Genomic DNA, 115,589 nt, shown 5'->3' on the forward strand with positions numbered 1-115,589 from the left:
GCAGAGGAGATGCTGCAAGGTGGCCAGCAGCCCAGGTCAACATGAAGTTGCTGAGGAACTGCATGCTTCTGGGCATGTAGCTGGGGCAGACTACCACCAAATATCTCTATCCCCATGCGCCACTAACACCATGTAGCAGGAGCAAAAAGCAAAACAGCACACTGGAACCAGAAACAAGCCCTTTATTTCCTTCTACTGACAAAGCTTAAATCCTGCCCACGGTAGCGAGAAATGTTGAGAAAGTCCAGTCCATTATAGCAAGGCAAGATACTAAAGGGTAAATTTGAGCCTGATAGATAAAAATCAATAACTGTACGAGCCTGGAACTTCTAGAACTTCTGACTTTGACAGAATTCTTGAACCACAGAACTATGAAATCCACTGCTCTCTGAAGAAATAAATTATACTATCCAAAGAAGCTAAGTTTACAATCAGAGTAACTTTTTAGTGAAAAAGAACTGCATCTAGTTTTGGTTCTAGATTTCCCAGTAAACTTGAATAAGTCAACTTGTTTGTGGGCCTCACTTACACCACGTGATAAGAGAACAGCAATTTGAATTTCATGAACTCTGAAGTGCCTGCCTAGTCTAAGGTAAGAAAAACTCTGCTGTGAAGCTGGTGCAACTACCCTGTAGTGTAACAGAAGAAACAGTAAGGCAACAAGAGAATACAGGACTCTAAATGGGGGGGTGGGTTTGGGAGGGGCATAGTTAAAGGCTGCATTAGCACTAGACTGACCAGAAGAGGCTCAGATGTTGCAGATGAAAACATGGAGACATCTTAAAATATAAATAGCATCACAGATAACACTGTTATGGTCACAATGAAATCCACTTTCAACAATTCATTTATACTAATTTTCCAAGTCTAAGCCAATATTCCACTTCTTTGAATATATTTCAACAACAAAAAAAGTAGTGTAGGCTGGAGTTCATACTACAGCAGGATTTGACTATACTTGATTGGGACACTTTTGGTAAGATAATCACTTTCAGTTAAATTTTCATCTCTCTTAGTAACTGGAGCATTTATCTCACAAAACACCTACCTCTACCTCCCGTATCTGATCCAAAATGTATGTAGACTTAGGACATTAAAATATTCTAGATATTGTTCATATATAGGAAAAATTATTTATGAATATTAAGTTGGAAGCAGTCAGACACCTCAACCTATTACACTAACAAATGGTAAGTACAGTACCATAATCTCTGGAAAATTCCTAGAACATATCTAACTCGCTTTTAGTTTATTAGCACCTTCAGTAACTTTTTATTATTCAATAAAAAGTTTCATAATCTAATTAATCAAAATGATTACTGAACATCAGATTTTCTTTTAAATAATTTATAATCTATATAAATGAAAATGTACACAATATAAAATAGATATGGAAATACTCTTTTACATATTTTAAACTGATCATCACAAACCACAGGAATGATTATTGAAGTGCATTTAGTATTGCGAGAGTTCTTTCATACACCCGAGCAGTATGATCATGCATCAGATTGTACTCTACCTTGGTTAAGACCATCTGGTAACATTTGCATGTTAAATACATAGTGAATATATCTATATATCTCCTCAGCCTTTTGATGAGTTACTTGTGCATACATGGAGATTTCTTGAGGTGAGCTGAAAAAAAAATTAAAACTTTTGACTTGTACAATTTAATATTACTTGCTTAACACCAAACGTAAAAGAGCCTTTAAGAACATTTCTTCCTAAGCATTTTACATCTACTTAACGTCCTTAGCACCAGTTTATATAAAGCAAACACTTATTCCCTATATTTAAAGTCCTATATAACAGTAATTTCCATATCTTATACATGGGCCTTTAGTTTAACTAAAATAACCTATTTTCTAAAATCTTCCTTATTAAGCAATAGTCAAAAACTAGTAAAATTTGCACTGTCACATTTGTCTAGGTCCAGAACCAAACAGCCCAGAAATGTTAGAATGCAAGATCAAATATAAGAACTGTCTAGCTCCCAGAGGGCTCAAAGCTCCCCAAAGGCAGTGTCTATTCCACCCCCCCCCCACCCCCGCCCTAGTTAAAATCAACTTCATGCAGTGGTTGTTAACAAGCAAAAAGTCTTTACTGAAATGAAATAATCTAATGGGCTACTCATCTTTATTTTTTAAAAATATTAAAATTTCTATGAAACATTTCTAAGAATCATTTAAAAGTAACCATCTAAATATATTAAGACAGACGTACCTGTTAGTCATCCTTTTCACAGAAGAAAACCGGTGACACATATTTAATGCAGTTATATAACTTATATGGGGAATACTTAAGTAAAACTGAAGTGCCTCACATTTACTTCTGTTCACCACTGTTGGGATATGAATACCAACATTCTTTCTTTGTTCTACTAAAGACAGTTCCTTCAACAAATCTGCAGTTTCTTCTTGGCAGGAACTGAAAAGAATTCGGATTCCAGCACCAATTAAGGTAGTGAGCAAGTTGTCATAGCTCTTTGTTCTTCTAAACATCCTGGATGTGTCTCCTAAATATTTTATATTTAGGAAAATGCAAAGTTTAGTAATGTATATTAAGTAGAATCATTAATACTATTATTAAAACCCCAAGATTTACAATCATTAAGCAAACTAGTACCACATTATGCTAATGAGAAACCCTCAACTAAATATTTAAAATGATTCTCAAATATCTAGGAGATAAAATAGGAAGAACTATCTTTGTAAGTGTCTTCAATTGGAATCAAATAGGAAGATGAGTGGACAGAGGAGAGCTTATTGTTCCTAGTTAATGCATTCCTGAAGACCAAGACCATGTGTCACTTATCTCTAAAAATCATAGTGCTAGCACTGATGAATAGCTCAAGTACTGGCTTAACTGCTATAAAATCTTAGGTATTTATTCCAAGAGTAACTCAAAACCCTGCACACCCATTTTTTTAAAGCATTTTTTTAAAGATTTTATTTATTTATTCATGAGACACACAGAGAGAGGCAGAGACACAGGCAGAGGGAGAAGCAGGCTCCATGCAGGGAACCCGAGGTGGGACTCAATCTCGGGTTTCCAGGATCAGGCCCTGGGCGGAAGGCAGCACTAAACTGCTGAGCCACCCGGGCTGCCCCTGCACACCTATTTTAATGTCATCTTTAACCCTTGCCTATTAACTTACTTCCCTACCTTTCCCATTCATTTTTCATATTCTATCCTCCATTCTTTTGGGGCACTTTTCATTATGGAAAAACAAAACTTTTTCTTTAAAACCTTTTTCCCCTAATTTTTGCCATGTTACTTTTATTCCTAATCTACTTCCTTTGTAAAGAATATGTTGGTAAAGAGGAAATTATAGAATTTCAGCACTAAGAGGACCCAAGAGATCACTTAATCTAAAGCCTTCATTTGTCAAAGAAAGAAAATTGGGTAGTGAAAGAGTGACTTATACAAAGCTGCAGAGTTTGTCAGTAACAGCATGAGGATAAAAAAGTAAAATGCTCAATTACCAACCCAATGTTTGACATAAACTACACTATTTCCTTTTACTGTATACTGTGTGACTGTATAATTCTTGAATTCTTCCAGTGGCCTTTTTCCTACATGATTTCACTTAACCCTCACAATATCACACAAGGAATAGGACAAGTATATTTCTAACCCCTCAGAAGGAGTGATTTGTTAATGCAACATCCATAGCTACAGTGACACTAGAATTCAGTGTGTCTTCTGATGCCATATTCCATGACCTTTTTACCATTCTCAGGGTTCCCCCTACAATTAAATATTACCCACAGAAACTCCCTAACTGAAGCTCCTAAGCACCCATTTCAGCTCCCTAGTAAGAACTCAGTGTATTCCACTGAACACTCCTTATACCTCAAATCTGCTCTTCTCTGACAGTCATAATTTCAGTAAAGAGCACCACTAACTGCTCCATGACCAAGAAATCAGCCAATTCAAGAGTTAAGTCTTGCCTCCTTCCACCAACTACTGTTAATCCTGCCTCCTAAATTCCCTGAATCCTCCCCTCCTTTTCCCACTACTGCCTGAAGGTCCTCATCCTTTCTGGAACTCCTGAAAAAAAGGCATGATGGGTTCACTTGCCTTCCATTTCTCATTCTTTAACTCTCAAACTGCATTTAAATACAATGACTACAAAAATTCAGAAATAAACCTTTTTATGAAGCAAATAATAATAGCATAAAATAAACACAATGACTAATAAAAAGATGGCTTTATATAAACATGAAGTGACATGAGTCAGGTATTTATATTTTTAAGAATTTTCCCCATCCCAACAGAAAGGTGAGCTAAATAATAGTTGAGTTCCTTTATAAACTTTATAAACAAAAACATTTAAAAATACAAACCTGTTTTTTCTCTGTCCTTTTCCACAATCACACATATTCTTTCAAACATGCTCTGTAGGTGCTGAATCTGGTCAATTAATTTGTTCTTATTGATACTATTTAACATCTCAGATTGAGACCTCCTTTCCACCACCATGCGGTTACTCACAATGTAATCACAACCATTAAGAGGACAAACCTCTACTTGTAAGCCATGAATTGCTCTCAGGGAAGAAATTACTTCTGTTCCAGAAGTGATTTCACAACTATCTACAAGAATACAAGTTCTTTGGCCTTCCTGTGGAACTCTAAGAGAATCATGTGTGCCAGCCAAATGTGGTCTTGAATTCGAACAGTATGCCACTGAAGTTCTAGAATCCTCCAGAGTACTACCAACCTGAAAAGTAGAAAATATTGGTAACAATCAGGTTAAATATATATTAGCACCACAAATTTCTAACATCTGAACTTGATTTTCCTTACTAATATTATTTTTCTCTCTTTAACTGTTTTTTCTTCCTTCAATATGATCAAAGTGACTATATACATGAAGGACCAAGCTACCACTTCACACCTAGTAGGATGGTTATACTTCAAAACAAAACAAAATCATAAAATAAATGTTGTCAGAATGTAAAAAACTGGGAACATACACTGCTAGTGGGAATGTAAAATAGTACAGACACTGTGGAAAAGAGTTTGGCGATTCCTCAAAAGTTAAACACAGAATTATATGACTCAGTAATTCTACTTCTAGGTATATCCCAAAAAGAACTGAAAACAGAAACTCAGATACTCATTTGCAAATTAATTTTGTAAAAATCTCAGTCATTGTCTATTCAAATCTCTCTTCTAACCTGTTTTCTTTTTCTTAATTCCAATTACATGTATCTTAGATTATTTTCTTCTTGCCTTTCTCCTTCTGCAAAGGGTCTTCACCTATGTATAGCTGTAAGATCTGCTTTTCATCCCCAGAAGCTTAAAGCTTTTTGTTCTATAGGAGAAATAGGGGAGAAAAAAACAGATGGGATCTGCTGCCTTTTTCACAGTAACTGCTGGTCACTTCCCCCAAGGCCTGGCACCAGCCAGGAGGCTTTCTGATTTTGTCTTTCCTGGGAACACTTGATTCAGTCTATGGAGTATAGCTCATGAAGGCTTATGAATTCCTCTCTGTCTGTAACTCCCAGGGGTTCTAAACTCTCATTCTAGTTCATTGCCTTTTGCAACTTATTAGTTTTAGCTGAATTCTTCTTGCCAAATTATACAGTGCCCACTGACTGTCCCAAATCAACAAGTCTCTCATTGGAGACACTTGTCTTTCCACAGAAATAAGGTTAATTGATTGCCCTAAAACCTCAGTTCCATAATAGTTTCAAGTAAAACCATGATTCTATGGATTATCTGGCTTTTTTTGTTGTTGTTACTAGGATGGGAACAATGTTCTTTCCAGTTTCTACGTCGTAAGCTAAAGATGGAAGTCCTAATCACTCAAATAATCTTTAAAATAATTATAATTCAGTATTCAATTTCAAAAATAATTTAATGTGAAGAAAACTGCACTAAAGAAAAGAGGATACTGGGAATACTTAGTTATCTTGAAGTAGAAAATGGCTTCCTAAACATGACACTAAAGTTCAGAAACTGTAAAGAAAAAAATTGAGACTGTATAAAAAGGTTACCTCTTCCTATGGCAAAACCACCAAAAACAAACAAAAAGGCAAATGACAAGGAATACGACTTGCAATATACGTGACAAAATAAACGTTAACTTTTTAAAATACCTAACCAGGTTTTCTTTACAGGATATTTAATCTATTTTCTCTTTCCAAATTTACCTCATATTCTTATATGAATATTCATATTCTTATGGATACCTTCCTGTGAGAATCATACATTAAATAGTATAAATAATTTTTAAAAACATATCTGTAAAAAATCAATTTATGCTTTTTCACAGTTCTCAAAGTGTTATTAGATGTATCCATTTTTGTTAGAACATGGCAATGTAAAAATGTAGCTAGTGCTTACTGATTTTCAAAGGATTGTGCATATACAAATCTTTCTCAATTTATGATTATAGGATTACCTCCCAATAAACCCATCATAAGTTGAAAACCCATTATGATTATAGGATTACCTCCCAATAAACCCATCATAAGTTGAAAAGATCATTGAGTGGAAAATACATGTAATACACCATACCTTAGCCTATGCCTTAAAATTGTTCAGAATACTTACACTGGCCTACAGCTGGGCAAAACCTATCTGATATAAAGCCTATTTTACAATAAACTGTTAAATATCAGGGATCTCTGAGTGGCTCGGCAGATTAGCGCCTGTCTTTGGCCCAGTGCGTGATCCTGGAGTCCCGGGATTGAGCCCTGTGAGCTCCCGGCATGGAGCCTGCTTCTCCCTCTGCCTGTGTCTCTGCCTCTCTCTCTTTCTCTATGTCTATCATGAATGAATAAATAAAAAATATTTTTTAAAAAAGACTATTCAAAAAAAACCTGAATATCTCATGTACCTTATTGAATACTATACTGAAAGTAAAAAACAGGATGGCTGTATGGGTACAGAAAGTTACAAGTGTATTAGTTGTTTACCCTCATGATCATGTAGTTGACTGGAAGCTGCAGCTGCAAACATGACCTAAAAGTATCATATTGCATATTGCTGGCCCAGGACAAGAACAAAATATTAAGTATTATTTCTATATAATGTGTATTGCTTTCCACCATCATAATGTCAATAAAGTATTAACTTGAACCACTGTAAACCTGGGACCACATTACCTACCTTGACCCTTGGGATTATTATCTTTATACCATAGCTAAGGATACTGAGGCTCAGAGAAATTAATTAGCCTCTAGTCCTTTAATCTACTACAAAACTTAATCCAGTCAACTATATTTTATGTATGTCCTAAAGAAATAACTTTGTGCAAAAAAACCTGGGGACAATATAACTCTTGATTTCAGCTCAGGTCATGATCTCAAGGTCATGTGATGGAGCCCCACATTGGGCTCCATGCTGGGCATGGAGCCTAAGATTGTCCCTCTCCTTTTTTCTCTGCCCCTTAAAAATTTAAAGATTTAAGTAAATAAATCTTTTTTTTAAAACCCAAAATAAAAAACTAGAAAAACCAATTTAAAAGCCACTGTGTTGTTTAGGGGGTTTGTTTTGTTTTGTTTTGTTTTTAAGATTTTATGTATTTCTGAGAGAGAAGAGCAGAAGGAAGGCACAGAGGGAGAGGGAGAAGCAGGCTTCCCACTGAGCACAGAGCCCAATTCGGGACTTGATCCCAGGACCCTGAGATCATGACCTGAGGCAAAGGCAGATGCTTAACTGACTGAGCCACTCAGGCACCCCAAGCTACTGTGTTGATAGTAGACCACGTTGCTAAGGCAGAATGGCCTAAAACCTCCGGAATAAATATTTAGAGAAATAGAAGTTTAGGTCTAGGTCTCATTCCAAGATGACAGTCAAGGAAAGAAATCAGTCATGTACAGTTAAGGGATTCCTATTACCAAAACTTTAACCCCTATTTTAACAAAAATAGTGTAACTATAAGCTCTTAAAAACTAAAAGTGGCTTTAGGGATTATTTCAGCAATAACAAGACAGGGAAAAGGTGGAAACCAGACTACTTGGCCATTCTAAAAAGAGAGGGATTTGGGCAGCCCGTGTGGCTCAGTGGTTTAGTGCTGCCTTCGGCCCAGGGCGTGATCCTGGAAACCCGGGATTGAGTCCCACGTCGGGCTCCCTGCATGGAGCCTGCTTTTCCCTCTGCCTCTCTCCCTCTCCTCTCTGTGTTTCTCATGAATAAATAAATAAAATATTAAAAAAAAAAAAAAGGATTTAAAGGAAGGAAATCAGGTAGTGGTCCCTAAACTCCTCTCCCCAGTAAAGAGAGTTACATATCTGAAGCTTTCAGTGGGAAAAGAAAAGTTAATCTGTGGTGAAAATAGTTCTGGGCATGTAATTTCTAATTTTATCTGGTAGGAAGCCCATTTTCCTACTCCTTCCTACAAAATTAGCAAGTTTCCTTATAGAGTTTTATTAAGAAAACTATCACACTTAAAAAAAAAAACTAAAACCTAAGCATTCTTATATGAATTATCAATATAATTTAGTGTGCTATTTTCTTGTTTGAAGAATTGTCAGCACTTGCTAATTTTCCTTTGATCTGTTTAACACAAAACACAAAAGAAAGCAGAACAAAGGTCCCTGGCTGCCATGGGCAGAAGAGCATGTAATCCTAGACTTTGGGGTTGTGAGTTCAAGCCCCATGTTGGGTATAGAGATTACTAAACAAACAAACAAACAAACAAAAACTTAAAAAAAAAAAAAAGCAAAACAACAAAAAAACCTTTTGGTCAACATGAAGGCTTTGTCTCTAATTTGATCCATACCTTTGAATAAATCGGAAGTTTTTTACAGTCTTTCTGTGAATCAACGGTAGGAAATGACAGTGAGGCACAGTCAATTTTATTACAGCTCTGAAGTTTGAAGTCTGAGACATCAGAAACTGCATCCTTCAAATTAAGTGGTGCCTGCTGTCTCTGCTTTGGCAACTGATTAACAATTGGAGAATTGTCCTTGGACTGCAGTGAAGACCCAAAAGGCACTATATTCAAACAATGGTCCTGCTGTTTGCTCTTATTAACAGTGCTTGGGTTAACAATATTGGATTCTCTTTTATCATTTACAATGTTTTCCTCTTCGCTTGAATCATCTGGTAAAATAATTCTAGATAATTTCTTTTTTGAACGTGCACAATTTTGTCTCATCTCCATTTGTTTTAGCTTTACTGCACGTCGGGTTTTATATTTTTTGCTCCCACTTGCAAAGCAGTCTTCAGTTATTATGTTAAAATCAACACACACTTCTTCCTCACTTGATTGGCTTTTGTAAGACTCATCTTCATCAACACAAAAACTGTCTTCTAAGTAGGTTTCATCTTGTTCAGGAATCTATAGTAAAAATACCAGTTAGTACATTATAAATTCCTTTCATGAAATCAGTATGTATTTAACATATTCTTTTAAGTACATGAGATCTTTATGAATATTTCGCTTATCAATTCAGTCACTTGTGCTCAACCAACAGATACTGACTATTCTTTATAGAAGAAAACAAGGAGACTGGGATTAAAAAAAAGAATGATTTACCCTCTAGAAATTTACAGCCCATTGTAGGTAGCCAGAAAAATAAACAATAATTTATAAACAATGTGGATGAGTGCTACATAACAAATACAATGAAAATATAGAGATATGAATGACCATATTACTGGCTGAATATTGGCAATTTATAAACAAAGACTAATGTGAAAATATCCATAAATGAAAAATAATCTATAATTTTCAGAATATAACATCTTTATAAAAAAATATTTTTCGGAATGCCTGGATGGCTCAGTGGTTGAGCGTCAGGTCATGATCCCAGGGTCTGGGGATGGAGTCCCGCATCAGGCTCCCAAGAGGGAGCCTGCTTCTCCCTCTGCCTATGTCTCTCCCTCTCTCTCTCTCTCTGGCTCTCATGAATAAATAAATAAAATCTTCAAAGAATAATAATTTTCAAGAGAAATAAGAGAACATATAAGAATTAAAAATTCAACACTTATGAGAAGTTCTATTCATTTTTAAACTTTCTTCTAATTAGGAAAAAATCCAATTAATATATTCTAATAGGCTCAAGTTGAAGATAGGATAATTTGATCAAATTAGGAATAAAAAGGATTCTGAGAATTCATGTAGTCCACTTTCCTGACTCGGAGCGGAAATTACCCCGAATAGCTCTGACAGTCCAGTTTTAGAAACAATGTAGGTTTCATTTACAGGAACAGATTTCATCAGGAACATTCATACAGGAACATTATCATCAGGAAATTCTCCACTATATTTCTATAGTTCATACCTGTGAGAAAATATTTATGTTGGTATGTTTCTTATGGACCATTTTATATCGATTGCTCATCAATGGACTGTGCAAAGATTTCATGTAAATAGCTCTCATTTCAGAATCTGTGTAAAGATAAAGAATTTCAAGTAGCAAAATTATTTAAATGAAACCTAGTAAAGTATTTAACTTTGACCTATTCCAAATTCATGTAATTCAAACCTTGTGGAATTATTTTACACAAAAAATATTTAATATGTGTTGAAACAAGTCTAAAAACAAACAAAAAAAATAAAGTTAGCCTTTGAAATCAGACCATCTAGTTGGATGATTATGAAAATTTATTTAAGCTCTTTGGCTTAGCTATCTCTCCTCTGAAAATGAGCATTAAGACAGTGCCTTTTCATAAAAATAAATGTATATGAAGAACTTGAGGAATATAACTTATTTATAAAAAATAATGAATAGAACACAAGAAATCCAGGCCAAAAAAAAAAAAAAAAAGAAACATAAGCTTAAAAATATCAGAAGGCAGAGTAAATAGTAAGTATGTTTCATAATTTTCAGTTAAGCAAAAACTGGGAAACACATGAGTTTTTTGTCTGCCTTTTTTAAGGTTTTAATCAAAAAGCAATTTTATTTTTGTCTCCCATTTTCCCTTACATATTTTGGAGTGATTAACTTAAGGTTATGTTCAGAGATAACACTGCTAATTTCATGACCATAGCGCTTGGCACCAGGTGCATAATTTTCTATTTCCCTTATCCCCATTCCATAGCATAGCTATCGAATACTAGATATCTACCTGATTACCTATCCACTTTTTATTCATGCTAAATCCCTATACACTTAGTGACACCCTTACTTCTAGTTTCTTAGGAAAACTCAGAATCAAGGAGCTTTCAGAAAATTTTTGTTTCACAGATTTTTTTTTTTGGTATAATGTACATACAGTAAAATTCATCCTCCTTTATGGTACAGTTCCATCTTGACAAATCATTACAACAAGCAGTAACCTATTTGCTGTACCTATAGTTTTACCTTTCCCCAAATGTCATATAAATGAAAAAACAAAAAAACTTTGAAATCCTACATATTTCAAATATACTCTGTCTAAAATGGGAGTTTCAGGGGCACCTGGCTGGCTCAATCAGAAGAGTATGCAACTCTTAATCTTGGGGTCATGAATTTGAGCCCCATGTTGGGTACAGAGTTCACCAAAGAAAATTAAAACTTTAAAAAAATTTTTTAAAATAAAATAAATGGAGTTGCTGATCTCCCTATTCTCCACCTTAAGGGCTCCACCTGCAGTCTGCCCAGTATCAGACAGCAACAACTATGTCCTTTCTGTTGCTCAAACCCACTGACTCCTTCCTCTTTTTCTCTCAAATCCATCAGAAAATCCTGTCTGCTATACATATCCAGAATCCAATCTTTCTCACCCTTGGACTGCTACCACCTTGGTAACCACCACTAGCATTCCTTAGATTACTGCAATCACCTTCTAAATAGTCTCTTCTCCCACCTTTGTTCCCCTGAAGGCCATTCTCGACACCAAAGCTAGAGAGATACTACTGCAATAAGTCAGACCAGCAGCTGGCTACTCATTACTTCTCTGCTCTCGCTTCCTACCACTCCGCTTCTCCATCATTCAATTCCAGTCACAGTGCTGTTCTGTAAACATGCTAGGCAAACTCCTGCCTCAGGACATGTCAAGTGGTTGTTAACACCAGTCAACATGTTTGCACCAACATTCCCCACCGGATTATACTGTAAACCTCCAAAAGTCACCCCGTTAATGAACACCAAGAGCATAATACTAAGAATCCTTATTCGACAAATCATATCAGTATCAAGGACATAGTACCGAGAATTTAAGTCTTGAAGAACTTTTTAAAGTACAGCTTGGGAAAATTTGCTGTTTTAAATCACATCAGAGAGTACAAGAGCAGAATAAATGGCAAGATCTGTGAAAGATGAGAACACTGAGAAACCCACCAGAATCTTTCCCATTTCTATTACAGCCAATCTGAATCATCTGCAATTAATATGTTGTACAGTAAGATCTGCTCAGGCATTGTTTGTGTCTCACCTGCTGTTAACAATCAGCAATGCTGAAGTCCTCATCAGGACTTCAAGTCTTTGATCAAATGTCACCTTCTCAATGAGGTCTGCCCCTAATTATCTTATTTATAATTATAGCTTGTCCATTATTAAAACCCATAGCCCCTGTCACTCCAAATCCTCATCTTACTCATTTTTTTCATTTTTCTGTAAATTGTTCATTTCATACTAAATAACTTAGTAATTATGTTACACAAAATCACTTTGTCTCTTTCCATTCTTTGTCTCCATTCACATGTAAGCTTCTTAAGGGCAGGGATTTTTGTCCACTTTGTTCACTGATAACAGCTTTCCGAAGACCCTTACACACTACCAGCACACAGTAGTGAGTAAATACTTGTTAAATGAACATTTGACACTGAGCCAGCCTGCTCATTCTGGTGAGAAGTGATCAAACTAGCAGAAGCTTATAAACAATCACGTCTAAAAAAAAAGCAAATATTACAGACTTTGAATGAAAGTGACCAAATATTTCACACATACCAAATTTACTTCCTTTTAAAGTCAAAGTTTTTTAAAACGACTAAAATATTTAAATATAAACACCTTAAAACACTGAAAATTAAAAGAAAAAGAAGCATCATTATATTAATTACCATTTATTGCCTGTGAAAGTTGAGTTTCATCATTTAAGAAGTCAAGTAATGAGGAATCTTGTTCATTTTCTGACTCATCATTTTCATCTGACGAAACACACTCTGCCTCTTGTTGGGAAAGTTCTGCTTCATCATCTAAAAACTTCCTACCTGCAAGCTGTGACAAATTAGAAAACATAGAGACACCCTTAAAAAAATCATTTATTTTTTTAAATAATTGGAAATACTTCTGTAAAATAAATTTTTTGCCAATGCTTTTATGACAAAAAAGAAAAAACTACAAGAAGAAATGACAAAGTAGCACACCTATTTTAAATTTCTGATAATTCTACTAAGGGTAAAATATACCACAAGTCAGCTTGTCAGCTTACTGAATGTTTCTTATTCATAAGCATAAAGTCTCTCGAGTCTTCTCGCTAATTAATTTTGCCAGAAAGAATATGGCACCACAAAAAGACTATTCAGAAAAAAAAATGTGCTGAGAATTCTTTAATAAGGATTTGAGTACTGCATAGAGATAAGAAAAACAATATAAACTGTAAAAGTAAATATTCTGAAACTCCAGATTTGTTTCTGTATTTTGAGTCTTCAATTTTCAATACATTAAAATTTCTTCATTTAGTCATTTAGTCATTTAAAATAACAATACTGAAAGATAGTTTCAAAACACAAAAAAGAAACAAAACTATCATATGTTGTGATTTTAATTCCAGTAAAACAAGTAAAATTAGGGTCAAAATTTTTTAATTTTTAAATTTTTTTCTATGAAGAAATTATAGTGAGATATGTACTATGTAAAATCTAATTTTTCATTTATATATACAATAGTATATATTAATATATATACAGTATATATTTACATATATTCAAATAAGAAAATGAAAAAGGTTTACCTTAAAGTGACTCTGCTTCTTTCGGACTTTGATGCCTCTTTTTGAATTTCTGTTATAACCTCCAAAATCTTCTAATTGTGGATGTTCTTTGTGAAAATTCTCACTTTCATCACTAGATGATAATTCTAACTATATAATTCAATAAAATTCTTGCATAAGAAAATATATTCAAATTGTATTTTAATGTATTTCTCATATGTTATTACTTTTATTTTCAATTTCTACTTTATAAATAGTTGACTTAACATTATTTTGTTAGAAAAATAAAATACCCTCACAACTCAACAGCCATGTTAAAAACACATAATACTTAAGAATTTAAAAGTCAGGGGTGCTAGGGTGGCTCAGCTGGTTAAGCATCTGCCTTCAGCTCAGGTCATGACCTCAGGGTCCTGAGATGGAACCCTAGGTCAGGCTCCCTGTTCAGCAGGGAGTCTGTTTTTCCTTCTCCTTCTTCTGCCTCCCCATGCTCTCTCAAATAAGTAAAATCTTTAAAAAAAATTTTTTTTTTAAGTCAGGTGATACTTAAGTACTAAAACACTAAATTAGGTAATATAATAAATTCATTCAATTTAGTTTTACATCAAATTTATTTGATGAGCATTTGTAGTTTTAGTATAACTATCTTCTTCAGAAGATCCTAAAGGGCTTTACAAAAATTAATTAAGTCTATAAATATAGCTATCAAAATCAGTCCAGGGAGGCACCTGGGTGGCTCAGTCGATTAAATGTCTGCCTTCAGCTCAGGTCATAATCCCAGGGTTCTGGGGTCAAGCCCTGAAGCAGGGCTCCCTGCTTAGCGGGGAGCCTGCTTCACCCTCTCCCTCTGCCTGCCACTTTCCCAGCTTATGTGCTCACTGTGTCAAATAAATAAATAAAATCTTTCTTTTTGTTTTAATAAATAAAATCTTAAAAAAAAAAACAAAAACACCAAATCAGTCCAAATGTACAGGAGTCCATTCAAACCAAGAAATCAGTAAAACTGTAACATATTTTGACAATGAAGTCTATCACTTTATCTCTTACAAAATTATATAAAGCCAAAGAATAAAAAGTTTACTAAAATAATTTCAATTAACAGGAATAATTTTACTTTACTTCAGCATTATCAGTATTTTAATTCATTTATAATCAGTCAATTAGACATTCTAATTAAGGTAGCAAGTTAAAGCAATTTTTCTAGTGAAGCTATATAAGTAAACAAAGTGAATATGAATTGATTGCATTTTTTATTAAATTTGGAGTTTATCCTATATTGCATTAGAAAATTAAAAACCCCATGATTTCCTAATCTCATTATTTCCTACAAATACCAGCTTATAGCTGATAACAAATGAACCTCATTAGCCTACCCAAACTTCAGAATCAAATTCACCAATGCCTGCCAGACACTATCACTTCACTATTCCACAAAATCCTCAAACTCAAAACATATTCAACACTGAATATATTGTCTTTTTTTATCTTCTCTAAATTTGTGAGATATATTCCAAACAGTCCTACCCAAAAAAGAGACTCATCCTGAACTCCTTCCTTTCCTTCTTTCAAACCCATTCCATAAATAAATGAAAGAATAAAGCCTTCCAAAAACGGACCCTGATTTTCCTCCAATTTTATTTCTGCCAATCTTTGTCTTTACCATCCAATAATAAAGATGCTATTTCCCTGCTCTGTGCCATTCTTTAGGCTGCTTGCTCTGTTGGCAATGCTTTCCTCACCTGACTGCCACATATGCTTTAAGATTTAGCTGAGGTATTTATTATCTTCAAGAAACTTTCCGGGAACAACCAAGGACAAAGCTAAGGGCTTATCATTTTTTATCATTTAACTTATTAAAAAGTTATATTGAAATTATCTGTTTACTTATCTGTCTCTTTTAGATTGTAGGTGACTTAACACAGTACCAGGATATAATATTTATAGTAGTATCCCCAGCATCTTACACAGTTGATATGGAGTTGATATTTAGTGAAGTGCTGAAGCATACTTACTAAAGCAGGAGTAATTTTTAAAGAAGTATAAATTGGAAATAGAAATTCCAATCACATAGAATTTACTACCTATTCTTGTGTTAAACATATACCTGTTAGATTAAATATACCTACATTCACCTATACACATATTTTTCTTGTAATATTTACTCCAAAAGAATTTGAATTACTATACATTATCTATTATCTACTTACTCTGTTTGGAGGAACTCTGCGCTTTTTTACAGCCTGAAGTGGGGAATCAACTTCACTATTTTTCTGATCCTACACAAAGTAGATAAATAGATAAAGGTTAAAAAAAAAAAAAGACTTAAGGTGGGGAGAAAAAAAACCTTTACATGATCACACTATTGTGATTATTGAATGACTCACCTCAGGAGATTCTAAAACATTTCCTTTTGTTTTTTTAATTTTTCTGTGGAAAATCTCATCATCTTCACTTTCATTGCTTGTTAATTGTTCATCTATAATTTATTAAAAATGAATCGGGTCAATAGATTTGCTTATCCAATCACAACTATTTTATTGATGGGTACATTATTTAAAAAGAGTTTTTCAGAAGTTTGGCCAAAAAATTAGCATGAGACAAAAATAAAACAGTGCCAGTGAGGAAATTAAGAAATGATAACTTTTGCTAATAACCACATATTTGACTCAGATTCAATTTTACAAATTAGCTAAAGTAAGGCCAGGAGAGTGCAAAGTCTAATTTTATTAGTCAATGGTTCCAGAATTCATCTATATAATCTACTACCACTCTCTGCCCTTTGTGTGTTATTTTCACTCTCGTTGAAGGAGTGAAAGAAATGAAAATGCAAGCTACAAAACAATATCTGAAAAGATCCTTTTATATATATATATATATATATGTACATATGTCTACATATATGTTTGTACACAAGTATGAAATAAAAATTGGTAAGATATTCCCCAAAATGTTGTAACTAGAATACATTCAAGGAGGTAATGCTAAAAACCAACGTCTGATGTATAAAATCAAATATTTCAAATTTTCAGGTACTTTAACAAACCTCAATCTCTGTACTTACATAAAATTCGGATTACAGACACCTTCCATGTCTTTAGGAAACCTTCTATAAGAGCCCTGTGGTTGTTTCAAGGTATGTTCATAAATTCTTTGATACGCCTCCCTTCAAAAACTGATAATTCCTCTCCCCTTGAGTATAGGCCATATTTAGTCACTTGTTTCTTTTCTTTTTTTTTTTAAGATTTTATTTATTTATTTATTCATGAGAGACAGAGAAAGAGCCAGAGACACAGAGGGAGAAGCAGGCTGCCTGCAGGGAGCCGATGCAGTACTCGATCCCTGGACTGGGAACACTCCTGAAGCCAAAGGCAGACGCTCAACCACTGAGCCCCCCGGCATCCCACAGTCACTTGTTTCTACCAAAAGAATATAATGGAAGTGAAGGTGGGTTATTTCAGAGTCTAGATCATAAAGGTTATTGAAATCTATCCTTGCTCTCTGTCTTCCATTACTCACTTTGGAGGAAGTCAAATGCTACACTATAAAGACATAAGCTATCCTATAATGAGGCCCACATGAGAAGAAACCATGGCCACTTACCACCAGCAACAGGATCTTCCTTCAGGCCTTGAGATTAACTCCAGCCCTGGTCAAAATCTTGACTGCAACTTCTGAAATACCCTGAGTCAGAACAACACTACTAAGCCATTCTCAAATTCTTAGTCCCCAGAAACTGTGAAACAATGCATCTGTTATTTTAAGGCATTAAGCTTTGGGGATAATTTGTTGTACAGCAATAGATAAATAATACAGATTTTGGTACCCAGAGATAGGGAATTGCTATACCAGATTGTGGAAGTAACTTTAGAACTAGAAAGTGGGCAGAAGCTGAAAGGACTGTTGAAGAGAGTTTTAATGAAAGCTTGAAGAGCCTCAAAGGAATTGTTTATGGAACAATCTGTAGGAAGATTAATGGCCATTGAGGAGGCTATGAATGGAGGCTTAAAGAAAAGTATGGAAATCTTAGTAGAAATCAGAGGAATCAAAATCCTTTATGTAGTGATAAGAAAGCTTATCAACATCGCAGTAACTAAGAAGTAGGATAGGTATCTAATGAATGAAGGTGATCTAGCTAAAGAGATTTCTAGACAAAATATTTATCTTCTTCTGCTTCTTTCTGCTAAAGTAAAATGCAAGAGAGATAAATCAAAGAAAGAATTATTAAACATTTAAACAGTTGAGATGTATTAGTTTTGAAAATTCCCAGCTTCTCCAGTTGGCAAACAATATTAAATTAAGAAATCTTCCAGGCAAAGATCTAAATATTCTAAGGTGTCTTTCACAGATCCTCTTAAACAACAGGGCTTCCAAGAAGATTAAGGAACTATCTCCAGACATCTTAGAAGGAGCCCAAAGAAGAGAAGGAGCTATTCCAAAGGATTTATGGGCATGACTAGTATCTAAAGGAATGAACCCCAATAAAATTGAGAGGGATGCCTTGTTGAGCTGCTGCTTTTGGCTCAGGGCATGATCCCAGTCCAGGGACTGAGTCCCACATCAAGCTCCCTGCAAGGAGCCTACTTCTCCCTCTGTCTGTGTCTCTGCCTCTCTCTCTATGTCTCTCAGGAATAAATAAAATCTTTAAAAAAAAATTCAGAAGAGATGCACAAAGATTTACAAGAATTATATGGAAGAAACACAGCCAGCTACAACTACAGGAAGGGGCAAAGACAGACGATATCAAATGAAAAGAGGCCTTTAAAAATCCCCAGAAGAGGCATTTGGGTGGCTTAGTGGTTGAACACCTGCCTTTGGCTCAGGTCATGATACCGGGGTCCTGGGATTGATTCCTGCATCAGGCTCCCCCAGGGGAGCCTGCTTCTCCTTCTGCCTATGTCTCTGGCTCTCTGTGTGTGTCTCTCATGAATAAATAACTAAAATCTTTAAAAAATAATAAAAAAATAAAAATCCCCATAAAATAAAAATCACCAAATTTTTACTAAAATGAATCCACTGAGGAAATTCTGCTACATGTTATGAAAAAGTACCAAGCCTCCAAAGGATGAAGCCAAGAACCATGGACGGTTATATCTAGGCTTTGAGTCCTCATCAAGGAACTTCCAATTTCTGCTCTGCTGCATTTTAGAATTTCTATAGACAGAGATTCCTGTGTGTCTCCCCTCAGCACCACCACCCCATTTTTTTAACAAGCCATCTTGGAAACAGATTTTCCATGCCCAGTCAAGTCTTCAGGCGACTGCAACCCCAGGTGAAATCTTCCTATAACCTGATGAGAAATCCTCAACCAGAACTACCTAGTTAAGCAACTCTCCAATTCCTAAACTACAGATAAATGCTATTTTAAGTCTCAGTAATTTTGGGGTAGTAATTTTTTACGCAATAAATAACACAAAGTCACACAATAAATTTCTCCTTACACTCTGTGCCAAAAAAAACAAAAAAACCTACCCAAATAAACTTAAATAAATCCTTTTTACAGATGAGCACTGTATAATCAACCAGTTTTGTTTGTTTTCATTACCTTCTAAGGAATTTAGAGTTAAATGCAAGGCTCAGGTAGAGTAACCAACTCATGGTTTTCCAAAACCTTTCCAGGAGGTTTTCACCTTCAACTGCTTTAGTGGCACTTTAATGAACTGTTATTGTATAAATATAACACGGCAAATGATCTTAAATCGTCTATTTCAGTTAGGCAAAATAAAAAATACTAAATATGAATAAGTCATGGGAATAAAAACTACAGCAAAGGGAATATATAGTCAGTGCTATATAAATAGAGCTGTATGGTGACAGATGGTAGTTATTACTCCCCAGCATAGTAAAGAAATGCTGTGTCACTAGGTTGTATATCTGAAATTAATGGAACATTGTATATCAACTATACTCAAAAAAATACTAAATATTCCCTAATAATTATATATTCATAATTATATTGCCCATGGTTAGTAGTTAAGTATAATGCTAGAAGTTTTAATGCAAATCTGACAAAAGATGGAAAAATGATCTCACCCATGGACTTAATATAAAGATGTTAAAGCAAATATTGAGCCTCAGCTCATGGGTAACATAAACTTGGTAAAAATATATGCCAGAGTACATCTAAAACTGTGCAGAACAGTCTGTTTTTGAAAATTAAACATATTTCCTGAACTTACTTTCAATAAGATTTTATCTTAAATAAAACATTCATATATCATGTCTTTGATACCAAAGAGAATAGCATCATAAAAAGACTTACAGAGCAAACTAATTTTATCCTACGACTACTCTTTTACTTAACCATAAGGAATAAAATTCATAAATGGCCTGATATAATAACCTATACATAGAGTTGAGTCCTATCGCAGTACTTAAAGAATACTTAAGTCATTTTAATACCAGACACCTAGCACTATATTTTCTAGTTTTTCTCTAATTGTGTAGAATTAGATCATAGAAATCCAGAGATTCCTCTGGAACTTCTGTGATCTTGTCTCAATCCTCCAAATAGTCTTGCTTCTCAACTTTTTTTTTTCCCCAACTATTTTGCTATGTAAATCTTCAACTTTGTACTATTCCCTCCAAATCTTACACTTCCCTTTTTCCCATTGTTTTATTTATAACATCCAAATTCCCTATTATTTTCAACGTATTCAAATTGTAAATATTCCTGAAGAGCCAAAATTAAAATCTACATTAAAAATTCTACATTTCCAATCTCATGCAATTTAAAATTCTGTCATCTTCTGAAGCTCCTAAATGTCCACTACCTTTTTTATTTGGTAGTTATTTACACATTTTTACTGGTATCTTTTTAAATGTATATGTCACACAATTGTTTAGGTTTTACAGTTAAGGGCCAAGGACAAATTGATATTTTAGTGTCTAGCATACTTTTCCCATGGTATGCATGCTAAAAATATATGTAGATAAATATTTTATCACTAAGCATCAGCTAAAGAAATGCATAATACATCAATTATCCAATTCAATACACCAAATACGGAGACATAACATTCTGGAAAAATTACAGAAGCTTATTTAGAGTAATTATTCTAGAAAGATTTAGGTGTTTTATTAAGATGGAATCTTACCTTTAGCAGGATGACAGGACTGAAGAAAATTGATTTGTTCCCTGCTTTTAGCCTTTTCTACATGAAGTCCTGAGTCAACAAAAGTTGAATTCAATGTTTCTTTGAAACTCTGTAGATCTACTTTTCCTTTATTAGAATCTGGTGTCCTAGGCACTTCCTTTCTATTCTTAGAAAATGAGTTCAATGTGTTTGATTCAGAAAGTGGTGTACTCATAACTTTTTCTCCTATTGGCAAAGAAAATTGAGAATACCCTGGAGACATAAATTCTTTATTTTTTGCTGCACTCTGTGGAAAATGTGCAAAACTTGGACTCCACTTATCTTCACTTGATGGGACAGTAATAGTTCTACTTGTAAAACCAGCAACATGATCTTGTGGTATTACTGCTTGATTCAAAACATAATGTGCATCATTGGTCTCCTTAATACGTAAACACCTTCTAGAAAGATCATCTAAAAATTTATTATTTGTATCTGATGCATGTCCTAATATTTCATCATCAGAATCTGGACTACAAAATCCTAAATCAAATGTAACAGAAAATAAATCCTTAGAGCAGTCAAAAACATATTCATCATTCTTCAGTTTTTCCTTATATATCCCTCTCATATCTTCATGAGATTTCCAACTATTAGTATCACAGATAATTTGGTCTTGGAGTTGAGGATTACTATCTAACAAAAGTTCATCAGAAATTAAGAACTGAGAGTCCAGTGCCATTTCACTTACAGCAGTTTTGCCTGACACACCTGAAGATTTAAATTTATTGTTCGAGGGAGAAAGGCTCAGGTCAAACTCTGTATTAAGATCTTTGAATAGTGGTAAACTCTTATTTTGATCAGTGAACAATACTGGAAGGCCACTGTTATCCGTATCACAATTTTTTTCTTCAACTAAACACTTTGGAGGGCCTATGTTTATTTGAATATGATTGCTGGATACTAAATTTTCATTTTTATTATCTTTCTGTACTTTATCAACATAGTCATAGAAACCTGGCTCATCAGAAATCTTATCGTTAGTTGCATTATAAAAGCAACTTTTTTCAGAAGGATGATTAATTAATTTAAGTGAATTCAATTCTAAATCCTGTTGAGAATTTACAGGTGAGTATGACATCAAACAAGTAGATTTATCATTTTGTAAATACTCATTGTAGGGTAGGAAAGGCAAATGATCAAGTTTACAACACTCAGCAATTTCATATTCCAAATTTGAGAGTCCAGAGAGAGGTGGAGGAGAATGAGACAAAAATCTCTCTACGTTAGCTAATACCTCTTTTGTTAATGAATGACAATTATAAAATTGATCATCTGTTTTAGCTATACAAAGCTCTTCCTCAAATGGAAGAAATAAGCTAGATGAACTGTATTTCTCATCAGTGAAACTGTTATAACCAGAATCTAAAAAATTTACAGCAAATGAACTAGATTCATTTGTAAATTGACATTCCATTAATTCATGTGGCTGATTAACATTTTCACTGACAGCACATATGGCAGCAGCAACTTCATCTGTATTTGATGCTCTTTTATCATTTAGTCGGTCTACCTGAGAAATATTTTCAACAGTAGTACTGCCATCAGTATCTAAAGAATCCATAACAATATCATTATTTTCTTTCATAGGCTGATCTTTTTTCAATTCTTTAGAGGCTTTTTTCTTTAGAGAAGCAATTTTAGCAGGTTTGACATGAGTTTGTTTAAAAATTTCAGCACATTCTTCATCAGATTCTGTCATTAAGAATGAACTGCCTTGATTTATATTCCCTAAAAATGAAGACTTCTTGTTACTAGTAAAAGTGCCATTGGCAAGAGGATTATATTCATTCCTGGGAGCACTGAATGTTGAGCTAACATCTTCCATTTTTAAGTAAGATTTAAGTTCCAATTCATAGCTGCATTCTCCCTATAAAGAAGGAAAATAAAAAAGTCACAGGAAACAAGAGCCATTATTAAAAAATGAATTTTATTTTATGTTAGAATATTTTCTAAACAGTATTACATTACTCAAATTATTTTCTTTTATAACTTAAAAATCACTCTTTTCTTAAGACTTTATTTATTTGGGATCCCTGGGTGGTGCAGCGGTTTGGCGCCTGCCTTTGGCCCAGGGCGTGATCCTGGAGACCCGGGATCGAATCCCACATCGGGCTCCCTGCATGGAGCCTGCTTCTCCCTCTGCCTGTGTCTCTGCCTCTCTCTCTCTCTGTGTGTGTGACTATCATGAATAAATAAATTAAATCTTTAAAAAAAAAAAAAAAGACTTTATTTATTTGAGAGAGAGAGTGCAAGAGTGCACATGAGGGGGGTGCAGAAGGAGAGGAGAGAGAGAGAGAATCCCAAGTACATTACATGCGGAGTGCAGAGCCTGAGGCAGGGCCCACTCATGACCCTGAGATCATGACCTGAGCTGAAACTAAGAGTTGGATGCTTAAAAAGACTGAGCCACCCAGGCACTCCTAACTTTAAAAAATTATTCTAATAAATCAAACAAAATTATAAATGACACTACTCTGTAATTATCATAATTTATCTTTAGTCAGTTATTTCTGTATCCTCAGAACTTAATATATGAAAGACCCATGATAACTATTTGCAGAAAGAACAAATTTAATAAATAATAAAATAAGATTATAGGGGTACCTGGGTGGCTTAATTGGTTGAGCATCCAACTCTTGGTTTTGGCTAGCCCGGCATCGGGCTCTACACTCAAGTGAGAGACTGCTTCTCCTTTCCCTCTTCCTCTGCCCCTCCCCCCAAGTCTCACTCACTCACTCTCTCAAATAAATAACCTTCAAAAACAAAAAGATTATATGCACTGTTCTTCACTTCTAATATTTAATTGAGCAATTATTCTTTTTTTTAAGATTTTATTTATTTATTCATGAGAGACAGAGAGACAGAGAGAGAGAGAGAGAGAGAGAGGCAGAGACACAGGTAGAGGGAGAAGCAGGCTCCATGCAGGGAGCCCAATGTGGGACTTGATCCCAGGTCTCCAGGATCAGGCCCTGGGCTGAAGGCAGGGGCTAAACTGCTGAGTCACCCAAGGATCCCCTATTCTAACTTCCTAAAAATAGATATTAAGTAATTAATATATATAAATGAAAACCAAACAAATATGTTAAATTTACCCTCTTGATAAAGGTAAACTAAGAACAACTTTTAGAACATCTGAAATAAGTATATCTGTATATCCATCAGGCCATAAACTGGAATATACTATTTTTAACAAATTTCCCAACCAAGAATTCTTAAGGTAAATTTCTTTTTTTTTTAAAGATTTATTTATTTATTTGAGAGAGAGTGCACACTCGCACATGCATAAGCATAGTGGGGGTGGGGAGGGAGGCAGAGGGAGAGTCTTAAGCAGACCCCATGCCACATTCAGAGCCTGAAGCTGAGTTGATCTCATGACCCTGAAATCACGACCTGAGCTAAAAGCAAGACTCAGATGCTTAACCAATGGCACCACCCAGATGCCCCTGAAACTCTTACAGAAAATTTCTAAATTTTTCTTATCTCTAAATCTAAAGTCCTAGGGAATCCCTGGGTGGCTCAGTGGCTTAGTGCCTGCCTTTGGCCCAGGGTGTGATCGTGAAGCCCCAGGATCAAGCCCCGCGTCGGGTTCCCTGCATGGAGCCTGCTTCTCCCTCTGCCTGTGTCTCTGCCTCTCTCTCTCTCTCTCTCTCTCTCTCTCTGTCTCTCTCTCTCTCTCTGTGCCTCTCATTGATAAATAAAATCTAAATAAATAAATAAGTAAATAGATAGATAGATACATAGATAGATAGATAGACAGATAGATAGATAGATAGATAAATCTAAAGTTCTCCCAAAGTCTGACATATCTTCCTCTCTTCTCCCTGAGAGGCTACTTTAGTCAGTATTTCTCTACTATTCAGAGATTTAAGTAGTAATGAATACAATAAGTATTAATTTCCATAGGTTCTTCTGGGATCTACAACTATTTATATGTATTTATGAAAAATAGGTAATAATAAAAATGGCAGCTACAATCTACTGAGTGTGCCAGTTACTAATCTAAATGCTCTACACATATTAAGTCACTTAATTCTTGCAAAAATCCTATGAAGAAAGTATTATCATTGTTCCTATTTTACAGATGAAACTGAGGCCCAAAGACGTTTAGTAACTTACAGATACACGATTAGTAAGAGGGAGACCTGGGATTCTAACCACACATTTTAGATTTCATACTCACAGAAGGTTCATCATTCTGATTCTCTCAGGGAAGAATAATCAAGAAACTGCTCAAAGAATTAATAATTTTCTAAACTATCATCAGGATACAAGAGACATACCAAATGACCTATGTGATGGAAAATATTTCAATAAATCACAATCTAATGAGAATCCTAAATTAGCTTTACTAATAGTTTATAAAAAGTATATTAAAATTTATTTTGGTTTATCTATGTCGACAGTTGATATTCTTCTAATTAAGTGTACTTTGTCACCTAAGGCAGAAAACTTGTTCCCTATTGAGATCACAAGGAACATTTTTTTTTTTTTTTTCACAAGGAACATTTTTAAAAAAATAAAATATTCTAACTATAATTATTTCTATTAAATACTTGCTTCTTATAATAATGACTTCAAATTAAGAAGAATAGGGGCACCCGGATGGCTCAGTTAAGTGATCAGCTCTTGATTTGACTCAGGTTGTGATCTCAGAGTTGTGGGATTTTGCCAACACTAGGCTCTGCACTTCTGGGGGGGTCTGCTTGAGATTCTCTCTCTCTCTCTCTCCTTTTCCCTTTGCCCCTCTCCCCCCTAGAGCACACACTCTCTCTCAAATAAATAAGTCATTAAAAAATTAAGAATAAATACCAAGTTTTCTAGTTTCACCCTCATACCAGCAAAAGAAAGTTACAATAAAACTCTACCTCTTCATGTCTCATTCCTTCTATCATTTGCATAATGCTTATAAAATGGTGGCATCGATCTGAATGGTCAACTTGATGCGTAGGAAAAGGATGATCCTGCCACACTTTCCATTCAGAAAGAGAGAGTTGATGAATTCCAATGGTTGGTTCTTCAGTCTTGATTAATGATTTTAAAAATAATAGAAATGATAAATATACATACTCAGATTCCATAAACTGATTAAAAAAACAATACACAGATAATAAGCCTAACATAAATAATCTGAATTTGGGTATTTTCAACTAAAATCTCAGGAAAATAAAGAAAATAATTTTATAAAGTACAAAAATGACCTTTGAAATATATTTTGAAAGTAACTATCATTTGAATTGTATTTGGTTATATTCCTATTTATATAGTTCCATGTTAAGAGCAAATATTTAAGAAAATGTGTGGTTTCAAAAGTACTATTTTGCTAGATTTATATCCTATATTCTAATAAGGACACATTCATAACCTCTCAGTGATAAAGATTCCAATTTTTTCATGCTGCCATTCCTTACTTTCCCTGGTAATAAAAAATATATATAAAATCTAAATAGCCATATTTCAAGCCCTATAAATCTTCTAAGAGGAATCTTTCCTGAGGTGGTTTTCCCAGCTCTCTAGGCATACATATAACCTTTGACAATTCTCTTGCCTTTTATTAAGTTCACTAATAATTTGTTCATAAGTCAAATAATAACACCCAATATAAAGTTCTATACAGTTTCAAAGAAAAAGTTTGTACAAAGACACTCATGACAGTATAATTTTACATTAGTAACACTGAAAAGAATTCCAAAACATAGCAGGAAAATAGTCAAACAAACCATGGTATACTGCAGAGTAACATAATAATCATGTAAATTATGCCTATATGGAAATGCTCATACAGTAGAAAGTAATAGAAAAAAAACAAACATTATGCATTACAGTCAAGTAAAAATAAATTAAATACACAATAAAGAATATAAGAAGAAAATTAAAGTTCTACAAACTTAGACTTTACTATTCTTTTTAAACTGTTTACATTCTTAATTTTTTAAGCAAACTGACATTCTGATCATGAACATTCTCTCTACTCCCAAAGCTATTGCAAAAACCCTATAAAGAGTATCTGAAAACATGTTCAACTTACTGGTGTGTTTTCTTCATTTTCTAAAGATAAAAACTGAACTTGAGGCAATGTTATTTCCTTAATTTCATCAGTGTCTCTTAACCTATAAAGTCTGTTCCATAATTTAAATTCTTCTGCTGATAAGAACCAATCTTTCTTTGAATTACTTTGCTTCATTCCTAGAAGTTGAAAGTAATTGAAAAGAAGTTTAAAAAAAATCTACTAAGCAAACACAATACATACAACACCAACTTAAACTCTCCACCTGTTTATATCTATTCATCTTTACTAATAAACCACTGATTCTATTCCTTAAAACTAGTATTCTTCACATAATCATTCACTTCCTCCTTCTATATATCTTCTAAACTTTTCTCACGCCTTTGAAAGTAATAGTATAGCCTCCTGTTCAGGAGCTCACCTTCCATATTGACTTCATTAATATAACAGAGCCAGGTAGCTAGGCTCTCAATCCTGGTTTCTTTTGGACTCTCTCCATGCTGTGTCTAAGACCTGGCACAAAAGTCAAAAAACTTACTATGAAAACTGGATGATACCATCATTTTTATCTGAAAGACTATCTGAAACTTGGTTGGGGTAGGGGAAGATGTCAAGACTAAAAAGGGGTTTTTAACTTAAATCTTAAATGGCGGTGGAGAGAAGGCAGGTAGAGATAGAGAGAAAAGCCCTACTACTTTAAAAACTAACAAGAATCGGGGATCCCTGAGTGGCTCAGCGGTTTAGCGCCTGCCTTTGGCCCGGGGCACGATCCTGGAGTCCCGGGATCAAGTCCCACGTCTGGCTCCCGGCATGGAGCCTGCTTCTCCCTCCTCCTGTGTCTCTGCCTCTCTCTCTCTCTCTAGGTTTACCATAAATAAATAAATCTTCAAATAAATAAATAAATAAATAAATAAATAAATAAATAAATAAAAATGTTGAGCATATTTAAAAAAAAACTAACAAGAATCTAAACAAAACAAAACAATAATATACTTTTTTTATAAAAAGTATACTAAGTTAACCCTTTCTGACTTCCATAATCTCTATACAGGAAAATAATCATCAAACTGAAAAAGGATAAACAGTATAAAGTAGGAACTCTGGTCCCATACAGATGAGGGCAAGAAAAAAAAAAAAATCAGAGACTACTGAATCAGGAAACTTCTGTCTTAGCTCTGAGTTAAGGGAAAGAACATTAACAAATTTAAGTGAATCGAAAGCAAGTGACTAGGCGGGAAAGGACCTTGAAACTTCCTGGTATGAAAACCAGTGAGACTAATAGTAAAACTTGAGAGGTATTGTGTTCAAATATATAAAGAACTGCTACATAGGTAATCAAAGGATCAAAACCATTCTTTGTATCTAAAAGATAAAACTAAATCAATGAGGAAAAGGTAGAAAGATTTTTTTTTTTTTTTAGAAAGAATTTTTAACATAAGAAGGAACCTTCTTCTAAATAGGGCTTCTACATACGGAATAAACCTTTATAATGAAATACAACTTCTATTAACAGATACTCAAGTTGAGGCTGGATATACATTTAACAAGAATGCTAAATGCAGACCAAAACGACAATGAAACATTATGACGTACCTGTTAGGATGCCTCCTATCAAAAAAGTTAAAACAAAATGAGTGTTGGTGAGGACACAGAGAAATTTAAATCCCTATACACTGTTGGTGTAGTAGTAGAGTGGTACAGCCATTAATGGAAAACAGCATGCAGGCTCCTCAAAAAATTAAAAAAAAGAACTACCATAGGATTTCTTTGAATAAAGACAACTAAGCTAAAACAAATGGCTACCTCAATTACAAGGTGATTTGGGGATGAACTATGAAAAAATATATAGCAAAAAGGTGCTATCCTCTCATAGTAGGACAGATTATATTAATCTTGAGAATATGTATGTAAAGAATCATAACTGCCTGGAGGGATGTATAGGGTTGAATTTGTGTCTTAGTGTTATCTTAGTGAACTGTCTATGATGCACACTATAATCTGATGCAGGGCTTATTTGAAAGAAAAACTATTTTCTTTCTTTTCAACAACCTGGTAAAGAGGATTTTCTGGGTTGGTAGGACATTTTTCATTTTCTCAACATTGATTTTCTCACTCTGTTCTGTCATTGTCTCCTTCCCTTTCCCTTTGCCAACCCAGAAAATCTCTTATATTTTCCAAGATCTATAACATCCTAGAATGTACCTTAAGTTTCTCAAAAAGGAAGTATATCAACATATTGCCTACTAACAACAGGAAAAAAATATGTAGCTTAAAAGCAAAGGTTTTTTATTTACCATTCTTATAGGAAAAGTTAGAGGACTTCCGCTGCAAGTTCCAAGGCTTCTCTGGTTCATAGGCACCACAAGTGATAAACATTTTGTGTAATTCTGGGTTGATTCCATCAGGAACCATTCGTGGACTTCCTTGGTAAAAATGAAGAACTTGCCTGTTACCTGAAATTGCGTTATAAATACTTCTTTTGTTGGACTGACTTTGATTATAAGTCTGCAAAGACAAATGTCAAATTACATTATTTCTACAATAATCACTTAGCCATAATAAGAAGTTATTATATTTATTTGGATTTACTATAAACAGTAAATTTTACTATGATCCACTTAAATACTGAGAATATCCATTACCTTGAACTTGAGGCCTTTTCAATTAACATTTGAAAATCAGTTCAAAATCTAGTATTATAAAAGCCTACCTTCATAACTATATTGCACAAAGGAAATCTTTTATTTGGAATCTTTCTATTTTTGAATAAGGTAAATATTTATATATAAGTGTAAATTGCTTTAAAAAAATACTATTGCTATATTCCAGCTTGTTACTTCATCTCTCTATACTTCAATTTTCTTTACTGTATAAAAGAAAAGCATTATCCCCCATACAGAATTAAATGAAATAATGCATCTGACACACTTAGAACTACTGCCCAGCAGAGTAGGTACTCATTAGATCTGGGTCATTATGACTATCTTACAGATAAGAAAACTAACATCCTGGGGTGCCTGGGTGGCTCAGGCAGTTAAGTGTCTGCCTTCGGGTCAGGTCATGATCCCAGAGTCCTGGGATCGAGCCCCCAAAATCTGTCTCTCCTTCTCCTGCTCCCTCTTCTTGTGCTCTCTCTTTCTGTCAAATAAATAAATAGAATCTTGAAAGGTAAATGCTTAACCAACTGAGCCACCCAGCACCCCGCTGGCACATATTCTTGTTGGTTGGTTGGTTGGTTGGTTGGTTGGTTGATTGATTGGTTTAAGCAATTCTTTAAAGTGTAAAAACCATTCTCAGTTCACTGTATTAATAAATAAAAGAAAAAACTAAACTAAAAACAAAACACAGGTCTTAGAAGCACAGGGAAATAGTAAAACAAACTAATGCGTATTGATTTTGGTAGTTAGGTGTCTCTAAATTAATACTGAAGTACAAAAATGCATTTTTTAATATGGATAAAAATGACAAAACTGAACCCAGTTAAAAATTCTCCTAATTACAAGAAAAGAATACTCTGAATCTATTACAAAGTGGGGACAAAACATCAACCAAAATCTCCTACAGATTGTTAGGACTTTTTTTTTTTTAGTATTTATTTATTCATGAGAAACAGAGACAGGCAGACATAGGCAGAGGGAGAAGCAGACTCCTCATGAGGAGCTTGATGTGGGATTTGATCGCAGGGCCCTGGGATCACAACCTGAGCCAAAGGCGGACTCTCAACCACTGAGCCACCCAGGTGCCTGATTGTTTGGACTTTGAATGTTAAGAGATTGGTATTTATCTTAAGCTATATTTCCCAAATTTAAATTATCAAATTCTGTTTCTATAAGTCTACTTACACGTTCTTCTCGTCCTTCAGCAAGGATAACAACAATTCTGCCTTTACGTTTGCGGCCAGTTCTGCCCATTCGTTGTACAAGACGAATTGGGCTCTTCTGGGCATCAAAACATATTATAAGATCAACTTCTCCTATATCCAAACCTTCTTCACCAACACAAGTAGAAACCAATGTATTATAACCACCACTACGAAACTGTTTCACAACCTAAAATAAAAATGATTTAAAAATAACCAGATACAAATGTTAGAGACTTGTAGATCAAAGCACATTTTTCCCACTCACCCCAAAATGGTGAAATCAGATTACAAATCAGAATCTAGGATGCTATGGAATAGGAAAAGAAGTGACAAAATGGCGATATAAACCAAAACAGACCATAGTAAAATGCAAAGGACAGTCCTAATGTCTTTGCTTTCATAATCACTGTGATGCCAAAAAGGTTTCCTAAATTTACACATAAATGAGAAACCCCAGATATTATTTAGTGTCACTAAAGAGCTATGGGCAGGTAAACGGACCAGAGCAATTACTGCTTATCATATCCTAGACCTAAATTTATTGTTAGGTCTATCTGAAGTAAAAATTTTATTACTCCTAAAATTTTTATCTAACCTTTTATACTGCCATTCCAAAAAAGGATAGCAGAATATGCCACCCCAAAATATGACTGTGGGAGATTAGGACACGCTGCCCCAAAATATGCTACTTTGATATACTGATTATTTTGAACTGTGTATACAAGTGAAAAACAGCAAAAGCAGAGAAAGACTTCCTCTCCCCTTATCTGTCCAAAAACAGGAGGAATTCAATTGTCATAAATCCCTTTCCTGGGATTTTCATCAACCAGAAAAAAACGGACTCATCACAGGAGCCTAAAAGTCATCCCTACAGCCAGACAAACTTGGTCACAAACTGTCACACTTCCCATCTATTCTTCTAAGAACTCATTCATCTTTCCCAAAAATCAATTACTCTCTCTCCTAAGAAGCCTATGTTTCTCCTCTTTTTTCCCTACTACTAAGGTATTTAAGTCTGAATTCTAAGCCACCATAGGAAGTTACTCCTTTTTCCCTGCATATCTTCCATGTATAACATAAGGTATACACGTTAACAAACTTCAAGATTTATATATTCCACTGTTTAACATCTCTACTTGATGTTTAAAACAATGCTATTCAAAGTGTAATTCACGAATTATTTATAACTGGTGTGGTTCAAACTGTTTATTAGCCAACAACAGCATAAGTACAAAAATTAAGAGTAGATATTTAGAAACTTGGTAGAGCAATATTATATTTGCTGGCTTTAGTAATAAAAAATTTGGCCATGAACATTGTTTTCATTAATTTTACTTTTTTAAATAATTCATTATTATTGTAGTGTTCAAAAGTATCTGTGTGACATAAGAGGAAGTAAACTAGTCCTCTATCAATTTTCATAGTCAGGAAAACACTAATTTCACAGGCGTGCCAAAGTTAACTCATCCAGAACCAAGCTCCTGATATTTCTCTCCAAACCCTGCTTTTCTTTCAATCTATCTTCATTAATAGCAGTTCTTTTCCGTTTTTGTAGGCCAAATTCCTGGAGTCATCCTTCACATTCCTCAGTCTCATACCCCACTATAATCTATCAATAAATTCCTTCAGCTTGACCTTCAAAATATATCCAGAATCCAACCATTTCTCACAATTTTCCCTGCTACCACTCTAGTCTAAGCCACCATCATCTTTAGATTGGTATTATAAGACTTCCAATTGGTCTTCCTGTTTCCACCCTTAATCGCCTAAACTTTATTAAGATAGCAACCGTGTGATTCTTTTAAAATATGAACCAGGTCATGCCCCTCCTCTGTTTCAAACTCTCCAAGGGCTTCTTTTCCCATCCCACTTACAATACAAGCTAAAGTTATTAAAATGGAAACAGCTCATTCACAACACTGGACAGATCATCTAAACAGAAAAATAAATAAGGAAGTGGCTTTGAATGACACATGAGATCAGATGGAATTAACAAATATATTCAAAACATCCCATTCTAAAACAGAATACACACTCTTTTCAAGTGCACATGGAACATTCTCCAGAAGAGATCACATATTAGATCAAAAAGAGGCCTCAACAGGTGCACCCAGGTGACTTAGTTAAGCATCTGTCTTTGGCTCAGGTCATGATCCCAGAGTCCTGAGATGGAGCCAGGAGTCTGGCTCCCTACTCAGCTGGCAGTTTGCTTCTCCCTTTCCCCCCACATCTCCACTCACCACTCATGCTCTCTCTTGCCCTCTTTCTCTCTCAAATAAACAGATAAAATCTTATAAAAAAAGAAAAGAGAAAGATATCAACAAACACAAAAATAATGAAAGCATACCACACACCTTTTCTGACCACAATGCTTTATGAAACTAGAAGTCAATCAGAAGAAAAAAATCTGGAAAGAGCACAAATACATGGAGATTAAACAACATGATACTAGACAATGAGTGGGTCAACCAAGAAATCAAAGAAAAAAAAAAAAACAGAAAAACAAAAGAAAATGAAAACACAATGAACGGTCTAAAATCTTTAGGATGCAACAAAAGCAATCATAAGAGAGAAGTACATAGCAATAGAGGCCTACCTCAAAAAGCAAAAAAAAATCTTATATAAATAGTCTAACCTGGGACACCTGGGTGGCTCATCTGTCTTCGACCCAGGGCATGATCCTGGAGTTCCCGGATCGGATGGAGTACCACATCAGGCTCCCTGCATGGAGCCTGCTTCTCCCTCTACCTATGTCTCTGCCCCTCTCTCTCTCTCTCTCTGTGTGTCTCTCATGAATGAATAAATAAAATCTTTAAAAATATAAAAAATAAAAATAAGTAAACAATCTAGCCTTACAACTAAAGGAGCTAGCAAAAGAGCAACATAAGAAGCCTAAAGCCTGTAAAAGGAAAGAAAGAATAAAGATTAGAGCAGAAATAAATGTATAGAAACTTAAAAAAAAAAAAAAAAAATTAGATCAATGAAACCAGGAGCTGTTTCCTCGAAAAAAATCAATAAAAGTGAGAAACTTCTAGCCAGACTTATCAAAAAGAGAAAAGGCCCCCCCCAAAAAAATCATGAATAAAAGAGAATAACAACCAACACCACAGAAATACAAGCAATTATAAGAGAGTATTACACAAAACTATATGCCAACAAATTGGGCAGCTTTCAAGAAATGGATAAATTCCCAGAAACATATAAACTACCAAAACTGAAACAGGAAGAAATAGAAAACTTGAGCAGACCAACCAATAACCACCAAAGACACTGAATCAGTAATCGACAATCTCCCAAGATATAAAAGTCCAGAGCCAGAAGCCTTCACAGGCAAATTCTACCTGTGAATACCTAAAGAGCTGAATACCTATTTAAAGAAAAGTGAATACCTATTCTTCTCAAACTATTCCAAAAATAGAAAAGGAAGGAAAATTTCTAAATTCATTCGAAGAGGCCAGCATTACCTTGATACTAAAACCAGATAAAGACTCCACTAAAAAGGAGTCCTGCAGACCAATATCCCTGATAAACATGTATGCAAAAATTCTCAACAAAAAATTAGCAAACGAAATCCAAAAATACTTTTAGGGCATCTGGGTGGCTCAGTGGTTGAGTGTCTGCCTTTGGCTCAGGTCGGATCCCGGGGTCCTAGGATGGAGTCCTCCCTGCATGGAGCCTGCTTCTCCCTCTGCCTATATCTCTGCCTCTCCCTCTGTGTCTCTCATGAATAAATAAATAAAATCTTAAAAAAAAAAAACTTTTAAAAAATCATTCACCATGATCAAGTGGGATTTATTCCTGGGTTGCCAGAGTGTTTCAATATTCACAAATCAATCAATACAATACACTACATTACTGAAAGAAAGGATAAGAAGCATATAATCCTTTCAACAGTTGCATAAAAAACATTTGAACTGAGAGCTTTTCCCCTAAGGTCAGGAACACAGCAGGAATGTCCACTATTACCACTGCTATTCAACATAGTATTAGAAGTCCTAGCCTTAGCAATTAGACAACAAAAAGAAATAAAAGTCATCTGAATCAGCAAAGAAGTCAAATTCTCACTCTTTGCCGATAACATGATATTCTATATGGAAAACTCAAAAACTACACCCCAAAACTGCTAGAACTCATACAGGAATTCAACTCATACAGGAATTCAGCAAGGTGGCAAGATATAAAATCAATGCACAGAAACCAGTTGAGTTTTTATACACTAACAATGAGACAGAAGAAAGAAAAATTAAGGAGTAAATCCCATTTACAATTGCACCCAAAACTGTAAGTTACCTAGGAAAAAACCTAACCAGGGGCAAAAGATCTATACTCAGAAAACTAAAGAACACTCAAGAAAGAAACTGAGGAAGGCACAAAGAAATGGAAAAGCATTCCATGCTCATGGATTGGAAGAATAAATACTGTTAAAATGTCTATGCTGCCTAGGGCAATCTAAATGTTCAAGGCAGTCCCTATCAAAATACCATCAACTTATTTCGGAGTTGGAACAAATAACTCAAAAAAGTTTGAATGGAACCAGAAAAGACCCCAAATAGCCAAAGGAATGTTGAAAAAGAAAACCAAAACTGGTGGCATCACAATTCCTGACTTCAAGCTCTAAAATAAAGCTGTAATCATCAAGATAGTATTGGTACTGGCACAAACACAGACACATGGATCAACGGAACAGAATAGAGAACCTAGAAATGGACCCTCCACTCTATATGGTCAACTAATCTTCAACAAAGCAGTAAAGAATATCCACTGGAAAAAAGGTAGTCTCTTCAACAAATGGTGTTGGGGAAAACTGGACAGCCACATGCAGAAGAATGACATGACCATTTCCTCACATTATATATTAAAAAAAGACTCAAAATGGATGAAAGACCTAAATGTGAAACAGGAATCCATCAAAATCCTAGAGGAGGGGCATTTGGGTGGCTCAATAGTTGACTGTCTGCCTTGGCTCAGGTGATGTTCCCTGGGATCAAGTTCCACATCAGGCTCCCAGTAGCCTGCTTCTCCCTCTGCTTATGTCTGTGTCTCTCTCTGTGTGTCTCTCATGAATAAATAAAAAAATAAAAAATAAAAAAATCCTAGAGAACACAGGCAGTGACCTCTTTAGCTTCGTCTGCATCAACTTCTTACTAGACACATCTCCAAAGGCAAGGGAAACAAAGGCAAAAAAGAACTACTGGGACTTCACTATGATAAAAAGCTTTTGTTTTTTTTTGTTTTGTTTTGTTTTTATTTATTTATTTATTTTTTTTTTTTTGATAAAAAGCTTTTGTACAGCAAAGGAAACAGTTGACAAAACCAAAAGACAACCAACAAAATGGAGGAAGATATTTGCAAATGACATATCAGATAAAGGGCTAGAATCCAAAATCTACAAAGAACTTATCAAACTCAACACCCAAAGAACAAATAATCCAATCAAGAAATGGGCAGAAGACATGAACAGACGTTTCTCCAAAGACATATAAATAGCCAACAGACACATGAAAAATTGTTCCACATGACTTGGGATTAGGGAAATACAAATAAAAATCACAATGAGATACCATCTCACACCAGTCAGAATGGCTAAACTGAACAAGTCAGGAAATGACAGATGTTAGAAAGGATGTGGAGAAAGAGGAACCCTTGTATACTGCTGGTGGGAATGAAGCTGATGCACCACTCTGGAAAAAAGTATGGAAGTTTCTCAAAAAGTTGAAAATGCAGCTACCCTATGACCCAGCAACTGCACTACAAGTATGTACCCCAAAGTTACAAATGTAGTAATCCAAAAAGGCACCTGCACTCCAATGTTTATAGCAGCAATGTCCACAATAGCCAACTATGGAAACAGCCCAGATATCCACTGAAAGAAGAATGGCTAAAGATGGGGGGGGTTCTATTATGGAATACTACTCAGTCAACAAAAAATAAAATCTTGCCATATGCAACGACTTAGATGGAATTAGAAGGCATTATGCTAAGCGAAACAAGTCAATCAGAGAAAGATAATTATCATAGAACTCATTCATATGTGGAATTCAAGAAACAAAATAGAGGATCATAGAGGAAGGGAGGAAAAAATAAGACGAGGGATCCCTGGGTGGCGCAGCGGTTTGGCGCCTGCCTTTGGCCCAGGGCGCGATCCTGGAGACCCAGGATTGAATCCCACGTCGGGCTCCCGGTGCATGGAGCCTGCTTCTCCCTCTGCCTGTGTCTCTGCCTCTCTCTCTCTCTCTCTCTCTCTCTCTCTCTGTGACTATCGTAAAATAAAAAAAAAAAAAAAAAAAAAAAAAAAATTAAAAAAAAAAAAAAAAAAAAAATAAGACGAAATCAAAGAGGGAGACAAACCATAAGAGCTTCTTAATCATAGAAACGAACTGATGGTCTCTGGAGGGGACAGGGTTGGGGGGACAGGGTAACTAGCTGATGAACATTAAGGAGGGGATGTGATGTAATGAGCGCTGGGTATTATATAAGACTGATGGATCACTGACCTCTGCCTCTGAAACCAATAATATATTATACATTAATTGAATTTAAATAAAAAATTTATAAAAAGGCATTTGACCAAGTAGACAAAGTACAACACCCATTTATGACAAAAACTCTCAACAACATAGGCTTAGAGGGAACATACCTTAACATAATAAATGTCATGTATGAAAAACCCACAGTTAATATTATCTTCAATGGGCAAAAAATGAGAACTTTTCTTCTATGGTCAGAAACAAGACAGGGATGTTACTTAACATACTGTTGGAAGTCTTAGCCTCAGCAATCAGACAACAACAACAAAAATAAAAGACATACAAATTGGCAAGGAAGAAGTCAAGTTTTACTTGCAGAGAACATGATACTCTATACAGAAATGCCAATGACTACACCAAAAAAACTGCTAGAACTGATAAATTCAGTAAAGTTTAAGATATAAAATCAATGTATGGAAATCTGTTCCATTTATATACACCAATAATGAAGCAGCAAAAAGAGAAATTATGGAATCCGTCCCATTTACAACTGCAGCAAAAACCATAAGATACCTAAAAATAAATCTAACCAAAGAGGTGAATAAAAGACCTGTACTCTGAAAACTATAAAACACTAATGAAAGAAACTGAAGCTGACACAAAGAAATAGAAAAGCATTCCATGCTCATGGATTAGAAGAACAAAGATTGTTAAAATGTCTATACTACCCAAAGCAATCTACACATTTAATGCAATCCCTATCAAAATCCCACCAGCATTTTCACAGAGCTACAACAAAGAACCCTACAATTTATATGGAACCCAAAAGACCCTGAATAGCCAAAGCAACCTTGAAAAAGAAAAGCACACCTAGAGACATCAGAATTCCAGACTTCAAGTTACAATACAAAGCTGTAGTGATCAAAACAGCATGGTACTGGCACAAAAATAGACACAAATATCAATAGAATAGAAAACCCAGAAATAAACCTACAGCTATATGGTCAATTAATCTTCGACAAAGCAGGAAAGAATACTCAATGGGAAAAAGACAGTCTTTTTCAACAAATGGTGTTGGGAAAACTGGACAGCAAGAGGAAAAACAATGAAACTAGACCACTTCTTTCATACCATACACAAAAATAGATTCAAAATGATGAAAGATCTAAATGTGAGACTTTAAACTTGAAATATCAAGAGGATAACATAGGCAGTATCCTCTTTTATATTGGCCGTAGTAACTTCTTCTGAAGCATGGGAAACAAAAGCAAAAATAAACTATTGGGACATCAAAATAAAAAACCTGCACAGTGAAGGAAACAAAATTAAAAGGCAACCTACAGAATGGGGGAAGATATTTTCAAATGGCATATTCAACAAAGGATTAGTATCCAAAATATATAAAGAACCTCTTAATATTATCACCCAAAAATGAACAATCTAATTAAAAAATGGGCAGAAGACATAAATAGACATGTTCAAAGAAGACATCCAGATGGCCAACAAACACATGAAAAGATGCTCAACCTCACTGACCATCAGAAAAATATAAATCACATGGCACCTGGGTGGCTCAGTGGTTGAGCATCTGCCTTTGGCTCAGGTCGTGATGCCAAGGTCCTGGGATCAAGTCTCACATCAGGCTCCCTGCCGGGAGCCTGCTTCTCCCTCTGCCTAGGTCTCTGCCTCTCTCTCTCTGTGTCACCCATGAATAAATAAAATCTTAAAAAAAAAAAAAATATATATATATATATAAATCAAAATAACAATAAGATATCATCTCACACCTGTCAGAATGTCTAAATCAATAACACAACAGATAGCAGGTGTTGGCCAGGATGTGGAGAAAAAGAACACCGGGGCACTGTTGATGGAGATGCAAACTGGTACAGTCACTGTGGAAAATAGTATGGAGTTTCCTCAAAAAATTAAAAACAGAACTATCCTTTGACCCAGAAATTGCACTAGTAGGTATTTACCCAAAGAATACAATAACACTAATTCCAAGGGATATATGTATCCCTGTGTTTTATAGGAACATTACCTAAAATAGCCAGATTAGGGAAACAGCCCAAGTGTCTATGACTGACCAATGGATGAAGAGGAGGTGGTATACACATAAAATGAAATATTACTCATCCATAAAAGAGAATGAAATCTTGCCATTTGCAGGGACATGGATGGACCTAGAGAGTATTATGCTATGTGAAATAAGTCAGTCAGAGAAAGACAAATACCATAATGATTTCACTCGTATATGGAATATAAGAAACAAAAATGAGGGGTGCCTGTGTAGCTCTATTGGTTAAGTGTCTGACTCTTGATTTTGGCTCACGCCATGATCTCAGGTCCTGATACTGAGCCCTGCATTGGGCTCCATGCTCAGTGAGGAGTCTGCTTCTCCTTCTCCCTCCTCCTGCTGGTTCTCTTGCTCACTCTCAAATACACAAAGAAAGAAAGAAAGAAAATATTAAAAAAAAAAAAAAATGAGCAAAGAGGAGAGAGGTGAACCTGTTCTAGAACCTGTTCTAATCTGCTTCTAGTTAAGAAACAGATTCTTAACTAGAGAGAATTGATGGTTACCAGAGGGTAGGCAGGTAGGGGGATGGCTAAAATAAGTGATGGGGATTAAGGAGGGCATTTGTGGAATGGTACTGGGTGCTACATGGAAGTGTTCAATCACTATATTGTACACCTGAAACTAATATTACACTGTAGGTTAACTAACTGAAATTTAAAAAAAATTTTTAAATGGAAATAACTTATAAAGTCCTAAAGGATCCAGGCCCCTAATTCCTCTCTAACTTTATAGCCTGTTTCTAAATAAATGAAAAATTTAATTACAACTATTCGTACAAAAGCTTATTTTACCATAAAACTCTCTTAGGAAAGCAATTATTGCAGGAATAATAAAAAGGGTTGTTACTCTGGCCTACATAAAAATATTATTAAGTGAGGAAAGGACAAAGTCAATATAAAATCAATAAAGTTTCTTATGGCACTTGACAAACTCAGGAATAATGATTTTAGGTGTTATCAAAACTGGCTAGAGATTAGGTTGGGTACTATTAGTATTTCAAAATGCTTAACACCTTAGACAAAAATCCACTTCATTTTTCATTCATATATAAATGCTAAGAGTAGTAATAATAACCTGCTAGATATCTGAACTTTTAAAATACATATAATCAGATTTGAAATAGGTAAAGATACTCTCTTCTGATTCAGGAAAACCTCTTAGACGGTCCTTACCAGAGAGAGTCAGCTTAAACAAACTCTTCTTGGTGCAGTGAGGACTAGTATAAAAGATATTTAAAGAAAAGGATTCCTCTTACTTTACAAAATCAAAAAAAGAGGGGCGCTGGGGTGGCTCAGTGGTTGAGCATCTGCCTTTGGCTCAGGGCATGATCCCAGAGTCCTGGGATCAAGTCCTGCATCAGACTTCCTGCAGGGAGCCTGCTTCTCCCTCTGTCTATGTCTCTGTCTCTCTCTGTCTCTCATGAATAAATGAATAAAATCTTTAAAAAAAAAATCTGTCAAAATTAATTAGACATTAAAGACATACCTATTTGTCAATAACTACTCAAATGTAGACCTATAGCTAATCTGAAAAACTTATATACAGTTTAAAAAAAAATCAAATCTAAAATTTCCCCCCAAAAAACATATATACAGCACTTAGTAAACTTATGACATCTTATTCAGAGCATAAATGGATAAATGGTTTCCTCTGATCTTTTTTTTTTGTTGTTTTTCTTTTTCAAAAGAGAGAGAACATGTGGGGTAGGGAGGATGGTGGTAGAGGGAAAGGGAGAATCTTAAGCAGACTCCAGGCCTAGCATGGGGCCCAACATGGGGCTCCATCTCACGACCCTAAGACCATGACCTGAGTCAAAATCAAGAGTAGGACACTTAACTGACTCATTGACCCAGGCAGCCCCCCCAACCATATTTTTAAATTAAGATTTTTTAATAACAGAGAAAAGAAACAAGCTCCTTATTTCTTTAGAATATATAACTATAATATATAACTAAAGTGCCTTAAGAAAAATAAAAGTAAACATTTACTGAAGGCTCTACAGTATGATTTCATTTAATGCTCACAACTCTATGAACTGTTTACAGATAAGAAAAACTGAGGCAGGGGATCCCTGGGTGGCGCAGCGGTTTGGCGCCTGCCTTTGGCCCAGGGCGCGATCCTGGAGACCCGGGATCGAATCCCACATCGGGCTCCCGGTGCATGGAGCCCGCTTCTCCCTCTGCCTGTGTCTCTGCCTCTCTCTCTCTCTCTCTCTCTCTCTCTGTGACTATCATAAATTAAATAAATAAATAAATAAATAAATAAATAAATAAATAAATAAATAAATAAAAAGAAAAACTGAGGCAAAAAAAAAGAAAAGAAAAAGAAAAACTGAGGCACAAAAAGTAAAGACACTTGTAAGTGATAGGGCCAGACTCCAACCTAGGTAGTATGTTTTCAGTCTTTCTGTTTAACCACTATACATTACCTTACTTTTTAAAAAAGGGGCTCAAAACCACAAAAGACACTTTTTTGATATTTTAAAATATGCATGTTTATTCACATGTTTACTATAAAATTATCTTTAAGAAGTAGCTGACTGACCAATGAGTTAAAATAAAAGAGGCTAAGTACAAAGCTAATCAGTTTTATTTTAGTTTTCAACATCTCCAAAAGTAATTACCTCCAGTTGCTCCTTCTGGGTGAATCCCTTCATGCTTTTCCCTGAGGCATGGCCAACAAAAGTCATCACTCTAATAACTGGCTGATGCTGTAATAGCATTTCTGCAATTTCTTGAACACTATCCCGAAATGAAGAGAAGATCATAACTCTGGTCTCATCACATTTCTTTTCAGAGGTGTTTTGAACTATATAACAAAAAAAAAAAAAAAAAAAAAAACCTTCAATTTCAACTATTAAAGCATATACCCAAGAACTATTTCAAGACAAACCTGAAACTACATACTAATGAATGATAATTCTTGCAAAAAAGTAATTTAAGACATCTTAAACCTTTGCTGTTTTTTTTTCCTACCTTCTTCAGTAATTTTAATATTCTTGGCTTCTTACCTCTCATGGCTGTCATAATAAAATCCTAAACAAATCCAGTAAAAATGACCTGAATCACTTTTAACCAGTCCTTCAAATTTACGCACAATGCCCATTATTTCCCTTTACCTTCTACAGTCAGAATAACAGAACTGTAGCACTCCCACTGATTTCAAAAGTATTTTTTCTTTTTTGTCCACTAAAAGCACTCTCTTAATCCAGGCCACGGATTGTTCCTAAATCTATGATACTTTCAAATTCTCCAAAAATAACTGCAGTATCTGACTATAGTCAATCACAAAGCTGATCCCAAGGTCTCTGTGCAGAATACACAATATGAGCATGATCTTTGAGGGTAGGCCACAGAACCCTCTGGGTGATGTGTAACCATGATACTTACTCCATTTAAGCTTTAATTTCTTCATATCTAAAATGAATGGAATATAAAGTATATAGACTTACACATAGCAATTGGTTAAAAACTGAAAATTGTATGGGTTTTTTTATTCATTTTCTTTTATTTCTATGATTTCTATTATACTAATTTTTATGTATTTGTCAGGGACTGGACTAAATATTTCATATATTAATTTAGTCTTCATAACAACCCTACAAATTAAATGACTTAATACATGCAAAGTTAATTCATAATACTTAAGGAAAAAGGAAGAGTTGTTGCAAAGAAAATTATTCTAGATAAACCTCCTTTGAATTATCAAGCCTCTACATCTGACCAACTGCTTTCAGTGCAAAGTCTATCACCTTTCACCAACTATAGGCTGCCTTTCTATCTTCATTCTACTGAAGCTCCTCTACCAAAGTCTCAATAACTTCCATATTGCCAAATTCAATGGTCACTTTTTAGTTCATTTTACCATTCCTTTCACCAGCATCTAACATATTCCACATCTTCTTACTGAAATTGTCTCTTCCTTCAGCTTTTCTGTCATTCACTTGCCCAGTTTCTTTCTCAACCTCCTTTGTGGCTTTTTTTCCTCTTTTTTTTTAGATTTTATTTTTAAGTAACTCCAACACCCAAACATGGGACTGAAACTCACAACCCCAGGATCAAGAGTCACATGCTTCATCAACTGAGCCAGTCAAGCACCTCTACTCTAAACTCTAAATGTTGGTATTCTTCCGGGTCTGCATTCTGGGTCTTCTCTTGTCTCTAAACTGTATTCCTGGTAATGTGATCATAACCATTTTTTAAAATATTATCCTTATGCTGTGATTCTAAAATTTATTCATATATATGTTGAAATAAAAATAGCCCAGACCAATCTTCTGAGATCCAGATTCATTTATTCAATGCTTATTCCTCTCCTACTAGATACCTCAAAAGCATCTTAATATGCCTGTTCTTTCTTCTGTAAGCTGTTCTTAATCTTTTCTTTGCTCATATAATTATTCAAAACATACACACATACTCATATGATTTCTTTTTTTCTTCATATCCTATGTCCAATCTAACAGCAAATACTGTTGACTCCAAATTCAAAATATATTTAGAATCTATAACCATTTAGCACCTCCACTATTACTATGTTGGTACAAGCCACCATCATCTGTTATCTTCTTAAGTATGATAAGTCTCCTAAGTGGCTAATGTTTACACTTGGCGAGAGCTACCAGAGTGATCTTTTTTTTCTAAAATATAAGTCAGATCACATCACTCTATTGCTCTAAATGTCCCTATAATGGTTTCACAAGGCAAAGCATTTGTAGAATTAAAAACTAAAGTCTTAACTTGGCCTACAAGCCATATGTGATCTGGTCCCTGGCTACCTCTTCAATTTTTGTCTAAACCACTCTTACCCTCATTACACTACTCCAGCAGCACTGATTTGTTTACTGATCCTTAATCATATCAAACACCCCATTGCCCCAGAGACTTTGAATCGACTACTCTCTCTGCCTTTTATGATCATCCCCCAACAATCAACAAGACCTGCTCCCTCATTTCATCAGGCAACAGCTCAAACATTACCCTAGAAACAGACTTTCTCTGACATCCTATATAAAACAGCACTCCTCCATGACTATCTCCTTAACTGCTTTACTTTTCCCCACCATTCTATTATATATTTCTTTACTCTCTCTTTGCCTTTTATTGCCCCAGACTTATTTTTCTTTTTCACAGAATATACCTTATTCTTAACATTTCCACCATTCCCCCCCCTTGTCCCACCCTCTCCAAATTTCTTAAAGCTTTTTTAGATTTATTATCCAGAGTAATTAAAAGCCCATCTTCTCCATAAAGTGTGAGCACAAACTAATGAGTCAGAGTTTGAGCTCTTTCAGTAACTTTTTCTCGCCTTGAAGCTACTAAATATGACTTACCATTCCATGACTTGAAGTGTTCAAGTACAACTTCTTCTAATTTCTTTAACTTTGGATGACTGTAGAAAAATTTTTTATCTTTATCTCCTGTAACAAAAACAAAAACACCAAACAATTGTTATGGATTTTTTCATTCAATTCATTAATGTATTTTCATTATCTTTTCCAAAATAGATTTGTTGGGGTGCCTGGGTGGCTCCATCAGTTAAACATCTACCTTTGGTTTAGGTCATGATCTTCTCAGGGTCCTGGGATGGAGCCCCGGATCTGGCTCTCTGCTCTGTGGGGAGTCGGCTTCTCCTTCTGGCTCTCTCCCAGCTCATGCTCACACACTCTCTCTTAAATAAATAAAATCTTCAAAATACATTTGTTAACTTACCTTTTCTCTATTTAAATAATAAGTAGCATCTGTGTAGCACAGAAGCCCTACTATAAAATAAACCTTGAATTTTTCTTTAAAGATTTACTTATTTATTTTAGGACAGAGAGCAGAGGAGAGGGAGAGAGAATCTCCCCACTGAGTATGAAGCTCAATATGGGGCTCAATCCCACACCTCTAAGATCATGACCTAAGTGGAAATCAAGAGTGAGACGATCAACTTATTGAGCTACCCAGACACCCTTGAATTTTTACTTTAACTTTTATTATAATTTATTATAATTCCTGAATCAACAGCAAAGTAGAAGGGGAAAATACGCATTTAGTTAAGCTATAAATAAATTTTTGGTAGTTCTGAGAATTTTCACTAACAGTAACAACTAATTACTAATATCTATGATGTATTTAAGGTTTATAAACTGAATTATATATTTATACTAACTTAAAGAATAAAATCTTTAAACATTTAACAGATCTGTTGCTTTGGAAATAAGTGATTACAGATAGACATGCGGATCAATGGAGCAAAATTTCAAACTCAACCTGCTAAGAGGAATAATATAAAATTTTAAAAGAAAAACCAGACCTTTTTGGATAGTAGAAAAGCCATTTGCTGAAGTACCACATGTATGTGCAAACATACACGCTAGATGATTATAGAGTTTCATGAAGTCCTCATTTCGGCTAAGTTCATTTTTTGCCCGAGTCATTCCTTCAGAAATTAGGAAAAGATTTTCAAAATTAATAAACATTATAGCAAAATTAATCAAACTTATTATGTATTTAAAAGAAATTAAACTTTAGCAATGAATACAAATTTTTCTAATTTAAACTGAAAGCCAGCAACTTATTGCCAGTTCCACATTTACATATATATTAATGAATGGCTTGCTTTTTACCACCAATTTAACAAAAACAAAAAAGCATAATCATTTGTTACCTATTTAATTGCTTTTTGTTGTTATTGTTGTTGTTTGTTTTTGTTTCTTTAAGTAATCTTTAAGCCCAAAGGAGGGCTCAAACTCAAGACCCTGAGTGAGGTCAAGAGCCACACTCTCTACTAACAGAGCTAGCCAGGCACCCCTATTTTATTACTTTTTAAAATAAAGTATTTTAAGTAACTATACTATTCAATACTTGTTTAATCAAAATAACATCATTCCTTCAAGTAATTTCATATAATTTACCTTTAGTTCCATCCATAATTCCACAAAGGAAGAAATATAATGATCTCATTCCCATTTGCTGCAATAATTCATAACCATGATATAAACTAATACAAATAGCAAACTCTCCCTCGATTATGCCTTGTTGTATTCCCTAGAAAACCAAGCACATATCAAATTTAACCAGAGAAAAAAGATACATGTTCTGTGTGAAACTTACCACTCTACTAAAGATCTACCTATTGAATGTCATAAGACATCGTTTGGAAAGGTGCCAGTGTATTTTCCATATAAAATCCACCCCTGTATTTTTTTTCTTTAATTCAATATGTAACTTACATTTTAAAGAGAATAAGTGAAGGAGAGAAATATTTATCATATATTGTTTCCCTTTCTAGGTAAATTATTAGCAGTATATATATTCATTTGTTCTTTCAAAGTACATATCAAGCACAGAAATAGCTATTTGGGATACAATAGGAAATAAGTCACTTAATGGCCTATCCTCATAAATGTTACTGGCACTAGAACAAAATTTAATCAGACAGTTTAACACTAACATTTAATACCAACTATATATGCTATAATAACATGACTCTGTCCTAGCACCAGACACAATTCTAAGCACATTAATTATACAAACTTGTTTAATCCCAACACCTAGGAGGTAGCTACTATGCTTATGCTCATTTTATACACGAAGAAGCTTTAGAACCAGTATTTGAACCCAGGAAATCTGGCTCAGGGTCTTTGTGCTTTCATCCATTACTCTCAAAAGAAAACTGAAATACATATTACTTTTATGAGAGCATCCAGCAGATATAACTATATGATAGTAATTTTTAAAAGAAACCTTGAAAATACGTTTTAATTATTTTCCTTTACTGAAGATAAAGACTATTATTCTCTACCTTAATCTTTGGTAACATTTAGTATCAGTAATAGTCATTTTAAATGTTTGCAGGGTAGTGATTAATGCCCTAATATGGCACCCCAATTATCTGAAAGGGTAAAACCACCTCTCTGTAAAATGTAAACTCTCATCAGTAAGAGCAAATTCAATAGGTTTAGATTTACTCCTTAAAGTATCAATGAACCTTTAATGCCTAGCAGAAATTAAAACACATTCTATTAAAATTTAGTATAATATACTGTAACTTTACAGAAAAGTTTCCCTTAGTGGTTCCCTAGATACTACAAGAAAAAAATCTGTGTTTCTTTGTGTAACATTTAAAGCTATTCTTATGTGCTCACAACCTAGATTAACTAGCATATCTGAATTCCTAATATTTGACCTCAGCAATATTGGCTTGTTTGCTGACTCCTTCCTAACTTCATTCAATTGCCTCTGTTCTTTTGCATATGCATTCCCTCTCAGTTCAAAGAATGACTCAGTGCCTTTTTGTACTTGTGAGCATCTCTTCTGACTCTGTACCTAGCTTGATGGGTATATTTCTATCTATTTTTTCCTAGGAAGATTAGAAATAAGAAGCTTACTATGATACTTCCTCTAACCTCTGTATCAAGAGTTAAGACTAAATGCTCTAGGTCTAAAAGTTAGCTTCTACCCCCTCATGGCAACATATAAATGAACTAAAATACCAAATCTTTATTGAAAATTAGAAGATAAAATTATCTTAATTCGAAGCACTAAAGTGTATTTTTGCTAGATTTTTTTCATGCTTTTATAAACTATATAAATCATATCTGAATTCTTGATGAGCTAATGTATACTAAAAAACAGTCATTATTTACATTTTATCTTGGCTGTAAATAAAAACTTAATCTCTCTTCAAAATTAATTTAAAAATACCTACCACAATATTTGGAGATGGGTTTTTCCTAAATTGATCTCTTGCCAAAATTATCTGGTATTTTGTTAGATTGGGGATATCCCTTCTCATCAAAATATTCCTCTGAATCAAAGAACTGGCAAATGCTTCCAAAACCTGCAAATTTCAGTGAAATTTAGTTTAAGCTTAAAGTCCTTTTTCAAATACAATTATTTCCTCATGTATTAAAATAGAAGTTATATATTAAAGTTTGCCTTAAATTTTTAAGTAAACATAGCAAAATAACAAAACTTAAAAGTACTTAACATTTATCCCCAGATAACAGCCATATGAGAGTCAGCATAAGCAATTAGTGGATCCAACTATAATTTAAGAACAAATGTGTTTATCTGTGTATTTCTTAATTCCTCTCTCTCCCTAACCTAAACACACTATAATCTAAGCACAATGAATGAAGGGCCTTTGATTTCTCACTGCTGCATCTTCGGTATGAAGAACAAAGTCTGGCATATAGTAAGACTTTGTCTTACTGACTAAATCAAAACCTCTTGAGTACATTCAATTTGATTTGTTGATTCATTCTTTCAAGAAATACTTATGTCAAGCATTGACAGTAGTGTACGTCAAGCATTGTTCCAAATGCTGGGAATTTGTAGCTGAGACAAATGAAGTTGCTGCTTTCATAAAGTTTACATCAAATTAAGGGAAGCAAAGAATAAGGAGTGAACAAAGAGTGTTTCTATTATAATAAATGTATTTAAAAACCTAAAACACAGTAATGCTATGGAGGTTTTGAGGAAAACAGGGTCAACTATAAGTAAGGGAAACAAAGATGGTCTCTTTAGAGAGTAATATTTCAGCTGACATCTGAATGATGACAAGTTCTGAGGACAGCATATCAGAGGAAATAGAAGACAAAAGGTCCTGATGTAGGGTAAGTTTGATGGAAAAGTGAAGGAAAACAGAGACCTCGAGATGAAGACCTAATATAGCAATATGTAATCAACTGTTTAAATTTTTACCTAATTATTTCCTAAGGATAGGACTATTTTTGTAGAGTTTTATTTTTCCTCCCTTCTAGCTTAGCTGATCATATTACCTACAAAAGCACTTCAAAAGCATCAATAAAATTGAATGCCTATTATGTGTTTATACAAATTATAATTTTTACATCCTTATAAATGGAATCATTTTAATCATTAGAAAATATATCAGTATTAAGGAGATTATTATTATATCAAACTAACACGGGGACTCCTGGCTGGCTCAGTCGGTAGAGCACGTGACTCTAATCTTGGGATCAGGAGATCAAGCTCCAAGTTGGGCAAAGAGTTTATTTTTAAAAATTAAATAATTAATTTTCAAAATAAAAAGCTTCTGCACTGCAAAGGAAGCCATCAACAAAATGAAAAGCCAAAAAAAAAAACAAAACAAACAAAAAAAACAAACAAAATGAAAAGCCAATCTACCGAATTAGAGAAGATATCTGCAAATGATGTATCTGATGAGACTAATATCTAAAATATATAAAGAGCGTATACAATTCAACACCAAAAAAAAGAGATCTGATTTAAAAAATGTGGAGAGGACCTGAATAGACATTTTACCAAAGACAACATACAGACAGCCAACAGACCTAAGATGCTCAACATCATTCTTCATTCATTAGGGAAATGCAAATCAAAACCACAATGAGAAATCACCTCATACCTGTCTGTATGGTTAAAATCAAAGACAGAAATAACAAGTGTTGGTGAGGATGTGGAGAAAAAGAACCCTTATATAGTGTTGCTGGGAATGTAAATTGGAACAGCCATGTGGAAAACAGTATGGAGGTTCCTCAAAAAATTAAAAGGAGGGGTGCCTGGGTGGTTCAGTTGGTTAAGTGACTGCCTTCAGCTCAGGTCATGATCCCAAGGTCCTGGGATTAAGCCCCACATCAGGCTCTCTGCTCAGTAGGGAGCCTGCTTCTCTCTCTCTCCCTGTCAAGTAAATAAAATCTTTTTAAAAAAATTAAAAGTAGAACTACCATATGACCCAATAATTCCACTACTGTGTATTTAGCCAAAGGAAATGAAAGTATTAATTTTGAAAGATATATGCAGCCTTATTTTTATTGCAGCATTATCTACAATAGTCAAAATATGGAAGCAACCCAAGTGGCCATCAGTAGACAAAAGGATAAGGAAGATGTGATGTGTGTATATATAGATACATATACATAATGGAATATTACAGTCAAAAAAGGGACAAAATCATGCCATTTGTGACAACACGAATAGAACTAGAGGATACTATAAAAAGTGAAATAAGTGAGACAGAGAAAGACAAACACCAAAGGGTTTTATTCATATGTGGAATCTAAAAAAAAAAAAAAAAAAAAAAAAGAACAAGCAAACAAAAAGCAAAATCAGACCTTACATACAGAGACAAAGTAATGGCTGCCATGGGTGAGGAAGTTGAAAAGGTGGACAAAATAGGTGAAGGGGAGTGGGAGATATAGGCTTCCAGTTACAGAATGAATAAGTCACAGGAATAAAAGGCACAGCATACAGAATATAGTCAATGATGTAGTAATGTTGTATGGTGACAAGTGGTAGCTATACTTGTGGGGAGCATAGCATAACATAAACTTGTCCAATACTACATTGTACATCTGAAACTACTCTAACATTGTGTGCCAATTTTACTCAAATAAAACTTTTTTTAATTAAAAAGGAAATTACTGGGGGACACGTGGGTGGCTCAGTCTGGTTAAGCATCTGCCTTTGGCATGGGTCATGATCCCAGAGTCCTGAGATGGAGTCCCACATTGGGCTCCCTACTCAGTGGGAACTGCCACTCCCCCTGCCTGTGCGAGTTTTCTTTCTGACAAATAAATAAATAAATAAAATCTTAAGAAAAAAAAAAGGAAATTACTGGAAATACTTTATCATATCTTAAATTAATAATGCTTAGAATTTTGTTAAAAATAATTTGAAAACAAAAAATAAACTATATCCCTAAAGAACTTTTCTTTAAGAAAAACTTTTAAAGATTAAATGATAAATGAATACTTTGGTTGTCTGTACCTACAAAACAAAGTACTTCAAAACATCTTAAATTTAAAAACAACCATTTTATTTGCTCATGACTCAAATTCTTCAAATAAGAATGTAAGCAGATCACTAAGAGCTCAGGCCAAGACACTGTGTTAACAGTGAGCATTCCTAATACACAGATTTTGGTTTCAAAATACCATTCTTCCATAAAAGTAATAAGGATTCCTTGGAGGAATGGTTGATTCCATGGCTGGGACACGAGAAATACTAAATGAGCACAAAATATCTTTTGAGGCCAGGAAGTTAGAAGTGTTAAAAAAAAAAAAAAAAAGGTATATTTCTAAAGGACACAAGGCACCCTAAATGGTTAAAGTTGGAGCAATCTGAGCAACAAAATTCATCTGATAGAATTAGATTGTAACAAATAGAAAAAAAAAATTAGTATATACTGATACAAGGAACTGAATTAATAAATAAATGAGGGGATCCCTGGGTGGCGCAGCGGTTTGGCGCCTGCCTTTGGCCCAGGGCGCGATCCTGGAGACCTGGGATCAAATCCCACGTCGGGCTCCCTGCATGGAGCCTGCTTCTCCCTCTGCCTGTGTCTCTGCCTCTCTCTCTCTCTCTCTCTCTCTCTCTGTGACTATCATGAATAAATAAATAAATAAATAAATAAAATATTTAAAAAAAAATAAAAATAAATAAATAAATGAAAGGAAGAAACAGATCTTCATCATATAGGTATGATGATGACAAATATAATTGTCAAATTGACAAATACAAAAGAATTGAGGGAAAGGAGAAACCATGATTACGCAAACAACATAAATAACTGTAGCAGGCAACCACTGTATGCTAAAATTAGATGGCAAAGTATGTTGAGAAACAAGACACTTGAGTAGTGTCAAAGCATCTCCCCACTGGAACTTTATATTATTTGTGCATATTCCCTGAAAGTCTAAAACTACTGCAAAATAAAATGTTAAAAATAAAAAAGAATTCTGTCCGCACTGCAGAGACAGCTAATCTCTGTTCATTGATGTCAGGAGCCTAGAATGGCTGGATGTTACATGTAATACCTTAACTGGGGCCATGTGTCTACGCCCTCGATTTTAGCTATCAGTTCCTCCTTTCTCCTGAACAAGGCTTAGCTGAGGTTCATCATGGCTTATTTGGAGTTTATCACATTCGGTTGGTCACAGTCAAGTCACAGAGCCAGTCAACACTGGAGGGAAAAGGAAATGCATCTATCTCTCCACGGGAGGAGTGTCAAAGAATTTGCACGCATCTTCAATCTACAACAATGAAGATATGAAAACAAGATGTTCTCCTAGCATGACACTAATTAGGAACCATAGAAAAGCAGTGTGTTAAAAAAAAAAAAAAAAAAAAAAAAAAAGAAAAGCAGTGTGTTACCTCAAATTTTTCTCAAAGTGATAAGTGGCTAAGCAATTTCTCAGTAGCTACAATATTGACATTTGGCCCAGATAATTATCTGTTGTTGGGGAACTATTCTTGTTCATTACAGAATGTTAAGCAGCATTCTTAACCTCTACATATTAAATTCTAATAGCAATCTACTCTCTACTCCCTCCATTTATGACAACCAAACATGTGTCAAGAAAATGCCAAATGTCAGAAGGTGAGCAAAATTGCTTCCAGTTGAAAATCGTCGCTGTAGGGGATCCCTGAGTGGTTCAGCAGTTTAGCACTGCCTTCGGCCCAAGGCGTGATTCTGGAGACCTGGTATTGAGTCCCACGTTGGGCTCCCTGCATAGAGCCTGTTTCTCCCTCTGCCTGTGTCTCTGCCTCTCTCTCTGTCTCTCATGAATGAATGAATAAATAAGTAAATAAAATCTTTAGGGAAAAAAAAAAAAAAGAAAATCATTGCTGTATAATGGATCCAGGAGGAAAACACTGAAAATATATTTTCTTACAAAGAAACTTGTGGTTAAATCTGGACATGTGTTTTAAGTGTGTTCCCTATGTGAAAATTCACTGAGCTACACACTTAGGTTCTGTACACTCTGCTATTTATATGTATGTGTGTTTTATACTGCAATTAATAGATGTACTTAAAAACTAAGGCTGTAATTGGCTTTAGAAATGGTCCATCATTTTGTACTTCCTCTTTAATAGTAACTAACAAATAAAACATGGTACTCATTCCAAAAGTTAATTTCAAAGAATTTTTCAACATACTAATTATATAAAATGATATAATTATAATCTCACAGCCAGATTATATAAAATAAAATAAATACATTATCAGTTCATTTATCAAAACCCTAAATAGTGGTAAAATGGCTTACCTGGATATATGCCTTTTGGATGGCTGCAAGTTCTTCACCAAGGGGAACAACTAGCTTTTCAACTCGTCTTTCATGAGAGTATGGCAAAATATCCGGAGAATCTTCAGAACGAAGTTCTATCTGCCCAATTCGTAGGTTAGTAATAACCTGTTGAACAGCCTACAGAAAATCAAGTATTTAAAACTACATTATATGTTAAATTTTTTAGCTTAGGTTACCAACAAAAATAAAATAGTGGTAAAATTTAGAACTCAAATCATTAAACTATTTTAACTATAAGTTATATTAGAAGTGTTACTAAAGAGGAAAAGGCTTTGAAACATCTTTTTTTCATGCAGCCCTTCCAGCCAAACACTCAAGAAATAAGAACTAGTAAACGTTCAGCAAATTCCTCAAAGGTATTTTGCACTTTTCAATGGCAGTGATAAACTCCTTAAAAATATATTTTATGAAGACTCAGACAAACCGAAGTTATAGGTTAGCAATCTAAATCCCCTCCAAATTATGTATCATAGACCATTTTAGAGCCAGAGCTAAAACTCAGATTTCCTGGTTCCCTGGCAAATACTTTTTTTCCAGTGGTTTTTATTAGTGGGAAGAACAGAGAAGTCTTGTTACTGTTAGAGGAACAATATATCTTAGGACTACTTTACAAATCGGCTTGTTAAGAAATTGAGGGCATAGGGCATATACTATACTAAATAAATTATTGATAAATTAGTGGAATATTTTCCATTTAAAACACTACATATGATGTGAATATTCGCTGGATGTACTTTTAACTTCAGTACTGATTATGATCAAGAGTTGAAAAACCCTAAATACTCCACTGAAAAACTTAGAATAGGGGCAGCCCCATGGCACAGCTGTTTAGCACCGCCTGCAGCCCAGGGTGTGATCCTGGAGACCCAGGATTGAGTCCCCACGTCGGGCTCCTTGCATGGAGCCTGCTTCTCCTTCTGCCTGTGTCTCTGCCTATCTCTCTCTCTGTGTGTGTTTCTCATGAATAAATAAATAAATAAATCTTTTTAAAAAAAGAAAGAAAAATTTAGAATAAATGAATTCAATAGTTGCAGGATCCAAAATTATGCAGAAATGTGCTGCATTTCTATACACTAATAACAAAGTAGTAGAAATGAAGAAAACTCAAATTACAATTGCACCCAAAAGAAAAAAATACTTAGAAATAAATGTAACCAAAGAAGTGAAAGACCTACTACAGCATTATTTATGATAGCCAAGATATGAACAACCCAAGTGTCTGTCAATAAATAAATAAATAAATAAATAAATAAATAAATAAATAAATAAATAAAATGGTGTGTGTGTGTGTGTGTACACAACACACAATGGAATATTACTGCCATAAAAAAATGAACTCTTGTCATTCATGACAACATGGATGCTAAGAGGGTATTATGTTAAATGAAATAAGTCAGACAGAGAAAAACAAATGCCATATGATTTCACTCATGTGGAATCTAAAAAACAAAACAAAACAAATAGACTCTTAAATACAGAAAACTGATGGTTGCCAGAGAGGAGGTGAGTGGGGAGATGGGCAAATGAAGGGAATTAAGAAGTATAAACTTCCAGTTACAAAGTCACAGAGATGAAAACTACAGCACAGGGAATATAATCAATAATGCTGTAATTATGTTGTATAGTGACAAATGGTGATTATACTTATTGTGGTGAGCACTGAGTAATATATGGAATTGTGAAATCACTGGGGTATCTTGGGGGCACAGTTGCTTAAGTGTCAGACTCTTGGTTTCAGCTCAGGGCGAGATCACAGGGTTGTGAGATCAAGCCCCATGTTGGGCTCCACGCCCAGCATAGAGTCTGCTTAAGACTTTCTCCTTCTCCCTCTGCCCATTTCCACCATGCTGTCTCTGTCTAAAATAAATAAATAAATCTTAAAAAAAGAAAAAGAATTGTCAAATCACTAATGTGATACACCTGAAACTAATATAACATTGCATAAAACTAACATAGCATGTACCTCAATAATATATATTTATTTTTTAAAAAGTTGAGGGGGGACGCCTGGATGGCTCAGTGGTGAGCATCTGTCTTCAGCTCAGGGCATGATCCTGGAGTCCGGGATCAAGTCCCACATCGGGCTCCCTGCATGAAGCCTGCTTCTCCCTCTGCCCATGTCTCTACCTCTCTCTGTGTCTCTTATGAATAAATAAATAAAATCTTTAAGGAAAAAAAAAAATTGAGGAGACCCTGGGTGGCTCAGTCAGTTAAGTGTCTGCCTTCAACTCAGGTCATGATCCCAGCGTTCTGAAATTGTCCAAAAATTAAGAGCATTTTTTTCAAAGCTGGAAAAGTCTCATGAGGTTTCAAAAGACAAAATATTATCTATGTATCTATCTATTTATTTTTAAGTAATCTCTACGCCCAACGTGGACCTTGAACTCACAACTCTGAGATCAAGAGTCACATGCTCTACTGACTGAGCCAGCATGGCAACCCAAACTAAATATAATTTCAAATAAAAAATACTCTACAACAAAAATCACATCTTAATTACCTTTGTATTCCTGGTATGGTACCTAAAATAGTTCACTATAATTACCAAGGGACCAACCACATCACCTGGAGTGGTATTATGACCACTTTATAAAACTGAGTAAGATGTTGATATTTTTAATTATTTTTTTCAACAAATATTTGAATGACTCCCACATGTCAGGCATTGAGTTAGTAACAGAGCTACCACCAACATAAATATAATCTGTATATTCATATAGTTACTATTTTCATGGGGCAAAAGACAACAAATAAATGAGTAAGTCAAAAAAAAATGACAGATTAACAAACTATAGAAATGATCCCTGAAAGAAAGACTCTTAATCATGAGAAACAAAGTGAAGGTTGCTGGAGGGGGGATGGCGTAACTGGGTGATGGGCATTAAGGAGAGCACATAATGTAATGAGCACTGGGTATTATAGAAGACTGATGTTTTTTTTTTTTTTTTGAAGACTGATGTTCTAAGTAAAAACTGAGTTTAGTTATTTTTTTTTAAATGACAGATTATGATTACTATTAAGAAGAAAATTACACACATACAAAAAAGATAGGGAGAGCTAGCTTTTGACAGTTTAGAGTAAAACTTTTTGAAGGCACAACATTTCAGCAAAGACTTAAAAGGTGACTAAAAACAATCCAGCATGTTTAAAGTGATTAAAGTAAGATCAGAGGCAGCACAGAAATTTCTGAAAAATATCAAGGCTATGGGTAGAAGGAAAAGTCTTACAACTTGACAGAATTGAAATTTAAACTTAGAAGGTCTTTAAAACCCAATACAGAACACCACTCAGAGCAACTAAAATTAGAACATAATGAGATGAGGCTCAAAATTTTCACTACCCTTGAATAAAGGAAACCAGAGCTACCTGGAGAAATGGTTGATTCCATGGCTAGACATGAAAAATACTAAATGAGCATAAATATCTTGTATCTTTCAAAAGAAAGATAGGGGGAATGTCCAAAAGCAGGCACCATCATAAAGGAGGTCCCAATAGCCAAAGCTTGAATAATCTGAGCAACAAAATTAACAATGACAGCTCTGGATTGTAGCGCATAGAAAAAAATACATGTCCATTAGTTCAAATTGATACAGAGAATTAAATAAATGGAAGAGAAGAAACACTCTTCATCACAAAAGAACTCACGTTAACAATCATAAAAGAAATGAAAGGAAATAATGATTAGGCAAACACGACAGAAATAACAGCTGCAAGCAAGAATAGTCATTGGATGCTAAAATATTTACATAGTCTCAGTAAATCCCCCACTATATGCTTATTAGTCACAAAGGGGAAAATAGTAATTTTAAAATGCAGAAACTGGGAAGATATCTTCTTAACCAAGTCAAGATTAACAACAACAGCAGTAAGACAAATCAACATCATGTATTTTCTAATACTATGCACTGAGAAAGGTACAGCATCACTTCTGGAGTGTTCTTCCCAAAAATGCATAACCTCACTCCAATCATGAGAAACATCAGACAAACCCAAACTGAGGAATATTCTACAAAATAACTGACATCTACTCTTAAAAGTGTCAAGGTCATGGAACACTAGAAAAGATTGAAAAACTATCACAGATAGGAAGGACTGAGACAGGACAACTAAATGCAAGTGAGATCCTGAACCAGACCCTGAAGCTGAAAAGGACAATGGTGGGAAAACATAAAATTCAACTCAGTTCTACAAATGAGTTACTAGTATTGTGCCAACGTTAATTTCCTGGTCTTGATACACTATGGTTATATGTTAACATTAGGATAGCTGAGCAAAGTAGAGATAGAGATTGCAATTTTTGCAAATTTTCTGGAAGTCTAAGTTAGTTCAAAATCAAACTTAAAAAAAAAAACCCTGAAAACTTAATTTAAAAAACACTTATAGTATTCAAAAGTTTAGTACTTTTAACAAACTACTTATGTATACTGACATCTAAAAACTGCTCATGTAGAAAATCTCCTCCAACCAAAGAAGAAAACAGGAATGTGTAAGAAATGTTGTAGTCTTGATGTCAAACTAAATACTAGAACGACAAACTGGTCCGGCCCCATACAAAAGCTGTTATTTTCTTAAATGTTAATTAACGGAAAGACATTTTACTTACCTTTATATCACTACCTGGTGTGGCACTGAGAGCCAAGATTCTAAAGTGATTTGTATATTTGAACAGTTCTCTTACAACCTTAAACAAGAAAAAAATGTTATTTAATTTCATCCATCCAATACAAAACAACAGTGATTCTGTTAAACAAACTATTATATATGTTCCATTATCATTCTTTCTTATAGAGTATTGATGGTCTAAGGGATGGAACCATCATGAGTCACATTATCTAAAGAGCAAATAATTCAGGTTTACATTCTACACCAATCAAAAACATCGTAGAGTTTCTTCCATACATAAAGCTACTACATCAAGGCTGATTACAGAGGCAAATCAAAATACTCAGTTAATTCAAGGGCAAATCGAAGAAGAAAAGGGTCTACTTTCTGTTGTTTGAGCCATGTTTATTAGCCTTACAGCTATATCCATACTGCACACTTACCAGGTGAAGATAAGTCCTAACATAAAGACAGGGAAAAAAAACAGTATGAAATTAGATTTGAAGTGGAAAAAAACTGTTTCAGGAAAAGACTTTAAGCCCAACTTTCCTTTTAAATGCTAACACATCTTCTCAATGGCACCAAAGCATCATTCTAGACTTCAAAATATGAATTCAATACCCATATCTGGTAATGTGAATTCAATACCCATATACTGAATTTTTCACCAGATTCCTACATAATCCTTCACGTGACACCCCAATACAAGGAAAAGAACCCCTAAGTAAACAGAATTGCAAGAATAGATCTCAATATCTAATAGCTCTGCATTAGATAGGGGAAATAGTAAAAACAGGTTATCTAAAAACTTTATTTCAACCCACATAAAGGATGAATTAAATGAGACCCTGAATCTTGACTAATCTCAAAAAATATTATTTATGGACTTTCTTTTTAATGTGATATGGAATACAACATAAAGACAGAACATTATACTTAACATAGAATTGTTCTAAGTAAAAACTGATGCAAGACAAAATGTCCCTAATAAATACATTACTTTCATCCAAATGGGATTCTCAAGCATTTTGTAGAAAAGGAAATGGTGCTGTGTTTGTAACCCAGGAAGCTACATTCTTCATGGAGTTGGTGTGCCTGTTGGCATCTCCATCTATAATATTCAAGGCATCATAAACACTCAGGACTGTTTGGATTTAATGAAATCAGTGCATGTCTTACTGTACTCAATAATAGCATAAGCTTTGTAAATTAAAAAAAGGGGCAAAGGCGCTCAGTTGGTTGGATGTCACTCTTGATCTCAGCCCAGTTTTGATCTCAGGGTCATGAGTTCAAGCCCATTATTGGGCTCCATGCTGATTGTGGAGCCTACTTTAAAAAAAAAAAAAAAAAAAAAAAAAAAAAAAAAAACCTGGTGCTAGAAATTTTCTTTGAAAATAAAATAAATGAATTAAAGTTGCTAGGTATAAGCTAAAATCTACAAAATAAATTCACAGAGTTAAAATAAAAATTTTTAAATGCCCCGCTCAAGCAGAAACCTTAACACATTGGATATTAATTTACTTGGAAAGATATGAATAAAAAAATATATATATCCATTTCCTGCCTAAAATCAACTCTAAAGATGACAATTCTCCAGAAGGTAACACAGAGGTATAGTATAATACAATAAACTTAAACTTCAGTTCTTTAAACAGGGAAACTACAAATTCACAAACTGGCAGTAAAATTCACCTCTTGGCACTAAATAAAATCAACTCTCCCTTTTATTCTTATGCTATATCCTCTCTCCCTGATATCACCAGATTATAGTTTTACCTACCCACCACCTACCCGTTGATGATTTGCAAATCTGTATCTCCAGCTCAGAACTCTCCATTGAAATTCATACTTTTATCACCCACTGCCCACTGGTATCTGTACTTAGATTCCTCATAGACATTTCAAACTCAACAATCTAAAACTACACTCATCATCTTCATGTAATACCCCAAATCTTTAGTGCCTCCAGAACTCTCCATCTTGACTAATAGCATCCTCAGTCTTCCAACTCAGAAACCTGGGAGTCATCCTAAATTCCTCCTCTTCCTCATTGTACATCCTGCCTTTAGTCTTCTCTCTTCTAATCTCTTTTAAATCTGAAGTATCACTGAACATTGTTCAGTGAGTCTCCACCACCTGTATTTCCTATGTCCTACAAAGAGCATTCAAATTGCTAAGCATAATATACAAATACCTTCATGGCCTGGACCTTAATTACCTCTCCAGCCATATCCCACTTCTTCACCTTTATAGTTTATATTCATGTAGTACTTAACTAGAAGCCACTGTGTTAGGTATGCTGCATATATTAGATCATTCAATCTTGGTAACAACTCTTGACAGTTAAGTATTTTACCTAGCTGCCAAGGAATGACACTGCACATCTGCTACCAATCTCTGGATTATTATCTTAGTTCCAAAACTCCACCCATACCCTATTTCAGATCACTGCCTCAACCATGACTAGGCTTTCAGCATCTACACCCACAGTAATGGTCTTGTTAAGGATTAAAAAAAACAAATTTTTTAAGACAGCAGAGACACTGTTTGAATGAAGTATTACTTTCATTGAAATAATGTGGGGCTTTTTCATAATGATAACACAATCAAAACTTCCATCATTAATAAGTATTCACTAAAATACTCCTTAACAATATGTTCACTGTCCAAAGACTTTTAAACGAAATATTACCTGACAATAAGCATAGTTTCCAAGAGCTTTATGAGCTTCATCAATAACTAGACACTTTATTTCAGCAGCAGGACAAGCTCCTCTAGAAAGATCATTTACCATGACTTGAGGTGTAAGAAAAAGGACTCTCTTACTGCGCCATATTTCCTTCCTGGTGAAAGCTTGAGTAGTTCCTGTAAACAAAAGTGACATTCTATATTCTAAATACCAGGACTGTTATCTTTAAAATATCTGTAAATAATCTGGCCTAATTTCACAATGCAGTCCTTTGGTAATCTGCCTTCAGCCAAGAACAATTTAACAAATCATTGAAATGTTACATTTTAAAGCTCTGTTGTGATCCAAATGTCAATGCTGAGGCACAACTAGACAGTTTTTAGAGAATTCCTACATAATGACACAATGTCTTAAGAAAAGCAAACTCTTGAACTGGGAAATCTTTCTGGGTTAGAAAGTCGGGAAACCTCCTGCTCACTTACTGATGGAGTATAAACACATAATCGCTTCAAAATGCTCCGACAAACTAAAGGGAGTCTCTGAAAATTGAGTAAAGCAACCCTTTTTGTGAGGGCCAGGCTTGCTTCAAGTAGATAATCCTTTAAGGGGGATGTAAAATATGCTGTGTTCTGGGGACTATTCCGCATGGAATTGCTTTAGCTCAGTTTCCACCAGAATGCGTGCTTTCCCGAGTACCCAGCTCTTAATTTCAAATTAGCCCATTCTCTAAAATACCTGTCATTTCGGCCATGTGGGACTGCGGAATACCCATCACTCGGTAGCAAGCCTCGATCTGCTGTGTCACCAAAGGTTTCGAGGGGGCCATGAAGACCACCTTGCCGGAAGGGAACCAGCGGTAGAAATTGTACATGACCACGGCGGCAATAAAGGTCTTTCCCAAGCCAGTAGGCAGACACACCAGCGTGTTGCAAAACAGAGAAGTCCGGGCAATCTGTAGCTGGTAGTCCCGCACTGGGCAATTAGTAGGGTAAATCCACAGCGAGCCCGCTGAGGTGCAGAAACCGCCATTCTCTACCCTCAGCTGCTGCTCGGCCTCATACACTGCAACCAGCAATACATCATCGTCCGACTCCGGCTGAGCCTCTGCAGCCGGAGGAAAATGTGCCGTAGAGGTGCCCGGGCTCTGAGGCCCCTCAGGTCCAGAGCTGCAACCCGGGGCTCCGGCTGATCGAGAAATGCTTGAGCCCCACGTCTGGAAAAGCGTTCTTTGCCGTCCGCTCATTAGGCTGACAATCACCAGAGGCCTCTCTCAGACGCAAGCCGTTCCAACAGCTCAACCGCCGCCCTTCGGATCCCCATCGGTTTCCTTCACACAAAACAGTGGGACGCGAGGGCGGAACTGCAGTCGGTGGGTTCATCTAGTTGAAAATGCCGCCACTGAGTTTGCGTCGGAAATCTGATTGGCTGGCTTCCCGGAAACCCTTGCGGAGTAGCCCCGGAGACGCATGCGCACTACCCTAGCGTTACTCTAAATTTGGTCCGCGGTTGGGTTTCCTTATAGACTTTAAATCTAAGTTCCGTTCCAATGACTGGGTGTTTGGGCCTCATTGCTAAGATGATGATATTGCTTAAAATGATAAAAAATAATAATAACTTTGAGGTCCACGAATATCTATGTTTTTGTGAATTTAACGTTATGGAGCGTCTAACATTCCTCGTTGGCTATATTTTTAAATCGGAAGATGAGGTGAAAAACAAATGGGCTACGTAGAATTAAAGGTCTTATTTCTTTATCCAAGCTGAGAAAAAAAGAAAAATGCCCGGTCTCATTTTCCCAGTATTTGGAGAGGTAGTCCATTATCTTAATATTTTTATTATTAAGAGGGAAGTGAATGGTTTGGCTTCATATTCATCAGGAAATCTGAGAGAAAAAAAAGGAAGGCATTCCTGATTGCATCATTACATCTTCATAAACGACACCAAGCCGTGTGCGTCAGTGAAATGTTATTCTACTGTAGCGATAGCTTTCTACTTCAGGCTTGGTACGATTCCCGGCTTCTTCGCTCCAAACTTTGGCAACGTGGAGTAACCTCTGGACATTTGCTTCCTCGTGTGTGGGTTGTTGTGAACATTAATACTATCGCCGTCGTCATCCGCAAACAGTCATCCTGCGTGTGGCTTCTTTACATTGTTGTATTTGGCCAGTTTCTTGAACTTGCTTTTAAACTTTCTGGCGTCTTTTTATTTCTTGGGCAGGGAAAGGAACAGTTGTATTTTAGTTTTACCTGTGCGAGTTTTAAAAGGGAGGTGGGGGCAGCCTGGGTGGCTCAGCGGTTTAGCGTCGCCTCCAGCCCGGGGTGTGATCCTGGAGATTCGGGATCGAGTCCCACGTCGGGCTCCCTGCGTGGGGCCTGCTTCTCCCTCTGCCTGTGTCTCTGCCTCTCTCTCATGAATATATAAAATCTTTTAAAAAAAAAAATAAAAGGGAGATAGTGGGTACGGGTTGTTCTGATGGACAAGGACCGAGACCATTCAGGTGTGAGTTTTTAGGCTAGAACTAGATAGAATGTGATTAGAAGCCTGAGCGTTTTCCTGAGGCAGTTTATATACAGGCTTTAAAGGCCTAGCAGCCCGTCGGTAATACACAAATGTGGGCAATGGCTGGTAAATACCACCACCACCAATGGTTGCTTCACAACGGTTCCAGCTAAGAGCGGACGGCAGGGTCAGGTCATCCGCGTCGTCCGCCGCAATGACCGCATCTGCGGGCTCACATCCCGACTCCACCGAGGCAGTCAAAGCACAGCCCCGACGTCCCTCACGGCCCGGCCCCAATCCCGCCGCGCCGCGCCGCGCCGTAGCCCCGCCCCCTCGCGCTCCTGGCGGAGCCCGCGCCACGCCCCAGGGGCGGGCCGCCGCTGAACTGAGGCGGGCTGGCTCAGTACAGCAGAGGCAGCGGGGGAAGATGGCGGCGGCCGTTCCACAGCGGGCCTGGACCGTGGAGCAGCTGCGCAGCGAGCAACTACCCAAGAAGGACATTATCAAGTTTCTACAGGACCACGGTTCAGATTCGGTACCAGAGGCGGCGGGGCGGCCGGGCTGGTGCGGCTGAGGGACGCCTCACCCCCCCGGAGATTCCCGTACATTCTGTATTCCTCCGTGCCCCCGCCCTCGTCCTCTCGCGGCTGGTGGCCTGGAAGGCCGGAGAGGCCTCGCATGTGGCGGGGAGCCGCGCTGTTGCCCTAGCTGGGCTGCCCCATTTGGGTGGGGGGGACAGCTTTACTGCTTGGGGCAGGCAAGCAGCGATTGCGTCATCAGAACCTCATTGGGACCCTTGAGGGAGGGTGGAAGCTGTGGAAAAAGAATAAAACCAGGAGATACTGGGGGGCTGGGACGGGTACCCTTGCTCTGGGGACCGGGGTGAGGCCCCTGCAGGAGAGAGTAGGCCTTTAGGGGAACGGGAAGGCTGGTGAAGATTTTTGTGGGAACGGTCTGTGCGTTTCGCTTTTCTCATCGATTACTAAATAATGAACACTAATGCGTGTAATTTTTTTAAAAAACGGTAGTTTGCAGTTTAACTTTTTAAAATATCGACTCTACATGACCTTTTCACCTTTATACTTTCAGGGGAGTTACATGCGCCTTCAAGCGCACAGTATCTCCCATTGTTATAAACAAGATTAAGAAATGAATTTGACATTCTTTATCCTGTACGCCCTGCATTTTTCAGAATAGGCTCCATCTTAACCACCCGACTCTGGTCACAAGTGTTTTGGGGTTGTTTTGTTTTGTTTTGTCAGACTTGACTTTTTTCCTTTCCGAAATTAAGAGCATTCATAACCTCTTAAGTTCCCGAACCACTGCAGAATTTCTGCAAGCTGGATCCTCCACTTTTGGGAGATAGAAACAGCAGTTTGAATGGTTTCTCTACAGCTTTTCATTTAAGTTCTAAACTTGCATTAGAAGAATTCTTTCTGGGTTCTTCTGTTAGGATCTATGATCCTAACAATTAATTTTCATTTTGAGGTGTCTTTAAGAGGTAGTTACTCTCAAGCATCCAGTTCTATACACCTAGACATCAGCAGATATTTATACAACACCTATAGCAAGAACTATGCTCAGTGTTAGGGGATACAGGATAAAAAGAAAGACCACACCTCAGGTATTCGATTTTATACCATTTTAGTGGAATTACTTTCTCTTCAGTCAATTCATATTTTCAACAGGAACAATAGAGTAAACTAGGCATAGCATTTGTTAACATTTAATGTCTTAATACTGTACTTAATCAAATTCTTACAGAACAAATGATCCCAGTGTGAAATCTAATGTAAAACTGGCCCACCTGGGACAATTTCAAGAGACTTGAATTATCAATTTTTTTCAACATATTAATCTTTCAAGTGCATATTCTCCAGTATTCATTCACATTCCTAAACTTATATTTGACAGTCACCATCTACTGATCATAAGATATGAAGGAGATGTTGGTATTTTGGGTATTTTTTTGGAATCTTGCTAAAGAAATCACAGGACTGCTAAAAGCAAGTGATTACTTCCATTTAATCAAAATTACCTATCAGCCTTTATCATTTAGAACATTTGTCTAATTGAGGGAGAGGAAAAGCAGAGGAGAAAAAAATACAGTAGTGATTTGTTAGAAAAGCTGTTTTATCAAAAGGATAGGTGCCAGGGGCCAGCTTTATGAAGATAACAAAAATGAGGAATCAAGGACCAGAAGGCAGAAAAAGAAGCAGAAAAACTAAGAAAAACAAAGACATTTTTCAAATCCCCACATTACATGATTTTGAGATGATGTTACATTTTGATAACTCGATATTTCAGAAGTAGTATTTTGGTGTCTTGCCAACTTGGTTTAACTGTTGTTGCCGATTTTATTTAAGAGAAGTGGGATTCTGTTACTTTGAATTATTAAGTACATTGTTATTAGTCCTAATAACTAATATTTATTGAGTTCTCACCATGCAATAGACTGTATATGAAAGGCATTAAATGGATTATTGTGTTTATACTTAAAACCATTCTCTGACATAGATGCTGTTATTATTCTTCCACTATGATATGGAAACTAAGTTTTTAGGAAAGCTTGTCCTTTGTCTAAGATCAGATAGCTAGGATTTTGATTCAGGTGGTCTAACTCCTCAGCCCGCACACTTAACCACCATATATATATCCAGCATTTTGTAACAGTGCTTCCCAGTCTGTCAAGAATGGGTTACACATTTGTCAAGATAGCTATGCCTAACATGGTTAAAGGGTCCCATGGCCATGGCCAGGTAACATCCTACCAGTACCAGCATCATCCAGTTACCAAAGTGTGCTTGCTATATAAATGTTCTGTGAGTTCTGTAATGGGAAGAGCATTAGTATGCAACACTGTGACTCCTATGTAATATTATAGTTCCAGTCTTGTCAATAATCTTTATAAATATAGTGTATTTTTTAAATCTTCCTTCGATCTTTTTTGTTATGAAGTAGGGCAGAAAATATATTTATTTTTTCCATCAGTAGTAGTTTTATTAAAGATACAATCGTTCACATAAGAGGTGATCTTCTAAAGTTTAGACCCTTATTACATGAGGGAGATTATTTTGACTAACCAGCTTTTTTTCCTTATAGTTTCTTGCAGAACATAAGTTATTAGGAAACATTAAAAATGTGGCCAAGACAGCTAACAAGGACCATTTGGTTACAGCCTACAACCATCTTTTTGAAAGTAAGGTGAGTATTATTACATCATATTACCAGAATATTGGTATAAATATTTGTGTTTGAGAAAAGAATTTTTAAATTTATTTGCAGAATTTATTTAATTTTTTCCACCTGGAGTTTTTCCTAACTATAAGTGGACTATCAAATCTAGCAAAGCTAATCTGCAGTATAGCAGGATATTATGTTTTTGAAAGGAACCAAATTTTAAAAAATAATTCCCAGGATACCTTGGTGGCTCAGTAGGTTGAGCATCAGACTCTTGATTTCGGCTCAGGTGGTCATCTCAGGGTCTGGACATCAAACCCTGCATTGGGCTACCTGTTCTTTGGAGAATCTGCTTGAGACTCTTTTCCTCTGCCCCTCCCCACACTCGCATGTGTCTGTGCTCACTCTCTCTCAAAGAAATTTTAAGAAAATAATAATAATAATTCCCTGTAGCTTAAATTAAAACAACAAAAGGGCTACCAAAACGTTAAGACTCCAAAGTAAGTTCTATTTCATTAATGAATTTTGAATCTTAGATTTAGGCTGAGCCTTTAGAAAACTAAATTTTTAAAAAATTCCCCAATATTTGTTCACTATGAAATAACTATCTTCCACAACAGAGTCTTTATTAAGGAATTATGTGATAGTATTCATATCTGAGTCTGAGTTGGCCTTTCTAAATCTTTTTCCTTTTTAAGTATCTATTTATTCGTTTTAAAGAGAGAGAGCACAAGTGAGGGGAGACAGAGAGAATCCCAGACTCCCCGTGAGCATGGAGCCCAACAAGGGGCTGAATGCCATGACCCTGAAGTCATGACCCTAGCTGAAACCAAGAGTCAAACACCCAACGCCACTGAGTTGTCCTTTCTAAAGATCCCCTTTGGGATCCGTGGGTGGCGCAGTGGTTTAGCGCCTGCCTTTGGCCCAGGGCGCGATCCTGGAGACCCAGGCTCGAATCCCACATCGGGCTCCCAGTGCATGGAGCCTGCTTCTCCCTCTATGTCTCTGCCTCTCTCTCTCTCTCTGTGTGACTCATAAATAAATTTTAAAAAATAATAATAAAAAAATAAAGATCCCCTTTGAGCATTTATATTGTGAGATGCTTTGAGGTTCATAATTTGTTGATTAAAATGCTTAACATAAGATTTTTCCTTTTTTCTTAGTTTCCATTTATTTGTATTTGAGTTACATAGCCTATATTCACATGCAGGTGTTCATTAAATTGAAAGGTTGAAAATCTAGATATCCCTTCTAGCCTTTAGCCTGTCCCGAATATGGTAAACATTAGAACATTTTCCTTGCAGCGTTTCAAAGGTACTGAAAGTATAAGTAAGGTGTCTGAGCAGGTGAAAAATGTGAAGCTTAATGAAGATAAACCCAAAGAAACCAAGTGTGAAGAGACTCTGGATGAGGTTTGTATGTAATATTATTTTATTTCTCATGTGAATTTGAGGAAAGTATTTGTTTATAGCATTGATTTCTCATAATAAGGGGTGGTTGAGTGTGACTACTTTGAGAGAGCCAAACACTGATTTGGAGTGTGTTATCTCCCTTAGGTGTACTGAATCAGGGGGGGAAAAAAAACATGTAAGAACCAGTGCTTTATGGTTAATAAGCTTTTTCTATAAAATACCTCTAGCTTTGTATTTTATATTTCCTCTATGTCTGACTAGAACTCCTGAGCTTCCAAAGCCATTTTAACTCCTGCTTCTATAGCCAAATTTGACTGAGTGAAAGCCGTTTCACTGTGATTATTTTTAGCTTTTTCTAATGTACATGGTATCCTTGGCAATAGAAATAGTCCAGGCTTGGCAACAGGGTGTGGAGTCTTCTGTCTCATCTTTCCCAACATAGGTCTTACATTTTGGTACAAAGGTTTGAAGAACTAGATAAAACCATTTCTGCAGAGGGACAGCCTCAGTAGAGCCAAGGACAGCAGTTAGAACAGCCACAAAAGAGCTAAATGGATAATCTTGCCACTTCTGATAATATCTTGCTAATAACTAAGCTATAACTCATTCTTAACAGTCTTAGTATCAGTGATAATAATTTGATTCTTTAGGTCTTATGAAGACATGTCACCTAATGATGAAGTAGTATATATAGCATTTGGATATTTATAGATAGAATGTAAGTTCAAGTATACAATTACAGAAATTTATATACCTAAAGCTAGTTAGTTCACATGATACTCTCTTGTTGGTTGAAAAACAGAATTTCATGTTCATGGATATATACACACAATAAAGCAATTTTGAGGTTTATCATGTCTAATATTATTTGATAAATGTTATATGTACTGGGAAGATATTCAGCAGCTACTAAGGTAAGTAAAGGTATAATAATTATTGAAGGATTGCAAAAGCAATTGGCAAAATAGTTTACCTTCCAGAAAATTACAATAAAAAGGTATGGGGCAGCAGATTGTGTATCATTATGAGGTTAAGAAAAAGAGAGTTATGGGGTGCCTGGGTGGCTCAGATGGTTAGGCATCTGCCTTCGGCTCAGATCATAATCTCCAAGTCCTGGGATCAACCCCCACGTCAGGCTTCCAGCTCAGCAGGGAGTCTGCTTCTTCCTCTCCCTCTTCCTCTTCACACATAAATAGTATGTGTGATCAACTGAAATGTAAATATCAGTAATAAACTGATACGTAAAGTACAACAACAACAAAAAAAAAACTGCTTTCTTACCTATATGAATCACCACCTATTAGCCTTTAGCATTCTTTAAAAAACCGATAATCCTGCTTTGTTTTAGGAAATATGCCTGTTAGAGTAATTTCTATAGATAATTCTGTTCCTTGTGTGCACTTACTTTCAAGTTCAGAAACAAATGGAATATTACTATATTCGTTCTAATTGGATATAGTAAAAATATTTAGTAATGTCAAGTATTGGTGCTAAACAACTCAAATCTTTGGGGAAAAAAAAAGTACAATGCGGGATCCCTGGGTGGCGCAGCGGTTTGGCGCCTGCCTTTGGCCCAGGGCGCGATCCTGGAGACCCAGGATCGAATCCCACGTCGGGCTCCCGGTGCATGGAGCCTGCTTCTCCCTCTGCCTGTGTCTCTGCCTCTCTCTCTCTCTCTCTCTCTGTGACTATCATAAATAAATAAAAAAAATTAAAAAAAAAAAAGTACAATGCTTTAATGCCTTATGATTTTATAGGAATTAAATAGTAATTATATTTCTGACCTTGGAAAGTAATAGGATTTATTTTATCATTTGTTGAATAACAATTTTGTCAAAAGAACATTGGTTTCCAAAGTAGCTAGAAGTTACTTTAAATTATAGAGGGACACCTGAGTGGCTCAGTGGTTGGGCATCTGCCTTCGGCTCAGGGCATGATCCTGGAGTCCCAAGATGGAGTCAGGCTCCCTGCATGGAGCCTGCTTCTCTCTCTGCCTCTGTGTGTGTCTCTCTTGAATGAATAAATCAAATCTTTAAAAAAAAAAAAAAAAGAAATTAAATTATAGATAGGCTACTTACTAATATTCTCACCACAGACAACCATTAGATGGTGAATTTTTTTAACTCAGAGGTGAACTAGAGGCAACAGAGTTAACCAAATCTGTGAAACTCTGTGCCCAGACTTGGTTCACAGTTGGCTGTATAAGAATTCTCTTTGTCGTCCACCATAGAAGGATGTAAGTAACTAACTCTACGTATTGTTTCTGTTTTTAGGGTCCACCAAAATATACAAAATCTGTCCTTAAAAAAGGAGATAAAACCAACTTTCCCAAAAAGGGAGATGTTGTTCACTGCTGGTATACAGGAACACTACAGGATGGGACTGTTTTTGATACTAATATTCAAACCAGTAAGTCTAAATGTAATCCTATCTTTTTAGCTTTAAGGCATTGCAAAATATTTGTGTGGTACATGAACAGTTGGTTATACCTTTCTCTTGGCTGTCAATTTTTTCACAGGTCCTTTGCACCTGTGATTATTGGCCGGGGGAATAAATCTTGGTTGTTGGAAAGCAAAAAAAAAAAAAAAAAGCTTAGTCTAAACTTGGTTAATGTCCTATAGTTGAGGCTTTTGTATTTAACATAAAAGGCAGAATAGTGTGGTGTTTTAGTAGTGTAAACATAGGTCTTTACCCTCTTCCTGCTTTGGGGACCATAACTATTTTTACATACAGAATTGTCTTGATGAGTTAACTTTCTGAATTTTTATTTCTTTTCCCTGGGTGGCGCAGCGGTTCGGCGCCTGCCTTTGGCCCAGGGCGCGATCCTGGAGACCCGGGATCGAGTCCCACATCGGGCTCCCGGTGCATGGAGCCTGCTTCTCCCTCTGCCTATGTCTCTGCCTCTCTCTCTCCCTGTGTGACTATCATAAATAAATAATAAAAAAAAAAAATTATTTCTTTTCAAATGCATAATATGGTAAGTTCTAAAATCAGTTTAAAGACAAATCACTGTTTTTCCACTGGAACTTAATTTCATCATGCATTATAAGGAAAATTTGTTTTACAGGTTCAAAGAAGAAGAAAAATGCCAAGCCTTTAAGTTTTAAGGTTGGAATAGGCAAAGTTATCCGAGGAGTAAGTAAAAAATGGCAATGAATCAATAGATATTCTGGTACATGCTACATCTGCTATGATATCATAAGTAGGATTTGGTATATGATGAAAACATTTGTCTTTGGATTCTGACAAATCAGGTGCTATCACTGTTAACTGATCTGACACAAGTTTTTTGGGTTTCAGATATGGACAACAGTACATTCTTCCTCAGGGTTGCTAAACAATTAAATGAGCCTGACTACAGTATATAATGTAATAGAGGCTCAAATATTTTCTTCATGCCTACCCCTCTTTATTTTTTCATCATAAAGTAATTCATCAGAAAGTTTGGCTTTCTAAATTTATGTTTTAAGATTCTTAAAAAATGTCACATAGTTGTTTTATCACTTACACACAACTGAGAAAGGTAAAAGATCCATTTCACTGCAGTACCTGATAGAAGCAGAAGTTTGTTCTGGGCCTTTTCACTTCTCACAATCAAGGTTCAAAAACCAGAAAAACTTTTCACACATAAGCATGCTTTTTTACCTGCCTTTACATGTGAGAGATAATAGAAGGGAACTTTGAGAAAAGGGGAAGGTAGGATTGAGCTGTACTGACCAATGCAGTGTACAGGAGTATGTAATAGAGCGGGGGAGGGGGGGGGGATTATCAGCCTCACTGAACAAAGCTGTTTTTGTAGGGCCTATTTGTTGTTATTAAAAGGTCTTTATTCACAGCATCAAACATTATAACTGAAATGCCTGTTAAATGCACTTATGAGAACCCTCGGTGTTCTTCTTTATACTTGGGTAAGTTGTAAAATACGGAACATATCCACAGCCCAAAATAGCATATAAAACATCTTGAAACTAAAGGTTTAGCTAAAAATAACCTTAACTGCTACCTGATTATACCAAGGTGATCAATTTTTCTATTTTAGGACTAATTTGCTTACATATTTCTTCTAGTAAACCATATTCTTAATTTCCATTATATAACAGGTCTGTCCCTTGAGCTTTATGTGACTGAACATTTCAACAGAGTATATGATATTAGTCATATATTTATCTTTGCATCCTGTTGGTTTAACTGTTTTTGGTAACTGGCTTTAAGATCCAGAGCATCTGGCTGGCCTAGTTGGTAAAGCATGTGACTCGATCTTGGGGTTGAGAGTTTGAGGCCCACACTGGGGAGGAAAGAGTCTACTTAAAAAAAAAAAAAAAAAATTATACAAGATCCAAATTTGGACAAACTGGAATGGCAACCCAGAAACCTGTTATTATTTCTTTGAATACTCTTACCTTCTACAGAAGATCCTAATGTTGTAACATGTAGTTTATCTTATATGCCACCATGACTCCAAAATCTAGCAAACTTAAGATGATTCTAGAGTAAATACTTATTAGTTTATCCTTATAATAGAAGTTCAGAAGTTTGCGCTAGGATATAACAAGTAAAGTATAGCAAATTTTTTATGATAGTACTAATAACTGGTTTCTGTAAAGTATGACAGCTAACATTTACAAAAAGTGCTTTCACATTGTACCATTTAAAGAGTGTATTACACAAAAAAATAACTTTTTTTAATTGAGGTAATAAAGGAACAAAGATTCAATCAAGGACATTATGAAATCCAGTAACAATGCTTTTTGGTATGTTCAGTCTTCTAGTTTTTCATGTATTTTTTGCAAATTATCATTAGTTTTTATTGCATGTTCTTGCCTTTAGTGGGATGAAGCACTCTTAACTATGAGTAAAGGAGAAAAGGCTCGACTAGAGATTGAACCAGAATGGGCTTATGGAAAGAAAGGACAGCCTGATGCCAAGTATCCTTTTTTAACTTTTTGAGTAAAGAAAAAACACGAAGAAAGGCCACCTGAATATATAAAAGATATGTTGTCTAGGTTAACTTCCAGATTAGGAATCCTGCCCATACTAGTATTCATGTGTCAACAGCTCCAATATAGACAGTAGTTAATATTTTTTATTGGCACAAAGTATGCCAAACTTGAGCTAGAATAGAATCTACCATTTTTCCTCTTGAACTCAGGTTTTCCATTTTTGAGAGCTAAACTGTGAGGTTTTAAGATTCCATCTTTGAAAAGCAGTTGTTACTGTATGAAGGATTTACTTCAAGGAACTAAGATGTCCAATACAAACAACTGAAGCAAACAAGTATGACTTACAGTAATTTTATGCTACAGTATAATTTCAGGCAATTAAATGGGTACTCAGAGATTAGAAATGGAGGACATGTTGGGGATTACCAGTTGTGAAGGAGACCATGGGTCCAACATAGTGGAAGCATCTGTGATTACTATTAATGACAGTACTTTTCTAATAGGCCCAGTTTGAAATTTCTTTTTAAAAAAACACACCTCCTGACCATGTCTAACAGAACAATCCAATAACTAAGTGAGAAGTAATTTTTTCAGTTGTTGGTTCCATTCCCATTGGACTAGTTGAATCAGTTAAAGTAACTTTTTAAAAATTTGGAAGCTCTCTCCAATCTTACCAGTTAAGATTATTTGGGAATATAATAGCCCTCTTCTAAACCTATCAAAATTAGATGGCTCAATTACAGCTCCCTCTCTCTTGTGAACTATCTCAAGACCAGTCAGATAAAAACCACACTTCTCTGAACTCAGCATCTGAAAATTCACAGTAAATATCAGGTACTACACCTCAAATGAGAACTTTGATTTAATGTAATTTATACATTCAACTAGATTGAAATCGCCTTTATTTTCTTAAGCATGGACTAGCAATCTTCATTAGGTGGTAGCTAATTTGGGAATACTAGGAAAAGAAGATCCTAGTTCAAGCTCAACCGATCTAGTCAACCTATACTGATAGATTATGATCCCCATTCACAAAGATACTTTTAGGAACCACTAGGCACCTCACTCAGTCATAAAGCCCTTCCCTTTGGGGTTAATACCCAATATCCATATATAATTCTAATTTTAGACCGAGGTTATTGGGAGTGAAGGAAGAAATTATTTTTATCAAATTTACCTTGACTACTTCAATAGAATTCCACCAAATGCAAAACTCATTTTTGAAGTGGAATTAGTGGATATTGATTGAAATAGCAATGCTTCAGATATAAAGACATTAGCAACAATAAAACATGGCCTTGAAGAAACTTATGTAACTAGAGCTGGTTACTATTGTAAGGGGAGAGTCAACTGGAAAATTCAAGAACTCAGATATTGTTTACCCAATCCCCAACTTTTAATATATGTAATCCATCATAATTCCTTAAAGTTTGAGATATTTTACTACAGCTGTGTAAAATATTAGTTAAGGTGAAGTGACTTTCCTTTTACCTCATGTTGTAAACTAAAAGGCTCAATAAAAACGTATTCAGTGTCTTGATTTGTTTGGTGTTAATATATAAATGTTCTGATGAGGTTAACCAGGATTAACCAGAGCTACGACTTCATCAGAAGAGGGACTTAAAAGTAAAATTGTCTAGAGAGCTTTGCCAGGGGCACTCTTAAAATCTTTTTTTTTTTTTAAGACTTTCTAAGGGGGCACCTGGGTGGCTCAGTGGGTTAAGTGTCTGCCTTTCGCTCAGGTCATGATCTCAGGGTCTTGGGACCAAGTCCCAGGTCGGGCTCCTGGCTCAGCAGAGAGCCAACTTCTCCCTCAATCCCCCTGCTCATGCTCTCTCTTGTATCTTTCTATCTCAAATACATAACATCGTAAAGCTTTTTTCTAAAGCTTTAGAAGCTCTTTAATATTTTATTTATTTTAAAAGGAGACCATGGGATCCCTGGGTGGCGCAGCGGTTTGGCGCCTGCCTTTGGCCCAGGGCGCGATCCTGGAGACCCGGGATCGAATCCCATGTCGGACTCCCGGTGCATGGAGCCTGCTTCTCCCTCTGCCTGTGTCTCTGCCTCTCTATCTCTCCGTGACTATCGTAAATAAATAAAAATTAAAAAAATAAAATAAAAAATAAAAAAATAAAAGGAGACCACGCACACAGGTTGGGGGGGGCAGGAAGAAGAAACAATCTTAAGCAGACTCCCCACTGAGCACAAAGCCTCATGTGGGGCTCCATCTCACGACTCTGAGATATCAACATGAGTCGAAATCAAGAGTTGGACGATCAACCAACTGAGCCACCCAGGCGCCCCTCCTCTTAAAAAAAATCTTTAAATGTGTCTGTATAATGAGAAAACAAGCACAGAAACTGAGGAAGCAAAAAGCTAAATGGTTTAATCCTGACAAGAAGATAACTAAGTTCAAAAAAAGTATACTTAAACCAATAAACCACTAATCATGATTAATAAAGTTGATATTGTTAGGTGATCCACCTCCTCCCCCCCAATAAATTAATAACAATTCATTGAGGAATCTTCAGTTTTATTACAAAAATGAAGATGATCAGTTTGATCAAAATGAAAGCTTGCTCACAAGTTTTACATGAATATTCTAAATACAAAGTCTCCTGAAACAGCTTACTTTTGATATGATTTTCATTTTTTAAAAGGGATGCAAACATTCCTTTTCATTTATAATCTCTATCCCAAGACATAGTATTTAATAGTGTATCTTTTCTGCAGTTAGATCCAAATTCACAAGGATAATTGAAACAGACAAAACCCTGTCATCAAAGTTTAAAAATCCATTTTTTTTTTACAGAGGTAAATCCTTAATAACCAGCCCTTATGTATTTTCAGAATCTTGTACTACACTGACATGATTTACAGTCAGTTATTTTTTTTCCTACCCCTTAAGGCTACAAAACTCTGTTGCAAATGCATTGCAAAAGAATTCTAGACCACTTAATGCAAAAATCAAAAAAATAGTTCTCCAATAAAAAGTAAATTTTATAAATGGTAGGAAATAGTATCTGTGGTAAGCTAATAAGTGACATTTCTTCCCCTATTACTAAACAAATCATGTTACACAGAAACAGGAAGACAAGTTATCAAATACAACAAGCTTATGCTATGTTTACATCCCTCATTAAAAAAAAATAATTTCATATCTTTCACAAATTCCATCTGATACATTTTCTCATCAGGTTGGAGGGGGAGGGTAATACTGTCCATAATTCCAAGGATTCTGATAATTGTACTGAAAGGAAAAAAGCACACATGTTAGCATGCTAGAACTGGCTGAGTTCTATTTATAAAAGTAATTAAAGAGAATATGTTTAAGAAAACAAGCATGTGTTCACTGCTAAAATTCTAAGACTTAACCACAAAAGACAATTATACAGTCTAGAATAGAAGTAGTTGTTTAAAAAAAAAAAACTCTTAATTTATGCTTTTCTAATAACATCTATGCACAAAGAATTCAATTATGTGAACTCACTTGATACCAGGCACTATAATTATATGCAGCTTGATTTGCCTGTAAATCACCATCAATCATCTGTGTAGATGATGAACTTGTATCTTCTGTATGAGCTTTCTTTTCCTCTGGTTCTTCTGATCTAAATAAAAGGACAAAAAAGAAACTTTCAAAATTCCAACAGGTAAGTACTTTTAAGACAAATGGGTGAATGGGTACATTTATATCTATGTACATTTGTTTTAGTAAAGTTCTTAACCACTCAGTTTTGTATGATTTTTTTTTTCAAATCGTGAATATAAACTATTTAAATTACCATAATATGAAATGAAGTGTCTTTTAAGCATCCCTTCCCAATTCAAGGAGTTACTTACCCATTTTCTGCTTTCCTTTTTAAAGAATCCTGTTCTTTTAGAAGTGTCTGATGTTCATCATAAGCATTCAGAAGCCTGAAAGGAAAAAAAATCCTCTAGAATATACAAAAATCAAACTGTTAAATTCATAAAGTTTTGGACTTATTTCCACTTGGAAATAAAAATATGTTGCAATGAACATTGATTTTTTTTTTTTTTTTTTTTTTTTTGGTGAGATGAACCAGTAAGCAAACCTCCCAGCTAGCTACTTTTCCAATGTATTTCCTTTGGGAAACCACTACTCTGCACTTTCCTTCTCAGACCATGTGATTCAAAATGAGGCTTCAGGGGTTCAGGACTGGCCAGTACTATATACCCTGACCAAGAATTGGTTTAGCGTGAGCCTATGACCCAAACCAAAACGTTTAGTCAGTCCTGGGATTTTTGAGCTACTAGAAAATGCCTGTTCTCTATACTACAGTTGGCTGAAACTGATGGGATATTGGTCAAGAGCTATCTTTGGGATCATTTCTAACACATGTGGAACACCTGCCTAGGAAATTATTATATAACTAAGATAGTGATCTTGAGAATGTGTTTTTGTCCATGGCAAAAGAGTCCTGACCATTTTGTAATTTACATATTTTTGAGATCTAATTTAACAATGCTTATTAAAGATCCTTGATATCAGGATAAAATATATTTAAACTTTGGCCATATGATAAACTGAATTAAAACGAATACAAAACTACAATATAAAAAAAAACTACAATATAACTGTTATCACTGATTAAAAAGATAATTTTCAGGAGGCACCTGCGTGACACAGTTTGTTAAGCATCCAATTCGTGGTTTCAGCTCAGGTCATGCTCTCTGGGTTGTAAGATCAAGTCATGTGTCGGGATGTGTGCTCAGCACAAAGTCTGCTTAAGACTCTCTCCCCTTCCCTCTGCCCCTCTCCCCTGCATGCTCTCTTTCTCAAATCTTTTTTTTTTTTTTAAGATAACTTATTAAATAAAAACATTCTAACATGATATGTGTATTAAGTCTCACCTGGAACTCAGAACTTCAAAAACGATGTCACTTGAAGCCAAACTGACTGTAAAATCCTAAAGATTGTTTCCTTTTACCATTTTCTGAAATATTTTTTTATAAAGACAAATGGCCTTATTTTTAAGGTAATCATAAACTTGAACACAGATAATTAACATTTCTGAGGAATGACCATTAACACTTTACATGCATATACAACTTCCCTGAGCAGCCTGCATACATACACATCTAATAACAACCAGTAACTCTATTCCAAAATGTTTAAGACACTATAAAATTGTTAATACCAGCAATCTCTGGTTAAAGTGTTTACTCATCAAGCACTTTAAATGTACTAATTTTTTTAAGGCTTTTAACAACCTGTGCATTAGGTGCTGAGAGATTCAATCATAACATGAGAAAATTTGAAAACTGAGAAATACACAAATAGTGACACAGTTAAGATTTAAGCGTGTATTTGTCTGAATTAAACCAATTCTTACCAATACATTATACTGCTACCTTAACTTCTAAGCTCATTTATTTTTCAGTCAATTCTTTTCAAAATCTCAACTATAAAAATCTTAAGACCTGATATGCAAAACCTCTGTATTTTGAGGGGCCTAATTGGCATCTTTGTGTTACGACTCAGATTTGTCCACATATTACTGCCAAATTTAAGTATGTCATTTAATTTCAGTCAAAACTCGAATAGCTTCCTACCATCAGTTGTGGTACTGCTTAACTTCCACCATTTTATCCTCTGTCAGAATCCAGTAACTAAACGAAGCCTCATCTCCTCTTCGAAGGATGACAAATCCATTCTTACCGCAGAAATCACAGCCTTAACAGTACCACCTCATATACCTAACATATTTCCTCTGATCATCAAACCACCCAACTAGACTAAAACCTAGAATTAAATTCCCATTTCTTTTGTGTACTTTCTTCAGTACAAAACAAAGACACTAAATATACAGCCCACGTGGTTAGAAGCACAGACTCTGAAGCAAATTCTAATCCCAGTTGCACAATGTAATAAGAGCTAACTGACCTTGGAAAAACTTCTAATCTCTTTAAGCCTCTCTTCACCTATTAAAAGAACAATACCAACAAACAACAAAACAGTATCTATACTTTCATTAGACTGTTCCATATTTTACACTAGATAATTCATATAACAGATTTAATATGTCAAGCACATATATACAATTGTATTAAAAATTATGTTAAAATGTTTTTTAGTTTAACTAAAACTTTACTCAGCCATCAAAAATGTATACAAACATATGTAAAACAGCCACATAAATAATCCTCATTTTATCAAGAACTGTTTTCAATGGAAATCTATATTAGGGTAATTAGAAAAGAGACAAGAACTGGGATAAGTTCCCTACTAGAATCAGTTAAGAATGAAACAGCAGCAATACTCTAATCAATACTTCTATTTTGCAAAAATAAATCATAAGCTTTTTTTCCAAATGCCCTAGAGTAAAATCCTTCTGCTACCCTCAACTTTCAGCTTCTTAAAATGTATGAAAATGAGTTCATTAGGCATGATTTGTGCAACCAGATCTATTTTCTCTGATCAGAAATAAAGCAGCATCCCTATCTCTGATTAATCCCATCTACCTTTCATGGCCTATATACTGTTTGTGTTTTAGGGTTCAATCCTTGATCCATTTCTTTTTTTCATGGAATTACTGCTTCCTGCCATCTCTCATTGTTTACATTACCATGCTAAAATTTTGAAAACAATTTTGAAGGAAACACAAACCATATATCCTGTTAAACACATACATATTTGCAAAATTGAATTACCCCCCATATATTTAAGGAAAAAATAACCTAGACACACATCTTAAATTTAATATATTAATTTGTACTGATCATCAAACTCTCATCCAAAATTATCAATGCTCATTTACTATACAAATAGATAATATATAATTAAGATCTTACTTATTAACATCTGAACCAAAATCTTCAAGAAACTCCACTTTTCTCTGAGAAAATGTAATTCTCATTTTAATAGGTAATGAACCATGTATAGCTTTGTCAAAACAATTTAGGATATTTTCTTCATTTTGTTTGAGGTCACCACTATATTCCATTTCAAGTAAATTGAGGTATAACTTTGTATTTTCCTGTGTAAAAAGCAGTATCAATTAATAATATTTCTAAGATACTTTCATTAGAATATATACTTAAAATGCCTTCATTTTAATGTCTAAATTTGAAAAGAAAATCATATTAAAATGTAACACACTAAATGTTTTGAGCATACATCAAAACAGGTGAAAAAAAACATTAGCACATTGATAAGTAAGGACATCATCCTAGTATCTCCCAAACAATGCAAACTGTTAAATACCTGTAAGTTAAAAGCCTATATCCTACCTTGGGTTTAATGAGCCTTGGCCTACCAGGCCAAATATAAAATAAGCATCAAAAAATGGTTTCTACAGTTCCCAGTAATTTAAATTTTTACAACTATAATCATCTTAAACTGCAGCTGGAAACACACTGTTACAAACCTGTGTCTTGGGTGACTGGGTGATGGGCACTGAGGGGGGCACTTGATGGGATAAGCACTGGGTGATATGCTATATGTTGGCAAACTGAACTTCAATTAAAAAATAATAAAAATAAATAAAAATAAAAAATAAATAATAAAATAAAAAATAAGCCTGTGTCTTAAACAGCCCTGGCATTAGCTTAAAATCTAAAAAAGTGAAAAATATAAAAAACACTGGCTTTAACCGACTGATAAAGTGAAATATTTTGGAGGAGAATCTCACTGTTATAGTTGTTTATAAGGTATTCTCTCTCCCACGCTCTCTACCTACAATAATCAGTAAATTTGCTATAAAATTTCTCAACATGAGGGAAATATAAAGTGTCACAATGTCTGCAACACTTTTTAATCCAAGAATCTTAATTTTCTCAACCTTTTAATTCAAAACATTTTTTTCAAAACATTTTTAAACAATGGCAACATCAGTTTAGAGGGACTGCTGTCTTCATGTAGTAATAAAATATATTACATACAGAGCAAATCTTTCATCACAGTTGCCAAAATGAGAAAACAAACAACGGCCATTGTTTTGTTTTGTTTATGGAAGATATTCTAAAATACGAATACTTACTTTGTCTCTTTCGATTGCTTCCAAAAGCACCTTTCTTGATTTGGGAAGGTTTTTTTGTATTTTAAAAAGATGTCGGGCTAGTTTGATAGCATAAAATGATGATTCATTATTTGATTTGGCATTCTTAATGGCATCCTGAAGCAAATGTTCAGCTTCTTCCATATTTCCGTGCCGTCGTTCTAAACTTACTCTTCTCAAACGAACCATTGCCAGTCCTAGAACACATTCTTCAAATGTTCTCAAGATATTCCTGGCTTCATTAATATTACCTAGAAATGTTAATTAAATGTTTATGCTTTTGTTTAAACCTCTGAGATATCCTTTATGCAACAAGGTACTGGCAAATGACAGTCCACAGGCTAAATTCAGCCCTCTGCCTGTTTTTTTATTTAAAACTGAAAAGAGCCACGCTCATTTGTTTATTATCTATAGATGCTTTGGGGATATAATGGCAGAGTCATCAGAAAAGAGAGCAATGGCCTGTAAAGCCTAAAGAATTTACTATCTGGCCCTTTACAGAAAAAAGCTTATTGACCTCTGCTTTACACCATCCCAAGACTCAACTCCTTTAACTTTATCCTGAAGTAACTTAAAATCCAAAAAATATCAACTGAGTTTCCTCATTCTTACCCTGCTGTTCCTCAAAAGCTGCCCAAAGCATATGCACCATGGGTTTCTTTGGGAGATGGATAGTGCAAGCTCTGCTGAAGACATGCCTCACTCCTTCAATGCTATGGTTTTCCATGTACTTGGCATACTACATACAGAAACAGAGGAAATACTGAATAATTTACAGTTGAACAAGCCATTAAATATGTGACAGAACGATAAAATTCTATTTGTAAACCCATTCAGCACCTTTATTGAACCACTAGACTAGTTTCTGTAAGGAAGGACGAAGAGAGGCAACGAGGTTGGCATATGCAGCAGTCAAATCTGGTTGCAAGCAGACCATCTCCTAATGCAACAGATATAGTTATATGAACAACATTCAACAGAAGTACAAAAAAGGTTAGTCACTAGATCAATGTTTATAATATGTTCAAGTTTCAGAGCATCTAATTTTCTTACCTTAATCCAAAACTCCTCATAGAGGGCACATGATATGACACATCTTTCAAAGAGAACCACAACTCGTTCATGAGTCCCATTTTCAATTTCAAATTCTAAGTATTCTTTCCAGTTTTTTAGTTGTGCCTTTTCCAATGGTTTCACGTGAAAATAAGGTCTTTTAATCTGTAATAAAAGTACGGTAGGAAAAAAAAAAGTATGACATAGGAATGAAAGTAAATCAATACCAACACCAGAAAATGCATGAACATATAACAATACAAATTATCTAAATTATGTGTGTAATTATGGTGAGCCAAAAAATTTTAATCACCATATTTCGTGATCAAAACTTTTAAAATTAAAATTTTTAAGGCTTTACAAACTGAAGAAATAGAATGTATTTTCCATTTATTTAGTAACTGTAATGGCACTACAAAATTTCCTTTATGTTGAGGAAATTTTTTCCTTTGTTGAGTATTTTAAAACTGAACAATTATACTATATAACAGGTAGCAGACCAGTAGTTGCCTAGCACTAGGAGTGGGGTGAGGGTTACCAAATGAAAAGGGGCCAAAGGAACTTTCTGAGATAACAGACTAGTTCCATATCCTGATTGCTGTGATGCACTGTAATGTGCATATACATGTCGAACCGCATAGCCAGTCACAAAAATACCACATACTGTAATGATTCCACTCATATGAAAGGCCAGAACAGGAAAATCTATAGAAACAGAAAGGTTGGTGCTACCTTAGGACTGGGAATGAGAGGTAGAACAGACAGGTGAGGGAGTAGAGGAATGACAGCTAAAAGGTAAGGGGTTTCTTTGTAAGGTGATAATGTTCCAAAATGGACCACAGTGATGGCTGTATGTATCTGTGAATACACTAAAAAACTACTGAAATTGTATACTTTAAATGGATAAACTATATGGTAAGTGAATTCTTTCTCAATAAAGCTGTTTAAAAAACAAATTAAGAACTAGAATCTGTGGAGGGAAACCCTCATTTTACTACAGTATTTTATATCTAAAATGGGTGCATCTGTTGTACCTAAAGTATGAACTCAAGTTGATTTTAAAAACTGACTGTAATAAAATGTTCAGATTAAATAGGTATATTCCAACTCAAGTAAATCTGAATTCATTCTATGAGATTCTAAAATTGACAATGGAAAATGATAAAATTGATTATGGGAAATGAATAACGCTAGAGGTAAATGGGGCAAAAATCTTAAGTTATTACTTGAACAAAAAAAAAGTAGTAGAGACATTATTCAAAACTGAAAGAAAAACACATTATTCCTATCTTTATATTTTGAAGCCTATTACAAAACAAAAACACTTACACCTTCTTCAAATGTCCACCTTTTACTAACTTCATGCTCATTATAATTAAACATTTCTTGATGAATTTCAATGATTCTATGTCTCATGTTTTCTATTTCCGTAATTAGCTTGGGAAGAAAAAGAAAAAAATTTAAATCACACAACTTATATACTGAAATTTTTCATATTATTGCTTACATTTAAGTATTATCCACATCTACTTTAAAATCTTAGAATAGTGTTAAGTTTTAAACTGTTAACAATTATGTGCAAAGTACAATTAACAATACTAAAATTTATAACAGAATTTCCTAATAAACCACTCTCTGTGTGTGTTTGTGTTTAATAGGGGACTAGTAGATCATCACACAGACAAAATGTCCCTTTTAAGCTATTTCCAGGTATCTCTCATAGTAAAACAGATTCTCTTACCTTAAATCTGTATTTAAAACCACACTAAAGCTCAAGAATTCCCACTTGCCTTAATCAGAAACTAATTTTATATGAGCCACAAATCATTCAACACATGCAGTCAAGAAATACAAAGTCTAGTTTCTCATCCACTGAAGGATTTTTCAGTAAGTCTGGTTACCTTTGCTGGATCAGTAATGTCTTCAATTCCCGATGGTAGATCATCACCAGGAGGACCATCATCACCACTATGTCCATTTACAGAAGCTAATTCCCTTCGCAGCTGAATAAACTGTTCGCCAGTTAGAAGATCTCTAGGCAAGTTATTCTGTACATGTTCTTTAAATCTAAGAGAAGACAATAAAAATAAATGCCCTATATATGAAGCATAATTTTAGATCCCATGTTCAATTCCTACTACATATTTCTTTTCCAAAAAAACTCTGATTTAAAACACCAAAGTCTCCTTTTTTATAGTAAAAACCTACCACTTGATGAAACAATCTATAGACATCTTCATTTCTTTCATGCCTTTGCAGTAGAATGGAGAAGGCCTGGAGAGCATAAATTCAAATTCTAATTCTCTCCATTATTAGTTATTTGACCTAAAGGAAGTTTTTCCCTCTTTAAGTCTTAGTTTTCTCATGTGTAAAATGGCACAATACTATTTTGCAAAATGACTTTAAAATTAAATATAATCCCTATGTAAAATATAAATGATCATTTGTAAATGATCAACGAATGTTTGCAGTTCCTTCCCCACCTCCTAATTACCCCTTAATCTGTGTCTGTGCCAAACACTCCAAAGAAATTGCCCTAATTAAAGTCACCCAGTGCCTCTTACATGCAAAACTAAAATGGACACCTGTTTCATAGAACAGTCTATACCCTATGAATGTCTTCACTACTTAAGACCTTTAGCCATGCTTTCTTTTTGGAACCTTCTTAATCCTTGGCTCTGAGTTACATTTCTCTTGGTTTTCCTCCAAGCCTTTGACCAATCCTTGATCTCTGAGAATTCTCCCTTCCTATCAGCCTCTAAATGTTACAACTGCCAAGGATTCCACTTAGCATTTTGTTCTCAACTATTTTCATTTCCTTCCCAACCCATCTAATTAATACAAAAATAATAAGCATACTATGATGACTCTCAAAACTTTAACTCAAGCCCATACGGTTTTCCTCAATTCTAAATTAGTCTATCCAATTGCCAAAACTCTGCACAAGGAAATAGGTTAAACTAAGAGTGGTTTGAAAAACAGTCACTTCACTTTTACATACTTTATATATGTGTGTGTGTGTGTGTGTGTGTGTGTGTATATATATATATATATGCAAATTTTAATCAAAAACACCAAGTTGAAGAGGTAAAACAGCTACACTATCTAAATTTGGAACATTATGTATAATATCTTGAACTATATTATGTAATTTTTATGCACAAATCAACACCCTCAGCATTTCTAATCTTGATTAATGGTACTGCCAACCACTCAGTTTCTAAATCTCTTTGACCCTATTTATCACTTATATTCCATTGGGTACCAGGTCCTATTGATTCTACCTTCTAAATACATCTTCATGTCCTTCTCATTTTTCACTGGATAAACATAAACTGGGCTTGTAGTCTCTAGTATCACTATGTCCATCTCAACCCTAATACTATCAAGAATGTTATCAGAATGTAAACAAAAAAGGGATGCCTGGGTGGCTCAGTGGTTGAGCATCTGCCTTTGGCTCAGGGTGTGTTCCCATGGTCCTGGGATCGAGTCCTGCATCAGGCTCTCTGCATGCACCCTGCTCCTTCCTCTGCCTATGTCTCTGCCTCCCTGTGTGTCTCTCATAAAGAAACAAATAATTTTTTAAAAGAAGTAAAAAAAAGAAACCAAAATAGCAAATATGATCACATCTCCCTCCTGCTACAATAACTTCTGTACATTTACCCTGCATTCAGGCTAAAATCCAATTCCTTAGATAGCCTTTCATATTCTGACCTAGACTGACTTCTTCTAATTATTAGACATACTTGTACATGTACCTTCTCTTCCAATCTTACAGGCTTTTCCCCAAGTTTCTTAAAACTGATTTCGGCTATTGACACCGCAATTTTCATGGATTTTAAGGCTCTCACAAATATATATAAATAATATTGGAATCTAATCTAGATTTTGCAGAATCAATGGATACAGAAGCTTAAACTTGATCCATTTTACCACTGGGACAGAAAAAATACAGACTGCCTTAATTAAAAAAAAATTAGGAAGTAATCTTCAAAAGCATAGTAAGAAAATGAACAGATTTATTATTCAGATAAATATTAAAACTCAAAACTGTTACGATACAAATAAAAAGCTTTAAAAAAGATAAAATTCGGGATCCCTGGGTGGCGTAGCAGTTTGGCGCCTGCCTTTGGCCCAGGGCGCGATCCTGGAGACCCGGGATCAAATCCCACGTCGGGCTTCCAGTGCATGGAGCCTGCTTCTCCCTCTGCCTATGTCTCTGCCTCTCTCTCTCTCAATCTCTCTGTGACTATCATAAATAAATAAAAATTTTAAAAAAAAAGGATAAAATTCCTAACTATTTACAGAGCACAAATTGACTACATTATCTAAGAAACTGTTTCAAATGGGGATAAAATATTAATACTAAGCAGTAATTTTTTTATCAGCCTTTCCTACTATAAAGCTAATTTATTCAATAAAGAATGGCTGAGTGTCTAATATGTATTGAGCCCTATTCCTTCATATTTAGGATAAAAAAGAATAAGCCTCAGAAACTGACAGATGTACAGAGTGGTATAGAAGAGACATAATTTCAAAGCAGTGTTATTAATGTTTAAATGTATGCTGGGGCACCTGGGTGATGCAGTCAGTTAAGCCTCCAGCCCTGGTTTCAGCTCAGCTCACAATCTCAGGATCATGCTCACTCAGCATGGAGTCTGCTAAAGTTTCTCTCTCTCTCCCCATCTCCCCTCCTGTCATCCCCCCACCTCTGCTCGCTCTCTCTCTAAAATAAATTCTTAAATATATATATATAAATGTAAATAAATAGGCAAAGTGCTGGCACAAATGACAGAACAAAGACTTCCTATTTTGGCAAACTAGATAAAGTTTCACACAGAAGACATTAAGCATACTGTATGGTTTTGAGTAATATAAGTTAACCAGAAAAATGGCAAATAGAAAAGGTATTACAGCCACAGAAGTACAAAACAACAGTGCCTACTGGGAAATTATCAGTATTTACATATGTCTGGAGCTTAGGAATACCAGAGACTGGGTCTGAGAAGTTAGATCAACATCACAAACTCTCATGCTAAGGAAAATTTTAAACTACCTATTTTCTTAGAGATAATGTCATCAGTATACATCCAACGTACAAACCTACACAACAGAAATACTTTTATTACATCACTTAGAACACTTTTCTTATAAGATTTATCTATTTGAGAGCAAGGAAAGAGAGTGCACATGCACACAAGTGGAGGGAGGGGCAGAGAGAAAGGGAAAGAGAGAACCCCAAACAGACTCACAACGGAGCATAACACGAAGCTTGACCCAGGTCTCAATCCCAGAACCCAGCAACCTCCACAAGACCTGAAAATCATGCTCAACCAACTGAGCCACCCAGGTGTCCCTGAACACTTGTTTTAAACATATGCTTCCTCCTCTATACTTCTGACCAGCTTGAGGGCCAACACCATTCACACAAAGCTTCTTTGAGCCCTTATTTCTACAACTTAAATGGCATACAATCTTTACATAGCAAGCACTAAATAAATGACCAAACAGGAGGAATATATTAGGCAAAAGAACACATTCCACTAGTTCTCAAAGCAGTAGGTCATGTCCTAAGATTTACTTAAACACCACATGTGTGTTTGCTACATACATTGATTAGAAAAGTGGTTGTCAATATATTAAAAGAAAAAGCAGATTAAAGTGCAGTATGTGTAATATAATCAACTAATATCTATAAGCATATATGCAATTTTTAAAACCCAGTGGGATATTGATTTAACAACAAAAAGAAAGATTTGGAGGAGACTACACTAAGAACTTTGGAGCCACATTATCAAGGTTCCAATCAGCTTCCAACCACTAACTCTGCAACCTCATGCAAGTATTTTAATCTTTCTGTGACTCTACTTCCATAAAATGGGGATAATAAAAGTACCTATACCTCACCGGCTTGTTGTGGGGATTAAAAATATTATCTGACATTCAGAACAACATCTGGCATACAGCAAATGCTATGTAATAAGTGCTTCCTAATTATATTTTATTTTTCTTACCAAAAATAAAATTCTTATCATCATAGACTTTATTGTATACTGTAGATCCTAGAAGAATTGGTTTAGGAGAAGGCATCCTCTTTGCCTCATAAGGATTTTTAAAACCTTTGTATTCACTTATTCAACAAATATTCAGGGCAGCCCTGGTGGCTCAACAGTTTAGTGCCATCTTTGGCCCGGGTGTGATCCTGGAGACCCGGGATCGAGTTCCACGTCGGGTTCCCTGCATAGAGCCTGCTTCTTCTCCCTCTGCCTATGTCTCTGCCCCTCTCTCTCTCTCTGTGTCTCTCATGAATAAATAAATAAATAAAATCTTTAAAAAACAAAAAACCAAATATTCATCAAGCATTTCCATGTGTCAAGTTTTAGGTCTTTATCAAGTGTCTTCCTAGGTCATTACACTCTAGAAACCTGGGCATCTCCTCTATTCCATAAAAAAGAGAGACAGTATATTCAGATCTACACAATTCCTATTCCTAACCTGGATCTGCATAACTTCTGCTCTCTTTAGCAAATTGATCCACATAACTTTTTAGATGTTTCAAACAGTCCTCTACTTTTTTAGTAAAGAAAAATTTAGAAAAACACTTACTTAAAAAGAACCTAAGTTTATAAGCCCTAACACTATACTACTTATAAAAGTTATAGCAAAAATGTAGAAAATATGTTGGCTAAAAAAATGCAAGTACGTATCAACACAGCAAATACTTGCAATACAAACTTTCTTGTTCAGAAGGACATTGAGTCTTTATCAGTGGGATATTTTGAGTACAGCAGAAAACAGAACATGGAAATCACATCACACAAAATTAGCTGTTTTCAAATATGCATAAAAACGAAATGATACCAATCATGACAGAAAATCATAGTGAAAAATTTAAATGGAATTACTTTTAATTGAATATAAACAGATTTAGACCTACTATGTGAAATCATCTTTCACCATTTGGTATAAGGTATTATATGAATCACAAGAATGTACTGTTAGTACACCATTAAGTTGTTTTTTATTTAAGATTTATTTTTTAGGGGTGCCCAGGTGGGTGAGTCAGTTAGGCATTTGCCTTTGGCTCAGGTCATGATCCTAGGTTCCTGGGATCAAGGCCTATGAACTCAATCGAGCCTGCTTCTCCCTCTACCTCTGCCCCCAATTTGTGCTTGCTCTCTCTCTAGTGTACTCTCTCTAATAAATAAATAAAATCTTTGAAAAATAATTTTTTTAAGTAACTTTACACTCAACATGGGGCTTGATCTTACAAACCTGAGATCAAGAGTCACATGCTCCACAGAGAGCCCACGCCAAGGAACCCCAAATAAATCATTAAGTTTTAAACAAGCATCTTTCTGTGCCATGTACTCTATTAACTTAGTACCACAAAGAATAGTTAAACTTAGGTTCTTTATTCTCATTCCTTCACACTGAAATATCTACTCTGAAATGTCTTAGATAGAATTCCCATTATTCTTAATCCATAAAATGGATAAAGAAAAATTTCTGTTTAAAAGTAGTAAAATTCCTAAACATTTCATAAAGTATATGGAAAAATGTCAAAATTTAAAAGTGCATAAATTGTGGTTATCAGCAAGAAAATTTATTCCTGTTTGTATCTAAAAGAATCTCACATTTCAAGAGAATTATAATCCTCAATGCTAATTAATTACCTGAATAATCAAATATATTTTAATGATCAGATTTTTTCCACCCACCTCTGAAAATGGTGACTATACAGCTGTGTTGGAATACCAAGAATACGATCATATATAGCTGTAACTTCTCTCAGGTTTCCCTGTTCATTTTCCCAGTTTATATACATTTCCCACAGTCTGTCAGATCGGAAATCTGTTCCTGCAGCTAGAACAGCATGCTCGAAAGTTCTGAAAAATTAAATTACCTCTAAGTTATCTTTCCAAAATAAAATCACTTTTAAAATATTATTTCTATACCTTGCAAAATATATAAACATCAAATCATTAGGTTGTACAACTGAAACTAATATATATCAATTATACTTCAATTTAAGAAAAAATAAAAATAAAAATAAAACATTATCTTTAAATTTCAAAAGATCACGCTAAAGTCAAAATTACATTCATCCGTTCCTATACAAGTAGGGAGTAAAAGGCAGAAGGAATAACAGAAAAGTGTATGATAGCTACTTTTTAAAGAGTAAGTAAACATAGAATATGTATACTTTTATGTAATTTTATCTTATACAGAATTATAATGCAAAACATACACATTGCAAACATACAGAGTGACAATGTAGACATTTAAATATGTGTGAAACTTGAAATGTTTGTTGAATAGATTCATTTACAGCAGAAGAGACAAATTTTATCTCAATTTAAAGAATCATTTTCTGGCAAAGTAACTCTCCAAGAAGGGACCCAACTGCCTTGTAAGGTAATGAAAAGTATACATACATTTCAAAACTTTCAGAAGTTCTCTTCTGATTCTAAAATTACAGATTACTAAGAAACAAAACAAAACAAAACAAACACCACTACCACCACCACTACCATGTGCTTTTAAACTACCTAACTCATTTCAAGAGATTTTTGTAAGCAATTTTAATCATTGGATTTGATATCCCAGTTGGATAAAACTTTTAGGTACATATTTTCAAAATGAATACATTCAAGAGGGATTTTTAATGGTATAAAACTACACTATCTGAATTAATCTACAACTTTAATAGGATTCCAATCAAAGCTCTAACAAATTTTGACTGGAACAGGTGAAACATATTCTAACATTTAACATTCGGCTAACATACCAAAAAACCAATGCAGAGGGCATTTCCTGAAAAGTATCAAAAGAAATTAGGAAACTATAGGAATTAACAGTATGGTGATGGCTAGGAAACAGAAAAATAGGTCACATAATAGCTCCAAGAAAATAAAACAGATGAGTATACATGTGAGAATTTAGTATATAATAAAGAAATTTTAAATCAATGCAGAAAAGTTGGACAAAATAAAAGGTTAATCTATCTTAAGACAGATTTAAATGTCAGATGAATGATAACACAAAAAAACTTTTAAAAAATTAGAAGAAAATACCAGATTTATATATTCTTGGCAAGACAGGCACAAGACTCACACCAATAAAAGATTAAAGACTGAACCACAGTAAAAAAAAAAAAAAAAAAAAAAGATTAAAAAAACGATAAAAAGACATCCTAAACAAAGTTTAAAAATGTTCTAAAACTGGAGAAATATGGTAACATACATAAAAGGATTAAGAGTGTGTATATGCATGCATGTACACATGTATATGTTTGCACCTGAAGTTTTCAAGACAATAAAATACATGTTACTGCCCCTGCAGAACCCCAAAATGATTCAGAAAATTAAAGCACCAAACAAACACTAAGAAATGTGGGGGGGAAGGAAGGTTGGGAGAGGAAGTATGATAAGAAAGTAAGGAACTAAAGACAAGACGTTTACAAGAAGGTTTGCCTTAAGGAATGGTAAGAGATCTTAAACTTCCTTTCATACCCAGCTGTGGGATTTCAGGAGCTAGGTATACATTCCCCAGGCAGATCAGATGATCCTTCAATGAGAATCTGTCTGGTACAGTAAGGCATAAGGATACCACCACTGGAACTCCCCCAACAAAAACCTGAGTGGCCATTTGATCACCCTACTGTGAAGCCCACCAAGCCAGCTAATAATAGCCTGCATACAAGACACAGAGCTTATATTCAGTTTATTAAAATATAATCCTTGGGATCCCTGGGTGGCGCAGCGGTTTGGCGCCCGCCTTTGGCCCAGGGCGCATTCCTGGAGACCCGGGATCGAATCCCACGTCGGGCTCCCGGTGCATGGAGCCTGCTTCTCCCTCTGCCTGTGTCTCTGCCTCTCTCTCTCTCTGTGACTATCATAAATAAATAAAAATTTAAAAAAATAAAAATAAAAATAAAATAAAATAAAATATAATCCTTAACATAAGCAGAAATCAGACAAGTCAGAGATGAAAAGAAAAAAAAAAAAAACTTCAGAGGAAACAGTGCTGGGAGCAGAGGAAAACTTCCAACACTTCTTAATACTTTTTTTAAAAATAATTAAAAAAAAAGGGATCCCTGGGTGGCGCAGCGGTTTGGCGCCTGCCTTTGGCCCAGGGCGCGATCCTGGAGACCCAGGATCGAATCCCACATCGGGCTCCTGGTGCATGGAGCCTGCTTCTTCCTCCGCCTGTGTCTCTGCCTCTCTCTCTCTCTCTCTCTCTGTGACTATCATAAATAAATAAAAATTAAAATAATAATAATAATAATAATAATAAAAAAATTATTAAGCCAAGAAACAAGACTAGGAAGATATAAGAAAAGGAACAATAAACAAGAAAGATTCTTGGACATTAAAAAAAAATGATGGCAGATATTAAAAATCCAATATAAGTATCAAAGAAATACCTCAAAAAGTCAAACAAAATATGACAAGTAAAAAATAAAAAAATTAAATGATGAAAACAGAAGATCTAATGTCCAACTATTAAAAATAATAGAGAAAACCACAGGAAAGAAATTATTAACATAAGAACATACACAATAACATTATTTATTAATTTTATTATTTTTCTTAAGGTGAACTCTATGCCCAACCTGGAGTTCAACTCATGACCCCAGGATGAACATCCTGGGGGAGCTGCATATTGTATTGAGCTGCATATTGTATTGACTGAGCCAGGTAAGCACCCCAATAACATTTCTCAGAAGAGAAAGACGTGAGCACCACAGATTGAAAAGGTCTATTAAGTAAGCACAGTAAATTACAAAAAGAAAACCCACACCAAAGCATACCATTATAAAATCACATTTATATCAAAGATAAAGAGAAGATTTTAAAAGCTCCCATGAGGAAAAACAAGCCATACAAAGGGAAGCCACAGAGTTATCATACTTCTCAATAATACCACCAGAAGCTAGAAGAGAATGGAGAGATGCCTTCAAAGCCATAATGAAAAATTACTTCCAATTCAAAATTCTATGCCTCACTGGACCATCAACTGGGTGTTTCAAACTTACAAAAATCTTATTTTTTTTTTTTTCTATCCAAGAATCCTTTATCAAGAAGTTATAGGACACACTCCTCTAAAGGTAGGCATAACATTAGAAACGACAAATACCCACCATTTGCTTCGACGTGAATGGAACTGGAGAGTATTATGCTGAGTGAAATAAGTCAATTGGAAAAGGACAAACATTATATGGTCTCATTCATTTGGGGAATATAAAAAGTAGTGAACGGGATTAAAGGGGAAAGGAGAAAAAATGAATGGGAAATATCAGAAAGGGAGACAGAACATGAAAGACTCCTACCTCTGAGAAACAAACTAGGGGTGGTGGAAGGGGAGGTGGGCAGGGGTGCGGGTGACTGGGTGATGGGCTCTTGACGGAATGAGCACTGGGTGTTATTCTATATGTTGGCAAATTGAACACCAATAAAAAATAAATTTAATAAATAAATAAATAAATAAATAAATAAATAATAAAGGTAGGCATAAGCCAAGAATAAACAGGATCTAATAAAGTCTCAAAAATAGAGCTTGAAATCCCAGGAAAAAGGTAAAGATATTTCCTAGAATCACGAAGAAGAAATCCCAAAATAATTGCTGTATGGCAGAAACAGAACAGAGCAACCAATCCAGACTATAGAAGACAAGGTTCCAAGAGGGATATCCACCAAGAGGAAAGGTTAAAAATGCAATTTACAAATTTCAGAGTAGAATTCTCCTTCACAATTTTCAGATTACATAAATAACACCAGACAGGGATCCCTGGGTGGCGCAGCGGTTTAGCGCCTGCCTTTGGCCCAGGGCGCGATCCTGGAGACCCGGGATCGAATCCCACATCAGGCTCCCGGTGCATGGAGCCTGCTTCTCCCTCTGCCTGTGTCTCTGCCTCTCTCTCTCTCTGTGACTATCATAAATAAATAAAAAATTTAAAAAAAAAAAAAAAACACCAGACATATACACTTTTTAGCTTCCAAAAAATAACTTACCTAGCATTTGTACATTGTGGAAAGTCAGTATTAATACTGACTACCAAAAGTAGCTATTGGAGGGAGTGGGAAGTTTTCTTTCTAAGAAAACTAAGCAAATAGGAAAAAGGGAGAGTTGAAAAGCAGTAATTAATTCAAGGAAAAATAAAAGGCCCTGAAACGTATCCATATTAGAAAAAACAAGAAAGGGAAGACAGGGTATAAGTGAACTAAAAATCTCATCTACCATAACAAAACCATGATGTAATGAAGAGAAAGAAAGACCAGGAAAAAGCTACTATTATAAAAATGTAGAAACAGCTAAAATACTTGGAGAGGTAAAGAGACTGCTTTTTTGTTACAAGCAGTTTCAACAGTGACTTTTTAAACTATATGCACATACTTTGATAAAAACAAAAATAAAAAACACATTTAAAAATTCCTATAATCGGGACGCCTGGGTGGCTCAGTGGTTGAGCATCTGCCTTTGGCTCAGGGCATAATCTCAGGATCTGGGATGAAGTCCCACATCAGGCTCCCCGCAGGAAGCCTGCTTCTCCCTCTGCCTGTCTCTCTGCCTCTCTATCTGTGTCTCTCATGAGTAAATAAATAAATTTTTTTTAAAAATTTAAAAATTAAAAAATGAGATCACTGGAGGTTAAAAAGAATGTGTCACGACTAAAAGAAAATATGACTACTCTCATATTCTGTGGGAGTTTAAAATTGATACCACTTTTGAAAGAACATACATTAGATAAAACTTAGCTATGTTTTCTCTTTGGCAAAAGTTCCACTTCTAGCATGCTCTACATAAATAATGATAACTACAAACATGTTTACTGCACCACTGATTATTTCCTATAAATAAAGATTTGGTCAAATAAAATACAGTACTATGATATCACAAAATACTTTTGCAATGCTTGAAAAAATACGAGAGATTCTAAAACATTCTATTACATTAAAAAAATCAAATATGTACAAATATGTATGTATATGAGAGAACACACAATTCAGAAACCATGAAGGGAATGGGATTGGGGACATAAGGAACAAGAATATGAAACAAGGACATTATTATCCACAATTTTTATAATCATGTATAAGTTTATTACATGTATCATTTTTTTAAATAGTAAAAAAGAAATCTATGTTAAACAGTTTAACATTCATGAGTAGTTCTATTATCAACATCAGAATACTTATTTCTACTTTGAATACATTTGAATATCAATGTTTAGCATACCCTCTTATTGTACTGTTTGTCTCAGGATCACCAGGGTCCAGTGTTTCTTTTAAGAAGTTTATATAATGTATCCATAGGTCAACACTAAGAGGTATTGCCTGAAGCCCCCGCCGATACACCTAAGAAGAAAACAACAAACTGTACTTCAAATATTTAATTATTTCTTAACAGAGAGGCAACACTGTGTTATCCGGTGAACCTTAGAAATACTAATTACTGGAATTTTGTTTAAATAATCTACCATTACCATTTGGGTGGAGGTTGGATAGAACATGGCAATGTTCTGATCCCCACGTGCAGAGTCTTGATCTTCAAAGCGCAGCAGTCCCTGCATTCTGACCGGGTTGTGTGGGCAGGCTTTGGGTTACAGACCATAGGGCACAGACCCATTAGAGCATCAATGACAGCGTCTGACCAAAAATGCAATAAGACGTAGCAAATGTGACTAGCAAACCAACTATATTGTTTGGAAAATGAGAAATAAATGTAAGTGAGAGAAAAGCCCTGCCCTACTTGTTAAGCTGCAGTGTAATACAGAGGCTTGCACTGCAAAGCTTGACAAACTGTAGAGGTTTAACGCACCTGCCAACAAAGAGAGAAAATATTAGCTACAAATGCCACAAGAGTGACAAATGCAAATAAAATACCCTATAAAATTGTTTGACCATAAATCGTAGGTACTGCCAGCCAAAAAAAAAAAAAAAAAAAAAATTTTGTTTCGTTATTATTTGGCTTACAGTACCTAATGGAGATAATTTTATTCAGTAATGTACGCACCTCATCTGATTGTTTAATGTTGTCATGCCGCTTTTCAAGGTCTGCATACTTTTTCCAGTAACCATAGCAATACGGATAGTGTATGAAAAATTTGTCAAACGCTTTCCTGGCAGCCATCAAGTGATTCTGACGAAAATAAAACAAGGTGTTTAAAAATCTTCGAAGTTTTTGTCAAAAAATATTTATTATTTCTTCCAAATGTATTATCTCAAATAAAATAAATGGCAGATTTAAAAATCACGCACACACAACAGCTCTTTTCCCTACATATTATAGTCTTATCCTTTTAACAAAAGGAAGGAACTATTAAATAGCAAGGTAACTTTTTACTTCAGTGATTATACACACACATGCGCACACATACATAAAACAATTATTACAAATATTAGACTTGGACAAATGTCATGAAAATTATTTAAAGCTAAAAAATGTACATATATTCAGTTTAACCTGAAAATTATAAAAGAGGCAACTTTAATTACAAAACAGTAAACCTCATCTGATATTACTTGATTAATCTATCCCTTCTAGTCCCATTTAAATAGTTACTAACCTCCTGTTCTACATACTGAAGCAAATATACCCAGCCTGTAAAATCCTGAGGATTGTTCTCTACAGTTTTCCAGAATTTTTCATATTCTGGAGGGAAATTTGTTTCTGTTTCTGTCACTGGCAGGTCCACAGCATTTGCTATTTCATTTTCTTCTGTAGTTGCATTCACATTAGGCGATCCATCAGGGGACTGTTCCATTTCCGTAACATTCATAATCTCAGTACTGAAATCAGCAGATTGTTCTACCACTACCTCTGAACTGTTGCCTGTGCTGCCATTACTAGAATTCCTGTACTCATCCATGTGAGAATTTTGCATAGTTGTTTGTCTTCAGTTAATGATCTGTGGAAACACAAATAAAAAGGAACATCTTCCAAATGTTTATTTGGCATCATCAAAACCACCTTTTAAAACCCCAGTTAGCTATTAAAGGAATATATTAATTTCATTCTTGATCTCTAAACAATGGAACCGTGAATCAAAGAATACACGTATACTAAATCTGGGAAGATGTTGACATTTTGTCTCTAGAAAAATTGCATTAGCCATGTGGTGTCACTTTTAGTTGTCTATCCAATATCGTCTCTCATCATCTTCCTAATAAAATACTGTTTTTGGTCAGGGTATCACTATATTTAGCCCCTTACAGGGAATCCTGAGATTGAAAAGGGTATCTGCTGCAAAGCTCTGGAAAAGATTTTGTTTTTCTGATGAAAAGGGACAGTCACAGGACACCTGGGTGGCTCAGCGGTAGAGCGTCTGCCTTCAGCTCAGGGCATGATCCTGGAGTTCTGGGATCAAGTCCCACATCAGGATTCCTGCATGGAGCTTGTTTCTCCCTCTACCTGTGTCTCTGCCTCTCTCTGTGTGTGTCTCTTATGAATAAATAAAATCTTTAAAAAGGGGGGGGCAGTCACAAATAGTGTGGGTTCTACTACTTTCTTCCCAGTTTGAATGTGAACATACCTAAAACAACTTATGTCCTTGAAGCAGTCAATATGGGAATGGCAAGAAAAATTAAGAAATGCTAGCTCTGACATCATCAAGCTACTAATAAGACAATGCCACTTCATACTGTGTAAGAACATAAGTTCCTATTTGTTTAAACTATCAATAGAGGGATCCCTGGGTGGCGCAGCGGTTTAGCGCCTGCCTTTGGCCCCCAGGGCGCGATCCTGGAGACCCGGGATCGAATCCCACATCAGGCTCCCGGTGCATGGAGCCTGCTTCTCCCTCTGCCTGTGTCTCTGCCTCTCTCTCTCTCTCTCTCTGTGCGACTACCATAAATTAAAAAAAAAAAAAAAAAAAAAAAATTAAAAAAAAAATAAATAAACTATCAATAGACACATTTTCTATTACTTGCAGACAAATGAAGTCCTAATTGATTAACCCACTAACAAAGCATGATAATGTCCATTTCTTCATTTCCCCTTGTCAACACTAAGTATCATAAAACCTAATTTTTGTTCATTTGATTAAAAAGAAACTATCTCACTGTGATTTGCATTTAACTGTGAGAAAGCTGAATTTCTCTTTTTTCTTAAATGTCTTCGTCTTCACATCCTTTATTCAAATTTTCTATTACATTACTAATTTTTATCCTTAGCGATTCATACAAGCTCTTTTTAAGCTAGGGAAATAAGATCTTTATAATACACATTGTAATTTTTTGTGTTTTTCTTCTTTCTAGTTTTTTTGTGTGTATTGAAGTTATCTTGTAAATTGTCAAGCAGATATGAAATCCAAATTTTAAAACATTATTTCAAAATACAGTGAAACAAAATTTTTCCCAACAAAGGAGAAATTTAACATGTAAAATCAGGAGACCTTCTGAGGCTGAATGCCACTGGAAGAACTATAACCAGGTAAGTCTATGGAACATTGTTTTTTTTTTTTTTTTTTTTTTAAAGATTTTATTTATTCATGAGAGACAGAGAGAGAGAGAGGCAGAGACACAGGCAGAGGGAGAAGCAGACTCCGTGCGGGGAGCCCAATGTGGGACTCAATCCCAGGACCTCAGGGTCACCTGAACTGAAGGCAGACACTGAACCACTGAGCCACCCGGGGCCCCAAGTCTATGGAACATTAAAAAAAAAAGTGGGGATTGGCTTCCGGATGGCTCAATCAGTTGAGGGTCCAACTGTTGGTTTCAGCTAAGGTCAGGATCTCAGGGTCCTGGGATATAGCCCCACATGGGGTTCTGCGCTCAAGGACATCTGCTTGAAGATTCTCTCTCTCCCTTTCCTACTGCCCCTATCTGCACTCATGCATGTGCATGTGCATGCTCTCTCTCTCTCAAATACAACTTAAAAAAAAAAAAAGTAGGGGGAGGAGAGAGAAGAGAAAAATAAAGAAGGGGGATAGTTAGGGTGGGGACAGAAAGTTAATGGCCTAATGTACGTTGTCCAATACTAATTATATTCCTGGTAGAGAATTATCTACGTATATAAGATAAAATCCTTACTCTAAGGTTTATTAATTTATTGAAAAGCTATCAAAAACAGGCAAAAGAGAAAGAGAGAATTTAAATGAAACAAAGTCAAAGTTTAGAGAAATCAACTGAAAATTACATCCATCTAGAAGAGCTTCATGAAATACAGAACTGGGTCTTAACTTTGAAAAAAAAAAAAGAATAATAATGAATTATTCCAGAATAGAAAAAAGCCCACTTGACTTGATGGAACAATCTTCTTGACAGTAGACAAAGAGGCAGAAATTAGGATTGATTCAAAGATGAGAGAGAAACTGACCAGAATAAACATGGTTTATATTGGGGAAGAAGGGTAAGCAGCAGAGTAAGCAGGGCAGAGCCAGAGGGATTTAAGAAAAAATGACAGAAGTACACAGGCATCTGAGAAGAAATAATACAAGCAACAAACCTGGTTGGTACATAGTTAAAAAAGAATCCAAAATATCAGACTACTAGAAAAAATAAAGTTCTCTTCTCATAAGCTTTTCCAGGTTTAAGCCATTTGAGGCCCTAGCAAAAGGCAAAGAAGTTCTCTATTTTTTTTCTTTTCCCCTTCCTTTATTTTTTTAATATTTTATTTATTTATTTATTTATGAGAGACAAAGAGAGGCAAAGACATAGGCAGAGAGGGAGAAGCAGGCTCTCCACGGGGAGCCTGATGTGGGACTAGATCCTGGGACTGCAGGATCATGCCCTGAGCCGAAGGCAGACACACAATCTCTGAGCCATCCAAGGCATCCCTCCTCTTCCTTTAAAGAAAAGACACATTTGAAGATTAATTTTCCATATGCAAATTAGTCATTGGTTTTTGTCTTTTGATTTCAAAGCCGCTGTCAAACAAAAAAATCTTAGGTTGATACATTGAGTCATTTACTACAGGCCCTATTCTAATTGCATACTTAAGTGAGACATAATGGTGGCCCCATTCTAATTGCATACTTTAGTGGGACATAATGGTTTCTTCTGCAATCAGCAAATTTACCACACCCCTGCATCTATCAATTATTCCACACCCTACAATTAAAGTGTTGTAAAAAGAATTAAGGATATCATCCTTACCCTTCGGAAATCATTTTTCTGATTACTCCAAAAATCACAGAGCCAAAATAATAATACACTGAAGTTATTTTTTTAAATAAGTTTTTCCAACATATTCTTCATAATGTGGCAATTAACTAGTCCCACGTTATTCTTGACAACAACCAGTAACTTCCAATTGGCAAAATAAAACAGCAAAGGGGCAAAAAATATCAAAAGGAAGGAGACAACAGTGTGGTTTTAGCATAAAGACAAACCAACAGAACAAAGAGCCAAGAAATAAACTGCATATATAGTTAATGATTTTCGACAAGGGTTCCAAGATTATTCAACAAAAAAAGGGCAGTCTCTTTAAGAAAAGGTGCTGGGAAAACTGGATATTCACATGCAAAAGAATGAAGTTGGAGCTTTACCTTACACCACATGCAAAAATTAACTCAAAATGGACTAAAAGCCTGAACGTAAAAACCTAAAAATATAAAATTTCTAGAAGAAAACATAGGAAAAATCTTCAGGATACTGGACGTGGCAATCATTTCTTGGAAATGATACCAAAAGCAAAGGGAACAAAAGAGAAAACAAATGGGCTATACCAAACTTTAAAACTTTTGTGCATCAAAGAACACAACCAACAGAATGAAAAGACAACATAAGAATAAAAGGAAATATATGTAAATCTTATATTCCAATTAGGGGTTAAATCTTTGTACATTGTTGGTGGGACTGTAAAATGATAAAACTGTTAACAGAAAACAGTATGGAGGTTCCTGAAAAAATTTAAAATAGAAGTAGTGAAAAAAATAAAAAATAAAAATAAAATAAAATAGAAGTAGCGTATATGACCTAAGAATTCTAACTTGGTATATATCCAAATTAACTACATGTAGAAACTCAAAGAGCTATATGCACACTCACATTCATAGCAGTACTCTCCACAACAGCCAGAAGAAGGAAACAACCCAAATGTCCACTGGCAGATGAGTAAACAAAATGTAGTATATACAACGAAATATTATTCAACCTTTAATTTTTTTTTTTTTAGAGGAGGGAGAGTGAGTGCAAGCAAGGGGAGGAGGGGCAGAGAGAGACTCAAGCGGGCTCCACACCCAGCACGTGCGAAAGCAGGGCTCAATCTCAACCCTGAGATCACAACCTAAGCCAAAATCAAGAGTTTTTGGTTTTTTTTTAAAGATTTTATTTATTTATTCATGAGAGACAGAGAGAGAGAGAGGCAGAGACAGGCAGAGGGAGAAACAGGCTCCATGCAGGGAGCCTGATGTGGGACTTGATCCCGGGTCTGCAGGATCAGGCCCTGGACTGAAGGTGGCGCTAAACAGCTGAGCCACCCGGGCTGCCCCCAAATCAAGAGTTTTAACTAAAATCAAGACATTTAACTAACTAAGCCAATCAGGTGCCCCTATTCAGCCTTTAAAACGAAAGAAATCCTATCATATTCTAGATGGAAGAACCTTGTAGACATTATGCTAAGTGAAGTAAACCAGTCAAAAAAACAACAACACTGTATGATTCTACTTATATGAAGTAACTAGAGTAATGAAATTCATAGAAACATGAAGTAGAATGCAGTTACCAGGGAATGGAGAGAGGGAGAAAATGGGAGTTGTTTAAGTACAGTTTCAAACTTGTAAAATGAAAAGTTCTGAGTATGCCTGGGTGGCTCAGTGGTTGAGTGACTGCTTTTGGCCCAGGGCATGATCCGAAGGTCCTGGAATAGAGTCCCACATCAGGCTCACCTCTCACCACAGGGAGCCTGCTTCTCCCTTTGCCTATGTCTCAGTCTCTGTGTGCCTCTCATGAATAAATAAATAAAATCTTAAAAAAAGAAAAAAGATGAAAAGTTCTGGTAATCTGTTTACAACCATATGTACTTAACACTACTGAACTACACACTTAAAAATAGTTAAGGTAGATTTTATGTTATGTGGTTTTTATCACAATAAAAAAAAGGTAAGACAACTACTTAAATATAACCAAATTAGGAAATATAAAGTACAAAAGACTAGAAATTAGAATTTCCAAATCCCTTTCACTTTTTTTTTTTTAAGTTTATTTGAGAGAGACAAACACAGCAAAAGAGCACACAAAGGGAGAAGCAGGATCCCTGCAGAGCAGGGAGCCAAACTCAGGGCTTGATCCCAGAACCCTGGGATCATGACCTGAGCCAAAAGCAGATGCTTAACCTACTGAGCCACCAAGGCACCTTCATCGTAAGATATAATAAGATAAATATTATAATGAACTAGGGGGAAGGGGAGAGTCCTACTTCTCTCCCTTAATAGCCTATGATCCTAGGGTCAGTCTTACTTTCCTCACTTCTAAATTAGAGAGTAATAATAATACTTTCACAGGAGTGTTAAGAACATCAGATGAGACAGAGCATGTGGAAGTCTATAAATTCACATAAACAAAAGTATCACTCAAATAACAAATTCCTCAGAAAGTATTTTCCAAACATAAGATGTTATACTTTAAAATACTAAGGAGGGCAGTCTGGGTGGCTCAGCGGTTTAGCGCCGCCTGCTGCCCAGGGCTTGATCCTGGAGACCCGAGATTGAGTCCCGCATCAGGCTCCCTGCAAGGAGCCTGCTTCTCCTCTGCTTGTGTCTCTGCCCCTCTCTGTGTCTCAAATAAATAAATAAATAAATAAATAAATAAATAAATAAATAAATAAATAAATAAATAAATAAAATTATAAAATAAAATACTAAGGAAAAGGGCAGCCTCTCACTCTCATTCTCTCTTGCTCTCACTCTTTCAAATAAATAAAATCTGTTTTTAAAAAAGGGAAAAGACAAAAGAGGGAAAAAAAGCTGTTGACTTTGACATCATAAAACTAGTAGTCAACAGTTTATCAAGAGGTCTATCTTATTTCTTAATTTTTCAATTTTACACATTTTTGCTGTCTTACTACTAGAGAAGATTAAGATTTAGCTATTATACCAAACATGCTTCCACAACTTCTCTCTCACATACATGCTCCAATTTCTATCAGTTCGGAGTTAAATCAATATTCAGATTACATCAGTATGGCTATGTAAACATTTTTTTCAAGGTATCTTGTATACTCTAATTACATTTCCTTGCTTCTACTTCTTTAAATCTTTTCTCATTATTTTCATATACGTGGTTTTCTTTGAAAATTGACCTCAAACTCCTGAAAAGCTCTTATAAAAGGCCTTCAAAAACAACTGACGGGATCCCTGGGTGGCTCAGCGGTTTGGCACCTGCCTTTGGCCCAGGGCGCAATCCTGGAGTCCCAGGATCAGGTCCAACGTGGGAGCCTGCTTCTCCCTCCTCCTGTGTCTCTGCCTCTCTCTGTCTCTGTCTCTGTCTCTGTCTCTGTCTCTGTCTCTCTCTCTCTCGGTCTATCATAAATAAATAAATCTTAAAAAAAAAAAAAAAAACTGACACCAGGGCTTCCTGGCTGGCTCAGTTGGTAGAGCATGTGACTCAATCTCAGGGTCCTGAGTCTGAGCCCCAGTTGTGGCATAGTTTATTTAAAATAAAACAAACAAACAAATAAAAAAACAATTGATACTCATTTTCCCTTAGGGAGACATCCTTTTTGAAACAGCTAACCTTCTGCAGCAATTCAGACTGGTTTGTCTTGTCTAAGTTTGTTCACTTTGATACAAGGAATTCCTTTCACTCCTTTCCTGGGCTGAATCTCATTTATAACAGCCAAAATCCTGTTCTTTCTTGATTCTCTTTTAGAGAATCATTTCTATAAATTTCTAAAATAGGGTATATGGGGCAAAAAAAATTAAGACTTTTCAATTCTAAAATCCTAATAATTGAATGACAGATTGTCTAAATGTAAAATTCTAGAATGAAAATAATTGTTTCTTAAGAGTTTTTAAGGGGGGGGGGGGGTGCCTGGCTGGCTCAGCTGCTGGAGCATGCAACTCTTAATCCCAGGGTGGTTAGTTTGAGCGCCATGTTAGGTATACAGATTACTTAAAAAAAAAAAAAAAAAGTTTTGAAGGAATCTTTGTTTCCTAGCAGAAGGTGTTGTTTTATGTTTTAAAAGATTTATTCATTTTAGAGAGAGAGAGAGAGAGAGGGCACACACAGAGAGGAGGATAGATGGAGAGATGGAGAGACAAGAAAAGAGAAACTGATCCCAGACTTCATGCTGAGTGTGGAGAACAACGTAGGGCTCAATCCCACAAACCCAAGATCATAACCTGAGTTGAAACCAAAAATTGGGGGGGGGGGGGGGGCGGAATCCCTGGGTGCCTCAGCGGTTTAGCACCTGCCTTGGGCCCAGGGCATGATCCTGGAGTTCCAGGACTGAGTCCCACATTGGGTTCCCCACAGGGGGCCTGCTTCTCCCTCTGCCTGTGTCTCTGCCTGCCTCTCTCCCTCTCTCCCTCCCTTTCTCTCTCTGTCTCTCATGAATAAATAAATAAAATCTTTTAAAAAAAAAAGTTGGACACCTGACCAGCTGACTATGCCACCCAGCCGCCCCTAGGGTGTTGCTATATAGAATACTTCTCTAAAAAAAAAAAAAAAGATACTTCTCTAAAAAAAAAAAAAAAGAATACTTCTCTATATGTGACCTGTTTTTTTCTCCGTGGTAGTGTTTAATCCATGTGTTCTCAAATTCCGAAATGATGTGCCATAGGAAGTCTTTTCTACCATTTTTCTGGCATTCATTCGGAAGGCCTATTTTAACCTAGATATTTACATCATTTAATTCATATATTCCATATTTATCATTTATGTGACAATTTTCTCCCCTTGGTTTTCTCTTTTATCTTTGTTGAACTCACATTACTCGGGTGTTGGACTTATTGGATGATCCTCTACTTTTCTTATCTTTTCCCACATTTTCTCCTATCCCTTTGATTCATTCTACTCTGAAAGACACTTTTACTAGATTTTTAATATATGAATCAAAATTTTAATTCCTTTTTACCCTGAATAATCCATTTTACAGTTTTTTATTACTGTTTCACTGGTGCAGTACCTCCTGCTATCTATCTGTAAAATCACTTTAAATTTTCTTCTGTTCTCAGCACTGTCTCTCTTCTGAGTGTTTTTTGACTATTTGTTTTGGTCTCTCAAGTAGAGTGATCTAACTGCTGTTCAAGTGTGAGGCATCACACAAAATCAGAAGCTAAAGCTTCAAAATTGGTGAACTTCAGTGCAGGATGGCATTCTACTGAGGGGGAATTCACTAAATGTCAGTGCTTTATTTCATTTCCCTGGTGTTAAGTTTTCCCAAAGAAGAATGTTTCAACTTAAAAATGTATAAAGAAGGCAACAAGCATTCTGGGAGCAAAGAAAACAGGACTAGAGATCTTACCACTCAATATGTAAACTTTCATTCAATTTCCCATTTTCATCAAGATCCTTCATCCTGTCCCAACTCCCACCAGCTGTGTCAAAACTTCTCTGGTTCCACCCTTTTCAAATAATAAACATTCAGGTTTCTGTTGGCTGAACTATATGGAGAAGTAAAATCTAGAGTCTACACTACTCCAGACTTCAACTAATCCTAAAATTTTTAGCTCCAAGCAGCACTCTCATCTAAAGAGACACTTGATAACCAAGATTCCTGAGCCCTTCTGGAGTTTTGTGGGAAGATCCCTCTTATTTCTTATGAACTTCCCTCTCTGCAAGCACAGAATGAATGCAGAAAAATGAAAACCTAAGTTTACCAGTTAAATCAGTCCATCTCTTTCTTCCAAAAACGTTAATTCTCATGTTGATACTTCCTCTTGTCTTTTGTCCTTTAGGGTTTACACGATTTTGTTTTTATGTTATCTTATTTTTTTATTTTACTGAAATTAGGTTTACAAATTATGCTGAACCCCATTCATGCAGTATTTTTTAATAAATTTCTAACCAATATAATTTCCTTCTGTAATAATAGTCATTCAATAGATATTTAGTGAGCAACTTCCATGTGTCAGATACTACTGTTCTAAGCACTGGAAATTTAACTGGGAACAAAACAAAGTCCCTATTCTCAAAGAGCTGACATTTTAATTGAAGAATATAGACATTTCTTTAAAAAAAAAAAAGTCTACAATATGTACATGATACTAAGCGCTATGAACAAAAAAAAAGAGGAAAGGATGATATAATAAGAAAGTCAAATTATACAAATATGTAGAGCAAGAGAATTCCAGGCAGCAGAAAAAGCACATTCTGAGACAACTGCTTGTTTAGCATAGTCACAGAAACATAGATAAGCAAGAAGAGGACTACAGCTGGATTTATTTAAGTATCCCTCAATCTGGTTTGAGTCCTCCCTAATATTTAGCTTTACTGAATACATCATCATCAACCTCATGTAATGCCCATTTTCATTTAGCATAAAGCATTAACATATTCTGACCTACCAATAACACTTGTAGAATTTTCTCATAAAGAAATACTGAGGAAACCAGAGGCAACTTATTGGAAGTATTAGACTAACAAAGCTGCTATACAAATGAGAAATACACAAAAAAGTGACATTTTTCTAGTTAGAAATAATTCTTTTTAAAGCCCATTTTAGAGAATCATGAACAAGCATGTTCATTGCAGCATTTTTCCTAAGAAAATAACCATCTGTTGGTTCACTATCCAGTCCAGCCTCAACCACTCCCAATAAAAATACTAATTTCTCATAATGAGCTATTTGTCACAACCAGTGGTCAGTCTTTATCCTCTTAGATTTCTACGAAGCTTCCATTTCCTTCTTAAAATTCTTTACATTTCCAAGAAGTAAATCTATTATGATATCAACCACCAAATCCTCTCCACCTCATTTGTAATGTTGCCTTTCACCGCCCCCCCAAAGTATTATTTGCTTTGTATCTCTACTATAGAACTCCTGTAATGGCTGAAATACTTAATCATCACTGGTCCACCTCTTCCCTTGGTCACAATGGATAAAGTATCTCTGCCCCTAACAAAGGTCATACCCTGAACTCATGATTTGATCATTTCTCCCACCCATCTTCTCAGGAATAGTGTTTCTTAAATTATCTTTACTCTCCCGTTATCAGTTTCTCTCAGTGTCTTAAATCACTTCCACTAGCATTGTCATATAAATAGTTTTCTTCTATTTAAAAATTTATAACATATATACTACAATTTAGCTTAAACACAAGCAAAGAACGGGTAATCAGTCATAAGCTATGTTAAAGGTTTGGATTTTGTTCTAAGGACAAAGGCAATGAAGTTGAATTGAAACTTGTTATTTCTACTTCTGTAGCCTCCATTTACTCTTCAATTCGGTTTCTTCATCACTCTCTAAAATTTGCCAAGGTCACAATCTTCTTGTTTATAAGTCCAATTAATTGAACATTTCCTAATTCATCTTTCTGATTTACTCTTTTAAATAGCATCCAACAGTAATGACTTTTTACTTGAAAGGTTCTCTTTTCTTGCCTTCTCTGACATATTTCACCTAGCTTTCCTCCTACCATTCTGAAGAATTTTTTTTATATTTTATATTTATTTTTAATTTAAATTCAATTAAGAATTTCTTTTTCTTCTCAACAATCTTGTAAGAATTGGTAGTACCCGAGATTTTGTCCTCAGCTCTCTCCTTTTTTTCAATCAACACTCTCCTTGGGCTAATAGTGTTCTTCCACTTGATATATTTTCTTCACTTGACTTCCAAGTCACATCATCACCTCTCCTACTTCACAATCACTCTTCTTCGTGAGTGAAGAGGCATGAGAGCTAGCCTACTGAGGCATCTGATCATTCTTTCAAGGTCATCTACCCTTCTCTATCTCCATTAACTCCCAATCTCACATGGTTTTAAATATTAATTATATGCCAATTCCCAAATTCTATCTCCAGCCCTCTTCCAGATCCATATATCCCACTGCTACTTTTATCATCTGCACACAGAGACATCTCAAATTACAAATTGTCCCTAAGTGAACTTCTGATATCTCCCCAAAAACCTGCTCCATCCACTGCCTTCCATGTCTGCTGAAAGGAAATCCCTCCTTTCAGATGCTCAGCCCAAAAATCTTGGAAGTCACCCCTGACTCTTCTTTCTCTTACAAACAACCACTCTGAAAAACAAACAAACAAACAAACAACCACTCTGTTATGGAATATTTCATATAGATTCAGCATCCCACTCCTTATAATTATCATTCAAACCACTCATCTCTCAACTAGACTATTACAGTCTTTTTGACCTCATCTTTTTTTTACTTTACCCTCACTCAGCCCCAACCACGCTGACATGTTGTCTTCTCTAAAACAGACCATACTCTCTAGCCTCAGAGCCTTTAAATTGGTTGTTTCCTCCACCCAGGGTGATCCTCTCCCAGATCTCCTCATTTGTAGTTATGTCACCTCTTGGGGAGTCTGACTCTTGATTTGGGCTCAGGTCATAATCTCAGCCTGGTGTCAGGCTCTGTACTCAGTGGGCAGTCTGCTTGAGATTCTCTCTCTTCCCCTCCCCACCCCTACTCCCACTTGTACCCTTTCTCTCAAATAAATAAATAAATCTAGAAAGAAACAAATTAACTCACCTTCTCAATAAGACCTACCTGGGCAATCCTATTTAAAATTGTCACTTGTTCCCATCCCCAGCACACATGATAACTTTTCCCATATTTGATCCACTTTACCTTCATTTTTTTTTTTTATCCATGATATTGTACTCTAACATAATAATTTACTTATTTAGTATACCCTAACATAGGAATCAACTACCCCCTTTCTATTCACAGTACTACTGCTATAGTTTAAGTAATCATTATCTCCCCACTAGACCAGTATTTTTTAACCTGCAGACTGCTTCAGACCAGCTTTCTCTTTTTTGCATGTGAAAAATAAAACAGAATTTTTATCAGAGTACTTCACACACACAGTAAGGTACATTCTTTCGTGACATTTGCTGTGATTATACCCAAACACACACACACACACACACACACAAATTCAGTTACTGCATCCTAAGTTGCCTGGCATACTGAAGACATTACTTGTGAAAGAATGAATGAAAGCATGTCATCATATACTGCTATCATTTCAACTACTAGCTATTTGTGATAATACTGAGACACTATTGACTGAACAAGTATTTTGTTGAATGTCACCCATTTTTAAGAATGGGAAAAAGAAAACTGACAAGATTAAATAATCTGTCCATGGTTACATGGTAAGAACAGACACAGCATTCAAATCTCTTTTCTTTCTTTCTTTTTCTTATTTTAAAGATTTTATTTATTTATTCAGAGAGAGAGAGAGAGAGAGGTCAGAGTCACAGGCAGAGGGAGAAGCAGGCTCCATGAAGGGAAGCCTGACGTGGGACTTGATCCCGGGTCTCCAGGATCACACCCCGGGCTGCAGGAGGCACTAAACCACTGCGCCACCGGGGCTGCCCTCTTTTTTTTTTTTTTTTCCCAAACCGCTTCTAACACCAAAACTCTCCCTGCTCTCTACTAATTTCTGCAGCCAACAAATTCTATTTTGGTTGAAGTTTGGTTTTGTTTTGTTTTCCAGTTCAGCTCCTTTCCACTTCAAGTCCTTAGTGTACCCAGTTTCTTCCATTTGGAATACTCTGCTACCCTTCTAGCTCATCCCCACTTAGAAACCTCAACTTAGCTGAAGCCTACTCATTCTTCTGCATGAAGTTTAAACATTACTTCTTGAAAAGTATTCCCATACACTCCAAATTAGTTACATTCCTTCCATGATGCTTCCACAGCATTCTTTTTCTCCAAAGAAGAAATTACATTTGTGATGTAATAACCTTCTGTAATAACCTTCTTTACTTGTTTGATATCATCACTTTGTAATCTTAACTACAAGTTTCCTGAGAGTAAGGACCAGATCTACCAATACACAGGGATATAGCACACCCAGAGGCCTACTACTACACACTCAATTCACTGAATAATAGACGCTATTATAGTCCTTAGTTCCCCCAAACTAAATACTAACATATCATTTTCATAACCAAATAAGAAATGGTATAATAAAGTACTTGAGCTTTAGAGTCAGACAGAACTGAATTAAACATCTGGCCCACAAACTAATTAGGGAACACTAAGCAAAATAGTTAATCTCTCTAAGCCTCATTCACAAAATAATCACAAATACCTTGCCATAAAGGTTGACTTCTTTTCATTCACACTGCTATTACTACAATTTTTTTAAAAGATTTTATTTATTTATTCATAAAAGACACACAGAGAGAGGCAGAGACACAGGCAGAGGGAGAAGCAGTCTCCCCACAGGGAGCCCCATGTGGGACTCGATCCCAGGATCACACCCTGGGCCAAAGGCAGGTGCTCAGCCGCTAAGCCACCCCAGCATCCTGCTATTACTACAATTTAGGTTATTTACCATCTCCCCTCTTTAAAAAAAAAAAAAGAAAGAAAAGTTTATTTATTTATTTAAACAATCTCTACATCGTACACGGGGCTCTAACTCACAACCTGGAGATCAAGAGCCGCATGTTTTACTTAGTCAGCCAGGCACCCCTATTTTATAATACCTCTTGAGTAATGTTTTTCAAATTTCAGACTGCTACAAATCAGCTTCTCTTTTTTTTTAATGGAAAAATATAGAATTGAAAACAATATATCAAAGTTCATGAATGCATCAAGGGCTTACTGTTGAAATATATACAGAATACAACTGCAGTTTATTGGGATGCAAAATTTACATGTACAACCTATTATGGGTCCTAGTCAAAAAATTTAAAAACATTGCTACACTACCACTACGGATGTATTAATATTAGTGTAATATTAAATTCAGCAGAACAGAGGTAGTGCCTTTGTTCACTACTGTGTTCCTAGAACCTAAAACAGTGTCTAGTATGTAACAGCACATTAAATCCCTGTTGAAAAAGTGAATGACAAATCTGGTCCCCACTTAACTTTTCAAACATACTAATCCTATAGTATTCCTCCTCATTGCAGTTTACAGAGCCCAATATAATTTTCATGTCTGAACCCTGGCTTACTCTATTCTCTTAGACTAACAAAACTTTCCTCCTTTTCTCAACTCACAAATCAATCAATGCCTTTTTACTATATTTCACTTTATTTTTTTTTACATTTCATTTTCTTATAAAATCATATTAGAGGGCTAAAGTCCACAAGAATGAAATATGATAAAGTGACTATGTAGTACACTAAAAAATACAATGCTATATCACATTCAACTTTTAGCTCAGTTACAGCATACTTTAAACATTTCACTAACAATTCAGCACGCCACCTTAAAATTTAAAAGATCTTTTGGAGGATCACTTAACCAATACTTAACTAAAAGTGGGAAGTCTAATTAAATACCTTCCCTTTTAACTCTCTATTGGTACCCAAAACCATACTATACACTCTTTTGATAAACAGAGCAACACAAAAAAATCTAAGGTCATCACTAAGGACTAAAAAGTCAGCGATCTGAGTATTGCAAATCAACTAGCTTCGCAATCTGCAAGTTACTCTGCCCCTCATTCACAGATAAGCCAATTTGAAGACACAAGTTGGTAAGAAGAGACTATCATAACCACCGGTTTTGGCAACTGTTTTCAGAGGCTAAGTAGAATTTTCACAGATTGACCGTTTTCAATTTTCCACATATTAGACACCGAGTATGTTCCAGAAACTCAACTTTATATACAGATATTTACATAAATATCTGCATCACCTCCAAGTCTTTGGGGGGAAAAAAAATCACCACTTGACTGGAACTAGTACTTTCTTTCTCCATTGAATATTTTTCACACACACACACACCCCTTACGTTTTATGCAGATTACTTATTAACATACTACAAAAAGTTCCATTCTTTCTCTTTATTTTTTTAAGATTTAAAAATAATCTCTACAGCCAATGTGGGGCTCAAACTCATAACCCAGAGATCAAAAGTCACGTGCTCTCTTGACTAATCCTGCCAGGCGCCTCTGTTCTTTCTCTTTAAGACACGTGTGCACACACACCTTTTATCATTTGATCTATAAAATTATTTTCCTTACTCAACTATAGGTAAGCAAATAAAAATATTACCAAATACTCTGACACTCAAAAAGATTGTGCTTTATAATTCTCACTTCAAATATCTCACACCACTTACTAACTAGCTATCTTTGCTCAACCCCTAATTATTCTAGAGTTCACAATCCAGGAACTAGAGTTCTTTAGCAGAACTCCTTTCGTTCACGTTATCCCTACCAGAAGCTGAACAGTGGAAAGTTCCAACTTTCGCAACTCTAGAATAAGGTTATAAATGGGACAGAGAAAGGAAGGGGGGGGGGCTTGTTTTTTTTTTAATTCAGTTAAGCTCCCAGAGAAACCAAAATACTTAGGTTTCCCAACATGAGCTTCATACTTCCCTGTATAAAATTTGCTTTAAGCTTCAAACCTTTCCAGCTGTTAAAAAAAAAAAAAAAAAAAGTTTAAAGTATTTCTGAACGGACTGGATCAGTTGCCAAATAACTTAAAGTCCTTAAAGGGAAGGCAACATAAACATCCAACTAAAAAGTAACACTACGATCGGCATAAACTCATGCGGTATTACATTATCATCCATAACGCACGAAGAGCGGTACTACTTATTAAAGACGTGATTTCAGGGCGAGAAAAACGCCAGTGTTGGCCTCTGATTGAAAACAGGCTTCCTTTAAGAGATCCTACCCGGACCTTTAATGTCCGTTTCTCCCGCTTCTATCCTACGCTGCCAAAAGCTCTGGGCGACGCTGGCGGTGCTGACTGACTCGGGCCCAGCAGCGCGGCTGGCGCGGTCGGAACGCGGAACGCGCCGCCACAAGGCGCCCCCAAGCTCTTAGGAACAGAATCTGAATTCTCGCAGGGGTCGGCCGGCTACAGGGAGCCCCTGCACTTGCAGTGGTCCCAGCACGCTGCTTTCCGGCTCCTGGCGAGCCAGGGCTCCCCACTTAAGCCCGACACGCTCCGCTCCCTAAGCCCAGGTGGAGGCCCACAGACCCCCGCCCTTTATAAGGCGCACCCATCAGAGAAACGTCTGGTCTAACTAAGAAAGGAAGCCTCGCCCTGCTCCACCCAACAGGTGGGAAGGAGAAAGGAATGGACGGCTGGACGCCGAGACCAGGCCAGGCCAGGCCTCAAGCGGGCCGGGAGCGGGAGGCCGCAACCCCAGCGCGGCCTCAAATCCGGCAGGCCCCTTCCTGCCCCGCAAGTCACCCCCGCTCCAGCCAGCTCCAAGACGCCCGCCCCAGCCGACCTGACGGCGGATGCCACTCAATGCCATGAGCCGCAGTCTGGGCCAACCGAGCCGAAGATGGCACTTCCCCCCGTCTCTGTCCCGCAGCAGCCGCCACCAGCACCGCGACCGCCTCGTCGAGAGCGCTTCGCGCATGCGTCGCTGTCCCGGGAGGCGAAGGAGTCACGTGGTGGCGCTGCGCTCAGGCCTCGCCCTCCGCGGGATCCTGGGCCCCGGCCCCGCCCGGTCCCCGCCCGGTCCCCGCCCCAGGCCCGCGGTGCCGCTGCCGGCGGTTTGCTCCGCTCCGCGGGGACTTTCTCAGCGAAAAGTCAAGTGTTTAGGGCCTCTTACGTCCTCGATCTTACCCGTAGACAGCGCCTCACCCCCCTCAAAGAAAACCATTGTTGTCTTATGGAGCAAACCGAAGGTTTTCCCAACAACTGCCCAGGTTTTACCCCTCCACCTGGACGTGAACAAAAATTCATCCTTACATCTCCATTCTTCGGGATGATATAGATCTTGGGTCCTCCCAGGTTTCCCTCAAGAGGAAACATCCAAAACAAAAGAGAGGAAACCGTAGTGGAAACAAATTAGGGGCTTGGGGACGTGATCATTATAGGGACGTCCGGGTGGCTCAGCGGTTTAGTGCCTGCCTTCAGCCCAGGGCGTGACCCCGGAGACCTGGGATCGAGTCCTCCCGGGATCGAGTCCCCTGTCCCGCTCCCTCTGCTCTCTCTGTGTCTCTCATGAATAAACAAAAATCTTTAAAAATAAATAAAAGAATATATAAAATGAGTGAAGGCTTCTTGCATTGACAGACTTAGCCATCCTCTTCAGTTACATTCCCATCTTCATTTTTTTTTTTAAGATTTTATTTATTTGTTCATGAGAGACACACAGAGGCACTACACACAGTGCCTACACACTCTTGTACCACTTTGAAGTTGAAAAATTAAGTTGAACCATCATAAGTTGCAATACTTTCCAAAGATGCTGACTGTCCCTTCACCGGTGTGTTTCTTAAATCTTGGGGAAGGGAGTGTACCTGGCACTCCTAGTGGGATACATAGTTATAGATGAGTGGAAAGTTGTTCATCAGTAGTTCATGCTAACACTCCTATAGAACAAACGGTTCGTACCATTCCTGGCTATTTAAGCTAGCATATTGAATTTATACATACATATACATGTATATGTTAATATGTAATATTACAAATATATATATTGCATATATATATATTGTCTAACCTAAAATCATTTCCTCCTCAGTCTAGCACTCAATGAAATTTCTCATGTATTCTTCATATTTTTGTCAACATAAATTTGTAAAGTTTCAACTGTCTTGCTACATAAATCCAGGCAGAGGGAGAAAGTAGGCTCCCTGTGGGGATCCTGATGTTGGACTCCATCCCAGGACCCCAGGATCACGACCTGATCCAAAGGCAGACACTCAACCACTGAGCCACCCAGGCGGCCTACTTACCGTCTTTTCTAAACTTACAACAGAATCAGATTTCAGCATATTGTGGAGGCCAATTATAATGTCAAACCTGTACAGTGGGATTTATGTAACAAGATCGATCCTAGGACCTCGGTGATCACGCTGAGCCAAGGTTAGATGCTCAACCACTGAGTCACCCAGGTATCCCCCACCAGATTATTCCATCTTCATTTTACATAATGTCCCATTACATGTATTTTTTAAAAAAAGATATTTATCTGTAGCACGTGTATGAGTGGGGGTTGGGGGGAGCAGGCTCCACATCTGGTTTGATCTCAGCACCCTGAGATGATGATGGAAGTCAAAACCAAGAGTTGGATGCTTAACCAACTGAGCTACCCAAGCACTTATATTACATGTATTTTTTAATTGACTACTTTGCTTAAATCTGTAAATTACTTTAATGCCTAAATTTAACCCTATGTTTATCCATTGTTCTGCCCACAGTTTAATTGTGAAGAATTTAGGTTCTCTTTTACAGTACACGTTATGACACCACAAATCAATAATATAGTGCTTGATTTTGCCTTTGTTTGACATATTCAATCCTCTAACTAGCAATGAAGTAAGTAGCTTAACTTATCCTAGCACTAAAGATTTCTATAGGGTTTGTGCTTGTTTTTTTTTTTTTTTTTTCATTTGCTCTTGGGAATAAACTACCTTTGTAGAAAATTTGAGATTTACAAATGTTTTCGTATACATAATCCCATTTTAATTTTGGATCCCACAGTAACTCAGAATATACGTAATGTTTGGTAAGTAATAATAAAATTGGGTTCCAGTGACACCTGGGTGGTTCAGTGGTTGAGTGTCTGCCTCCGGCTCCAGGTGTCGTCCCAGAGTCTGCTGTTGGAGTCCCACATCGGGCTCCCCATGGGCAACCTGCTTCTCCCTCTGCCTATGTCTCTGCCTCTCTTTCTTGGTGTCTGTCATGAATAAATAAAAATCTTAAAAATAAACAAACGAGGTTCCAAATCAATGCTTTCTAAA

At 35.8% G+C, this 115,589-nt stretch overlaps 3 protein-coding genes and 1 non-coding gene across 8 annotated transcripts; 1 reads left to right on the top strand and 3 right to left on the bottom strand.

Annotated features, from left to right (window-relative positions):
• Nucleotides 1-1,318: 1,318 nt before the first annotated feature.
• Nucleotides 1,319-62,076, bottom strand: FANCM (FA complementation group M). Its single transcript, XM_041759309.1, has 23 exons — nucleotides 61,464-62,076; nucleotides 60,732-60,904; nucleotides 58,041-58,118; nucleotides 53,396-53,554; nucleotides 48,067-48,198; nucleotides 46,271-46,403; nucleotides 45,670-45,795; nucleotides 44,705-44,791; nucleotides 41,996-42,180; nucleotides 30,806-31,012; nucleotides 29,258-29,468; nucleotides 26,985-27,142; nucleotides 25,825-25,980; nucleotides 20,918-22,826; nucleotides 16,208-16,299; nucleotides 16,031-16,099; nucleotides 13,845-13,973; nucleotides 12,952-13,108; nucleotides 10,250-10,356; nucleotides 8,743-9,303; nucleotides 4,353-4,728; nucleotides 2,227-2,518; nucleotides 1,319-1,638 (listed from the first exon to the last, which is right to left on the bottom strand). Exons 1-23 carry the CDS (start codon nucleotides 61,969-61,971, stop codon nucleotides 1,500-1,502), a joined length of 6,144 nt encoding a protein of 2,047 aa, XP_041615243.1. The 5' UTR covers nucleotides 61,972-62,076; the 3' UTR covers nucleotides 1,319-1,499.
• A 1,528-nt stretch (nucleotides 62,077-63,604) lies between these two features.
• Nucleotides 63,605-74,299, top strand: LOC121493883 (peptidyl-prolyl cis-trans isomerase FKBP3). Its single transcript, XM_041760216.1, has 7 exons — nucleotides 63,605-63,762; nucleotides 66,330-66,431; nucleotides 67,712-67,819; nucleotides 70,093-70,228; nucleotides 70,887-70,954; nucleotides 72,647-72,744; nucleotides 73,954-74,299. Exons 1-7 carry the CDS (start codon nucleotides 63,655-63,657, stop codon nucleotides 74,006-74,008), a joined length of 675 nt encoding a protein of 224 aa, XP_041616150.1. The 5' UTR covers nucleotides 63,605-63,654; the 3' UTR covers nucleotides 74,009-74,299.
• Nucleotides 74,300-75,275: 976 nt separating this feature from the next.
• Nucleotides 75,276-113,256, bottom strand: PRPF39 (pre-mRNA processing factor 39). Of its 5 annotated transcripts, none has more exons than XM_041759248.1 (14): nucleotides 113,120-113,256; nucleotides 96,406-96,747; nucleotides 95,853-95,978; nucleotides 95,076-95,194; nucleotides 89,555-89,722; nucleotides 83,735-83,900; nucleotides 83,163-83,270; nucleotides 81,834-81,998; nucleotides 81,393-81,519; nucleotides 80,763-81,031; nucleotides 79,576-79,760; nucleotides 76,603-76,677; nucleotides 76,250-76,370; nucleotides 75,276-76,009 (listed from the first exon to the last, which is right to left on the bottom strand). In XM_041759248.1, the coding sequence occupies exons 2-14, from the start codon at nucleotides 96,721-96,723 to the stop codon at nucleotides 75,953-75,955; spliced, it is 2,004 nt and encodes a 667-aa protein (XP_041615182.1). In that variant the 5' UTR covers nucleotides 96,724-96,747; nucleotides 113,120-113,256; the 3' UTR covers nucleotides 75,276-75,952. The 5 variants fall into 5 exon arrangements, with proteins under 5 accessions (XP_041615182.1, XP_041615185.1, XP_041615183.1 ...); XM_041759251.1 differs by lacking the exons at nucleotides 96,406-96,747; nucleotides 113,120-113,256 and adding exons at nucleotides 95,323-95,485; nucleotides 95,589-95,657; XM_041759249.1 differs by lacking the exon at nucleotides 113,120-113,256 and having other exon boundaries at nucleotides 95,323-95,978; nucleotides 96,406-96,428.
• Nucleotides 80,606-80,691, bottom strand: LOC121494110. The gene has a single exon (XR_005988747.1). It is a non-coding gene; the product is annotated as a small nucleolar RNA SNORD127 (small nucleolar RNA).
• Nucleotides 113,257-115,589: the final 2,333 nt, after the last annotated feature.

The sequence above is a fragment of the Vulpes lagopus genome, chromosome 6 (assembly GCF_018345385.1).
Source record: "Vulpes lagopus strain Blue_001 chromosome 6, ASM1834538v1, whole genome shotgun sequence".
Classification (NCBI taxonomy): Eukaryota; Metazoa; Chordata; class Mammalia; order Carnivora; family Canidae; genus Vulpes; species Vulpes lagopus.

Excerpts from the sequence above, each read along its gene's own strand:
- FANCM (XM_041759309.1), bottom strand. The coding sequence starts at position 61,971 with ATGAGCGGACGGCAAAGAACGCTTTTCCAGACGTGGGGCTCAAGCATT. Across the intron at positions 25,981-26,984 it reads AAAATGAAGAAAACACACCA|ACTGAAGAACCAACCATTGG; the intron begins GTAAGTTGAACA and ends TCATTAATCAAG. Across the intron at positions 10,357-12,951 it reads ACTTTCACAGGCAATAAATG|ATTCTGAAATGAGAGCTATT; the intron begins GTAATTAATATA and ends ATCTTTACACAG.
- LOC121493883 (XM_041760216.1), top strand. The coding sequence starts at position 63,655 with ATGGCGGCGGCCGTTCCACAGCGGGCCTGGACCGTGGAGCAGCTGCGC. Across the intron at positions 66,432-67,711 it reads ACCATCTTTTTGAAAGTAAG|CGTTTCAAAGGTACTGAAAG; the intron begins GTGAGTATTATT and ends TTTTCCTTGCAG. Across the intron at positions 70,229-70,886 it reads TGATACTAATATTCAAACCA|GTTCAAAGAAGAAGAAAAAT; the intron begins GTAAGTCTAAAT and ends TTTGTTTTACAG.
- PRPF39 (XM_041759248.1), bottom strand. The coding sequence starts at position 96,723 with ATGCAAAATTCTCACATGGATGAGTACAGGAATTCTAGTAATGGCAGC. Across the intron at positions 95,195-95,852 it reads ACATTAAACAATCAGATGAG|GTGTATCGGCGGGGGCTTCA; the intron begins GTGCGTACATTA and ends TTTTCTTCTTAG. Across the intron at positions 83,901-89,554 it reads TATAGTCACCATTTTCAGAG|ATTTAAAGAACATGTACAGA; the intron begins GTGGGTGGAAAA and ends GTCTTCTCTTAG.